This window comes from Salvelinus namaycush, chromosome 4 (genome assembly GCF_016432855.1).
Source record: "Salvelinus namaycush isolate Seneca chromosome 4, SaNama_1.0, whole genome shotgun sequence".
NCBI lineage: Eukaryota > Metazoa > Chordata > Actinopteri > Salmoniformes > Salmonidae > Salvelinus > Salvelinus namaycush.
In genome coordinates, this window is record NC_052310.1 from 54,874,514 (window position 1) to 55,018,692 (window position 144,179).

Sequence of the window (144,179 nt, forward strand, 5' to 3'; positions counted from 1 at the left end):
AGGTAAGGAAACCAATGTTTCATTTTGTAATTTGGGTGAACTATCCCTTTCATATTGCAGGGTACCATAGCTTTCCTAAATAACGAGTGGGTGTGTTCAATGAGATGGCACGATAGGCTATAGCTCCCATTGCTCGGGGGTGAAGTTTCCCCTATATACAGAACTTGGATCAGCTCCCCCCGCAATCTGAACCTTAACAATCATTTGGGAAAATTCAAAACTGACCCAAGATCAGCGTCTAGGAGCAACTTCACTCAACTCCATACCTCCCATTCGGAAGGCGGAGCGCCGACGTCACAGATGAATGCGCGATCGGCACTGCATCGTTCTGTCAGTGCCGCAGATAGAATTTGAAGGCATTTGAAGTTAGGGTTGATCGTCAGCTGGACAAAGAATTGCTGAAGAATGACGTCGAGGTGCCCCAGATGCACAAATGATGTGTTTTTTGGTAAGGAATAATTTTTGTAAACTTATAGCCGCCGCCAATGCCAAGGAATGTAAATATTGAAGATGATCAAAGAACTTGGATTGTTTATTTTGATTAATAATTATAATGATTTAGCATAGGCCTAACTAAAGGAAAATTAACTGACACTGAAAATTAAAATGGTTATTGTAGTGACAATTGTGTGCAGATATAACATAACATAATATTATAAAATGCAATAGAATACAATATAATAATTTAAATAATAATTTGTTGGACGCTGAAAATTAAAATGGTTATTGTAGTGACAATTGTATGCACACAGGAATAGAACAGAAAATAATACAAAATAATGCAATACAATAGAATACAATATAATAATAAAATAATAATTTTGTGGATGCTTATATTTGCCCTATTTCACACATGTACACGTGTGTATTAATACGCATTTGTGAAATGGAAAAGTATTTCTTGCATATCCCAACTCTCCCTGAGACACCCCTCGGAGAGTGGGTTCACGGCCAGGGTAGAATCCAAACTCTGTAAGTCTTGCAAATGCCTTTTTAAGAGGAGACCTGGGGAGTGATGGGGGACTGCCGCTGCATGAACGCCAAGTTGTCCCTGCTGGTGACATCGTATTCGTTTAGCCTACTGACAAGTAGCTTTTCGCCCAGAACCGGGAAGTCTTTATTATCATTATAAGATCATTTATTATGAAGGGGGAAAAAATATATATATATATAAGTAAGATAGCACACTTCTTCCCTCACTCTTTCTCTTTTTCATTATCTTTCTCTCCCTCCTTTCTCTCGTGGAAAGATGAAGTTTGGTGAAAGTTGCATATACCTTCTTTCCCAGACGTCTCTGGAATGTTGGCTGATTATCCCTAAACATTTAACGAGGATTAATTAATACTTGACATGTTCATTTACTTTAACGTAGCATATGGGCAAGGTTACTTTGGTTACATCAGTTAAACCACTTGTTGGAACTTGATAATTAGGAAGGAGGCTTCAGCTCTTGGTTGTTATTGCTCTTGTCTCTTCCAGACATTTGTTTGATGGCAAAATATAGAGAATATTGTAAGATACGGTTTTGAACTTGAAGTCAAACTGAGCTGAAATGCACTTTTTACTATAGATTTATTGGCTGCACGTTGAACCCTTATCCTGGAGATTGGTGACCCATAATAGACAGAGGGAGAGAGGTCGAAATGTTCAATAACATTTCAGGGAGAGGGGAGAGTACAACGTCTGTGTTGGTAATAGCCTACCTTGTGAAACAGCATAGAGGAGATCCTCTGTATAATGTCGCAAAAATTAGATATAATTACAGCGAACAGCAATAGACAAATAATTTGCAAACAATGTTTTGGAAGGATAAAACCTATAAATGCTTTATGAGCTTAGTTCAACTGTCCTACCCAAATTATAAGGTATTCATAACCCAACTGATAACCCACATTCTAAGACTGTATTATGCCTACACCATTGTTTATGTTTTGTTGTCATTTGAGTCTTTGTAAACAAACTCTCTCTCTCTCTGTCCTGCAGCTGAGAAGGTGAGCTCGCTGGGGAAAAACTGGCACCGGTTCTGCCTGAAATGTGAACGCTGTAACAAGACCCTGTCGGCTGGCAACCATGCTGAGGTAAAGGGAGGCCCTGTGGCCGTAATATCCTGTCTACAGAGAGAGAAAGAAGGAGGGAGAGAAAGATAATGAAAAAGAGAAAGAGTGAGGGAAGAAGTGTGCTATCTTACCCCCAGAACAAAGGGAGGGAGAGAGACATCGAAGGGTTGTGCTATCCTACCCAAGAGGATGGGAGAGAGGGAAGGGGTTGCATGGGGACAGAGGGAGTATGGCAGGCCACTGACCCCCATAAGGAGTAATATAATGTTGTAAAGAAAAAATATATATATACTGTATAAAGTAATATATACACAGAATAAAAATATAAACACAACATGTAAAGTGTTGGTTCCATATTTCCAGAAATTTTCCATACGCACAACAACAAAAAATTCTCTCAAAATGTTGCTCATCTTTTGAACTGGTCATTTTGTGAACAAACTTCTGAATGGTACTCTATTTTTTATTTTTTATCGGGCTGCTGCAGCACCCTCAGCACACCCACTTCCCGTGGCCATGTCTGCGAGATGGGGGTGCAGTCATATATACAAGCCCAAGATTCTGAACTTGAACGATTCAGCTCATAGAGCTAGAAAATTCCATAAATCTTCTGAGCTATTTGAGCATAAACTGTATCACAACTACAGATGTAGGATCTTAATTTGATCACCCTGTTGCAGGAGAACTTTCATGCAATGCAGGAAATGTAAAACTTGTAGTGTATTTGAGGTTTTAAAAGGCTTCTGGGGTGTGTAATTTCCCCTTAGGAATTTCAGACTTGATTTTCCCTTATGAAAAATATATCAACCCCTACAAAAATGTTCATGAATTATAATCCACATAATAATTCACATTTCCTGTTGCTGCAAGATTATTTTCCTGCTGTAGTCAAAGTGGCTCAAATTAAGATCCTACATAAGGGGTGTTGTCAGTTAAGTGAGTTGCACTACTGGGTCATTGTTTATAGACCCATGTACTGTATCAACTCCAAATTAAATTGCCGTAGTGCTACTGCAGTAGAAGCCAGATCACTAGTGCTATAGCAGTGGCTGTGAAATTCAGTGGCCCAGAAATTCCAATCATCTCAAGAATGAAACTGTTGAGCAGCTATGTCTTTGTGGGTCCCTTTAATTATAGCTGGTCCGTGAACCAAATCGTGGCTTTACAATAACCTGACACTCATCCTTTGTCCACTCCAACCCCTCACCAGGCATCGTGACCCTGATCCTTCCACTGTGGCTATGTCCCAAATGGCACACTATTCACTATACAGGGCACTACAAAAAAAGAAGTGCACTATATAGGGAATAGGGTGACATTTGGAACGCAATGTCAATGTCATTTCACCTTTCATTGTCCTGCTCAGAAGACTTAGGGAATTTTCAAGCTCCCTGAGCTGAATCGTTCAAGTTCAGAATCTAGGGCTTGTATATCTGACTGCACACCCATCTCGCAGACATTGCCGTGGGAGAAGGGGTGCTAAGGGTGCCGCAGCGCCCCCTGATAAATTGAAAAAATATACAGTACCGTTCAAAAGTTTGCGGTCACTTAGAAATGTCCATGTTTTTGAAAGAAAAGCACATTTTTTGTCCATTAAAATAACATCAAAATGATCAGAAATACAGTGTAGACATTGTTAATGTTGTAAATGACTATTGTAGCTGGAAACGGCTGATTTTTTAATGGAATATCTGCATAGGCGTGCAGATTCCCATTATTAGCAACCATCACTCCTGTGTTCCAATGACACGTTGTGTTAGCTAACCCAAGTTTATCATTTTAAAAGGCTAATTGATCATTAGAAAACCCCTTTTTCAATTATGTTAGCAGAGCTGAAAACTGTTGTGCTAATTAAAGAAGCAATAAAACTTGCCTTATTTAGACAAATTGAGTATCTGGAGCATCAGCATTTTGTGGGTTTGATTACAGGCTCAAAATGGCCAGAAACAAAGCACTTTCTTCTGAAACTCGTCAGTCTATTCTTGTTCTGAGAAATTAAGGCTATTCCATGCGAGAAATTGCCAAGAAACTGAAGATCTCATGCAACGCTGTGTACTACTCCCTTCACAGAACAGCGCAAACTGGCTCTAACCAGAAAAGAAGGAGAAGTGGGAGGCCCCAGTGCACAACTGAGCAACTTCATTAAATAGTACTGGGTATGTAGCCCAGGGGAGTCTAGCCAGCCAAGCAATGGAATGGAATGTTAGCTCAGGGGACATTGCAAATTCAAGTGAATGTTTAATGAAACTCGGTCAGGAGGATTTGTCTCTCGTTTCACCAGGGTGTTTATTTCTCAATGCAAAGATGACACTGATGATGATGGATGGAAATAACAAAGGGTTGGGGAATGCAAGTATTAAGACGTCACTAAGGGTCAGGGCCAGCGTTCATAAAGCGTCTAAGCAATGCTGATCTAGGATCAGCTTCCCCCTGTACATGTAATCTTTATTCATTATGATCTAAAAGGCTAAACTGATCCTACATCAGCACTCCTAATATGAGACCCTTTGTGAATATGGACCCAGATCGTTACGTTCGAAACGTAAAGGAATTCCATCGGTACATAGAAAGTGTAGGGTTATGTTCTTGCTATTATAGTATTATCAGCATAATCCTCTTGTACAGGACCCCACATTTCTGCCTAGTCATGAACAGTATATCCTGTAAATCAAAGAAAGCAGGCATACAGTCATACTAACAGCACTTGTTAAAGGATGTCTCATCAACACAGTCAAAATAATAAAAAGCAAATCCCAGAAATTAGCACGTTTCAAGTAAGAGCCAGATGCAGACAATGTCGAAGTAACAACAGTTTATAAATCGAACAGGGGCAGGCAAAAGATGGGGCAAGGGCACGCAGAGGTCAGTAATCCAGATAGGTGGGGCAAAGGTACAGGATGGCAGGAAAACTCAGGGTCAGGGTCAGGGCAGGCAGAATGGTCAACACCAGGGAAACTAGGAAACCGGAACAATCGAGAGACAGAAGCAGAGAGAAAAACGCTGGTAGGCTTGACGAAACAAAACAAAACAAAACAAACGAACAGAGAACACAGGTATAAATACACTGGGGATAATGGGGAAGATGGGCGACACCTGGAGGGAAGTGGAGACAATCACAAGGACAGGTGAAACAGATCAGGTTGTGACAGTACCCCCCCCCCCCCCCCCCCCCTAGGGGTGCCACCTGGCGTCCTACCCGGGCGCGTTCCTGGTTAACCGGGGTGTCGGCGTTGGAAATCCGCACCGGAGGGGCAGATCCCGGGTGGACAGCCATACCTTCTGCCCGAGATGATACCGGGAAGCTGGGGTCCGGTGGCGATCCGCTTGTCGTTGATACCTGGAGGTGGTCTTGAGGGCCGACTGGGCTCTCCTCCAGGTACGACGACAGCGGCAAACAAACATCTGGGCAGAAGGTATGCCGACCGCTTCTTCCTGCTCAAGGAAGAACGGGGGCTGATACCCCAGGGAACACTCAAAAGGTGATAGGCCCGTGGCAGAGCAGGGAAGGGTGTTGCGGGTGTATTCGACCCACACAATCTGCTGGTTCCAGGTGGTGGGGTTGGCGGAGGTCCAGGCAGCGCAGAGTAGTCTCTAGGTCTTGGTTGGCTCGCTCCGACTGGCTTTTGGACTGGGGGTGGAACCCGGAGGACAGGCTGGCCGATGACCCAATGGGGGTGCAGAACGCCTTCCAGAACCGGGACAAGAACTGAGGATCCCGGTCAAAAACCATGTCAACTGGTAGTCCATGGATCCGGAAGATGTGCTGCTCCATGAGAGGGGCCGTCTCCTTGGCAGAGGGTAATTTGTGGAGAGGAATGAAGTGGGCGGCTTTGGAAAACCAATCCACCACAGTCAGGATGGCGGTGTTGCCATCAGATGGGGGAAGACCCGTGACAAAGTCCAGGGAGATGTGAGACCAGGGACGGTGAGGGACAGGCAGTTGGAGACCAGCCGGAGCTTGCCGAGGAGTCTTGTTTTGTGCACAAACCGTGCAAGCAGCGACAAATGAAGAGACGTCAGGGACCATGGTTGGCAAGCAAAAGCGTTGTCGCACAAAAGCCAGGGTCCGACGGGGGCCCCAGTGGCAGGCAAGTCTGGAGGAGTGGGCCCGCTCCAGGACCGCTTCAGGCATGAACATCCGGTTATCTGGACCCCCCCACCCCCCGGGGTTCGGCTGGGAATGCTGAGCCTCCCGGACCTGCTTCCCTATACCCCAGCTGAGTGCCGTCGCCAGGCACGAGGTGGGAAGGATGGTCTTGGGCTCCAGGGTAATAGCCGTGGGGCTATAGCGGCAAGACAGTGCATCTGGCTTGACATTCTTGGATCCCGGCCGGTATGAGAGGGAGAAGTTGAACAGTGTGAACAGCAGGGTCCATCTAGCTTGCCTGGAGTTGAGGCGCTTGGCGGTGTGGTAATACTCCAGGTTTTTGTGGTCGGTCCATACAATGAGCGGATGTTCCGCCCCCTCTAGCCAGTGACTCCATTCCTCCAACGCCATCTTCACCGCGAGAAGCTCCCGATTCCCCACATCGTAGTTCTTCTCCATGGCTTTGAAGCGGTGGGAGAAGAAGGCGCAAGGATGTAGCTTAAGATCCAGGTCAGAACACTGGAACAGGACCGCCCCCACTCCTACATCAGAAACATCAACCTCCACCACGAACTGACGGGAAAGGTCAGGATGAACCAAGATGGGAGCAGTGGTGAAGCGGTGTTTGAGGTCCCGGAACGCCTGGTCAGCAGCAGGGGACCACATGAACAGAACCTTGGGAGAGGTGAGTACTGACAGTGGGGAAGCTAGGGTGGTGTTACCCCGGATAAAGCGGTGATAAAAGTTGGGAGAACCCCAGGAAACGTTGCAGCTGCACCTGGACGTAGGCTGGGGCCAATCCACCACCGCTCTCACCTCCCAGGGATCCATCTGGACACTCCCAGCAGAGATGATGTACCCCAGAAAGGGGATGGTGGAGCGATGGAACTCGCACTTCTCTGCCTTTACAAACAGCTGATTCTCCAGGAGGCGTTGAAGAACCTGTCGGACGTGGAGCACATGTTCTTGGGGGGAGCGGGAGAAGACGAGGATGTCATCAATGTAGACAAAGACGAACCGGTTCAACATGTAGAGAAGAACATAATTTACCAGAGCCTGGAACACAGCAGGGGCGTTGGTAAGGCTAAATGGCATGACCAAATACTCGTAGTCAATCCCGCAGTCATATGGTCGGTGCGGCGGAAGTGAAGTGGCCCGGGCCTTGTTGAACACCTCCCAAAGGTCCTGGTACTCCGCGGGAATGGCGGAGAGGTCCGGGCTAACTTCCGAGCCCACAGGAAGACGTCCCGGGGCAGGTTGCGCTGACTTCAGGCAATGGGCGTGGCAGAACGGGCTCCAGCCCATGATGGCACCAGTAGAGCAGTTAATGAGAGGATTATGTCGCTGGAGCCAGGAGAATCCCAATACCACAGGAATCTGAGGAGACTTAATGAGCAGAAATTGAATAGTCTCGCTGTGGTTCCCTGACACCTGTAGGTTGATGGGAGTGGTATTGTGTGTGACCTGGCCTATGGAGCGCCCGTCCAGCATTCTAACGTCAGTGGTAATGGAGAGGGGCTGAGTGGGGATATACAGCTCGGAAGCCAGAGTAGCGTCCAAAAAACTCTCATCGACCCCAGAGTCAATGAGGACCAGGAGAGATTTCGACTTGTTCCTCCACAGCAGAATGGCATGAAATGGAGTGTAAGTAAGGGAAGCCCACCAGAGTACTCGCTCCTACCGGTGAGCCTGGTCTTTTAGTGGACAAGAGGACACAAAATGACCACGAGTCCCGCAATACAGGCAACTCTTCGTGTTGAGCCTGTATAGCCATTCCGCTGGAGACAACCCAGCTCTGCCTATTTGCATAGGCTCGGGAAACGGTGACTCGGCCGTCTTCGGCGACTCTCGGGGAACATCGGGTAGCCTTGTGTTCTCTCGGCAACGGTGCCGTCGGGGACTTCCGGGATACCTTGGAGGCGAGGTGGAATCCTTGGACGGGCGCGAAATCGAATCTCCTCTCCCTCCGTCATTCCCGTAGTCGCCCATCGATCCTGATGGTCAAGGCGATGAGAGAATCGAGATCTATCGGTAATTCCTGGGCTGCAAGCTCATCCTTGACCTCCTCCGAGACTCCGTGTAGGAACATGTCCAACAGCGCTTCCTGGTTCCAGGCACTCAGCTGCCAACGTACGGAAATCCACCGCATAGTCTGCCACACTGTGGAAGTCCTGCCAAAGCTGGAGTAGCTTCCAGGCAGCCTCTCTCCCGGAGAATGGGGCATCAAACACCTTCTTTACTTCTCCCACGAACTCACACAGACTGACGCATGTGGCCGGCTGTTGCTCCCATACAGCTGTAGCCCAGGCGAGCGCCCTCCCCGACATCAGTGTGATTAGGTACGCTATTTTAGAGCAGTCTGAGGGGAAGGAGGAGGGCTGAAGCTCGAAGATGAGGGCACACGGAGCTAGAAATGCCCGACAGGTGCCCGGCTCTCCATTAAAGTGTTTCGGGGGAGGTAAGCGGGGCTCCCGGGAAGGCGGAGTGACCGGTGAGGCGGCGCTGCTAACAGCTGAGTTACTGAGGGGCTGTGAGGTTAACATCATAGTAGGCTGCCTCCCAGCCAACCCATGGAATTGCTCCAGCAAGATGTCCAACACCTGGTCATGGTGTTCGGCCAAGGTTTGAACCCCCTCCATAAGGCCACGAAGTAATTCCTCGTGCCTACCAATGGTGGCTCCTTGGGAGGAGAGGGCGTTGCGCAGCTGGTCTGAGTCTGCTGGGTCAGTCATGGCCAGTTCGTACTATCATGTTTCAGGTAAGACCCAGATGCAGACAACGTCGAAGTAACAACAGTTTATTAATCGCACAGGGGCAGGCAAAAGACGGGTCAAGGGCAGGCAGAGGTCAGTAATCCAGATACGTGGGGCTAAGGTACAGGACGGCAGGCAGGCTCAGGGTCAGGGGATAATGGGGAAGATGGGCAACACCTGGGGGGGTGGAGACAATCACAGAAAGACGGATATTAGAGTTGGAAAAGAAGCTAAAAAGGAAGGTAGCACAGGTTGGCCTGAACAATGAAGACTCAACTTGTTGCATGGATCCTCCAGTGAGGGTTTGTTGTACTAAAACTAGTAAAATAAATTAAATATAAAACAATCAATCAACAATGGATGTAATCTAGGCAGTGTCGAGCCAATGGGGGACCACAAATACCCGCTGGCAACTCTAATACCAGTCCCGACTCGGCCGCTGTCTGTGGCTGTCAAAAAATCTGTAAGAAATACAGAAGGGGATCGGCGCTATTCTAGCCAGTGTCTGGAAATGCTTTATAACACAATCTAAACGTGTGGTCTAAATAATATTTTTCACTTATCACAGACTCCTGATAACTTAGTTTGATAGAATTATAGTTATAGGCCCCATAGTCAGGCCAGGTATGGTTAGTCACATGACTAGTCTTTACAAATCTCACAGGGTAGAATAAATGTCAAAGGGCTATCATTGTTTTGGAAGCCTGTTTGATCCTGTTTGATAACCTAACTTGGGGGTAAGTCATTGTCCTGACCCAAACACTGGAGTCTTTGAGTTGAGTGATACTAGGGCTACTGAGGCTAATTATTCAGGTCATCTCAGACCAGTAGGAGACAAAGTCCAGCGTTGTTTCAGTGTTATAAGTTTGGAGTTGATTCAGTGGGCCAGGGAACAAACACAGTCTGTCTTTCTCAGAAACAGGCCGTTGTTTGAAACATTTTTAATCTAAAAAAAGATGAGTTCACAAGCCATGGCTGTATTCTCTAGAGTCTAGTAGTCTAACCCTTCGTGCTGTCTGTCTTTTCCATCTGAAGATAAAGAAGTTGATTTTAAGGTTTACTTGTGGATGGAAGGGTTTACATGCTTGATTTTTGAGAGGTAGTTGTTCTTACACAGGTTTGAATGGAGACACAGAGGACATATCCTTCTTTATGAAATACACAACCCAACAGTATCCATGGACTAATGGACAAACATTGCTAGTTCACTTTCACATGCCCATATACAATCCATCCACTTCTTTATCTCTGAAATGCTGTGGCATGAGAGAACGAATAGGCTTCTGTTATTTCTGGACGGGAGTGTTTTTGACAGGCTGTCAGGTGAAGGACTGACCTCTCTCTCTCTCCTCTCTCCTCTCTCCTCTCTCCTCTCTCTCTCTCTCTCTCTCTCTCTCTCTCTCTCTCTCTCTCTCTCTCTCTCTCTCTCTCTCTCTCTCTCTCTCTCTCTCTCTCTCTCTCTCTCTCTCTCTCTCTCTCTGTGTGTGTGTGTGTGGCCTTATACACAGCAGTGACTTATCTTCATTGTTCAGAACATTTTCTAAAACCTTTTAATGGTGAAGTCTCTCTCTCTCAATACTTTTTCATCAGGGAGGGACAGAGCGGGGAGAATGGTATCTGCATTCGTGAAAGGGTATCACACCTCAGGGAACTCTCAATAATTCTTTCTGTTGGGATCATTGAAATTACATCTTGGCATCTTTCCACAAAATACAGTAGCCCTTTCCTGCAGTAAAATGACCAAGTGGCCTCATGGGTGGAATGTTAAAACATAAATTAATACAAATTATTTTTTTAAAGCTGCTGAAAATCTGGTGTTTATGTCGAACAATTTTGTTATTTCAGTCTTCTGTGATGTAATATTGGGATGCAAACTCAAAATAGAATACATGTGAACTCTATATCTGACATGGTACAGGTGTCTTCTTTTTTTAAGCCCATAACGTGTGTGAGGTGTATACTTTTGTTTCAAAGTAGATTTGTTTAAAACTACCAAGAAACACTCTGCGTGACCCTGATTTAGCCCACTGCAGTATCAGGTTAAATTACATTTACATGAGGTTAAGTAGACATTAAATGCATAGGCGGCTGGTGGCACCCTTAACTGGGAAGAACGGCTCATAGTAATGGCTGAAACGGTGTTAATGGAATGGTATCAAACACAGTTTCCAAGTGCTTGATACCATTTATTTCACTCGATTCCAGCCATTATTATGAACCATCCTCCCCTCACCAGCCTCCTGTGTTTAAATGACAAGATTTATAATGACCTTGTCAGAAAGGCATGTCCTTAGTTCCTGGATTGTAGCCTACAATGCCAGCCCATAGCTGATGCAATGTTTCCTTTGCATTTAACGCCAACTCATTCATCACACTGATTAACGGCTGCTCCATGATTTCATGACATCACACCCTCAGTGACAACGTGACAATAAACAGCCAAAGTTTGACATTACACCAGACTGTCAGGTCTGTAACGGATGCTTGTGATAGAGGTTGCGTCCCAAATAGCCCCCGATTCCCAACACAGTGCACTACCTAAGAAGTGCACTACATAGGTAGTAGGGTGCCATTTGGGACAGACTTTACAGTCCAGAAAAAACATGAGCTCAGATTTGCTGGACTAGCTGAGTCACAGGCTGTCGTAGACATTATGTCCCTGACCTCAGTGTCCATATATAGACTCAAAGGTCTGAAATAGGTATGAAGGAAGTGATGATTGAACTTTAAAGTTAACAGTGTGTATATGCGACGCATGCAGTGAGTCACCATCACAATCCTGAAAGTGTGTATTTTGGAATGACGCTGTTTTGGCAAAATATATATTTTTTTTAGCTTTCTAAATGTCACCCTACAGATGTGAGGTTGATAGGGTGAAATGTGAGGTTCAAAACTTTCACAAGTCACTCAAATAGTTCTGCCGCATGTCTTGTTCATTTCAATGCAATTGACCGGCAAACAGTTACACTGTAAATGCCAAGTATGTGCCTATACTGTAATAGCACTGTTTCTGATCTAAAGTTGTACTTTTTTTTGTTGCTGTGAAGAACTTTGGTCCCAAATAGTATTTTATAAGAGTGACTTAAGTGTTTTTGTAGTGACATTGTTAGTGACATTGTTGTTCTTGTAGTGTGAGTGAGGAGGGCAGTTTGTAGAGGTATAAAATACTATTGTATTTGAGGAGACACAGAACACTCCTGTGTGGTCAGAGTGAGCTTTGTGCAACAGAGTGTGTGTGTGCATTCATTAATGTAGGAACTGGTTGAGCTGTGTCCCACACACAATAACCCAATGTTGGTCCAAAAATGGGTGTGTCAAACATACGTTGCATGTCTCTAAAGATGAGTCCTAAAAAGGCACCCTATTCACTACACTAGCACTACTTTTGACCAGAGCCCTATGGGCCTGGCCCTTGGGATGCAGCCCAACTCTCTAAGGTTGGTTACAAATGCAGCCATTTAGAATGAAGAGCTTTAAGAGCTTTAAGAGCCTGCTGAGGTCACAGCATCCTAAATCTCTTCTATCCTCCTCTCAGACGGGTGTTAGTTGTCTAAATATTGTTTTATTCCCAGTTCATGCACTGGAATGTGAAGGAGCTAGCTAGAGCATATGGAAGCAGTTTGCTAAAAATAAAGTCTGAATTGGGGAGATGTTTGACAGGAATTTGGGTCGAAAGGATCTCTCTGCTCTCTCTGTCTGTTCTGCTCGGTCCATTTTAAGACTGACAGATAGGGCTCCTCCATAATTAACTTGAAGCGGTCAGGAGGATAAGACATTCATTTAAATTTGAAAGATAATGGCTGCTTCCCAAATGGCACCCTGTTTCCTATATGGGTGATTCTACAGAAGTGGTGCAAATTGCAGTCCCTAAAAAACGATTATAAAGTTTTTACCTAAGCCTTAAGCAACGGAAGGGTAGTAACAGGATAATTATTAAGGGAGCTTAAGGTAGCATATTATCCTGATTAAAAAACAAATACCATCCTTGGCTCTCGCAAATGTGCACGCGCACACTCACACACACATACGTGAACACACACACACACACACACAAACACACACACTGAGTATACAAAATATTAATAACTCTTTCCATGACATACAGTGAATTCAGACCCTTTGACTTTGTCCACATTTTGTTAATTTACAACCATATTCTAATATTGATTACATTTATAATTTTCCTCATCAATCTACACAGAATAACCCATAATGACAAAGGTAAAACAGATTTTTATTTTTTATTTTGCAAATGTATTAAAAATACAAATCTGAAATGTGACATTAACACAGTCTGAGGTCCTGAGCCCTCTGGAACAGGTTTTCATCAAGGATCTCTCTGTACTTTGCTCCGTTCATCTTTCTCTCGATCCTGACTAGTCTCCCAGTCCATGCAGTTGAAAACTATCCCTACAGCATGATGCTGCCTCCACCATGTTTCACCGTAGGGATGGTGCCAAGTTTCCTCCAGAAGTCACACTTGCCATTCAGGCCAAAGAGTTCGATTTTGATTTCATCAGACCAGAGAATCTTGTTTTTCACGGTCTGAGAGTCCTTTAGGTGCCTTTTGGCAAACTCCAAGCGGGCTGTCATGTGCCTTTTACTGAGGAGTGGCTTCCGTCTGGCCACTCTACCATAAGGCCTGATTGGTGGAGTTCTTGGACACCTCCCTGACCAAGGCCCTTCTCCCCCGATTGCTCAGTTTGGCTGGGCAGCCAGCTCTAAGAAGAGTCTTGGTGGTTCCAAACTTCTTCCATTTAAGAATGATGGAGGCCATTGTGTTCTTGGGGACCTTCAATGCTGCAGAAATGTTTTGTTACCCTTCCCCAGATCTGTGACTCGACACAATCCTGTCTCAGAGCTTTACGGCAATTCCTTCGACATCTTGGCTTGGTTTTTGCTCTGACATGTGCTGTCAACTGTGGGACATTATATAGACAGGTGTGTGCCTTTCCAAATCATGTCCAATCAATTGAATTTACCACAGGTGGACTCCAATCAATTTGTAGAAACATCTCAAGGATGATCAATGGAAACAGGATGCACCTGGGCTTAATTTCGAGCCTCATAGTAAAAGGTCTGAATAGTTATGCACATATATATATTTTTATACATTATACATTTATACATACAAAAAATGCAAAAAAATTATTGCATCCGTTTTAGAATAAAGCTGTAACGTAACAAAATGTGGAAAAAGGAAGGGGTCTGAATACTTTCCGAATGCACTGTAGACTGATCTGGTGAATCCAGGGAAAGCTATGATCCCTTATTGATGTCACTTGTTACATCCACTTCAATCAGTGTAGGTGAAGGGGAGGAACGGGTTAAATAATGATTTTTAATTCATGAGACATGGATTGTGTATATGTGCCATTTAGAGGGTAAATGGGCAAGACAAAGGGCCTTTGAATGGGGTATGGTAGTACAGTAGGTGCCAGGCGCACCGTTTTTTGTCAAGAACGGCAACGCTGCTGGGTTTTTAATGCTCAAAAGTTTCCCTTGTGTATCAAAAACGGTCTACCACCCAAAGGACATCCAGCCAACTGTGGGAAGCATTGAAGTCAACATAGGCCAGCATCTTTGTGGAACGCTTTCGACACCTTGTAGAGTCCATGCCCTGACGAATTGAGTCTGTTCTGAGGGCAAAAGGGGTTGTAACTCAATATTAGGAAGGTGTTCCTAATGTTTTGTACACTCAGTGTATGTCTAGTTATTATGTTGCACCACTTTTGTAGAATGACCCTATCTATGGGCACTGGTCAAAAGTAGTGCACTATAAAATGAGTATGGTGCCATTTGTGATGAAGCCAGTGACCAGTCAGCAGTCACACTCCTGAAATATAACCTCTGTCTGATTGGTTTAAACCCTAATGCTTTATACTGACACTGACTGACTGTAATGTTCCATTTCAGTGAATTGTCAAATGTTTCAGTAGTTTCAGCTTCAATAAACGGTTTATTTCAGTAATAAGTAGAACTGTTTCAGTAAATAGTTATAACGGAAGTTGCACTAAACCTGCAGATTGTTTGGAGGGGACTTCCTGTGTTTTTAGTTTTTCTTAATGACCAATATTCAGCTATTTATTATGATAATAGATTATTTGTTAATATTAGACATTGTCTGTCTTCCAGCATGATGGGTTGCCCTACTGTCACAAACCATGCTACGGAACTCTCTTCGGACCCAAAGGTAAGAGGTTACTGTTAAAAAAGCATAATCGCAGGTGTGCAGAAGAATGGCTATAGCTTGAATTCAGTAAGACCAATAATAGGATAGGATAAACTTAATTGGCTTTTTTTCACTTACGAAAAATGTATCAACCCATACGAAAATGTCCATTAATTATAATTCACCTAATATATAATTCACATTTCCTGTTGCTGCAGGATTATTTTCCTGCTGTAGCAAACTTGTTCAAATTTAGATCCTACATCTATACTTTACACACTCCACACACACGTACACACTCACACATGCACACAAACACACAGACACAACACATTCAGTAGCACAAATGTACTAATTTCCTCACTCACATAAACAGCCATAAAAGTACTTGATTGATTAAGAAAACAATGTTAAAAACATTATAATATTTCATCACCCCTATACTATACCGGATGCTATACGGTCATACAAGGCATTTCCTTTCCCATGAATCAAAGTGCAAGACGTCCTCAGTGTGCTGTGTGGGGACCAGATGGATATTTATATATCTATAATGACCTCCTGACCTGGTGTTATACCGCCTGGCCAGTGGGGCCTCATTTCTTAAAGTTGCTTCAATTGAAAAGTTTGAAAGTTGCATAAAAAGTAGGCCTCGTTTCAAAGTTGCTTAAATCTGTGACAACATTTTGAAGCATACCAAAATCCTATGATTTGTGTGTGCCATTAAATAAGTAGATTCAGAATTTTGGTGTACACGTCACATAGGCTTACACACTTAGCAATTATGGATTTTGAGTATTCACTAGTTTCACCTGGAAGAAATACATACACATTTGGGTTTGTGAGTGCATGAATGAACTCTGATATAATCTGAGGTGCTTCCCTTTTAAAAGTGAAAATATTTTTTAAAAAAAAGGTCATATAAGCTCATCATAACATTTTTGTCTGACTAAGCGGGGGTGCATTCAGACATTTGGGTATTTTTCTGGGTAATTATGACATGCCCTGTATCCCAAATGGCACCCTATTCCTTATATAGTGCACAACTTTTGCCCAAAGCCCTATGGGTCCTTGCACTACTAAGAGTTTAATTGGATTGTTACCCAATGTGATGCTTTAATCGTTCTCAGGATGACTGGAATGGTGGTTTAGTAGTGTATGAACCCAGGGACAGATTTAATAACTGGAGGAAAGATAGATATAGTCGCTAGTGAAAGTCTACACACCCTTTGCACAGTCTTCACATTTTACTGGCTTTAAAATTCAATCTAAAAAATAATTTAATTTGATTTTGTTCCTACCAATCATCACAACCTACTTCACATTGTCAAGGTAAAAGAAAAATTATAGAACATTTTCCTAATAAAAATAAATTAACATGTCTTCATTAGGTATGCTTTTACACCCAAGTTAGTACTCAATAGAAGCACCTTTGGAAGCAATTAGAGCTGTGAACATTTTTTTAAAGATTCTAGGGGCAATTTATGTTAATTGTTTTTGTCAACATTGCTCAAGCTCAGTCAATTTGTTGGGAATCATTAATGGACAGCAATATTCAAAGAAGGAAGCCCATGTTAAAAAAATCATCTGCAAATCATCAATTATGTTTGCAATAAGCCTGTTAAGCAATACTGCAAGACAACACAGCAAATAAATACACTTTTTGGCCTAAATAGAAAATTACAGGTTTGGATCAAATACAACACAACACAGGAGCAACCCTCTGTATTTTCAAGTATTGTGATGGCAGCATCGTTTTATGGGTGTGCTTGTCACCGGTATGGACTGGGGAGTTTGTCAATATCAAAATAAACATGAAAGAAGCAAAGCCCAGGTAAAAAGTTAGAGGAAAACCCACCTCAGTCTTTTGAAAACCTAACCCTGGGATAAAGTTTTATTTTCCAGAAGGACAATTACACATATATTAATGCCAAAGACACACCAGAATGGTTTTTAAGAGGTGTTGCATGTTCCTGAGTTGTCCAGTCTCAGGCCTGACTTAAATTTGCTTGGGACAAGGTTTGAATATTGCTGTCCGTCAATGATTCCCAACCAAATGTACTGAGCTTGAGCAATTTTGACAAAAACAATAGATATACAGTGTATGTTTCCCTAACCTAATTTGGTAGAAAGTTATTTTAAATTATTCACAGCTGTAATGGCTGCCAAAGCTGCTTCCACCAAGTATTTACTCTGGGGTGTGAAGATATATGCAATCAAGATATCTTCATTTAAAAAAAAAAAAACACTTTAAAAATGGGGAGTAGGTTGTGTAAATCGTTAGGAAAAATATCAAATTGAATCGCTTTTCAGAATTTTTTTAAAGGCAGCAAAATGTATAGACTGTGCAAAGCGTGTGTAGACTTTCACTAGGCACTGTATCGGCAAACTGTTGAAAGCTCCCGCAGTTTATTGAGTGTAATGTTTCGAACCAAAGGTCTAAGTCACTTTCGAAAAACTGACAAGAATTATCACTTTATATTATTATGCCTGCTTATCATATGATTGTTGTGGGGCTGCCACAAAACATGGATGGGAAGTATAGGCGGCAACATCTAATTTCCTAGATGGCACCTGGGTTCTATCAGTTTGGGGGCCAATACATAGGTGAGGGTCATTAGACTGGGGAAGCTAAATGTAATGACGGTTACTCATCTGACAAACTTCAGCGCATATCTATGAAAATTATTTTGACTATCTTTATAGATTATCTATAAAGAATGAGATTACCCTCTAATCATGTGCATTTCAGATGAGTTGACCCAGTACAATCATACAGAAACAAAGAATTTGTCTGGAATGTGTGTGTCTCTGGTGGTTTGGGTAGGATGTGGGTGGGGTTTGATTCTGGTTGTTTGGATAAAGGAACCTCAAACCCAACTGAAAAACAGCAGGCATTTCCCCTTGGCTTCTCCCTCCTCTGCAATTCTGCCTATCGTCTAATGTGGGAGTTATGCAGTAGGACCTCTACTGGGGCTTAAAGCATTTCCTTTTTTAATATAACACACTGACAACCAAATTTCAGTACAGCAGAAGAGTAACCAATGGTTCCATGGGACTAGTTGTAAGACACTGGTACTTTGGCTAAGTTCAAACTCTAGCGCCTCATAATACCACATAATACTATGGCTGCCTAATAACCTCTCCTCCAGGTGTGAACATTGGAGGGGCAGGCTCCTACATCTACGACACTCCTCAACCCGCCTTTGACAGCCCCTCAGAAGGATCTCCCACCACACCATGGACCACCGTGCAGGTCACCCGGAACCAACCCAAAGGTAAGGGACGGTAGCCTGATCCCAGATCTGTTTGCGCTGTTTTGATATCTCCTATGGTCATTGTCACGCCAAACAATACCATAGGCAGACCACACAAACGGATCTGGGGCAAGGCTGCAGCGACAGGGGTAGTAATAGTATTATTAAGGGAGTTTAGAGTTAACATATTGTCTTGATGAAAAACAAAATCCCTCCTTAGCTCTCGCCACCTCACACACACATACATACACTACATGGCCAAAACGATGTGGACAGCTATTAGTGTATTCGGCTATATCAGCCAAACCCGTTGCTGACAGGTGTGTAAAATCGAGCCAACAGCCATGCAATCTCCATAGACAAACATTGGCAGTAGAATGGCTCGTACAGAAGAGCTCAGTGACTTTCAACGTGGCATTGTCATAGGATGCCACCTTTCCAACAAGTCAGTTTGTCAAATTTCTGCCCTGCTAGAGCTGCCCCGGTCAACTGTAAGTGCTGTTACTGTGAAGTTATCAGGTTTCCGGTAAGACCCAAATGCAGTCTGTGTTGAAGAAGTTACAATGTTTATTACAGCAACAGGGGCAGGCAAACAACAGATCAAGGCAGGCAGTGGTCGATAATCCAGAGTGGTGGGGTAATGGTACAGGACGACAGGCAGGGTCAGGGGCAGGCGGAGTGGTCAGGCAGACGGGCTCAGAGTCGGGACAGGCAAGGATCAAAACCAGGAGGGCGAGAAAAAGAGTGACTGGGGAAAAGCAGGAGCTGAGACAAAACGCTGGTTGACTTGATAAACAAGACAAACTGGCAACAGACAAACAGAGAACACAGGTATAAATACACAGGGGATAATGGGGAAGATGATCGACACCTGGAGTGGGGTGGAGACAATCACAAGGACAGGTGAAACAGATCAGGGCGTGACAGAAGTTGAAATGTCTAGGAGCAACAATGGCTCAGCTGCGAAGTGGTAGGCCACACAAGCTCACAGAACAGGACCGCTGAGTGCTGAAGCGCATAGCAAGCAACACTCACTACTGAGTTCCAAACTGCCTCTGGAAGCAATGTCAGCACAAGATCTGTTCATCAGGACCTTCATGAAATGGATTTCCATGGCCGATCAGCCGCAGACAAGCCTAAGATCACCATGCACAATGCCAAGCGTCGGCTAGAGTGGTGTAAAGCCTGCCGCCATTGGACTCTGGAGCAGTGGAAACGCGTTCTCTGGAGTGATGAATCACACTTCACCACCTGGTAGTCCGACGGACGAATATGGGTTTGGCGGACGCCAGGAGAACGCTACCTGCCCCAATGCATAGTGCCAACTGTAAAGTTTGGTGGAGGAGGAATAATGGTCTGGGGCTGTTTTTCATGGTTCGGGCTAGACCCCTTAGTTCCAGTGAAGGGAAATCTTAACGCTACAGCATACAATGACATTCTACACGATTCTGTGCTTCCAACTTTGTGGCAACAGTTTTGGGAAAGCCCTTTCCTGTTTCGGTATGACAATCCCAAGTGAACAAAGCGAGGTCCATTCAGAAATGGTTTGTCGAGATCGGTGTGGAAGAACTTGACTGGCCTGCACAGAGCCCTGAGCTCAACCCCATTGAACACCTTTGGGATGAATTGAAAAGCCAAATGCGAGCCAGGACTAATCGCTCAAAATCAGTGCCCCGACCTCGCTAATGCTTTTGCGGCTGAATGGAAGTCCCCGCAGCAATGTTCCAACATCTAGTGGAAACCCTTCCCATAAGAGTGGAGGCTATTATAGCAGCAAAGGGGGACCAACTCCATATTAATGCTCATGATTTTGGAATGAGATGTTTGACGAGCAGTTGACCACATACTTTTGGCTATGTAGTGTATAGACACATACACACACAGGAACAAGTCCTTTTTATCAGGGCTGCTCAGATTAACTGGCCTTACCAAGTGCTCCAAGTATGACCTTTAAGGGTTAAATATAGAAACATAAAGAAAGAGGGTTACACAGACACACACACAAACACACACACAGACACACTTGTAATGATCCTATCTCTGTTCATCACTGGGGAGGAATGAGGAATTTTCGTATAGTGACACTTCACATTTGACAAGGGACTTAGTGTTCTATCGAACATCGACACATTACTTTGAGTTATATAAAAGGCTGACATGTATCTGATCTTTTAAGATACATATAACCCCCTAAAACATGACCAACGATGAACTTTCAAGTAATTTGCAGTACAACATTCACTGAGTGTACAAAACATGCTCTTTTCATAACATAGACTGACCAGGTGAATCCAGGTGAAAGCTATGATTCCTTATTGATACCACTTCAATCAGTGTCGATGAAAGCGCGGAGACAGGTTAAAGAAGGATTTTTAAGCCTTGAGACAACTGAGACATGGATTGTGTATGTGTGCCATTCAGAGGGTAAATGGGCAAGACAAAATATTTAAGTGCCTTTGAACAGGGTATGGTAGTAGGTGCCAGGGGCACAGCTTTGAGTGTGTCTGGAACTGCGACGCTGCTGGGTTTTTCACGCTCAACAGTTTCCCGTGTGTATCAAGAATGATCCACCACCCAAAGGACATCCAGCCAACTTGACACAACTGTGAGAAGCATTGGAGTCAACATGGGCCAGAGTCCATGCCCCGACAAATTAAGCCTGTTCTGAGGGCAAATGGGGGTGCAATTCAATATTAAGAAGGTGTTCCTAATGTTTGTATACTCAGTGTATGTCTAACTTTGACAATGGGCTCTATTTTAACCAACCTAACGCAATGGTAAATCTAAGAGCAGGTGGTACAATTATTGGTGCACTTGCTGGCGTTGCCACGAAAGGGCTGGGTTTTGATGAATAAACAAGTTATGGGTGAGTCGAGGCTTGGCCCTTCACTGGCTAATCAGAACGTACTCCATGGCGAAATATGTGGTTGCTTCAAGTTGTGTATTTACAATCTTTTATGTATTTCCTTGGAATCAACTCCAAATCCAATGTTAGTCTGTCATTTAAGATATAGTAATTACTAGCGATTGGATACCACGAAAATTGGGGGGTAAAAATTAAAAATAAATAAAAAACACATTTTCTTACCCTACAAAAATAAATTGAACTGTATTTTAAGACAATTAAATACTCTACTAACAAAAAAGCTGTTAGAATTGTAAGTGTGTGTGTAAGTGTGTAAGTGTGTGTGTAAGTGTATGTCCCTTAAGGTCCTTGTGTAATTGTAATGTGATATTGTACCCCCTAGCTCGATTGTCCATTGTATATAATCTATATATACTTGTGTTCCCTCATGTACTCTCTGTATTGATTTGTTGTTAATAAAATTTTAAAAAGGCACATGTTTTGTGACTGAGCGTGCATTTTAGCGTTTGAGTCTCTTTTCAAAAGTTGCTAAAAGTTCCAAATACATTTTTAAAAATAGCTAAATTTGTTGCTAGGTGCTGTTTGAAAAAAAAGTTGCCAGGGTAGTCTAAAAAGTTGCTACATCTAGCAACAAAATTGCTAAATTGGCATCACTGCCGTATTCACCGAGGTTCTCATCTCTCGTTTCATGATGGGCATGACCATGCAGCCTACATCATGGAGGGGGGTAGGCTATGCTTGGTTGTTAATCAAATAAAACGAAATGGGCAAGACATTAGTTTTTCATGTTTCTAAATAGGAAGTATACTGGCACCAAAAGCACATTACTCTACTCTTGTTCCATGCACATATGAGCAGTGTGTATCACAGCTGGATAGGCTGCGTTTCCGCTGTCAAAATTCAAGCCATTACCAACTGCGTTACCTCTAAAACCAGCTGTTGGTTGGTCTTAAATATCCCTACTGCCTGTTTTTAAGGACATGCCTAAAATACCCCCGCCCATCTGAGCGCAAGTGAGCTGATATAAAACAGGTAAATTGCCGAACCTGGTTTTAGCGCTAGAAAATGCTACTACGACAGTTTTTACATGACGAAATTGCAAAACGAACGAGCGTTTGACACTAGCGCCGCCTTAAACCAGCCAAAAATAGAGCCCTACGTCTTTAAACAACTATCTCTGATTACAAGATTCAAGATTGACCCATGTTAGAACTTTCAACAGATGTTTTTAACAAACAACTTGTTGGGTTTAACATTTCCTTTAGAGATTAAAATGATTTTGAAGGAATGGGTGGGGTAGTTGCTGATCGCTCGATGTTACATTTATAATGATTTATAATCTGTTGAATTTTGCCTTTTGCAAAACGTTGTAAACCCAGACTTTCTGTTATGTATCATGTCATTGTTTAATCTGAAAACGGAGTTTATGTGTTTGGTTAACCTGAATAGATCAATTGTATATTTTGAATAATTATGTCAAGTAGGAGATTCAATTTATTTTATCAGCTGGACTTGGTCACTGGTATGTTGAGTTTGTGTCTTTTGCACTGGTTTGTCCATATGTTTGCTGTCTGGTAATTTGCAGAAAATCAAATATGTGAGTTTATGTAGGGTTAATTTATGAGTTTAATTGAGGCTGACTTATTTGTTTCTGTCGGGTGAATAACCTCTAGCTATTGTTGTTTTGCCAGTACCTCCCCCTCAGACCAGGATGTTTGCTGGAGAGACCTCACTCTGTCCTGGCTGTGAAAAAGTGGTCTATTTTGGTAAGTTTTGGTCAGACTGTTCATGATTGATTTATGATATAAACATAGATCACTCAAATATGCATTATGTGCCTTCTTATATTTATTTTTCTATGTTGTACTGATAGTTCAAGGGGTCACTTAGCGGACTCTTATATTTTCAAAGTGAAGTACAGTGAGTGCATACATTTTTGGTATGTGATCACTGTGGGAATTGAACCCAAGACCTCAGTGTGGCAATCACCACATTTTTACCAACTGACCCACACAGTACCTTGTGCACTTTTGATTAATTATCCTGACATGCCAGTTGAATGAGGTAATCATAGTGAAATGTTTGTCTGTCTCTGCAGCAGAGAAGGTGATGTCCCTGGGTAGGAACTGGCACCGACCCTGCCTGCGCTGTGAGAGGTGTAAGAAGACACTGACCTCTGGTGGACATGCTGAGGTATTACATCCACATTATTACTGTCTACTACAGTTACTGATGACCCGAAGCGAGGGCTGCTTTTAAGATCAACATCAGTGTTTCTGTGTCGAAATTCACAAGTAAGGTTGATTTGATTGATTTTATTATTAAAGTGTCTTGCATTTTCAGGATGCCTAGCCCACATGGACTTATAAGACAATCTGAAGATGCATTGATGTTGGTCAATTAAATCATACATAGAAGTGATTTAACTCGTCTGGTAGGCTTGTGTCACTGCGCAGCTCGCGGCTGTGCTTCCCTTTGTAGTCTGTAATAGTTTGCAAGCCCTGCCACATAAGATGAGCGTCGGAGCCAGTGTACAGTAGTATGATTCAATCTTAGCCCTGTATTGACGCTTTGCCTGTTTGATGGTTCGTCGCAGGGCATAGCAGGATTTCTTGTAAGCTTCCGGGTTAGAGTCCCGGACCTTGAAAGAGGCAGCTCTACCCTTTAGCTCAGTGCGAATGTTGCTTGTAATCCATGGCTTCTGGTTGGGGTATGTACGTACAGTCACTGTGGGAACGACGTCCTCGATGCACTTATTGATAAAGCCAGTGACTGATGTGGTGTACTCCTCAATGCCATCAGAAGAATCCCGGAACATATTCCAGTCTGTGATAGCAAAACAGTCCTGTAGTTTAGCATCTGCTTCATCTGACCACTTTTTTATAGACCAAGTTACTGGTGCTTCCTGCTTTAATTTTAGCTTTTAAGCAGGAATCAGGAGGATAGAGTTGTGGTCGGATTTACCAAATTGAGGGAGAGGGAGAGCTTTGTACGCATCTCTGTGTGTGGAGTACAGGTGATCAAGAATTGTTTTTCCTCTGGTTGCACACACTAACATGTTGATAGAAATTTGGTAGAACTGATTTAAGTTTCCCTGCATTAACGTCTCCGGCCACTAGGAGCGCCGCTTCTGGGTGAGTGGTTTCCTGTTTGCTTATTTCCTTATACAGCTGACTGAGTGCGGTCTTAGTGCCAGCATATGTCTGTGGTGGTAAATAAACAGCCACGAAAAGTATAGCTGAAAACTCTCTAGGCAAGTAGTGTGGCCTGCAATTTATCACAATATACTCTACTTTAGGTGAGCAAAATCTAGAGACTTCCTTAGATTTCGTGCACCAGCTGTTGTTTACAAATATGCACAGACCCCCCCTCATCTTACCGGAGTGTGCTGTTCTATCTTGCCGGTGCAGCGTATATATCCCGCTAGCTGAATATTCATGTCGTCATTCAGCCACAATTCCGGGAAACATAGGATATTACAGTTTTTAATGTTCCGTTGGTAGGATATTCGTGATCATACCTCGTGTAATTTATTGTCCAATGATTGCACGTTTTGTCTAATTCGAGGTGAGTGATCGCTGTCCTGATATCCAGAAGCTCCTTTTTGCCGTAAGATACCGTTGCAGAAACATTATGTACTAAATACGTTTTTTTTTTATTAATTGAAGATTTTTTTTTTTCCCTTGTTACAGCATGAAGGGATACCTTATTGCCACGTCCCTTGCTACGGCATCCTGTATGGACCAAAAGGAGTGAACATCGGCAAGGTGGGCTGTTACATCTATGAGAAGGAAGACATGGAGCAAACTGAAATACCCAGCCAGTCTTAACCACACACTAAAAGTGAGATGAATGGGGTTTCTGTTTGATTAGGGTCATTTCAGTGACTGAATTGAGTGACTGAAATTACTGAATTGAGTGACTGAAATGATTCACTGAATTGACAGGTATTGCAATGGAACCGACCACACGCTTGCTGATAAACATGAGGTATTTTTGTGTGTATTTTTACATATTGTTTGTATAACGTATTAATGTTTCAGAATATTTAAATCACTTTTGCAACCTGCTAAGCACACAGATTTATAAAATACGTATTTAACAACAGTTTCATATCCAATATTAAAGATTGATTGCATATATTTGCCAATGGTTATGGTGAGGAAGAATGCATAAAGAGTTATGATACATTATCAAAGATAATATTTTGTTCCTCATTCATATGAAACAGAAAGGAGTCTTTACTAAATAAGATAATGCAGTATTGCAATTGAGTGGAAAATTTGAATTTGTATAGGAGGAATAAAATGAATTATGCTTCTCTTGTGTCTTGTTTTATTAAATCAGTGCTAGGTTTGAATGTTGTTTTGATGTGAAACAAACACACCACTTACTATACAATGAGGTTACTTGAAAAGGTGTTTGAAAAAATTGTTGTTGGTGCACACTTGGGCATATAAAAAATATTTACAGAAAGAATATCTTAGTATCAATTTTCCCCCTCATCGTTGGCCTTTGATTTTAGAGGGATTTCTGTTGTTTCCACAACTTGGGATCCAGCCAAACTTTTCCTAGAATTGTACATAAAAAGAATAAACGCATAGTCATTGATAAAACACTATGATATTCATAATCATCGATAACCATATTTGCAAAGAATTTACAGATTGTACCCTGGCAAAATGCTTGCTTGAGAAATTGTGGTTTGCTAGGTTTAGGCTAGCATTTTAGAATTGTAGCAACTAGGCAATGGCGGAGCGATTTCTGCATATTTAGCTTTTAATAGATGCATTGTGATCTGTCTAGTGCGCTGCTCTTTAACGCACTTTGGATTGAATTCCAACCTAAGTGTCTATATCACAGAGGCTATATCATACCCTGTCTGCCCGTCCTCAATGTCCTGAATGGTCTCTGGTAGACAGCGGTCACGTGTCTCAGGCAGCATCCTGGCCACCAGGCTAGCCAGCAGGGCTATGGAGCAGAGGAGGACCTGCGGAAGGTCCCTCCACACCTCGTCAAGCAGCAGGATGAGAGGGGCCAGAGACACTCCCAGGCGACCCATGGACGAGTTGTAGCCCATGCCGTTCTGCCTGAGAGACAGAGAGAGAAATATACAGAACACACATTTTGATCTGTCTTTAGTCACACTTGAAATCGGAGACACAGGTGTGATTTACCTGACCACAGTAGGGAACAGCTCAGAACTGTATAACACGACAGTTGTGAAGGATGTTGCCGAGCAACCCTTCCCCAGCACCGCCACCACCGTCCTTAAAACAGACATGTCTGAAGTGGAGGAGAGGAATGACATGACCTTTCCTTTAAGTCAAAGTTTCCCACCATATTTAAATATTTAGGATGAGTTCATGAATAACTGAAAAAGACTGGAACACACCCCAGCAGAACTCGATGATAACTTGTGTAGAGTTGTAATAACTCCTTTAGAGATGTGATAACTTGTGTAGAGATGTGATAACTCCTTTAGAGATGTGATAACTTGTGTAGAGTTGTAATAACTTCTTTAGAGATGTGATAACTCGTGTAGAGATGTGATAACTCGTGTAGAGACGTGATACTGCCAGGGTCTGTTCTAACCCAGCTCTAACACACCTGATTCATCTAAGCATGGTCTTCAATTTAGAAAACTATAGTTGAATCAGGTAGTATGTCAGTGCTGCACTAGAGGAAGGGCAGTATTTGTTGACACCTCCAATACATTATAAGATGTCTCCTGGACTTGAATTGCCCGCCTCCCTGATCCCCCACAAAAAAAGCACTCACCTCTGGGTATGAAAATATTAACAGCGAGACAGATTCCAGCTCCTAGCAGAGATCCTACTTCTGTGTTTCTCCTGCCCACCTTATCCAGAAGGTAGTACACTGATAGTTTGGCTGGGAGCTCTATGGCACCATACACAAACTGGGTTAGATATATGTTGAGCCCAAATCCAGTGATGTTGAAGCTAATGCCATAATATGTTGAAGCCACACCATACCTTTGGGATGAGAAATCAGGTTGGCATTGTTGGTGTTGTTAAACAGTGTAGAGCTATGTAATGTGTTTTGACACAGTTTGAGGTGAGCTAAAAGTCTAATTTAAAGTTGAATTTACATTTCAGGATATTCTCTTATGTGGATATTAGATCAAAACAGTCAAATGAAATCTTACCCAACTTGATAGCATCAATACATTCCTACATTATTGTGTGTATCATGAGACCGGGGATATTCACCATACTATGCCTGTGAGTAGAGCCAGTCTCCTCATCTTTGGGGTCCTGACCAAGTCCAGGTAGGAGTAGGTTCTGTCTTTTCTCTCTGTCACAATGATACTGGACAGAGTCTGGTGGCGAGAAGAACAGAGGCGGATCAGTTGCTGAATCCCAAATCAACCCCTAGACTTTGTCTCCTCGACGCTCCCGTAGATATGAAAAGATTGGATATATATAAGCAATATGGAAAAAATCCCACCCAGGCTTTAAGAGGGAAAGTAAACAGGTCCTAGATCTATTTGTGCTGTCTTGCCAACTCTGACCATAGGAGTTAGCAAGACAGTCCCTGTGCACAAGAAGGCCAAAGTAACCTGTCTAAATGACTATCGCTCCATAGCACTCACATCTGTAGCCATGAAATGCTTTGAAAGGAAGGTTATGGCTCACATCAACACTATCATCCCAGACACCCTGGACCCACACCAATTAGCATAACGCCCAAACAGATCCACATATGACACAATCTCTATTGCACTACACACTGCCCTTTCCCACCTGGACAAAAGGAACACCTACGTTAGAATTCTGTTCATTGACTACAGCTCAGCCTTCAACACCATAGTGCCCTCCAAGCTCATCACTAAGCTAAGGACCCTGGGACTTACCACCTCCCTCTGCAACTGGATCCTCGACTTCCTGACGGGCTGTCCCCTGGTGGTGAGGGTAGGCAACAACACATCCACCACGCTGACCCTCAACACAGGGCCCACTGACACTCTTGCACTGGCTCTATGCACAATCACTGGACTCTACCCACTCATACACGGACACTCCAACACACACATATACACACATATACACACACACTACATACGCTCACACACAGAAAACACATAAACACATCCATATTGACTCCACACACACATACACTTTCACACTCTTTTATACTCTTCACATGCTGCTGCTACTCTGTTTATTATCTATCTTGATTGCCTAGTCATTTTTACCCCTACCTACATGTAAATATTACCTCAATTACCTCAACTACCTCGTACCCGAAGCACATTGACTCGGTATCCTTGTATATACTGTAGCCTTGTTATTCTTTTATTGTGTTACTATTTTGTGTTACTATTTCCTTTTTATTTGGTAATTTCCGTTAAGTAAGCATTTCACTGTATAATCTACACCTGGTGCACTCAGCGCATGTGGCAAATACAATTTGATTAGATTTGTGCACAAACAGATCTGGAACCAGGCTATAAGGAAGAGTGAAGGAATTTAAATGACCATATTGCTTAAACTTATACTATCCTGGTAATTGCTTACCTCTGGTGTAATTTTGGATGCAAACTCCTGCTTCTGGTTCATCTGGGCACATTGTTGCAAATAAAAGTTTGCTTTCTCAAACTTCCCATTGGCTATGAGCCACCTGGCTGACTCAGGAATCCACCTATTGGAGGAGGTAAAGATGTTATTCACAATAACACAGCAACTGTTAACTGTTAACTGTCCATTCATTTGTTGGTTAGTCCCTCCCTCCCTCCCTCTGACCTCCATGTGAGTATGGCCAGGGCGAGAGGTGAGGTGACCACTATAGTCAGCTGTCTCCAGTCGTTCACACAATAGGCTATGGCTGGAATCATGGCGTTACCAAACGTCCAGGACAGGCTGTCAATCACTCCCACTAATTTTCTGTGCTCAATGTCCACCCACTCCACGCCTGAGGACGACACAAAGCAACACCAGATGAGTCAAGGATAGTCTCTGGGACACCACGTGGGTTGTCTGTATTCATCTAGTGGTGGGTGGGCTTTGTGTGTGTGTGTGTGTGTGTGTGTGTGTGTGTGTGTGTGTGCGTGCGTGCGTGCGTGCGTGCGTGCGTGCGTGCGTGCGTGCGTGCGTGCGTGCGTGCGTGCGTGCGTGTGTGTGTGTGCTTGGTTGTGTGCATGTGTGTGTGTATAATCACTTAGTACTGATGATACGATGACGATGCCAGTGATGCCGAACCCAGTGAAGAACCTGAGCACAGCAAACATGATGAAGGAGGTGGAGAAAGCACTGGCAACACCAAACAGCATGCCAGAGATATAGGACACCAGGAGCATGATCTTCCTACCAAACCTAGAGAAAAAAGACAACATGTGAAGATAAAGTGAACAGAAAAATATCTAATTACATTATGTAGCTTTCTCCGAGCTAAATTGGCCCATAGGGCAGGGGCCTATTTCCTGTCTCTGTAGTGTGAGGCAACTCCCCTCTTTCAATTAGAAATATAATAAGATAAGCTTATGTAAAGAGAATACAAATACAAATGTCCCCTTAATTTGATCGATTTAAAAATATTAAAGACCAAATGTAGCTGTTTTTATATCAATGTCAAATTGTCAGTCTCCCTTGGATCAAAGTAGAGGAAAGATAAATGTTAATGTGAGAAATATTCATGTGTTGAAAAAGCTCTGACAGACAAACTTACCCCACCAGACATGCCACCAGAGGTCTCTACACAGCCCCAAATCCAGAATGAATTCAAGGAACTCCCTTCCATCTCAAATTACTCAAGCAAACACCAAAATGTACTTTAATAAATAAATAAAAAGCTCACAGCATAATGTCTCTGCCCTTATTTTTCTTTTTTTTAGGGGGTAGATCAGCTTTAATATTGCAGATAGATTGTAGCTTCCCTCAATGTAATTGTCTTCATCATTTCCAATCCCCCTATTTTACCTAAATAACTCATAGGCATATGTGTACTGATGTATGTATGCGTGTAACTGATAGATGTTACTGAATGTAAATGTACTATATGAAAATTAAAATGTAATATATGAATGTATTAGGATGTAGGCATAGAGTAATGGGTCTCTCTGTTTCTCTCAGTGTTGTGTTAGTAGGACCTTTCTAGGTTCTATTGTTATTATTTTAAATGTGTATAGTTCAGTCCTTGAGCTGTTCCTGTCTATTAATGTTCTGTAATATGTCATGTTTTATGTTTCGTGTGGACCCCAGGAAGAGTAGCTGCTGGTTCAGCAATCGCTAATGGGGACATAGCCGAGAGAAGATGTTGGGGTGGTGGGGTGCTGCAATTCTTTTTGCATACGGCTGTATTGGTCTGATAATACAGGAGTAGTAAAGGCCCAATACAATACTTTTGTGAGAGAAAAAGATGTCTCCCGAGCTGCAGAGAGCTAAATGCGGAAGACACATTTCAGTTGAAGGCATTCAGTTGTACAACTGACTAGGTATCCCCCTTTCCCTTTCCTATATCGGTCTGCTAAAACCGGAAAGGCCGGCCCGCAGCCGTCTATGCCGGCAGATTGAAGAGGGTGGCATTTTCTGAGCTAAACTGACCAGGGCACACCTCCAACAACACATAAAACCTCACATAATTCTGCCCCCCAAAAATGACAAATTCTCTCAACAGTGGCATATATATTACAGATGCCTGTAATAAGTAGTGCTCACTTTGTCAAGGGCAGGGGCGCAAAATATTTTGCTTGTCCATTCCCAGCGTGCCTCTCCAGGGTGCTGTTGGAGAGACGCATCGCTGCCACGCTCCACCAACATTCCGTCAAAATAATCTAACATAAATCATGTAGCAGATATAGGATATGGTAGAAAGAATATGTGGCTTTTTCTGTAGCTTACAGGCTGGAGATAAAATGTATAAGTAATGGGACAGACACCTTTTACATCATGCAGGTTTCTCTGATCAAATAGCCTAACCTAAATGGCACCTAATCATATAAAAAAATGTGCTGACATGTTAACAAACCACATATACTAAAGACAGGAGAGGCCAAAGTAAAATGGACAATATGGAATGGATAATCAGGCTACTCAAAACTGCTGTCCAGAAGTTTCACCCCTTGGGCTAAATTGTCATGATCATTGGTTTCAAGTTTGTATCCATAGCGAAAAATAAAATACTTATGCATTTCCCGCTGAGTAAACACATTGCAAATAGGCTCAGGATAACTCCTGATAAAGTTGGGTAGCTGATATTCATAGCTTAAACAGCCAAATTGATTAGTGTGGAAATGTAATATTGATTAGTCACAGGAATCAGGACCAATAAAGCCAATGGAAAAGCTTGTTTTAGAAACAGTGGGACTAAGACATGGATGAGCATTTATAAAATGACATTGCAGGCAGACACTGTAGGATAACCCCAGTAAGCACAGACCGACGCCGATGTCTCTTGGCAGTCTTTTTTTGGTCCTGTCTGGACCAGCAATCTTTTTTTTTGGTGCAGTCTAGACCGGTCTTGATTTCCACACCCACAGACGTTGGTTTTTGGTCCAGTCTAGACCAGCCTTGATTTTGCTCAACTATAGACGCCTATGTTTGGTTCGGATTTGAAACATATTGTCTTTTCACCTTTCATTCAGAACCTAAATTGAACCTAACTTCGACGTCTGGAAAATACGGATTTTAGACATCTTTTCAACATCATTTTGCTTACTCTGAGTATTCTAGTTTTGCAGGGGGCAATACAGTATGTTTGTCTCACCTAGGGCGACAGAATTGCCAGGACCAGCCCTGAATACAGGCGTAGTAAAGGCCCAGTGCACTACTTTTGTAAAATAAAAGTTTCCTGCAGCTGAAGACAGAAGAGTTGTAAAGGCCAAGTAATTTTTTTTACAAATAATAAATATTCCCATTTTTCAGGGGGTGCTGCAGCATGTCTACTTCATGGTTTTAGGTCATCTTGGAAATCCAGAACAAAAATTTCAAGTAATTGCATCAGATGCTCGATTAAGATCTGGGGAAAGACATGTTAGAAAATATACTAGAAGTCGTTGCGATATTAGTCGTTGCATCCACACATTCTGTTGACAGACACTACCATACCAGTTATGTTACGTGCGTCTGTACACAATTTTTTTTTTTAAGGTGAATAATTTATAAATGTATAAATTATTGTTAACTTACCTGTCACTCAGACTACCAAAGGTCATTGCTCCGAACATCACTCCCATGAAGAAGATGGTGGCCATCGCCTTATTTTGCCCTTTCTGGTCACACACCAAGTCCCACTGATGTAAGAGGTAGAAATAAGAATAAACAGACAACTCATTCAAGGTACCGTATAAATGAGAACAGCCTCTCTATTTCCCTTTTGTGAAATAATTTAATTGAGTAGCTAGCACTGCAACAATATTCAAGGATGCATTCATTGAGATTTGTACTGACAAATAATACTTAATTTCTATGCAACCATGTGTAGTGGTCGAAGAATGACATTCAACGAGTACAACATGGCCTTTCATTCAATGAGATATTCATTGCCTACATCATTACCTTTCGACTTGTATAGTATAGTGACAAAGAGACAGAAAAGCTTACCTCTGTAGCCAGAGTGGATTTGAAGGTGCTGTTGTCATATACCCATCCATTCTGACAGGGGACTGTAGCTTGGTCACTGTCATTGGAGTTGGACAGGAGGTGGAACTGGGGTTCTGGGAACATCTTGCAGGAGCTTGGAGTCCCATCTTCCTGTACTGGAATACTGACAGTCAGTCTCTGCTCCTGGGTCAGATTCCCAAAGACGCCCTCATCATTCAGAGCGCTGATGTCACAGCGGTGAGAGGGCACAGCAGCTATGAAGTTACCCAGCATAAAGTGACAAGGCAGGGTGAATCGAGCAATGAAGCTGATGATAATGATCATAATCTGGAACCGTCCAAATCCATTGATATCCGAGAGTAGGTGTTCAAACTTCATTTTCCACTTGGTCCAGACAGACTTCTTGTAATACTGAAAGCACAGCAATCACACTCATTCACATTCGTACTTTGGATCCAAGAAAATATATCATAATCTTTTACCAAGTCTAAAGGTTGTCTGTCTGTTGGTCCAACTGTCTCATTGTTAGTTAAACTTTGCGAAATAGATTAATCTTTAACTGTGCAAAAATAAATAAATAAACCACTTCTGCTTGTAAAGAAACGCTTCATATACATTAATTGGTGATGCATTTACAGCAAGTAGTTAAATAGTAGTTAAATCATTTTTCACCATTTCAAAGTATCCGGAATTCAATAATATGTGAACAGTTCAAAAAGAGAATGAAACAGGATGTCTGTGCTCTTCAAACTCCATTGCTCATTGTTAAGCCAAACGTACCAAACATACCATGGCAATGAGTGACAAGTACAACAACATGATGGCACCAACAGACTGGGACTCAGGCTTGTTCCCACCCAAGTTTTTAGACAAAAGGGAAATGAGACGAAGGCTAGATATGCTGAAACACGTCACCATTATTTAAATGTTTTGTTCTATTGAACGTGCCACCACAGTAAAGGTATTTAACTGCATGGAAATAAAAACCATACACAGTCGGAATTATCCTAAATACAAGTTACAACTCGTGACAGGAGTTTTAAGGTACCCAGTTCTAAACAGTTAGGATAACTCAGTACAGGAAACGTATGTATAGAACACAGGTTTATTGCCAAGCCACATAGTAAGACACACAAACACCAGTATTTATGAAGAACAAAACAGTAGATTCAATAATGACCATGTAAGAAAAATGGGCTACAATTCATCTTACAATTATCTTTCACCAAGTAATAAACAGGTAAGTAATATGTAAGTACTAACCAGGTAAGTACTAGTATTAATTGATATTTCAGAGGTTAACAGTAACTTTTATCATGTGTGTTACATAAGGGGATTTATATTGGATTGTATTTGGTTGTTTTTAGTTGTTTTGGTTATGTTAGTAGGACCCTAGTACATCTATTTTTTGGTCCATCCATTATATTTCTTCTAGGTAGATATTCTGCTCTGTGTCCATCTATCATGCACTTGCTTGAAAACTGCTGTATCTCTGAGTGACGGATTCACATATATCTACATATCTAATCCTTTTATAATCGAATAAGATCTCGACGTGGATTCATGTAACCTCAACTGTTCCATTTCCATTCCTGTTTTCATCAGCTTGCTTCAGTGGATTGCCACTCTCTCCATCCAGTTCCGCTCTGCAAAGCATGAAAGGTGCAATTAGATGTTACATGGCCATTCGTTCAATTCTGAATACTGATTAAATAATGGGTAACCTTTACTTTAAGGGTATACGTATAATGATGTATGACTTGTTATGAGCCTTTGTAAAGAATCGGTTTAAGCCTCGGCATAGGTATAATGCATTATAACTTGTTATAAGCATGTATGAGCCTTTATTAAAATTCAGGTTATGCATTGGCATAATTAAGCAAAAAGGTTTGAGGGGTGTTGTATATTGGCCAGTAACACCATGGCAAAGGGCTGTTCTTATGCACAACGCGAAGTGGAGTACCTGGATACAGCCCTTAGCCGTGGTATATTGGCCATACACCACAAACCCACAAGGTGCCTTATTGCTATTATAAACTGGTTACCAACGTAAATAGAACAGTATTTCTGCATCATACCCGTGGTATATTGTCTGATATACACATAGCTGAAATGCTGTTTCAGCCAATCAGCATCCAGGACTCAAACTAACTGGTTTATAGTTATGCAATAAGGCCCCACGGGGGTGTGGTATATTGCCAATCTACCATGGCCAAAGGGCTGTTCTTAAGCGCGACGCAACGCGGAGTGCCTGGATATAGCCCTTAGCTGTGGTATATTGGCAATATACTACAAACCCCCTAGGTGCCTTATTGCTATTATAAACTGGTTACCAACGTAATTAGAGCAGTAAAAATACATTTTTGTTATACCCGTGGTAGACGGTCTGATATACCACAGCTTTTCAGCCAATCAGCATTCGGGGCTCGAACCACCCAGTTTATAATGCTTTATAACTTGTTATAAGCATGTGTGAGCCTTTATAAAGATTTGGTTAAAGCATTGGCATAGGTATAATGTTTACAACTTGTTATAAGCATGTATGGGCCTTTATAATTTCTTATAATCAGGCCCATGGCAAGTCTTACAATGCATTATATAACTGCATTATTTTTGTAAACTGTATTTGTTTCCCCTTTTCTTCACAAGCACTTGTTTGTATCTTATAAGCCCATATGGGCTGGGCACTAAATGGCGTCTGAATCTGAAATTAAATAATTAATCAATCAATCATATACAGTACCTAGATGCTTTAGATACAGTGTTACCAAATACAATTCCTGCTCTACCTTGGTCTGTCTATGTCCTCGAGGAACTCTGGCAGGCGAACATTGAGTGTTTCTGGGAGGAGCAAAGCCACTAGTCCGGTACCAACAGCCACCAAGGCATATATCACAGCAGGTAGGAGCTCCCACACATCGTCCAATAGGGCGATGAGGGGAGCGATGGACACGCCTAGCCGACCCACAAATGAGGTGTAGCCAACGCCGTTCTGCCTGAGGGACCAAGCAAAAAAGTAATTTAGAGTGCAAAAGAGGACAGATCTGTGCAAAGAATAATGATAATCTGGCAGTATAATTAAATTGGAAACTTCACTTCAACAATGTGTGTTATAAGGAGGCGAACGTTTAGATATCATTGTTTTGTGTAGAACAGAGTTGATTGTCTGTCAAGTAGGAGTCATGTTAGCTCTATTTGTTACATTTCGATCTGCAACATTGTGAAAGACATTTCACCTCACTGAATACACACAAAGACTACAGGTGATTACATTAAGTGAACACTATGTGATATAGTAGTTTATTGGTCACTCACCGAACTACTGTTGGGTAGAGCTCAGTGGTATAAAGGAACATTATTGTGAAGGATGCTTCGGAGAGGCCTTTCCCAAAAAGACCCACAATGCTACGAAACACCCACAAACCTAAGTGAAAATATGAAGACATGGATGACTGAATCTAAGGCTAACAACTAAAAAATACCCCCAGGGCTCAAAATGCAAGTGCACAAAGAAAACAAACTGCGATGGCCTACGTTCCACAAGCAACTCAAAGGTAAGTAAGTAGGTAAGTAAGTAAAACGTAAGTAAAGTAAAAACGTATTATTTGCTAACAATATCTTTCAGGAACCAACAAATACCTTGAGGAACAAATATGTTGATGAAGACACAGGCTCCAGTCAAAAGCAGTGTCCCAACCTGTCCAGGTTTTCGGCCAAACTTGTTCAAGAAATAATAGACCACAATCTTTCCAGGCAACTCGATGGCAGCGTATATGAACTGGGTGAAGTAGACATTCATGCCAAACCCAGTGATGTTCAAGCTGATGCTGTAATATGTAAACGCAACTCCATACCTACAGGTTGAAGAAAATAATGAACTTACGATCAAAAATACGTCTAAAGGTTATACATGTAACATTTCCACCTGCAACTAGAGCCAAATCAGTGGCGGCTGCTGATAGGAGAACGGCTCATAATAATGGCCTATCATATCAAACACCTTGAACCCATTTGTTTGATGTATTTGATACCATTCCACCAATTCCACTCCAGTCATTACCAAGAGTCCGTTCACCCCAATTAAGGTGCCACCAACCTCCTGTGGATGGCCCAATGGATGGCCAAATGGATTATGATAAGGTAAGAAGCAGTACTAAGCCATTTTAGGCATTTATATGCAGTGTCCGTTAAGAACCTTGAAGAAATGGAAATGATGGCTAAAATAGTACATGTTGCTCCTTTAAATTTGATAGCCAGACAAGTTGGAGAGAAAACATTAAAGGGAAACTCTACTCAAAAAATAAAAAATGTTCATTAGTCCAGTGTTGATACAGTCCCAAAATGTTTTGTATGTCAGCAGTCAAGTTTTCAAGATATTGGACTTTCAAGAAGCAAAGTGTCACTGGCCACATTACCGTGATGATGTGTTTTGCATGTGGCCAATGATGTGGACTATATCAACGTGGACTAATGAAAAAAATACAAAAATATTGTTTTTAAGTGGAGTTTCCCTTTTAAGGGCATTTAAGATTAGTTCTATGGCATCAGACCTTGATGAGATCCAAAAGTGTTTTCCCCTACTTACCATAGTATTCCTGTGCAAATGGCAAGTTTCCTTATATTTGGAGTTCTCACAAGGTCCACAAAACCGTACTTCTTGTCCTCATCTTTAACTCTTACTGCATTTGTAAGGGTCTGTTGGCAACCAAAAAAGGCATGCTTTTATGCAAAACTTTTTGTCCAACAACGCATTTCTAGGTTTATCTTATTTGCTTACCTAGATGGCTCAGAATAGTTTTTCACCTGCGGCTATTAGTCATTAGTTTCACCATTGTCATGAAGCCACGCATGCTAAAATGAGCAGCATTTTCTGAGTATGGTGTCGATATTAGGACAGCCTCAATCTCAGCAGGACTTGAGATTGAAAGAAGCCCTGTTGAGACTAAGGCTATCATAACATGATACCACATATGTGAGCATTAAATGTACCTGTGGTGTGATCTCAGCCATACACTTGGATCTGTTGTTCATCTTGGCACATTTCTCCAGGTAGAAATGGGCTTTTTCTTTTTCTCCATTCGCTAAGAGCCACCTAGCAGACTCTGGAAGCCACCTGCAATGGCATAGATCCCTGTTGACACCAGGCAAGGCCACCAGATGGTCTCTAATAATAATGTTATGTTGTTATAAACCTTTCCTTTTAGTAGATATATATACCCTTATTTGCCCAGGAGAGGGAATTTGTATTGCACAAATAGTAAGGTCTGACTTCACCAGTACATCCACAAACATCTAAACAAGTTTTACCTGTACATGTTTTACCAGTGGACAAGTTTTAACAATGAACTCATCAAACCAAGTATAACACATAACATCAAAGTAAAATGGGTTGTGTACCACCAGGTAATGACAGCCAAGACAAGAGGCGAGGTAACTGCTATGGTCAGCCACCTCCAGTCGTTCACAAAGTATGCAATGCTAGCTAGCAGCATGTTTCCACCTGTCCAATCCAGGCTTACTATCACTCCAGCAAATGTCCTGTGTTGAATGTCAAACCATTCCACACCTGTAGAAATGTCCAAGAAAGAGAGTTTGGAATGAATTATATTTGAATGTTAAAGTAAATACCGATTTTTATGCTAACACTTACATCTAATGTAAAGCAACTGATGTTGATACCAAGCAACCATTTTTTAGCATTTACTTTCAGATTTGTCTCTACATAATTTGCAGAGTGCCTCTACAGTCAAAGTTCATGTTGAACAAGCTGAATATTCCTAGAAGCTACAGCAGGAACAGAAAATATAATTCAGTCATGCAATATATCACTAAATCAATCATCAACATTTTAATATGAATGATTTATGAAATCCCAGTGTATTTAATTTAACCCCAAATTTAACCAAGATCAATTCCCTTGAGGTCTAAAACCTCTTATAGAGGGAGACTATAATAACATTATACATTTGACCAGACACTCTTGTCAAAAGCAATTTACAGGAGCTATTAGGATTAAGTGCCTTGCTCAAGGGCACATCGACAGATTTTTCACTTAGTCGGCTCTGGGATTTTAACCAGTGACCTTTCAGTTACTGGCACAACGCTCTTAATTGCTAGGCTACCTGTATAACACTTTAATATGTATAACACAATACAATACAAAGTGCAATCAGGGACTAACTCACTGAGTACAATGGAGATTATGCTTATTCCAGATAGTGTCACTCCGGTGAAAAATCTCATGATACAAAACATGACATAAGAGGTGGAGAAGGCACTGGTAAAAGCAAACACCATAGTTGCTAGGTAAGCCACCATCAGCATTGCCCTCCGGCCGAATCTGTTCAGAGAAAAATAAAACATTATAAAGGCAAATTATCAGTATATCATAATGTAAAGTGTTGCCATATTTCTATACACAATGCAGCTAAGTGAAAAACAACAACATGGTATTAAACACTAGACACTATCAGAGTATTTCATTTCATTTCATTTCATTTCATTTCCTCCCGGGTGGCGCAGTGGTCTAGGGCACTGCATCGCAGTGCTAGCTGCGCCACCAGAGTCTCTGGGTTCGCGCCCAGGCTGGGCTGGGTTCGCGCCCAGGCTCTGTCGCAGCCGGCCGCAACCGGGAGGTCCGTGGGGCGACGCACAATTGGCATAGCGTCGTCCGGGTTAGGGAGGGTTTGGCCGGTAGGGGATATCCTTGTCTCAGTATGTAAAATGTAATAAAATGTATGCACTCTACTGTAAGTTGCTCTGGATAAGAGCGTCTGCTAAATGACTAAAATGTAAATGTAAAGGATTCAATTGAACACCAAAGTCTGGGCCTAATATAGTGTATAAGAGGTCATACAAGACGTTTTGTAATTGTCACGTTCCTGACCTGTTTTCCTTTGTCATGTATTTGTTTTAGTTGGTCAGGGCGTGAGTTGGGTGGGTTGGTCTAGGTTTGATTTTCTATGTTGGGATTTTGTGTTCGGCCTGGTATGATTCTCAATCAGAGACAGCTGTCAATCGTTGTCCCTGATTGAGAATCATACTAAGGCAGCCAGGGTTTCACTTGTGTTTTGTGGGTGTTTGTTCCTGTGTCAGTGTTTGGGCCACACAGGACTGTTTCGGGTTAGTCACGTTTGTTGGTTTTTGTATTTTGTAGTGTTTGTTGTTTTTCCATTAAATAATGAATACTTACCAATCCGCATCTTGGTCCGATCCATGCTCCTCCTCGTCTGAGGAGGAGAACGACTACGACAGCCGTTACAGTAATGATTCCTATGTTGTATGATATAAAGATTTGTTGGTCTATGGTGTGTAATGAGGAACCAGACACTGCACTTGACATATTTATGAAATTGCTTATTCCAGTTACTAATAAGCATGCCCCGTTTACATTTTTTTACTGTGAAAACAGTTAAATCCCTGTGGTTTGATGAGGAATTGAAAAATTGTATGGTTGAGAGGGATGAGGCAAAAGGGATGGCAAATAAGTCTGGCTGCACAACCGATTGGAAAACGTACAGCAAATTGAAAAAGCATGTGACTAAACTGAATAAAAAGAAGAAGAAACTAAAAGAGGAAAAGAGGAATGATATAAAGCTTTGGAGCACCTAACTTGTCATTTTGGGCAAAAAGGCAAACTCAGCTCCATCCTTCATTGAATCAGATGGCTCATTCATCACAAAACTCACTGATATTGCCAATTCCTTTAAGGATTTTTCATTGGCAAGATTAGAAAACTTCAGCATGACATGCCAGCAACAAACGCTGACACTACACATACAAGTATAACTGATCAAATTATGAAAGACAAGAATTGTACTTTTGAATTCTGTAAAGTCAGTGTAGAAAAGGTTAAACAATTATTGTTGTCTATCAAAAATGACAAGCCACCGGGGTCTGACAACTCGGATGGAAAATTACTGAGGATAATAGCGAAATATATTGCCTCTCCTATTTGTCAGAGGGCTCCCGAGTGGCGCAGCGGTCTAATGCACTGCATCTCAGTGCTAGAGGCGTCACTACAGACCCTGGTTTGATTCCAGGCCGTATCACAACCGGCTGTGATTGGGAGTCCCATAGGGCGGCACGCAATTGGCCCAGCGTCGTCCGGGTTAGGGTTTGGCTGGGGTAGGCAGTCATTGTAAATAAGAATTTGTTCTTAACTGACTTGTCTGGTTAAAAAATACAGTTGAAGTCGGAAGTTTACATACACCTTAGCCAAATACATTTAAACCTAAGTGTATGTAAACTTCTGACTTCAACTGTATAGTTTACATACACTTAGGTTGGAGTTAAAACTCATTTTTCAACCACTCCACAAATTTCTTGTTAACAAACTACAGTTTTGGCAAGTCGGTTAGGACATCTACTTTGTGCATGACACAAGTAATTTTTCCAACAATTGTTTGCAGACAGATTATTTCACTTATTATTTGCTGTATCATAATTCCAGTCGGTCAGAAGTTCAGCTCTGTCAGGAGGAATGGGCCAAAATTCACCCAACTTATTGTGGGAAGCTTGTGGGAAGCTTGTGGAAGGGTACCTAAACATTTGACACAAGTTAAGCAATTTAAAGGCAATGCTACCAAATACTAATTGAGTGTATGTAAACTTCTGACCCACTGGGAATGTGATGAAATAAATAAAAGCTGAAATAAAGCATTCTCTCTACTATTATTCTGACATTTCACATTCTTAAAATGAGGTGGTGATCCTAACTGACCTAAGACAGGGAATTTTTACTAGGATTAAATGTCAGGAATTGTGAAAAACTGAGTTTAAATGTATTTGGCTAAGGTGTATGTAAACCTCCGACTTCAACTATATATCTTCATTCTAAGCCGACTAGACAGTGTGTTCTCTCAGACCTGGAGGGAAGCAAAAGTAATACCACTAACCAAGAATAACGGCTCAAATAGGCAACCAATCAGCCTGTTACCAACCCTTAGTAAACATTTGGGAAAAAATGTGTTTGACCAGATACAATGATATTTTACTGTAAACAAATTGACAACAGACTTTCAGCACGCTTATAAGGAAGGACATTCAACAAGCAAGGCATTGCTTGCTGTTTTGTTAGACTTCAGTGCGGCTTTAACATTACCGATCATAGTCTGCTGCTGGAAAAATTTATGCGTTATGACTTTACACCCCTGCTATATTGTTGATAAAGAGTTACCTGTCTAACAGAAAACAGAGGGTGTTCTTTAATGGAATCATCTCCAACATAATTCAGCTAGAATCAGGAATTACCCAGGGCAGCTGTCTAGGAAACTTACTTTTTTCAATCTTTACTAATGACATGTCACATGGCCTTGAGTAAAGCCAGTGTGTCTATGTATACGAATGACTCAACACTATACACGTCAGCTGCTACAGCGAGTGAAATCACTGCAACACTTAACAAAGAGCTGCAGTTCATCTCAGAAGGGTAGCAAAATAAGTTAGTCCTAAATTTAAAAAAAAACTAAAAGCATTGTATTTGGGACAAATCATTCACTAAACCCTAAACCTCAACTACATTTTGTAATAAATTATGTGGAAATTGAGCAAATTGAGTTGACTAAAATGCATGGAGTAACCCTGGATTGTAAACTGTCATGGTCAAAACATGTTGATACAACAGTAGCTAAGATGGGGAGAAGTCTGTCCATAATGAAGCGCTGCTCTGCCATTTTGCAACACTGTCAACAAGGCAGGTCCTACAGGCTCTAGTTTTGTCGCACCTGGACTACTGTTCAGTCGTGTGGTCAGGTGCCACAAATAGGGACCTCTGAAAAGTACAATTGGCTCAGAACAGGGCAGCACGGCTGGCCCTTAAAATGTACACGGAGAGCTAACATTAATAATATGCATGTAAATCTCTCATGGCTCAAAGTGGAGGAGAGATTAACTTCATCACTACTTGTTTTTGTAAGAAGTGTTGACATGCTGAATGCACCGAGGTGTCTGTTTAAAATACTAGCAAACAGCTCGGACACCCATGCATACCCCACAAGACATGCCACCAAAGATCTCTTGACTATCCCAAAGTCAAGAACAGACTATTCGATGCGCACAGTACTACATAGAGCCATGGCTATATGGAACCCTATTCCACATCATGTAACTAATGCAAGCAGTAGAATCAGATTAAAAAATATATAAAAATACACCTTATGGAACAGCGAGGACTGTGAAGACACACACACAGGCACAGACACACATACACATGCACACTAAACACATGTACACATGGATTTTGTATTGTAGATATGTGATAGTAGACTACTGATCTGAGGGAACACAATGTGTTGTGAAAAGTGTTATGAAACGTGATGTCATGTAATATTTGAAATTGTATACAACTGCCTTAATGCTGCTGGACCACTGATTATTTTAAGGTTTATAGTCTTCAAGTAAGGATTAGGGTTAGTGTTAGTGGATAGTTGGTTAAAATGCTGTTGAGAGTTAATTGAACATCTACAAACCAAACATCGATTTTGGATTTTCCAAATAAAGTGTTACCGATTTATCATTTCAGCACCTCTAATGTGGTAGTTTATGGTGCTTTCCTAAAAATAACCTTTAGAATAACATCCCATTTATTGGGACTAAGCTTTCGCTTTATCAGCTGGTACTGTATCTCTGCTTAGGATAATGAATTGTTAACACAAGGCTGGTAAATATGTCCTTATCCTTCTTTCCGACTTTTATATAACACACAGAATGAATTACCAACTGTAAGAAGAGCAGAGGACTAGAGGATTGGGATCCTTAATAAATACAAATACAAATGGTTTAACTATGCAGCTATTTTCCAGCCACAGGAAGGGACATTTTTTCATGTATTATCAGTAGTTCTAGAATGATGTGTTTGTATTTGTATTTATTATGGATCCCTATTAGCTGCTGCCAAGGCCCTTACTCTACTACCGCATATCTACAACACAAAATCCATGTGTACGTGTGGGTATAGTGCCTATGTTATTGTGTGTTTGTATGCATCAAGGTTATTATAGTTTTGTGATTTAATATTTACGTTTACATTTTAGTCAATTAGCAGACGCTCTTATCCAGAGCGACTTACAGTAAGTAGTGAGTGCATACATTTTCATTTATGTGTTGTAGGCCTATAGCTGGTTTTCTTTGGCAAGTCACTTCTTGCCACTGGGGAGCAGTAATATATAAGGTGAGGGGCCAGGACCATAGACTTGGATAGACATAACATATCTGTATCTGTGTCATGATTGAGTCTGTGAGACCATGGGCAGCGCCATTGAGGCCATCTCTATCTTGAAATATTCAATTTTCTTCTTCAGATGTAAAATTCATTGGCTGATTATTTCTGATGATCCGGCTGTCACGACTCCAACCGGGTCATCAGGTCCTGCCAACCGGATCATCAGGAGGGATCAGTCAATAAAGTTGGAAGTCCCACCCAGTTGACTAAATCAAAATGGCAAAGTCCTCAATGGCGCTAATACAGGCTTTTGGCTACTAGACCAGGGGTTCCCAAACTTTTTCACTCATGCCCCCCTTACAGCACTGGGGAACATCCCGCGCCCACCCTGCGCGCGTGAGCACGCCATGTCTATTTTTATGGGCACAAGCACTGTTCATGACACAAACTGTTCACTCCCCTCTTGTTGGCAGAGACAACATTTGTACAGGTTTAAAGCTGCAATTCTACACTTTATCATGGGGTGCAGTTCAAATGTAGCAGTTTTAAAGCAGTTTTTCTTGCAATTCTATACATTTTGCCCTGTCTAATGTGTATTCATGTGATATTTGAGAGACTAAAACATTACTACAAAATCTATGGGATAAAAACCACTGCACTAGAGGACTCCAGGACATAGGTTTGGTAAGGTATGGTTTAAATTATAAATCAATCTGAATGTGACTTGGATTAAAAGGATAAGCGCCTAGACTGGTGCAAGAAATAAGGTGGAAGGAAACTTTCTTGCCCATGTTTACACCAATCCAATGCTTTTTTAACTTTAGTAGTAGATGTAAGGAGTATCAAGTACCTTAACTTTTATCTGTCAGATAGACAGAGGAAAAAGCAAATAATGAATGAAGACATGGCACATTTGACATGTTATTCTTTATGTAATATTAAACATGTGTTTATGTAATATTAAACATGAATCACTGAGGTCGACATGCTTGCTAGCATCTTCCTGCGGACCTGCTGCTCCACAGCTGTACTCTCTGATTTGATGGAGGAAAAAAGACTCTGCTTCCCTCATCAGTGTCTCTGTCTCTGTTGAGCAAAGTGCCACAGACACACTTGGGCCCATCAGACAAGCTGCTGCAGTGGTTGGATCGAAGTGCCAGAGGATTCAGTATGCATGCGAAGCGCTCACGCAATGACTTCAGGAGGACCTGTGCCAACTGTTTTGAAACCGTAGTTGACTGCAAGTATGCCTCAAGGTTAAGAAGACACTGCACTGGCTGTCAGTTTGGAGTTGGTTAATGTGGATTGAGAACGGCTCAAGCAACTTCACAAGCTGTTCTAGCTTGGCCCAGTCATGCTCCTTGCACGCCCTCGGATTTCTTCCTTGTTAGCTATTGATAGCTAGTACAAGCTAGGCCTATTTGAAACGTCAACATTTGATTTTTGCCCAAAGTTTAGAATAAAACAACTAAAACTAAACATCATTTATGATGTTTTTTAGTTAATTTTAGTTATTTTCTGCATCATAGATAATAGTTTAGTTTTTCAAATGTTTTTTTTTCGTTTTACATTTTTTTTCAGTTTACTAAATTGTTTTTTCATTTTTCATTTTTATTTTCATTTTTCGTTTACTATAATAACCTTGGTGTGTATACGCAAGTTTGTGTGAAGTAGTAAGGGTTCTTTCTGTATAGTGCATACATACCTGTCACTGAGGAAACCGAATAAAGGAGCCCCACACATTACTCCAATGAAGAAAATGGTGGCTGTCGCTTTGTTCATCCCTTTTCTATCGCATACAAGGTCCCACTTAAAAGAGATCATAACAATAACCCTGGTGTCATGGGTACGACAGAACAGTTACAAAGTGATCAACATGTTCAATGCTTTCCATCTAGAAAGCAAAATAGCTGGAAAAGGAAGAGACTTACCTCTGTAGCCAGAGTGGATTTGAAGGTGCTGTTGTCATATACCCATCCATTCTGACAGGGGACTGTAGCTAGGTCACTGTCATTGAAGTTGGACAGGAGGTGGAACTGGGGTTCTGGGAACATCTTGCAGGAGCTTGGAGTCCCATCTTCCTGTACTGGAATACTGACAGTCAGTCTCTGCTCCTGGGTCAGATTCCCAAAGACGCCCTCATCATCCAGAGTGCTGATGTCACAGCGGTGAGAGGGCACAGCAGCTATGAAGTTATTCAGTAAGAAGTGACACGGCAGGGTCATGCGAGAGAGGCTCTGAATCAGGACAATCATTATTTGGAATTGACCAAATCCATTGATTTCTGAGAGGACATTGTCAAATTTCATTTTGAAAAGCACTTTGGAGTCGCCAGAACTCCTCTCAGTAAAGTAGCAGCAACCACCTCTAAGGCTGTCTGCAGAGACAATCCTCTAGTCCTCTGCTCTTCTTACAGTTGGTAATTCATTCTGTGTGTTATATAAAGGTCGGAAAGAAGGATAAGGACATATTTACCAGCCTTGTGTTAACAATTCATTATCCTAAGCAGAGATACAGTACCAGCTGATAAAGTGAAAGCTTAGTCCCAATAAATGGGATGTTATTCTAAAGGTTATTTTTAGGAAAGCACCATAAACTACCACATTAGAGGTGCTGAAGTGATAAATCGGTAACACTTTATTTGGAAAATCCAAAATCGATGTTTGGTTTGTAGATGTTCAATTAACTCTCAACAGCATTTTAACCAACTATCCACTAACACTAACCCTAATCCTTACTTGAAGACTATAAACCTTAAAATAATCAGTGGTCCAGCAGCATTAAGGCAGTTGTATACAATTTCAAATATTACATGACATCACATTTCATAACACTTTTCACAACACATTGTGTTCCCTCAGATCACTAGTCTACTATCACATATCTACAATACAAAATCCATGTGTACATGTGTTTAGTGTGCATGTCTTATCATGTGTATGTGTGTCTGTGCCTGTGTGCGTGTCTCTTCACACTTTATTTGGAAAATCCAAAATAGATGGTTGGTTTGTAGATATTCAATTAACTCTCAACAGCATTTTAACTAACTATCCACTAACACTAACCCTTACTTTAAGCCTATTAACATAACCATAACTAAATCAAGCTGTTGTGTATCAACAGAGATGCAGACTTGCAGTTGATAGTTTGTTGATAGTTTGAGTATCTGACTGTCAGTTTTCTAGTGAAGGAAGATGGGACTCCCAAGTTCCTGTAAGAAGTTCCCAGAGCCCCAGTTCAACCTTCTGTCCAACTCCAATGACAGTGACCTAACTGCAGTCCTCTGTCAGAATGGATGGGTATATGACAACAGTACCTTCATATCCATATGGCTATAGAGGTAAGTCTCTCCATTTTCCAGCTCTTTTGATTCAACGATGGAAAGCATTGAACATTTTGATCACTTTGTAGCTGTTCTGTTGTACCCAAGACACAAGTGACACCAGGGCCTGTATCCACAAAGCATCTCAGAAAAGGTCCTATATCCTGTTAAAACCTGTTTTAAGACATTGTCTGGACAAAGTCTGAGCCAGGAGTAAATCAACTGATAAAAATGTATCTCAGCTAGCAATAAAGACAGTTTGAGGTACTGCAAAGGAAAGATAGTGATGGCGCTCGTTGACATTATTGCAAATAATGGGCATAACCAATCGCAATGAAATGTTGCAATGGTAAAACGTATGATACAGTTCCTGTAAAACCCAGATTTGTCTGTCAGACTGTCAGATGCTTAAGCGTGATTCATCACTCCAGAGAACATGTTTCCACTGCTCCAGAGTCCAATGGCAGCAAGCTTTACACCACTCCAGCCGACGCTTGGCATTGCACATGGTGATCTTAGGTTTGTGTGCGGCCGCTCGGCCATAGAAACCCCTTATATGAAGCTCCCGACGAACAGTTCTTGTGCTGACGTTGCATGAGAGTGCCTTGATTACTTCTGGAAGTTATTTTTTAGATAAAGGGTTTTTAGGCATTGTTCATTGTCCAGCATCAACTTCTATTTTTTCTATAATAAGAGCACATTTTATTAAATAATTTGTGATGGATTAATAGCCAAAATAGCTAAAATAAAATAAAAAAATCCATACACCCGTCACACTCCTTTTTATGACGTCACCGGGAATAAACTGCATCTACAGATGTAGGATTTTAATTTGACCACCCTGTTGCAAGAGAACTTTCCTGCAATGCAGGAAATTTTAAACGTGTTTATTTTTTTATTTTTAATTTTACCTTTATTTAACCAGGTAGGCTAGTTGAGAACAAGTTCTCATTTACAACTGCGACCTGGCCAAGATAAATCAAAGCAGTTTGACACATACAACAACACAGAGTTACACATGGAATAAACAAACATACAGTCAATAATACAGTAAAAAAAGTCTATATACATTGTGTGCAAATGAGGTTAGCTAAGGGAGGTGAGGCAATAAATAGGCCATGGTGGCGAAGTAATTACAATATACCAATTAAACACTGGAGTGACAGATGTGCAAAAGATGAATGTGCAAGTAGAGATACTGGGGTGCAAAAGAGCAAGATAGATAAATAAATAAAAACAGTATGGGGATGAGGTAGTTGGATGGGTGTCAGGAGAATTTTCAATCCCAATGATAATAACTAACAATCAATAAGCTTTGACCAATCCCAGAGGTTTGTAAGACCCTGGGTTGAATAATAATTAAGCAAAGACTCAGCTTATGCAGAAGGCTCGTACAGTTTATTCACGAGAACGTTCTGAAGTCCATAATACCAAGACATCCATTTTATAACTCACTCCCTACTTACGCACATACCTCCACACAAACAGTAGATATCCTACGCACATACATACACACGAACAGTAGGTGAGTTGTATCCACTGTTTATCACTACTAAGCCGACAGTTCCATTCCCCCGAGATTAGAGGAACCTTGAAAGGACTCCCTGTCCTATCGTAAGTTTCTCAGAGTTCTAGCAAGGTCAGGTCATACACATCTGAATTGTTCTCGGTATCTTCTTAGTCTCACACAGACACACACACACACACACACACACACACAAACACACACACACACACACACACACACACACACACACACACACACACACACACACACACACACACACACACACACACACACACACACACACACACACACACACACACACACACACACACACACACACACACACACACACATTTCTCTCCCTCACATGTCTCTACCGAACCTTATTGGACTTACGTTTAGTACTTTAATTATTCATTATACATACTACATAAACTAATAATAAGTAATAGTTACGTTTCAGGGTGGAATTCTTTAATTATTACCTTTAAGCATATAAATTCCCTTATCAATGGGCTACTTACAGATGGGCTATGTACAGGTGCAGTGGCAGCGTTTGGTTCAAGAGCATGCATTTAATTTTACTCGCATTTAAGAGCTGTTGGAGGCCATGGAAGGAGAGTTGTATGGCATTGAAGCTAGTCTGAAGGTTAGTTAGCACAGTGTCCAAAGAAGGGCCAGAAGTATACAGAATGGTGTCGTCTGCATAGAGGTGGATCAGAGAATCACCAGCAGCAAGAGCAACATCATTGATGTATACAGAGAAGAGAGTCGGCCTGAGAATTGAACCCTGTGGCACCCCTATAGAGACTGCCAGAGGTCCGGACAACAGGCCCTCCGATTTGACACACTGAACTCTATCAGAGAAGTAGTTGGTGAACCAGGCGAGGCAGTGTAGTGTATTTGAGGTTTAAAAAGTCTTCTGAAGTTTGTAATTTAAACTTTGACATTTTCCTGCTGTAGCAAACAGATTCAAATTAAGATAATAATCATAATCAAGATAATCATCAGCACAGTGAATGTCGATTCCAAAATGTAAAGTGCCACAATTGTGGAAAGGTTGGACATTTACAGAAAGTGTGTAAAGCCTCAAAACGCACAGCAAGAGCGCACAAAGTGTCAGACGCAGCACAAGAAGAGGAAGGTACAACTGAAACAGTATTGGAACTGTTCACAGTGTACACAGCTCAACAACAAAAAGATGGAATCTATCTCAACATGGAGTTAGCGGGAAAACCAGTAAAAATGCAGCTGGACACCGGAGCGTCTGTATCTCTGGTTCCAGAGAGACTCAAGAAAAACTGAAAGAGTGCCCTCTTCAGCCAGCGTCCATCCGCCTTTCTTCATACACTGGTGACACTATTCCTGTGTTAGGGCAGATCCAGGTTCCAATCCGGTATGAGGGGAAGGAGTGGGCGCTACCGCTTGTCATTGTTAAAGGAGAAAAATCAGCCTTGCTAGGCAGAAACTGGCTACAAAAGATCAAGTTGAACTGGGGAGAAATCTTCAGTCTGAGAAAGGACAAACCAGTGAGTCAGGCTACACTCACTAACATGCTGGAGAAGCACAAAGAACTTTTCAAAGATGGCTACGGCGAAATACAAGACTTCACAGCAAAAGTCAGAGTGCAAGAAGGAACCAAGCCTATCTTTCACAAACCACGTCCAGTTCCCTATGCTCTTAAGGAAGCAGTAGAGAAGGAACTGGACCGCCTACAGAAGAATAATATAATCACGAAAGTAGCGAGGAGCGACTTGTTGTAGTCCCAAAGAAAGACAAGACCGTCAGAATGTGCGGTGACTACAAGGTCACAGTAAATCGCTGCATACTACCAGAGGAATATCCACTACCAAACGCTGAAGATCTGTTTGCCACTCTAGCTGGTGGGAAGGTTTTCAGTAAGCTGGACCTGGCATTCGCTTATCAGCAACTGAAGCTGGATCCAGAGTCAGAACAGTATCTGACCATCAATACACACAAGGGGCTATTCAGATTAAATCGCTTGGCCTATGGAATCTCGACAGCTCCAGCGATATTCCAACACACAATGGATCAGATCTTGGACGGTATAGACAACGTTGTGTGCTTCATGGACGACATCCTCGTGTCAGCACCAACCATTGGAGAGCACCTTGCTCCAAAGACCACGGCGAAAGTCTAGGTGTAACAGGGATATTGTAACGTGATAAAAATGAATCCTAATTTAGTAATAATACTTCTGCATTAAAAAGTTGACTCACCAGCAGGATATGATCATTAAACCAGTACTTAAAATCTTGTTTCTATACAGAATATCCTCATTGTTCCAAATGAAATAGCCTACCTATGCGGAGAAAAATTATGTTTATATGTTAATGACCACGCTAAGAGTACTAATTGAAGCCACCAAAACAGGAGAAGATATAATGGGGATGAAATTCCAAATTGAAGTTGGATTCTTTAATAAATGTTTAGCCTAATTTATCTTAAGTATTTTTCAAAATAGAAAAATCTAAAATATTGAGACCACCATATTCATATGTGATAATAATGACAGATTTCCTAATATAACGTGTAAAATTTTTCCAGATAAAAAGCATCTGGTCAACCGCTTGACCTATTTTGTTGTCAAGATGTAGGGACTGGGCTGCGTACGTAAGTCTGGAGATACTTTTTGTTCTAGAAAACAATACTCAACTACTTTTTGTTTTTCTCAATAATATGTATGCAATTTAATGAGCATCTTTCCTGTTGATCCTTAGATATGGTAATCCCAAGGTATGTTACTTTTTCCTTGACTGGAATATTGCAGATAGAGGGTATCACACAGTCTTTTACAGCAAACAATTCACACTTAAGTTTTAGGCAAAGACCAGATGCTTTGGAAAAAATATTTACCACATCGGCTGCTTTAGGAATCTGGTCAGCATCTTTCAAAAAGAGGGTGGTATCATCTGCAAGATGATTTATGATAATATCTGTCAGCAATAGAGATCCCTTGTACAGTTGAAGTCGGATGTTTACATACACCTTAGCCAAATACATTTAAACGCAGTAAACGCAGGGTAAAAATACCCTGTCTTAGGTCCGTTAGGATCACCACTTTATTTTAAGAATGTAAAATGTCAGAATAACATTGGAGAGAATGATTTATTTCAGCTTTTATTTCTTTCATCACATTCCCAGTGGGTTTGAATTTTACATACACTCAATTAGTATTTGGTAGCATTGCCTTTAAATTGTTTAACTTGGGTCAAACATTTCAGGTAGCCTTCCACAAGCTTCCCACAATAAGTTGGGTGAATTTTGTCCCATTCCTCCTGACAGAGCTGGAGTAACTGAGTCAGGTTTGTAGGCCTCCTTGCTCACACATGCTTTTTCAGTTATGCCCACAAATGTTCTATACGATTGAGGTCAGGGCTTTGTGATGGCCACTCCAATACCTTGACTTTGTTGTCCTTAAACCATTTTACCACAACTTTGGAAGTATGCTTGGGGTCATTGTCCATTTGAAAGACTGATTTGTGACCAAGCTGTAACTTCCTGACTGATGTCTTGAGATGTTGCTTCAATATATCCACATAATTGTATTGCCTCATGATGACATCTATTTTGTGAAGTGCACCAGACCCTCCTGCAGCAAAGCACCCCCACAACATGATGCTGCTACCCCCCGTGCTTCACAGTTGGGATGGTGTTCTTCGGGTAGCAAGTCTCCCCTTTTTTCCTCCAAACATAACGATGGTCATTATGTTCAAACAGTTCTATTTTTGTTTCATCAGACCAAAGAACATTTCTCCAAAAAGTACAATCTTTGTCCCCATGTGCAGTTGCAAACCGTAGTCAGGCTTTTTTATGGCGGGTTTGGAGCAGTGGCTTCTTACTTACTGAGCGGCCTTTCAGGTTATGTCGATATAGGACTCGTTTTACTGTGGATATAGTTACTTTTGTACCTGTTTCCTCCAGCATCTTCACAAGGTCCTTTGCTGTTGTTCTGTGATTGATTTGCACTTTTAGCACCAAAGTACATTCATCTCTAGGAGACAGAACGCTTCTCCTTCCTGAGCGGTATGATGGCTGCGTGATCCCATGGTGTTTATACTTGCGTACTATTGTTTGTACAGATGAACGTGGTGCCTTCAGGCATTTGGAAATTGCTCCCAAGGATGAACCAGACTTGTGGAGGTCTACAATTTTTGTCTGAAGTCTTGGCTGATTTCTTTTGATTTTCCCATGATGTCAAGCAAAGAGGTACTGAGTTTGAAGGTAGGCCTTGAAATACATCCACAGGTGCACCTCCAATTGACTCAAATTATGTCAATTAGCCAAACAGAAGCTTCTAAAGCCATGACATAATTTTCTGGAATTTTCCAAGCTGTTTAAAGGCACAGTCAACTTAGTGTATGTAAACTTCTGACCCACTGGAATTGTGATACAGTGAATTATAAGTGAAATAATCTGTCTGTAAACAATTGTTGGCAAAATTACTTGTGTCATGCACAAAGTAGATGTCCTAACCGACTTGACAAAACTATAGTTTGTTAACAAGAAATTTGTAGAGTGGTAGAAAAACGAGTTTTAATGACTCCAACCAAAGTGTATGTAAACTTCCGACTTCAACTGTATATCGTTGGATATAATACAACTTGTAAAAAGTTGGGTTGTGTTGATAAAACGTTATTGGAGACAGGAGATCAAGTTGAGACATAGGACGAGGTGGATATGGTATAATAAGGCAATTTATTCATGGGTAAAGATATCTGAGAAATCGTGCTGCACGGCCCCGTTCTGTCTGACTCGTATGGAATCGTCGGAAAAGAGAGCGCTAAACATTTTGTACAGCTTATATATGCAGTAAAATGATGTAGGTTGATCTGGTAGTCTGGCCTTCTGATTGGTCGCTCTGGGTCGTGGGTAGTCCTGTTCGGGCCTGGTGTCGACGTTCCATTGGCTCTTAACATGGTTCTTTGTCTTAGAGTCCCAACCTTGAGCAGAATGCGTGTGCGTTTTGTTTTAGCAGGGGCCTGTTCATGGGGGAGGGGAGTGTGTGTGGGTCTGTGGTTATTATCATTAAGGGTACGAAGTGTGGGGGTAAAGAGGGGGATGGGTGCATGTTGTGTCAAGTATAGCTTGTGTTGAGAAGTTGTTAAAACAAGTTTCCAGTATCTATTACAATTTCTTACAGTTGCAAGCAGGAACCTTCCATAAGAAATAGAAACTAATGTTACACTGTATCGAAGGCTTTATACAAGTCTATAAGAAGACAATAAAAATAGATTTCGAAGATTAGATCAGAATAGTCAATAAAGTCTAACACCAGTCAGATATGTACGGACGACTCCCTCAGTGCCTTTCTCATCCTAGTGATCGTACTCCACATGACCCATGACCTACTCCACAGGATCAAATATAGTTGTCAATGAGAAGTTACACCCGGAAATTGATGAATCTATAATAAAGAAATACTTGCAGATTCAAGTTACAGCTAAAAAAAAAAAAGAAGCATTTTACCTTTGTTAATTTTGTAATTATTTTGTAATGAATCTGCAAGTATGTTTAGACAGGCGAACAAGGAGGGGTCCTTCGCTTCGGATGTATGATGTTTGATATGCTGTGGACGTCACCCCTTGCAGTCTCCTTCAATTCGTCCTCCACTCCACTCCAACCGGTGAAGTCTACAACGGCGCCACAAACATCTGAATAAAGTCACTTTAGTTGACCTATAGTCCCATATTTTACCGGTAAGTGAAGCAACTAAACTGGATTTTACTGTAGATGAACTAGCCAAACTATATATTTGCCGCAGTTTATGACCACGCTTGCCGAGTACTGCCTGACACGCAATCGCTAAATGTTCCTAGCTAGCTAGCCGGTTAGCATAAGCTAGCTATTGAGCTATGCTACAAGTACTGTAGCGGACAACTCATGTCCGGTGCACATGTGTGTGAAATTAAGACCACAAATTAAACTGGATTACTTTGTTACTTGGAGTAGCTAACTGTGAGTTAGTTAGCTAGATAACTTCAATTTTGTAACAGTAATGCTAGCTAGCCAACTCAATCTGCTAACTAGACCGCTAAGTTAGCTGTAGCTAGTTTAGTTAGCTTCCTTGGCATGCAATGCATGCCTGGCAATGCGGACGTCCAGCAGGTTACATAGCTAGTTGTGAATGGCGGACTATTTTTAAGGTGTTGAAAAAACTTAAACATTTCTGTACAGAAAATGCACAAGGAATATGTTTTGTTGTTTTATTGCCCAGCATAAAGAAAATATCTCAGAACTTTGTGGACACGCGCTTCTACGCCAGCTAGCTCGCCACAGCAACACTAGATAGCAATAGGATAGGTTGACAAATCAATGGCTTCCCTCAGTTAACCTTGTCCACCTTTGCTCAGTATGACATTTGTCATTACAGTTGCCATAATTGGCAGACCAGTATCTTGCCATATCATTAGCTTGCTAGCTAGCCAGCCACCTTAGCTAACGTTAGATACAGAACTGAAACGTGAAAGTACAGCCTCTCACTATCTGCTAACCTTAGCTGGCTAACTAGCTACCAGTCAGTCTAACATCTGCTGAATGGCATGTGTCGAACAGAATTGCTTAATTAAAGCATAAATTGTAGATGTTTTATGGTTGTCACTTCTGAAAAGTGTGTACTGACAGGTGAATATCTGACACTGTTAGTGTGGAACACTAGGCCTTCCTGAACCATATTGTAACTGTGTGGTGGCCATGGACAATGTCAACTTGTTTCATCCAAACTGATGTACTCAGCTGTTATGACAACCACAGGATGTCAAAAATAGATTCACTACACAAACACCCCCTTTCTTACAGTATACTGTATGCTATACCCTCACTCAAAGATGAGGCCTCACATGAACTAGGAATGACTGCGTGGTCTTGTAACGGAAAGACCCACCTACCACGGTCTGTCCTAGAGACTGTTCTAGGAGATTAGTAATGGAGTCTCTGAATTGCACCATACCCAGTTATTGATTGATTAATGAGACAGTACTTGGCTGGAGAGTGGAGCCCTTCCCAGACCCACCCTTACTAGAATTGTTTTATTTTCCTCCACCCGGCCTTGACTGAGTGAGTCACGGAGTTGTGGCCTAGCGTCAGTTTAAATAAGTTGGCCATGCAGAGCTATACAGATGCAGACAGACAGGCCACTTATCATACCCAGCATCTGCAAGGGAACCCATGCTCTGGGCTGATAGAGCTGGCTCTTATACAGACAGGCAACCACGCCCTTCAGTTGGGGGAAAATAAACATTATCCCAAAGGATGACTAGCTGTTTTGGATGAGTAGCTATGTTTATAGACTCTAAATAAACATTGTTTTCTGAAGTAGGCACCCTTGCACGGGCATTTTGTAAGCTAAAATATACTCTGACAGTGTAATATGTGTTTTTTTCCTTCCTGCTGCAGGTGCAATGGCAGTGCCTCCATCATATGGTGACCTTGGCAAATCTGCCAAGGATATCTTCAACAAAGGCTATGGTACTGTACCTTTCACTCTGGAACAAATAGGCTATACTGGTCATTGATTTGGTTGTAATTAACACCTTGTGTAAGAACAAGAATACCCAATAGAGTGGCTTTGTTAGAGGCATGCTATACCAATAGGAAGGATGGGCGTGTGCTCCTTCTATATGTAAGCAGTTGACGTGTTATTTTTGTGTCCAAGGAAAATATTTTATATATGCAAAAATCTTATTACAGCACATTTCTACATATTCTCCCCTATTTGGCACCGGATCAATTATCACACGGCATGATATGTTTACAGTTTTGGCATATCAAAGGGTGAAAATGTCATATGGTGTAACCGTTCGAGGATGAATTTGAACAACGAAAGGGTTGTGAAATAGGTTTTAATTCATAAGAACTTTGCTTTTTCCCTAAAGGGTTTGGCCTGGTGAAGCTTGATGTGAAGACCAAGTCTGACAGCGGAGTGGTAGTTTACTTATTTTCTTTCTAATCATTTGTGTACTTTGAAAATGAATTGTATCTACTCTACCATATGTAAAAGTTTAGACATGTTTATGATTGCAGTAATTGTGTTATAGAAGGTAATTTGAATTTACAACCCTGGGAGCTTGACAGCAGTATAGTTCAATACATGAGAAAAACACGAGTGTTCAGATAATTTTACAAGTTTTTGTTCATATCCTGATTTGAATCTTTTTACTAATGTTATACAGGAGTTCAAAACAGCTGGCTCCTCAAACACGGACACCAGCAAGGTGGCAGGTAGCCTTGAAACCAAATACAAGAGGTCCGAGTATGGCCTGACCTTCACAGAGAAGTGGAACACTGACAACACCCTGGGAACAGAGATCACTGTCGAAGACCAGGTTCGGATTCAACAAAACATTATTTTTGGAACACAATTGGTTAGATTTTGTTGTGTAAGGCTGTCTATGGAGCGGCATGATTAGAGGTCGACCGATTATGATTATTCAATGCCGATACCGATTATTGGAGGACCAAAAAAAGCCGATACCGATTAATCGTCCGATTATAATTGATTTTATTTATTTGTAATAATGATAATTACAACAATACCGAATGAACACTTATTTTAACTTAATATAATACATCAATAAAATCAATTTGGCCTCAAATAAATAATGAAACATGTTCAATTTGGTTTAAATAATGCAAAAACAAAGTGTTGGAGAAGAAAGTAAAAGTGCAATATGTGCCATGTAAGAAAGCTAACGTTTAAGTTCCTTGCTCAGAACATGAGAACATATGAAAGCTGGTGGTTCCTTTTAACATGAGTCTTCAATATTCCCAGGTAAGAAGTTTTAGGTTGTAGTTATTATAGGACTATTTCTCTATACGATTTGTATTTCATATACCTTTGACTATTGAATGTTCTTATAGGCACTTTAGTATTGCCAGTGTAACAGTATAGCTTCCATCCCTCACCTTGCCGCTACCTGGGCTAGAAAGAGGAACCCATCGCCAACAGGCACCCTCGAAGCAGCGTTACCCATGCAGAGCAAGGGGAACAACTACTCCAAGTCTCAGAGCGAGTGACGTTTGAAACGCTATTAGCGCGCACCCAGCTAACTAGCTAGCCATTTCACATCGGTTACACCAGCCTAATCTCGGGAGTTGATAGGCTTGAAGCATTGCGAAGAGCTGCTGGCAAAACGCAAGAAAGTGCTGTTTGAATGAATGCTTACGAGCCTGCTGGTGCCTACCATCGCTCAGTCAGACTGCTCTATCAAATCATAGACTTAATTATAACATAGCACACAGAAAAACTTGCCTATTTTTTTTATCGGCGTCCAAAAATACCGATTTCCGATTGTTATGAACTTGAAATCGGTCGACCTCTAGTCATGATAGCCTTGACACAATAAAAGGTGATTCAATTTATTAATTTTTTATCCAATATGTATTGATCAAATTAACTGCATATTGATCAACCTCGTGTTGACAGTCTTTTTCCAACTTTCTGTTCTTGTTCCCTCTAGATTGCCAAGGGTCTGAAGCTGACATTTGACACAACCTTCTCACCAAACACTGGGTATGATTAGTAATGTACAATTTCAATGCAGAGGACTAGTTCTAGTACTTATAGGATCTATGGGTGCTGATGGTATGAACATGTAGCTAGTCCAGAAGAGTCAGTCCAGCACGTAGTGTCCTTACATGAAGGTAACATGATCTGGGGTGCGCAGTCCTCAGAGGCTCGTGGGTGGATCTGAGGTGACGGGTCAGTCAAATAAACTTTAGCCTGAAATGGCACTCATCTGTGTAGTATTATTTTAATCACATCCAAGCCATGGATTGTGTTACTGCTTTTGTGCTTGTATTTGAATGGAGTTGTTCATTCTCCTAGCAGGGCCTCCAGACTGTGACCATTTGGTCACATTTAGCAACCCTTTGACTTTGCTATCCAACTTGCATGTTTTATTGGTCGCTTCAATGCGCATTTTACTAAACTAGATTTTTTTTATTCCACTGTAACCGTGATTTGGTCCAACGTTAGCCTGAAGTGCCCATTAATATCCTTATTCCTCCATGAGTCACTGCATGTCCACTGAGCTCCGGGGGACGAGTTTCCCCTACGTACAGATCTAGGATCCGCTTCCTTTATCCTAACCTTAACCATTAGTACAGACAATGCAAAACTGACTCAAATCAGCATCTGGGGGCAACTTCAACCCACAGAAGGCTAGTTTAGAACTGGGCTTGGTGTCATGTAACATTAGCACAAGAGGCTCATTAAAGTCTGGTTTGTTGTGGTGTGTGTGTTGGTGCACCTACCGTAAGCCTTGTTGGCTGGTGTAATGATCCAGAAAGACGTGGCTCAGGATTGTTATTGCTTGTGGACTATTGATTATGAACATAAGTGTATGGGTGAATTACTACTGGAGTGATGTTTTTCATCTCTTGGTGTGTCCCAATTGCATTCATATTCTGTTAAGGTTGCTACATTTCCCTCAGACTGGCTATATTAAGCCTGAGCTGTTTAACTGTTCATTCAAAATATTATGGTTCAGACTGTAGGCTATGGCTAACCAAAACTGTTTTCCTTTCCAACAACAGCAAGAAGAGCGGCAAAGTCAAGACCGCATACAAACGCGAGTTTGTCAACCTTGGCTGTGATGTCGACTTTGACTTTGCTGGCCCCACTATTCACGGGGCGGCCGTCGTGGGTTACGAGGGCTGGCTCGCCGGCTACCAGATGACTTTTGACACGGCCAAGTCTAAGATGACACAGAATAACTTCGCTGTGGGATACAAGACCGGGGACTTCCAGCTGCACACCAACGTGTAATTGAGGGATACATGACTTTTTTATGCCTTTCTATTTAGAATGTTATGAATTTCCAGTGCTCTGCTGTGTACATACGTTACCAATTACATTCAAAGTCAATACATTGTATATTCAATTGTATAAAAAAAATATATATATATTTTTTTAATGCTGACATGGGTGAATGGACAGAGCTGTGGGCAATATGGTGATGGTTCATCTTGGAAATGATAATCATTGAATATCCAACGATTGAACCAAAGCCCCTATACAGGGCTCAAAATGTCAGGCCCAACAAACTGCATATGAGGGTAGAGGAAAGGGCTTTATTTCAAACTGGTCTACAGAGAAATACCCTCTTATCACTCCTCTCCCTGGTTATTGTTACTGTAAAGACTGCGCAGTTCTCGCCCTAATCTTCTCCCCTTTCTTGTGTTACAGTAACGACGGTGCACAGTTTGGCGGCTCCATCTACCAGAAGGTGAGCCCTGTGCTGGAGACAGCGGTCAACCTTGCCTGGACTGCCGGCAGCAACAGCACAAACTTTGGCATCGCAGCCAAATACCAGCTGGACAAGAGCGCCTCCATCAGTGTAAGTACCGAGCACGAGTTACTCTTTGTGCCAGTTTCACAGACACGTAGCCTAGTCCAGGACTGAAAAGCATTGTCAATGGAGATTTTCCATCAATTTTTTGTTGTTGCTTAATCTGTGTCTGGTAACCACCCTTTTTTTTTTAATTTTTTTTTTTAACTGTCCTATGTATCCTAAGAACACATGCAAGAAACATCTTCTACACCCACTACATTGTCTGGCTCTGAAATATCAGAGTTGCTAAGTACATTTCTGACTCTGCCGTCGTTATCTGCCTTTGGATTTTAAGTTAATCAATTCATTCGGTCTTTTCAGGCTAAAGTGAACAACAACAGCCTTGTCGGTGTTGGCTATACCCAGACGCTGAGACCAGGTAAGACCTCTCGTTTTAAGGATAATTATAATAGTTATCTTATTGGTGTTTCTAAAGGTTATTTTATCAGCTGTCACTAGAATAAGGTTCACAGCACAGGTTGTTCCTTTAGTTCTGATGTTAGGACTTTAACCCCCTAAAGTTGATGTCTGCGCCCTGCGGAAATCTAAGTGCTTAATAAAATAAAAAATCCCCATCAAAATCCATCTGTTTAAGCTAGAGATTTTTTTGTTACATATTATATTCTTATTTACAATAAAGGTGACTCAAATGACACACTACATTATTTACTATTCATTTATATTGGGGTAATATTTGATATGTGCATCATATTATATATTCCTCATATGTGACCCATGATAAGACTATGCAATCAGCCTATTTAAATTTGTATCTGACTATAAGATGATTTAGCAATATGCAAGAGACTACAGGTGAGTTACAGCAATCAAAGGTCTGAGAATGGAATTCTAAATACAGGTGTATTTAATTACTTGTGATTGAAATCAAATAAAAGGCATAAACTTCAGTTACAAAGCATTATTCTAAGCATGATCAGAGAGGGAGTGTGACAAAGAAACAATAGCTTGTGCCATGGCCCATAGCTCATGGGAGAGTGTATATCTCACCAGTGTAGCTCAGGAACAAAAAATAGAAGGCACAATTAATCCAAGACCTTTAAGTGATATCTGAGTTGTTGACCAATAGCATTACTGTAAAGTTAAACTCCAATCAGACCTGTAAAGACAACCTCCGCTATCCAGAAATGTGACGAGGGGTCTGGCAAGATAACGGAATGCTGAATTCCTGAGTACACCTCAATAATATGCAAGAGGGTTTATTAAGTCACTTTGGGGACTGGGTCACCCTGCAAATGCATCCAAGTTTGTAGTGTCATAAGCTTTGTCATTGCGTGCTAGGAATATGGGCCCAAATACTAAACTTATGAATAAATTGGATATACTATGCAAATTTGTCCAAATACTTATGACTACTTTACTTTAAATGGGGGGACTAGATGCATAAAGTGCTTTAATTTCTAACCGGTAAAATGGATATGTAATAAAAAAGTGACATTCTGTACTGTCACCTCACATAAAACATTTGATTTCAAGTCCCAAATGTTGGAGTATAGAGCCAAATTAAAAGTTTTGGCTTCACTGTTCAAGTACATATGTAGGGACAGCACTTAAGTATTAATTAAAAGTGGTCCTCTTGTGTGTTAAACCATTCTCCTCTGTAGCTCACTGCTTTTATGAGCTGACGGCCAACCCACACTTCATAATACACTACACGACCAAAAGTATGTGGACACCTGCTCATCAAATATCTCATTCCAAAATCATGGGCATTAATATGGAGTTGGTCCCCCCCCCCCCCCCCCCCCCTTGCTGCTATAACAGCCTCCACTCCTCTGGGCCAGTTTTCCACTAGATGTTGGAACATTGCTCCGGGGACTTGCTTCCATTCAGCCACGAGCATTAGTTAGGTCAGGCACTGATGTTGGGCCTGACCTCGCAGTCGGCGTTCCAATTCATCCCAAAGGTGTTCGCTGGGGTTGAGGTCAGGGCTCTGTGCAGGCCAGTCAAGTTCTTCATGTCGATCTTGACAAACCATTTCTTTATGGACCTCGCTTTGTGCACAGGAGGCATTGTCATGCTGAAATCGGAAAGGGCCTTCCCCAAATTGTTGCGACAAAGTTGGAAGCACAGAATAGTCTAGAATGTCATTGTATAGTATCAAGATCTCCCTTCACTGGAACTAAGGGCTCTAGCACAAACTATGAGAAACAGCCCCAGACCATTAATCCTCCTACAAACTTTACAGTTGGCTCTATGCATTGGGGCAGGTAGCATTCTTCTGGCATCCGCAAACCCAGATTCGTCCGTCGAACTGCCAGATGGTGAAGCGTGATTCATCACTCCAGAGAATGCGTTTCCACTGCTCCAGAGTCCAATGGTGCTGAGCTTTACACCACTTCAGCTGACGATTGGCATTGCGCATGGGGATCTTAGGCTTGTGTGTGACTGCTTGTTTGTGACTGCCTTGCTTCCAAAGGCAGTTTGGAATTCTAGTGAGTGTTGCGACTGACGATTTTTACGCACTCGGCTGTCCTGTTCTGTGAGCTTGTGTGGCCTACCACTTCGCGGCTAAGCCGTTGTTTCTAGACGTTTCGACTTCACAATAACAGCACTTACAGTTCACCGGGCAGCTCTAGCAGGGCAGACATTTGATGAACTCACTTGTTGGAAAGGTGGTATCCTGTGGCGGTGCCACGTTGAAAGTCACTTAGCTCTTCAGTAAGGCCATTCTATTGCCAATGTTTGTCTATGGAGATTGCACGGGTGTGCTCAGTTTTTATACACCTGTCAGCAACAGGTGTGGCTGAAATAGCCAAATCTGCGATTTTGAAGGGGTGTTCACATACACAAGTATCTGCTTCTCTTCCTCAACCTAAGCTCTTAATGACTCTCATACAGTACTGTCTCTGCAATTTAAATTCATTGGACAATGCTGTACATTATATGGGGGGGGGGAAGTAGGAATGTTTCTATGTGCATGTATACACTGTACTGCACAAATTGATTTTAAAGATGTTAATATTTTACTGGGGACTCGCACATGGTGAGATAATCCGCAAACGAGCTACCGGCAACCAGTCATTTTCAATGAAAGGAGCAACGGTCGGCCAATAGAGGGAGAGAGAGAGAGCTAGCAACCAGATATTCCCAGCGACTGCCATCATGCATGCTGTTTTTAAAGGGGAGATTCCAACGACTTGATCGCTGATTATCTCAGCGAGTGAGTCCCTAGTAATGCAACATCCTATTCACTTGCTATCAATGTGTGTCAGAGTATTGTTATACATACACTCATGCAGTGCTACAGAAGGCTTCAATAGAAGTTTGTCAGACTTGTTTCTCTCTCATTTTAAAAATGGGTAATCATGTGCGCTCTATAGGAGATTTATATCTGCAATGTTGACACCAGGGATGGAACTTAAGGATTTTCAGCAGTTCTGCACATCTGTCTGAAAGTACTACCCTCTGGCTTGCTTAATTTCCATCCCTAGTTGACACCTGTTTTCTTTACTGTCATCCTGAATGTGATCCTGACCACCTCTCTCCTTTTGCAGGTGTGAAACTCACCCTCTCTGCCCTGGTAGATGGTAAGGGCATCAACACTGGAGGCCATAAGCTGGGCCTGGGGTTGGAACTGGAGGCCTAAACTCTCCTTGCGGTGAAGGAAACGAGAGAATATCAGCAGTATCTGCCCTTAAAATGCATTTCCAACTCAAACCAGCAAGGGGTATATCATGAATGGAAGGGATTTGTTTAGAGGCTACAACGAGAAAAAAACACTACCCCGTCATTATTTTTTGTAAATGTTTGCTTTGCAGTTTCCATCGAAGACACTTTCAGTGGGTCAATAATTTATACACCTTCTCATTGCATCTATCCAACACTGCCATGACTGACATACACCACATTGTTCTCCTCCCATGTGGCCAGTTGGTCACCTGTGGCTTCTATGTACATCTCTGAAGTGTTTATTTGGTGAGACGTCAGATTGGTTAAACACAGCGGTTGGGTTTGGTCTGGTCATACATTTCTGATTTGACCATTTCTAACCAATCATCTAATATTTTGTTGTCTGAACACATCTCATTTGTAACTGCATTATTCGCTGCACTAGGCTCCCCTACTATTTAAATATCATCATATGCCTTTTTGTTTTTCCTTCCATGCACATGAGGACGAGGTTAAAGCTGTGTTGTACTGTTATGATCTGTCAGCCATCAGGATTTGAGATGTTATATCAACACTGTACATGATGAAGCCCTCGCTTAAACTGAGCACATTTTGGGTGGCTTGGAACAGATTCTATGTTGGGGTTAAAACCTTTCATTCTTGCCTGACCTGGCAGGCTTTCTTTTGTTTTCTACTTTGCTGCAGACTACTATTGGAGGGTTTAATAAGGTTCACAGTAAAGCCAAACTGGCTGGATACAGTCCGGCTTTGGTGTGGTGTACACTAAGTCAAGTTCAGTGTGAATGCTATCCCAGTAGCTTCTTCTGGTCACTTGGCTGACTGAGAACAAGATCACCGGAAACCTGGAAGGTTGTTACGTGTATGTTTAACTTTTCAATAAAGTCTTTGAACTCCAGAAACCAACTCCTGGCTTTTATTGAGAGCTGAACTTCTCTGGCCTTGGGAGGTCTTGCATATACAATGAGTATACCAAACATTAGGAACACCTTCCTAATATTGAGTGGCACCCCCTTTTGCCCTCAACAGCCTGTATTCGTTGAGGCATGGACTTGACAAGGTGTCAAAGGCTTCCACAGGGAAGCTGGCCCATGGTGACTCCCACAGTTGTCAAGTTGGCTGGATGTCCTTTGGGTGGTTGTCCATTCTTGATACTCATGGGACACTGTTAAGCTTGAAATACACAGCAGCGTTGCAGTTCTTGGCACTTAAATCTTGTCTTGCCCATTCACCCTCTGAATGGCACACAATTCATTTCTCAAGGCTTATAAATCCTTTAACCTGGCTCCTCCCCTTCATCTACACTGATTTGAAGTGTATTTAACAAATGACATCAATAAGGGATCATAGCTTTCACCTGGTAAGTCTGTCATGGAAAGATCAGGTGTCCATAATGTTTTGTGCTCTATATTTCATATGTATAAATGCCATCAACCAACGATTGCTTGCCTCGTCATTGACTGCAGTCTGGTATGTTAAACCCCTAGCAAGGCGTGCAAATATAAACGTAACAATTTCAAAGATTTTCGTGAGTTACAGGAAATGTCAATTGAAATGAGGCCATAATCTATGGATTTCACATGACTAGGAATACAGATATGCATCTGTTGGCCACAGTAGGGGCATTGATCAGAAATGAAGTATCTGGTGTGAACACGCTTTGCCTCATGCAGCGCAACACATCTTCACATAGTTGATCAGGCTGTTGATTGTGGCCTGTGGAATGTTGTCCCACTCTTCCATGTTTGTGCGAAGTTGCTGGATATTGGCGGGAACTAGAACACACTGTCGATCCAGAGAGTCCCAAACATGCTCAATGGGTGACATGTCTGAGTGTGCAGGCCACAGAAGAACTGGGACATATTTTGCCATGCACGCTCTCTGCCATCTGCCCGTACAGTTGAAACCAGGATTCATCCTTGAAGAGCACACTTCTCCAGTTTGCCAGTGGCCATCGAAGGTGAGCATTTACCCACTGAAGTCGGTTACAACGCTGAACTGCAGTCGGGTCAAGACAATGAGCATGCAGATGAGCTTCCCTAAGACGGTTTCTGACTCTTCGGTTGTGCAAACCACAGTTTCATCAGCTGTCTGGGTGGCTGGTCTCAAACATTCCCGCAGGTGAAGAAGCTGGATGTGGAGCCCCTGGGCTGGCGTGGTTACTCATGGTCTGCGGTTGTGTATGGATTATCTTGGCAAAGTAGAAATGCTCACTAACAGGTATGTAAACAAATGTATGCACAACACTTGAGAGAAATAAGCATTTTGTGCGTATGTAAAATGTATGGGATATTTTATTTCAGCTCATGAAAACTACATGTTGCATTTATTTTTGTTCAGTATAGTTGGCCTGGAAGTTGGCCTATAGACTACCTCACATGGGTAAAAGATTGTGAGAGTCAGGGAACAAGGTCAGTTCAACAATGTGGTGTGTCAGCAGCACGCTTGCAAAGCTGATGAATTGAGGGTCACCTTATCCAGATACTTTGGTCTATATAAAGACCTGACTATAAGGCACTTTTATGAGCAACTGGGTGACCCTAAAGTACCTCTGTTTCATCATGGGGACACTGATGTAAAGACAAAAGCCTTTTTTACTCTTAAGTTGACTGTTATGTGGTGCATCTTATCAGGTGGAATACAGCACAGCAAGTTAGAATAGCTGGAAACAGAAGTGCTCTTCCAATAGCATTTATTTCTTAGCTTATTCAGGCATTATCAAATCACATTATCAACCATGAACATTATCATCCCAATTCACATCATTGCTTGCTTGGGCAGAAGAAAATAGGTACAGCAAAATACAGCTTTTGATTTGTTACATTCCATATTACAGCACATCTCTCGCAGGCGCTCATTAATGGTCTCATAATTGACATGTATGAATTATGATACTGTACATATTAAGCGTCAGTTAATCTTTCAAGGTGGAGCAGTTCTCATATTGCTTTGAAGGCTTGCACTAATCATGCAGGTTTACAGAAAACGTCTACTGACCTCTAAATCTGGTCATTCTAAAAAGAGGTTAAGTCCCATGTTTTAGGTTTAGCTTGCTTTTCTGCAGTTGGCTGAGTAGCTTGCCCTGTTGATGTCTTCTTCGCAGTTTTGTCATCTTTGCTCTCTTCATCAACTCCTGTAAAGCCTTTCTCGTCTATTTTAGATTGTGCCCCTTCTGTTGTCTTCCTGTCAACAGTTTTCTCTTTCAAACCCATGGCTGATACATCCTGTTCTTTCACTGGCGATGTCTTTGTAATAGATATCTCCACATGTTCAGGTTTTTCCTCAAAGGCCTTGGTCTTCACGTTCTCTGTCTTTGGGGTTTCATCGTTGGGATCCGTAACCTTCTCAGGCTCTTTAGCCGTACTTTCCTCTGGTTTCGCCTGAGTTGTGCTGCTCTCTGGCGCCTCTCTGTGTGAGTCCTTGCTCTTTGCAACGGCAGGCACTTGTTTCTCTGGTGGTGTGGCAGTCTCAGCTTTGCCACCACTGCTGATCGTTTCACTCTCTGTAGGGGTGGTCGTTGATTCTGGGGTAATGATTAAGTTTGATATAGGGGATATTTCATCTTTAGGGGTGATCTCGGTAGGTTTGATGATTGGGGCTGGTTTTGATGTTTCTTCTTTAGGGGTAACGGTTGGGGCTGGTTTAGGGGATATTTCATATTTTGGGGTGAAGGTTGATTCTGGTTTAGGGGAGGTCTCCTCTTTAGTGGTGACGTTTGAGGCTGGTTTTGGGGAAGTTTCTTCTTTAGGGGTGACTGCTGGTTCAGATTTTGGTGAAGTTTCTTCTTTAGGGGTGATATTTAGGGTTGGTTTTGGGGAAGTTTCTTCTTTAGGGGTGACTGCTGGTTCTGGTTTAGGGGATGGTTCTTCTTTAGGGGTAATGGTTGGGTCTGATTGTGATGTTTCTTTAGTTGTGACTGTGGGGTCTGGTTTAGGTGCTGTCTCGTACTTGGGGGTGACCATTGGGTCCATTTTTGGGGATGTTTCTTCTTTGGGGGTGATGGTTGGCTCTGGTTGTGGGGTTGTTTCCTCTTTAGGGGAGATAGTTGTGTCTAGTTTAGAGGATTTATCAGATTCTTTCACTTTTTCCTCAGCTGTTGAGATATCATTTGTGAAATTTTCACTGCCATTAGATTCATTCTGCTCAACAGTTTTTACACTATCATCCTTGCTGCTCATTTTTGGCTCTGTCAGACCCACCTCCTTTTCAGGGGTCTTTGGCACAGGCTCTTCCTCACACTCAGTTGTTGTGCTGGGAAGTCCGGCTGAAATTTTACCTCCTACCGTTTTGTCATCCTGTGTAGTTTTTACACCAGAATCATCTGATGACTTCACCTGTCCCCATGTCTCCTTGGTGGAGCTGTTTTTCAGCTCAGCAGTGATATCAGGGGATTTCATGTCCTTCTCTGTGGGCTCAGGGAGATCCTCTTCTTGTGTTGCCACAGCACTCTCTGCCTCTTGAAGTTGGTCTGATACTCTGTGCGCCTTCTGATCAGGCTTCTGCTCCAATGCTATGGCGCTCTGCTCTTTCAGATCTACCTCTTTTTTCTCTTTTGATGGGCTTTCTTTTTTGCTCTCTGACACCTTTTTGGGCTCTTTGGAGATGTCCTCTGTGGGGACCTGTGGTTCACCCTTTATTGAACTTTCTGTTTGAATATCCTCGGACGTTTTGGGTTCTATGGAGATGTCACCCTTCATGGGAACCACTGGAAGGGACTTGTCATGTTTTGGGGTGTTATCTTTTTCTAATGGCTCCCCCACATCTTTTATCTCACCGTCTATCTCCTCTGTTGTGTCCAGTTTTTCCTTCTCTTCCTCACTGGTGGCCTTAGCTGATTTGACTTCACTTTGTGTATTGTCACCTGTGTCAATGTCCTCCTCTCCTTTGTCATCTCCTTCCTCTCCATTTTCTCCCTCGCTAGGGCTAACTCCATCTCCATTTACCTCGACCTCTGCTGATGTTTCTATCTGCTGTCCCTTAGACTCTTCCTCCTGTTCCCCCTCTTCCTCTGGGGCATCCACTTTAAGATCCACTTTACCTACATCTTCCCCTTTCTCCTCATCCTCCTCTTCCTTACCCCTCCTCTCAGCTTTGTCACTCTCCTCTCCCTCCTTCTCTCCCTCTCCTGTCTCCTCAGAGCCTGTCTCCTCAAACTCGGACTCCACCTCTCTGGTGGTCTCAGTGATGATCTCCTCTACAAACTTGTACTGGGGCTCAGACCTGCGTGTGGGCCCTCCCTGCCGGGCCAGGGAAGAAAGGGTGTAGACAGGGGACTGGCGGTAGATGTAGGGCATGGAGATGTGGGTGTCAGAGATGGTGGACAGATGGAACTCCTCACCCTCCAGGAGTTTCCTATAGGGAGACAGAGACTTATTAGGCGTGATTACCACCATGACAATAATATGTATATGTCCCAATTTGTGTAGATGTGTCTCAATATCCATATTATGACTAAAGTGTCATTGTGTATTGTGATATGAGCCATGGTATGTTCATTTGATGTGTTAAATATGAAATCAAACTACCTCTATTTCTATAAAATGTCTACCGTTTCTTTTCCTTTTTTTTTAATCCGTTATTAACTGTGTCTGTAGTGATCCCTCACTAACACTATGACAGTTTTGCACATTTTTAAATGTGTTAGTGCTGGAGTAGAATAAAATGTGCATCCCCTGGTTATCCCCAGAAATAGATCCAGGAACACACTATAACTCCCGAGTGGCGCAGCGGTCTAAGGCACTGCATCTCAGTGCTAGAGGCGTCACTACAGACCCTGGTTTGATTCCAGGCTGTATCACTAAAAGCCATGATTGGGAGTCCCATAGGGCGGCACACAATTTGCCCAGCATCGTCCGGGTTAGGGTTTGGCAGGGGTAGGCCGTCATTGTAAATAAGAATTTGTTCTTAACTGATTTGCCTAATTAAATAAAGGTTAAATTAAAAATTAAAATAACATATATGGTATTTTCCTTTGTCAAGGATATTGTATGGCTAGACTTTGATATTCAAAATGACCAAAACAAGCTCCACACAAGTTTCCTTATCTAGTGAGAGAGACAGAGTTTATGTCTCTTACCTGTAAGAGAGAATCTCCACATCCAAAGCCATTTTGACATTCAGCAGGTCCTGGTACTCTCTCAGGTGGCCAGACATGTCTAGTTTAGCATTAGTCAGCTCATTCTCCAGCTGCCTGACAGTGTCCTGGACAGAAAAGCAGGGGTCATCATACAAATAAATGCATATGTTTATTTACAATTAATTATTAGAGGTACAAAATAAACAATAGCCTACCTGGTAATTAATCATTTCCGAATAGTGACGCTCCTCCAGCTCATGTAGTTGTTTTTCCAGGGCCTCTCTCGTTCCTTTCGCGCAGTCCAGTTCAATGTTCTTCCCTTGGAAGCGCCTTCTGTTCTCCTGGATCTCCTGCTGTGTTGCCTTCAGCGCCTCTCTGTTGCTCTCTGCCGCTTTTGTCAACTTTGTGAACTGGACACGGAAACCCTCCTCGGCCTCAAGGATGTCGGAGGCGGCGTGACCTTCCAACTGTGCACGGATGTCCCGGAGAGCCGCAGTGATATCGGGTTTTGCAAAGGCGTGCCCCTCGACCGTCACCTGAGACTCGTGGATCTGGGCCACCATCTCCAACACCTCGTCCTCGTGGTTTTTCTTCAGGAAGTGAATCTCGTCCACCAGAGACTGCGCTTTCTTGTCCAGCTGAAGTTTTGCCAGGTATGCGTCGTTGGCGTCCTTTTTCAGCACCAGGATGACTTTCTCTGCATCCGAGCGTTCACGAGCCTCCTGGTCGTACTTGTCTCTCAAGGTGAGGAAGTCTTCCTCCAGGTTCTGATGTTCTATCACGATCTGACGCTTCTGAAGGGTGATGTCATGCACTAGTTTCCTCAGATCCATAAGCTCCGACTCGTGCTCCTGTGCCAGAGATGCGGGGGACTGTGCCTTCTGTTTGATTTCCTCGATTTCCCTCTCGAGCAATTCATTTTGGTGCTCCAAATGACGCACCTTCTCGATGAACCCGCTGAAACGGCCGTTCAGCCCATGGAGCAGTTCTTTCTCATTCATTTTCGTCAACACCCCGGTAAACGTGTTTGATAAATCTAAAAATATATCCGATCTCGGAACCGATCCGAATTCGCTCTTCGGCGTCGTCGCATATCCTCTGTTCATAAATGCGGTAGCCGACTCAAAGCCTATAACGGTCCTGGACGCCGAGGGGGATCCGGTCAGTTTGTGTTGATAGCGGGAATAGTCATCTTGAGCTCTCCTATGTGGAGAACCCGACCGATACTCAATTTGGTGGCTCATGATGCCTCAGTTGTCTCCGCAGTGTTGGTAGGCTAAGTAGCGCTGCTCCTATCTTTTATACCCCCTCTGTCCGCTCGCGCTGCAGAATGGAACTGTCCATAGTGCTGAAAATGTATTGAATCAGCTGTAGGCTTGACTGCATGCCTATCGCGGTCTCTCTCTCTCTCCCTCGTTTTGTCGCAGACAGCAGTGACGTAGCCCATAGGATAGCATTTCCCTTAAAAACGTCTGTAGTCTACAATGACATCTCAAAATCACAAGTCTAATACATCTTTAATACATTTTAAGTGTTCCGACTATTGTTTTATTCAAGGGCCTAAAGCTTTCCTTGTTTTGATGATTTTCTTAATATTATGGAAAGTGGTTGTACATTCTGGTTTGGCTGAATTTGATTTGCTTGTAATATTACTGTATAGGCCTACACGAGACTACTGTAATGCAAGTGTAAAATAGTAATGCAAGAATCACACTAGGCCTAGACATAACCACTCCCATTTCTCAGTCAAGCAGCACTTTTAACCTTGCACCTTTTTATAAATGTCTATATGGTGAAAAATACAAAAGTCTTGGCACAGACAGGCTGGCTGAAAAGCCAGAATTCAGGCAAATGACTTGGATGTGTTCCAGTGATGCAGCCATCCTTCACACCTCACCACAAGCAATGTTTTACTTTATGTAGGTTGCCCCATAGAAATCAGTGATATATTTGAGTGAATAATATATGATATCAGATGAAGGATAGCTTTTTACACTATTGATGAGATATGAAACCCTCATAGAGAGAGAGAATAGTAAATATGTGTTTACTGGCTGCAATAAGAGAAAACAATGTATCAGCAAACATATTTTTTATAGTGAAATAGTATATCTTTACAAAAATAAGCACTTCATTCCATGTCACTTCTCAGCTGTGTGTTAGAATAGCATGCACAGAGATTCACTTATTTTAAACAATGTCATAGGCAAAATGTTTATATTTAAATATATTATTTTTATATATTTCAATTTGAGGGGCAACGTACTATTTTATTCGTCACCCTTAATTCCCTTCACCTCACCCCCTATACAAAAAAGTATATTTAAAGTGCTTTTTAGACCTGGTGAAAGTCAGTCAGTATATACACATGACAAGGACTGACCAGGTGAATCCAGGTGAAAGCTATGATCCCTTGTTGATGTCACTTGTTAAATCCACTTCAATCAGTGTAGATGAAGGGGAGGGAACAGGTTAAAGAAGGATTTTTAAGCCTTGAGACAATTGAGACATGGATTGTGTATGTATGCCATTCAGAGGGTGAATGGGCAAGACAAAATATTGAATTGCCTTTGAACAGGGTATTGTAGTCGGTGCCAGGCACACCGGTTTGTGTTAAGAACTGCAACGCTGCTGGGTTTTTCCACGCTCAAGAGTTTCCCATGTGAATCAGGAATGGTCCACCACCCAAAGGCATTGGAGTCAACATGGGACAGGATCAACACCTTGTAGAGTCCATGCCCCGTCGAATTGAGGTTGTTCTGAGGCCAAAGGGGGGGGGGGGGGGGGGGGGGCAATTCAATATTAGGAAGGTGTTCCTAATGTTTGGTGTACTCAGTGTATATTAAATGCATTATCAGCAAATTTTGTTATTATGAATGATCAAGCTGTTGATGGTAAAGCCACGGTGGAAGGCTACTCATGATGAAGTGGATTAGGGGTGGCCCAGTGTCAGTGTCGACACCCCAGCTTCCTCCACATTAAAAACCCCTCTCTTGAATGAGTCAACAAACTCTCTGATATCATAGGGGTCATCTCCTCTCCTCTCCTTGTTAAAACTCAGCACTTTGAGCAGCCTTCTTCTACACTGACTCCATTCAGATGATATGTTAAAGAGCCTCATGCCCTCCTTGTAGTGGTTGACAGCGGTCCTCTCAGAGCCCAGGTGGTAGAGATGGACGTCACCATACATGCGGTGCCAGGCCTGGCGGTTGGAGGGCTTCAGATCTGACCGGGACCACAGCTCCTGGAACTTCTCCATGGCCTTAGTGGTGTCCTTCAGCTCTGAGTACCTCACAGCCAGCTCCACCTGGGGGAGAGGAGGAGATTGTCTTGTTTGGGTATTATTACCATAACTCAGTGATAAAGAAAGTATTTGAATATCACCTGGGTCAGAGTCGAGAGGAGAATGGATGTGGTAAATCAGTGATAATAGTGTATGCCCCCAACCAATTGTGTATTTATTAAATTTTTTTGCGTTGTTTGTAACATTTTTTTTTAAATGTATTTTGTACATAATGTTGCCACTACCGTCTCTTATGACCAAAAATAACTTCTGGGCATCAGGACTGCGATTACTCACCACGGACTGGCAGAATCCTTTTTTTCATTTAACGAGTCTGACGAGCCCGACGCGAACAAGATACTGCTTTCTTTTGAACAGGCACAGATCCCCTTGATTTGCGTGAAGAGGAGGCGGAGAAAAAGGGTCCGGAGGGCGGGCTGCCTTCTGAGAATTCGTAGGCGTTCGAATAAACCCCCACTTCCTTCCATTCTGCTAGCAAACGTGCAATCTTTGGAAAATAAAATAGATGACCTACACGGAAGATTAAACTACTAACGGGACATTCAAAACTGTAATATCGTATGCTTCACGGAGTTGTGGCTGTACGACGACACTATCAACATACAGCTGGCTAGTTATACGCTGCACCGGCAGGATAGAACAGAAGTGTCTGGTAAGACAAGGGGCGGTGGACTATATTTTTGTAAATAACAGCTGGTGCACGATATCTAAGGAGGTCTCTAGCTATTGCTCGCCTGAGGTAGAGTATCTCATGATAAACTGTAGACCACACAATCTACCTAGAGAGTTTTCATCTGTATTTTTTTCGTAGCTGTTAAAATACCACCACAGTCGGAGGCTGGCACCAAGACAGCATTGAATGAGCTGTATTCCGCCATAAGCAAACAAGAAAACGCTCACCCATAGGCGGCGCTCCAAGTAGCCGGGGACGTTAATGCAGGGAAACTTAAATCCGTTTGACCAAATTTCTATCAGCATGTGAAATGTGCAACCAGAGGGAAAAAACTCTGAACCACCTTTACTCCACACACAGAGATGCACACAAACCTCTTCCTCGCCCTCCATTTGGCAAATCTGACCATAATTCTATCCTCTGGATTCCTGCTTAAATGGGGGGAAGCACAAGTGATTAGATCAATAAAAAAGTGGTCAGATGAAGCAGATACTAAGCTACAGGACTGTTTTGCTAGCACAGACTGGAATATGTTCTGGGATTCCTCCGATGACATTGAGGAGTACACCACATCAGTCACTGGCTTCATCAATAAGTGCCTCGATGACGTTGTCCCCACAGTGACCGTATGTACACACCCCAACCAGAAGCCATGGATTACAGGCAACATCCGCACTGAACTAAAGGCTAGAGCTGCCACTTTCAAGGAGCGGGACTCTAACCCGGAAGCTTATAAGAAATCCCGCTATGCCCTCCGACAAACCATAAACAGGCAAAGCGTCAATACAGGACTAAGATCGAATTGTACTAGACTGGCTCTGACGCTCGTCGGATGTGGCAGGGCTTGCAAACCATTACAGACTACAAAACGTAAGCACAGCCGAGAGCTGCCCAGTGACACATGCCTACCAGACGAGCTAAACTACTTCTATGCTCGCTTCGAGGAAAATAACACTGGAACACGCATGAGAGCACCAGTTGTTTCGGAAGACTGCGTGATCACGCTCTTCGCAGCCGATGTGAGTAAGACCTTTAAACAGGTCAACATTCGCAAGGCCGCAGGGCCAGACGGATTACCTGGACGTGTACTGTGAGCATGCGCTGACCAACTGGCAAGTGTCTACACTGACATTTTTCATCTCTCCCTGTCCGAGTCTGTAATACCAACATGTTTTAAGCAGACCACCAGAGTGCCTGTGCCCAAGAACACTAGGGTAACCTGCCTAAATGACTACCGACCCGTAGCACTCATGTCTGTAGCCATGAAGTGCTTTGAAAGGCGTGGCTCACATCAACACCATTATCTTAGAAACCCTAGACCCACTCCAATTTGCATACCGCTCAACAGATCCACAGATGATGCAATCTCTATTGCACTCCACATTGCCATTTCACACCTGTACAAAAGGAACACCTATGTGAGAATGCTATTCATTGACTACAGCTCAGCGTTCAACACCATAGTGCCCTCAAAGCTCATCACTAAGCTAAGGACCCGGGGACTAAACACCTCCCTCTGCAACTGGATCCTGGACTTCCTGACTGGCCGCCCCCAGGTGGTAAGGGTAGGTAACAACATATCCGCCATGCTGATCCTTAACACAGGGGACCCTCAGTGGTGCGTGCTCAGTCCCCTCCTGTACTCCCTGTCTACTCATGACTGCACAACCAGGCATGACTCCAACACCATCATTAAGTTTGCCGATGACACAACAGTGGTAGGCCTGATCACCGAAAACAACGAGACAGCCTACAGGGAGGAGGTCAGAGACCTGGCCGTGTGGTGCCAGGACAACAACCTCTCCCTCAACATGATCAAGACTAAGGAGATGATTGTGGACTACAGGAAAAAGATGACTGAGCACGCCCCCATTCTCATCGACGGGGATGCAGTGCAGCAGGTTGAGAGCTTCAAGTTCCTTGATGTCCACATCACCAACAAACTGACATGGTCCAAACACATCAAGACAGTGGTGAAGAGAGCACGACAAAACCTACTTCCCCTCAGGAGACTGAAAAGATTTGGCATGGGTCCTCAGATCCTCAAAAGGTTTTACAGCTGCACCATTGAGAGCATCCTGACTGGTTGCATCACTGCCTGGTATGGCAACTGCTCGGCCTCCGACTGCAAGGCACTACAGGGGGCAGTGCGAACGGCCCAGTACATCACTGGGGCTAAGCTTCCTGCCATCCAGAACCTCTATACCAGGCAGTGTCAGAGGAAGGCCCTAAAAATTTTCAAAGACTCCAGCCACCCTAGTCATAGACTGTTCTCTCTGCTACCGCACAGCAAGCGGTACCGGAGTGCCAAGTCTAGGTCTAAGAGGCTTCTAAACAGCTTCTACCCCCAAGCCATAAGACTCCTGAACACCTAATCAAATGGCTACCCAGACTATTTGAAATCCCCCTCCCCCTTTTACAGCGCTGCTAATCTCTGTTGTTATCATCTATGCATAGTCACTTTAGTAACTCTACCTACATGTACACATTACCTCAAATAACCGATTTCTCCGCACATTGACTCTGTACCATTACCCCCTTGTATATAGTCTCACTATTGTTATTTTACTGCTGCTCTTTAATTACTTGTTACTTAAAAAAAAAAATCTTATGCGTATTTTTTTAAACTGCATTGTTGGTTAGGGGCTCGTGAGTAAGCATTTCACTGTAATACCTGTTGTATTCGACGCATGTGACTAATTTGATTTGATGTAGCTTCCCTGTCCTGCGTGTGTTTATCACTGTGTGTGTGTGCATGCATGTATCTCTAACCTGAGGGTAGATGTGTGTGGGGTTGAGGCGTGCCCCCTCCTCCAGATGGAACACACAGCGTTTGAGCAGTGTTTGGTCGTGGGGGTCTCCGCTCTGCTTAGCCCTCCAGCGGTAGTTGTTGGCTATCTCATGGTGCAGGCGGGAAGAGTTTGGCGCCCTCTGCAGCATCCTATGCAGCACTGCCAGGGCTTCATCATAACTCTGCTCCTTTTTCATGAACCTCCCCACCTCAAATCAAATCAAATGTTATTAGTCACATGCATTGAATGCAACGGGTGTAGACCTTACAGTGAAATGCTTACTTACAAGCCCCTAACCAACAATGCAGTTTAAAAAATATGAATAAGAAATTAAAGGAACAAGTAATTAAAGAGCAGCAGTAAAATAACGATAGCGAGACTTTATAAAGGGCATACCGGTACAGAGTCAATGTGCGGCGGCACCGGTTAGTCGAGGTAATTGAGGTAATATGTACATGTAGGTAGTAATTAAAGTGACTATGCATAGATAATAACAGAGAGTAGCAGCGGCCTAAAAGAAGGGGTGGGGAAGTGGGCAATACAAATAGTCTGGGTAGCCATTTGATGAGATGTTCAGGAGTCTTATGGCTTGGGGGTAGAAGCTGTTTAGAAGCCTCTTGGACCTAGACTTGGCACTCCGGTACCGCTTGCAGTGTGGTAGCAGAGAGAACAGTCTATGACTAGGGTGGCTGGAGTTTGACAATTTTTTGGGCCTTCCTCTGACACTGCCTGGTACAGAGGTCCTGGATGGCAGGAAGCAATGGTCCCAGTGATGTACTGAGCCGTATGCACTACCCTCTGTTTTGCCTTGCGGTCGGAAGCCGAGCAGTTGCCACACCAGGCAGTGATGCAACCAGTCAGGATGCGCTCGATGGTGTTCAGAAAGCACAAAATAGGAGAAACCCATTTTAAATGGAGTGAAACAGGAGGCATAACACTGTGCATGCCCTACTAATACACACAACCCTGGATAGTCATATACAGACAGAAACTGTTCCTTTTAAATCCAAAATACCTATAGGTCCAACACATCACAGAATTATGTGACCTAATCTTAGAGCATTAGAATGCTTTTTAGCCTAAACATCTCTCCCCACCTGTAGTACCACACTGAGGTCGTAGGGTGCCAGACTCAGAGCCTTCCTCATGTAGCCCCAGGCCTCTGCATTCCTCCGGTTCTTGTAGCACTTCAGGCCCAGGTAGACCCTGGTCATGGCGCTGTCTGGGTTGAGCTCCAGGACATAATTCAGCTGTTTAACAGCAAGGGAATCCTCATAGGAGAGCCTCTGGTCCTCCCTAGTCACCAGGCCCTCCTGGCGGAACAGAGAGAAGGCAAACCCCGAGTTCCACTCCTTATCTTCAGGCTCCATCTGCAGAGCCAACTGAAAGCACTCCTTCGCTCTAAGGAGAGGAGAAGGGAAGAAAAGAGACAGGATGAGTGAGGGGAGGAGGGGAGGGTAGATGAGGAAAAAGGACTGAAAGGAGAGGAGGTGTTATTGATTTCCAAAAGTGAAATCAGACTAAACAGTACATAAAGCCAACAGTCATCAGTCAGCCTTTTATTACAATATACATAATAAATAATTAATCTAGATACCTTGTGTAGTGGTGCTTTGAGAACTTGAGGAGGGACCAGGCCTTCTCACTGTGGACCTCTCTGGGCACAAGCAGGACAGAGGTTGAGGCTGTGGCACTGGCCTGCAGTACAGAGGTGGATGCTGTGGCAGAGGCCTTGTGTAACTCCTCCAGCTTCTGAATATACCCGTCTGCTCTTATGTCATCTCCAATGTGATGGCAGACCCAGGCCAGGTTTCCATACGTCACTACACACAGCCTCTCGCCATGAGCGTTTTCCCTCTCTGCCTTCTCTAAGCATTCCAGTGCTCTCTTATCTTCACCTTTCAGGTGTTTAATATAAGCCAGCAGGTTTAAACTGTGTCTTTTCAGATTGCCTTCAAAGCCCTCCTGAACTACTTCCAGGGTTTCACGTAGTTTTATCTCCAGGAGGTTGAGGTCAGCCTGTTCCTTGTTTAGCTCCCAGGTGAAGTGACATTGCAGTTTCTTTAGGTTATTTTCAAGGGTGTTCTCACTGTCACTGAGAATGATTTTTAGAAAATTTAAACAACAGTAATTTAAATCATTTATGGGTAACAATTAAGTACCTAGCTGTAATAGATTTCCATTCAAATGGGCAACTAAAACCTTTTATGCAAAAAAAAATATATAATAATTCTCAAGTAATAATTTTGCTAGGACTGTCTGGGAGAGGTTTGAGTGGGGAGGGGGAATCTGAAAACTAGATGTTATTGGCAGAGAGGTTTGGAACTCTTGTTCTAATTGGTCTATCACCAAATTTAGAGCATGGTGATGTCATCATGGAAAGCCGAAACTCCCACCATTGCGAACCTTCTAATTAGAAGGTACTGTATAGATTGTATTTTTCTACCAGCAAATATCAGGAAATAACACTGATCAAATGTTTTCACACTTTTACAGTTTTTGTTTCATCAGCTGTTTTACAATATGAAATAAAACACAAGAAAAAGTACATTTTGACTGCACTGGGCCTTTAAAATTCATAGCAAATAAATGTATTACACAATGAGAAGAAAGCATTTTCAATATAGCAAATTATGCATAAATGCCACTCAAAATTATTTCCTCAAATAGTGATGATAATGCACTAAAGAATGAAAGGTTTGCTTACCAAGGGGTAATTTTCTAACATATCATATTCAAAAATACTAAAATGAAATTGTAACAAAAAAATAATTACTTCAAACCCCCCCATTGCTTACCTCATAATTCAATTCAGGACTTGTTTTTTCAAATGCCAGCTGTCCCTGTTCAGATTAAGTGTATTGACTGATAGTGACTGTGTCTTTTATTGCTCTCAGTTAAGTTTCAGTTTCTATTACAGGGATCACAGTAAAATGAAAGTTTATGGCAGCCAATGTTAACCACACCCATATCTTGAAATAGAATCTACAATGCATTTGGAAAGTATTCAGACACCTTAACTTTTTCCACATTGTTACCTTAGTCTTATTATAAAATTGATTAAATCGTTTTTTTATCTCTTCAATCTACACTCACTACCTTATAATGATAAGAAAAACAGGTTTTTAGAAATGTTAGCACATTTATGACGTTACAAGCTTGGCACACCTGTATGTGGGGAGTTTCTCACATTCTTCTCCGCAGATCCTCTCAAGCTCTGTCAGGTTGGATGTCTTTCCAAAGATGTTTGATCAGGTTCAAGTCTGGGTCTGGCTGGGCCACTCAAGGACATTCAGAGACGTCTGTCATGAAGCCACTCCTTTATTGTCTTGGCTGTGTTCTTAGGGTCGTTGTCCTGTTGGAAGGTGAACCTTTGCCCCAGTCTGAGGCCCAGAGCGCTCTAGAGCAGGTTTTAATCAAGGAGCTCTCTGTACTTTGCTCCATTAATCTTTGCCTCGATCCTGACTAGTCTCCCAGTCCCTGCCGCTGAAAAACATCCCCACAGCATGATGCTGCCACTACCATGCTTCACCGTAGGGATGGTGCCAGGTTTACTCCAGACATGACGCTTGGCATTCAGGCCAAAGAGTTAAATCTTGGTTTAATCAGATCAGAGAATCTTGTTTCTCATGGTCTGAGAGTCTTTAGGTGCCTTTTGGCAAACTCCAAGTGGCCTTTTACTGAGGAGTGGCTTCCATTTGGCCACGCTACCATAAAGGCCTGATTGGGGGAGTGCTACAGAGATGGTTGGCCTTCTGGAAGGTTCTCCCATCGCCACAGAGGAACTCTAGAACTCTGTCAGAGTGACCATTGGGTTCATGGTCACCTCCCTGACCAAGACCCTTCTCCCCTGATGGCTCAGTTTGGCCGGGTGGCCAGCTCTAGGAAGATTCTTGGTGGTTCCAAACTGTTTCCATTTTTTTTTTTTTTTTTTTTTTTAATAAATTTTATCCCCTTTTCTCCCCAATTTTCGTGGTATCCAATCGCTAGTAATTACTATCTTGTCTCATCGCTACAACTCCCGTACGGGCTCGGGAGAGACGAAGGTCGAAAGCCATGCGTCCTCCGAAGCACAACCCAACCTAGCCGCACTGCTTCTTTAACACAGCGCGCCTCCAACCCGGAAGCCAGCCGCACCAATGTGTCGGAGGAAACACCGTGCACCTGGCCCCCTTGGTTAGCGCGCACTGCGCCCGGCCCGCCACAGGAGTCGCTGGAGCGCGATGAGACAAGGATATCCCTACCGGCCAAACCCACCCTAACCCGGACGACGCTAGCCCAATTGTGCGTCGCCCCACGGACCTCCCGGTCGCGGCCGGCTGCGACAGAGCCTGGGCGCGAACCCAGAGACTCTGGTGGCGCAGTTAGCACTGCGATGCAGTGCCCTAGACCACTGCGCCACCCGGGAGGCTAACTGTTTCCATTTAAGAATGATGGAGGCCACTGCGTTCTTGGGGACCTTCAATGCTGAAGACATTTTCTGGTACCCTTCCCCAGATCTGTGCCTCGACACAATCCTGTCTCTGAGCTCTATGGACAATTCCTTCAACCTCATAGCTTGGTTTTTTCTCTGATATACACTGTCAACTGTGAGACCTTATATAGACGGGTGTCTGCCTTTCCAAATCATGTCCAATCAATTGAATTTACCACAGGTGGACTCCAATCAAGTTGTGGAAACATCTCAAGGATGATCAATGGAAACAGGATGCACCTGACCTCAATTTTGTGTCTCATAGCAAAGGGTCTGATTACTTATGTAAATAAGGTATATCTGTTTTTTTTTATTGTTAATACATTTTGCAAATATTTCAAAAAAACTGTTTTTGCCTTGTCATTATGGGGTATTGTGTGTAGACTGCTGAGGATATTTATTTTGTAACCGTATTTTTATTGGAATTTCACAATTTTGACACATTAAGAGATACAAAGCAACAAAAAAACAGCAAACACTTACACACACATGCATACATATATACATACACACACACACACACACACACATATATATATATATACAGTTGAAGTCGGAAGTTTACATACACTTAGGTTGGAGTCATTAAAACTCGTTTTTCAACCACTCGACAAATTTCTTGTTAACAATCTATGATTTTGGCAAGTCGGTTAGGACATCTACTTTGTGCATGACACAAGTAATTTTTCCAACAATTGTTTACAGACAGATTATTTCACTTATAATTCACTGTATCACAATTCCAGTGGGTCAGAAGTATACATACACTAAGGTGACTGTGCCTTTAAACAGCTTGGAAAATTCCAGAAAATGATGTCATGGCTTTAGAAGCTTCTGATAGGCTAATTCACATAACTTGAGTCAATTGGAGGTGTACCTGTGGATGTATTTCAAGGTCTACCTTCAAACTCAGTGCCTCTTTGCTTGACATCATGGGAAAATCAAAAGAAATCAGCCAAGACCTCAGAAAAAATTTGTTTGACCGCCAGAAGTCTGGTTCATCCTTGGGAGCAATTTCCAAACGCTTGAAGGTGCCATGTTCATCTGTACAAACAATAGTACGCAAGTATAAACACCATGGGACCACGCAGCCGTCATACCTCTCAGGAAGGAGACGCGTTCTGTCACCTAGAGATGAACGTACTTTGGTGTGAAAAGTGCGAATCAATCCCCGAACAACAGCAAAGGACCTTGTGAAGATGCTGGAGGAAACAGGTACAAAAGTATCTATATCCAGAGTGAAATGAGTCCTATATCGACATAACCTGAAAGGCCGCTCAGCAAGGAAGAAGCCACTGCTCCAAAACCGCCATAAATAAGACAGACTATGGTTTGCAACTGCACATGGGGACAAAGATTGTACTTTTTGGAGAAATGTCCTCTGGTCTGATGAAACAAAAGTAGAACTGTTTGGCCATAATGACCATTGTTATGTTTGGAAGAAAAAGGGGGAGGCTTGCAAGCCGAAGAACACCATCCCAACCTTGAAGCACGGGTGTGGCAGCATCATGTTGGGGGGGTGCTTTGCTGCAGGAGGGACTGGTGCACTTCACAAAATAGATGGCATCATGAGGCAGGAAAATTATGTGGATATATTGAAGCAACATCTCAAGACATCAGTCAGGAAGTTACAGCTTGGTCGCAAAAGGGTCTTCCAAATGGACAATGACCCCAAGCATACTTCCAAAGTTGTGGCAAAATGGCTTAAGGACAACAAAGTCAAGGTATTGGAGTGTCCATCACAGAGCCCTGACCTCAATCCTATAGAAAATGTGTGGGTAGAACTGAAAAAGCATGTGCAAGCAAGGAGGCCTACAAACCTGACTCAGTTACACCAGCTCTGTCAGCAGGAATGGGCCAAAATTCACCCAACTTATTGTGGGAAGCTTGTGGAAGGCTACCCAAAACGTTTGACCCAAGTTAAGCAATTTAAAGGCAATGCTACCAAATACTAATTGAGTGTATGTAAACTTCTGACCCACTGGGAATCTGATGAAAGAAATAAAAGCTGAAATAAATCATTCTCTCTATTTTTCTGACATTTCACATTCTTAAAGTAAAGTGTTGATCCTAACTGATCTAAGACTGATCTGATCATGGACTTTTAAACCTGGCCCTCAGCTACTCTCAGCCCATTCCACCTAGCATGTATCTCCGTCAACCACCCTCTTATGATTTCCATGTGTCAATAGTCACCACATTAACATTAGTCTATTCTCACAGCCGCTGAGGGCCTAGCAAGCGAGTCTACACTGATATTATAATGAGGGACAGTTCACTCAAAATTCCAAATTAGTGTTAGAACGTTGAAAATATTGCCACAAAGGAATGTCTTCCAAATATTATACTATACTAATATTAAATGTTTTCAGGAACAAGCTTGTTTTATCATTACTTACCAATTTCAATGGTTTTGCTGGTATTGATCAGTTTGGCCAGATTTTCAATCAGTTGTGCTTGTTCACTAGCAACCAGCATGACGCTCCATGGGTCCACAAGGGTTTTCTGAAACATATAGGAAGGACATTGAAGTTATTTCACTGAGAATTTTTTTGAAAAAATACCAAAAAGTATTTTTTCTATGACATAATCTAACCAAATGTTCATACCCAAGACTGCTGACTGCTGATTATTAGCTTCTCTGCAGTGATTGCATGGTACTATGCTGACCTCCAGTGGTTATAGTAGCCTATGTAACTCTCACGATGCTATAGTAAACCATCCCTGCCTTTGATCCCCACCGTAAATAGCCTGGTTCTCCCCAGTCCAATCTTACTAGTCTATCTTTAACCCAAGCTTCATGTCCACATCCCGGTTCAACCCTAACCCTAACCCTCAACCACAACCCTAACCCTAACCCTGGCTCTAACTCAGTCCAGTCTTACCAGTCTGAGTTTGGTCAGGACAGGGTGTTCTCTCAGTGAGTTATTCACCACATACTGCAGCACAGGGTTGATCTTTCCTTGACTGTGGCTCTTACCTGGATGGGCAGACCTTATTCCTGTCCCAGACCAACAAAACAACCGGGTCAACAACATTGTTTTTGCATTGTAACCCATCTAAAGGTAATTTTGATTGTCACCCCTAAAGCCATGTTTGGAACATTTCGTACAGTGAGTTCAGGATTTAGCAAGTTAACCTTTGTCTAAAATGCATTACTGTCAACATCAGGATAAGAAATCTGTGCTTAAGGATGTTAAAAAGCAGCTTGTGACTTTCTTGGAATGTAAGGAAAAAACAGAATAGTGTGGGCTTTACCAGTCAAAAACAGCTGATATGCCAGCTCAGCCAATGAGACCTGCATGCACTTGGCTATTTGAACTCCGAGTTCCACATGGGGGCAGGCTGCCCGGCTGCACCTACTGCCAGGCAGACTTGTAAACCAAGTTGTGTGGAGGCTCTGCTTTGACATGCTTTCTTGTTGGCTAGCCAGCTAGCTTAGTTAGCTGTGATTGCTCGCATGCTAGCTAACTGCTTCTTAACAGCCAACTCTTACAAACCACAAAAATTGACTGGTGAGATAGTTTTTGTATAGGCTTTGTCCTTTTTGCTAACACCATCTATGGATTGCTTGGCTAGCTAGCTAGCTATCCACTAGGCACACACTGGTTGAATCAACGTTGTTTCAATGAAATTACGTTGAACCAACATGGAATAGACGTTAAATTAATGTCTGTGCCCAGTGGATATGCTTGTGTGAAGTGTGCACTCCTGAGCCTTTCTCCCGAAGTCTCCTTCTCCCCACCGGAGAATAAAATAAAAATAACTGCTTTTCATTTGCATAATATGGTTTTAAACAAATCCCAGAAGGGCCTGTCTCGCCCAAAGAATGTGAGGTCACATCACAAGAAAATCACAACCATTTTCTAAACAGTTTCAAAAACAAGGTTGAGATGGGTTTCACTGAGTGGACAACATTATTTGGGTATGTTAATGTGAGCTTTTAAAAATTCAATTTTCATTGAACAGTTACTTTAAAATATGATTCCAACATGACAAGCTATTCTACTAGCAACAGATTCAAATATTGTTCCATCTCATACGCACATCTTAGATTATTTGAGAGCTATAAATCAGAAGTTTACTGTACTTCTAAACAATCAATTATTATATCAGTTTGGTATGAACTACATCATTCTATAGCTAGATATTTACCTGTTAGTGCAAGAACAAGCCCAATGCAGAAATACAGTGCCTTTGGAAAGTATTCAGACCTCTTGACTTTTTCCACATTTTGGTAGGTTAGCCTTATTCTAAAATTGATTAAATTGTTTTTTTTCCCCCCTTATCAATTTACACACAATAGCCCATAATGACAAAGCAAAAACAGGATTTTAGTTTGCTAATTTATTAAAAATAAAAAACTGAAAAATCACATTTATATAAGTATTCAGACCCTTTACTCAGTACTTTGTTGAAGCACCTTTGGCAGCGATTACAGCCTTGAGTCTTCTTGGGTTTGACACTACAAACTTGGCACACCTGTATTTGGGGAGTTTCTCCCATTCTTCTCTGCAAATCCTCTCAAGCTCTGTCAGGTTGGATGGGGAGCTTTGCTGCACAGCTATTTTCAGGTCTCTACAGAGATGTCAGATCGGGTTCAAGTCCGGCTGGGCCCCTCAAGGACATTCAGACTTGTCCCGAAGCCACTCCTGCATCGTCTTGGCTGTGTGCTTAGGGTCGTTGTGACCTTCACCCCAGTCTGAGGTCCTGAGCGCTCTGGAGCAAGTTTTCATCAAGGATCTCTCTGCACTTTGCTCCGTTCAACTTTGCCTCGATCCTGACTAGTCTCCCAGTCCCTGCTGCTGAAAAACATCCCCACAGCATGATGCTGCCACCACCATGCTTCACCGTAGGGATGGTGCCAGGTTTCCTCCAGACATGACGCTTGGCATTCAGGCCAAAGAGTTCAATCTTGGTTTCATCAGACCAGAGAATTTTGTTTCTCATGGTATAAGAGTCTTTTGGTGCCTTTTGGCAAACTCTAAGCGGGCTGTCATGTGCCTTTTACTGAAGTGTGGCTTCCGTCTGGCCACTCTACCATAAGGCCTGATTGATGGAGTGCTGCAGAGATGGTTGTCCTTCTGGAAGGTTTTCCCATCTCCACAGAGGAACTCTGGAGCTCTGTCAGAGTGACCATCTTGGTCACCTCCCTGACCAAGGCCCTTCTCCCCCTGAATGCTCAGTTTGGCTGTGCGACCAGCTCTAGGAAGAGTCTTGGTGGTTCCAAACTTCTTCCATTTAAGAATGATGGAGACCACTGTGTTCTTGGGGACCTTCAATGCTGCAGAAATGTTTTGGTACCCTTCCCCAGATCTGTGCCTCGACACAATCCTGTCTCGGAGCTCTACGAACAATTCCTTCGAGCTTATGGCTAGGTTTTTCTCTGACATGCACTGTCAACTGTGGGACCTTATATAGACAGGTGTGTACCTTTCCAAATCATGTCCAATCAATTGAATTTACCGCAGGTGGACTCCAATCAAGTTGTGGAAACATCTCAAGGATGATCAATGGAAAAAGGATGCACCTGACCTCAATTTTGTGTCTCATAGCAAAGGGTCTGATTACTTATGTAAATAAGGTATTTCTGTTTTTCCCTTTTAATACATTTGCAAAAATGCCTAAAAACCTGTTTTCGTTTTGTCATTATCAAGTATTGTGTGTATAATGCTGAGGATAAAAAAAAATTTTTTTAGAATAAGGCTGTAACAAAATGTGGAAAAAGTCAAGGGGTCTGAATACTTTCCGAAGGCACTGTACATCTTGATATCTGGAGACCTTTTGGAAGTGTGTCTATTCAGCTGTATAGAGAGAACACCAAAGAGAGTGTATTGAGTGAATGTGGGTCTCTTATTTATACAAAGTGTATGGGAAAGTCCACTGACCTCCTTGTGTGTTTGTTTGGAACTACCATTTTAGGGCGAGGGACAATATATCGGCCACTCTGTATGTACATGTTTCACAAGAACACTTTCCTCACAATGTGTTTTCCAGACACCACCCCATAATGTAACAGTGGAGTTTCCAAGGTGTCAGCCATAGGGAACCTCTGTTTGAAGCCCACTATATACAGTACAGAGGGTCAAATAATAAATACAAATACTATAAATAAATTGCCATCTGTTGCTCCCTAGTGGCATAACATTGGGGTTGAGTATGAGAAATAGTGTTCAATCAAACTGATGTTAAAGTGTATGTTCAACCTAAGATAAAAGAATAGACCTTAGTTCAGATGAATCTATACTACGCAACACATATTTTCTGGAGATGTCATTATGTGTTAGGAGATATCTGCAGGCCTCAATCCCAAGTGAATGGGAAAGATTAGCACCATCAAATTACAGCTAATGTTACAGCGTACTGTACTTTGCATAATCTTTTGAAACAACTTGTTTTCTATTTAGCCGGTTAAGAGATCCCAGCCCAATAGAATAGTTTTGGTATTCAAGTCAGTCACACAGTTTGGCTGCTGCCTGTCCGTGTGTTTCCTTTTTAACTCGCTCACAACTAGGCCTGCTGCTGAAATTGTGTCATGAAGAAACAACACTAGTTTAACTTTTCATTTCAGCTTCTCATAGTTTTGTGATGGGGGGAGAGAGACAGGCTTGTTTAAAACAGATTTTGGAGGATGTGAGTGGGAAGGGAGTTCTCCAAGGACAGCATGCTTCCTCTGTCAATTCCCTAATTAGGGATGCAAACAAAACCTCCTTGCCCACAAGTACACATCAATTAAATGAGCCATGACTTGAGCTGTCTTTGGGGGGGGGAAACTTGCCCGAAATCTCTGAGTGGTGACGGGTAAAGGAAGGGAAAGGTAAGGGATGTCTTGGAGTGAGCTTGCAGCTCTGCTCAGCTCATCTCAGGTCTTCCCAGTGAAAATTACATGCTTTGTTGTTTCCCACATCCTCTCTCTGGTTCCCCCGCTGCTCCAGGCCTATGCTTATGTGACACTAATTGTTCCTGCTACATGTGCCAAGTACCTACTGGTCCCTGGCACATTTTACAGACACAAGCGGGTCCCTCAGCTGCTCTTTGTGTCTGTTTAAGGAACGTGGAGATGTGTTGCCATCTGCAGCGGGCTTCCCCGCTCCTTGCTCCTCTTCCTCCTCACCAGTGATGTAGTGGTAAGAGTAAGGTGGGACTTGTTCAATTGTTTTAATATGAAACAAAATAATTCAGGAGGATCCTGTTTTCATGTCTTTTGAAGAAGGTAGTGAATACAGTGCAGGAAAAATGTACATATGCATGAAGGCACAATGCGCAGTAGGAGGGTATAGGCCTAGTTTGTGGTAGGGTAGGCCCAAACTGAATCCCTGAACTTTTGAGATTGATGTTCATGATTCCTTAAAGGCCCAGTGCAGTCAAAAACATGATTTTGCTGTGTTTTATATATATTTCCACACTATGAGGTTGGAATAATACTGTGAAACTGAAAATGATGAGAATGCTCTTTTAGTGTGAGAGCTGTTTTGATGGGACTTATTTGTATCCTGCCTGGTGACATTTTTGGTTTCCCCCTACACTCAGACCACTCCAAGACAGTCCTATAAAAATGATTGCTTGAGAAGTTGCTCTTTGCTAAGAAACTATTGTTGTTTATTTTTTCCATGTTGATAGAAACAATCACAGTAAAATACTTAATTGTTACAGTGCTTAGGCTACAGTGCCAGGGGTATTCAACTGTTACTGTACGAGGTCCGGAGCCTGCTGGTTTTCTGTTCTACCTGATAATGAATTACACACACCTGGTGTCCCAGGTGTAAATTAGTCCCTGTTTAGAGGGTAACAATTAAAACATGCAGTGGAAGTGGCTTTGAGATCCAGAGTTGAGTTTGGATACACTATCAGCATTATACTAATCCCACTGTAGGCCTATATGTCTCTTTATAGGAACTGTAGTGTAATACCAGCATTTCACCAGAAAGTGGCAATATTGTCTAGCAAATCTGCAGTCCTAGTCCTGTCTAATAATGGGAAGAGGGCAGATTACAACTGCTGTTTTGCATAATCAGGAAACTTGTCTTGTTTTATGGGCCTTGATGAATTCAGTGACATCACCAGTTCAAGTATTGACATGCTTGTAATGCCAGACTTGTATTATGGGATGTCTGTGATGTATTGCTTAGTTACCGAAGTAAGTTTAGCGTTTAACAGACCTACATTCTCTCACCAGTCAGAAAGGTCTGCATGCATGAATGCTAAGTGATGTTAATCGTAGCGGAGCAGAACGTCAAGACAATTGACAGACATTTTCTTTTCCTTTTTCTGATGGGGGTTTCAATTGACATCTTTAGATTTGGCCTCCATTTGACAGCTGATGTCTCCTAACATGACAGGGTTGCTTCAAGATTCCTCTACAGTCTACACCAAACACTATAGAAGACAGGCTGGCTGACGTTGATTTGCTCCAACTAACTTGGTGACTGTGTCTGCGCCGGACCTGGGCTGAGGCCTGTGGTTATTTGGAGCCCACAAAATTCAATTGGAGAGCAATAAGGGTACATAAGGTACACACCACAGGAGGTTGGTGGCACCTTAATTGGGAAGGATGGGCTCGTGGTAATGACTGGAGGGGAATCAGTGGAATGGTATCAAGTACATCAAGCACATGGTTTCCAGGTGTTTGATGCCATTCCATTTACTCTGTTCTGGCCATTATTATGAGCTGTTCTCCCCTCAGCAGGCTCCTGTGCTGCACATACACACACAGACACACTCACAAAGGACCTCTGTTTTGCATCTAGGTCACTCCTCAAGAGTTAGCTGAATTTAGATTGAAATGTAATAAAATAACTTCAAAAACATTCATTTTCAATCATGGAAAATCTGGAAAAAAGCTTGCTCTAGGAAAAATTGTGTTGAGGGAAAATGTAGAGGGATTTACCAGTTCAATTTACAGCACTATCATCCCTCTTTTCTATCTCTAAACCCATTGGAACGTAGGGAATCTGCCATCGCATAAAACCAGGTTTGAGTGGCAGGTGGGGTTGTTTGACTTTTAAATCACTGAGGCATCTTTTCTATTACCTGGCATGTAAATAAATACCGATTTCAATTACCATGGAGTCACGCGACGAGGTGACAGTCCTCAGAAACATCAAACGGTGTGCTGGGGGGCACTGGAGGCCCTGTGAAACCTCAGGTATGAGCGAGAGGCGCTGAGGTGCTGACACCTTGAGCAAGGAACCGAGGAAGACAAAATGTCATTTCTTCAGAAACAATTAGCGGTTGAGTCTCTCGGATTTGAAGGCAGCAACTCTCGCGGCTGTCTATTCTAACCCCCTGGCTGACTGGCAGTGCCATCGGTGTGTGCGTACGTGATTGTGTGTGGTGTGTGTCAGAGTCTGTCAGTCACACTTGGAGTTTCTACAAGGTAGAGATATATCTACTATTTCTGGAGATGCTGACAGTTGTCTGAATATTAGGTGACGCAGGAATATCTCATAATAATAACTATTTTTTTTTAGGGGAAAGGAACATATTCTCCCTCTGCCAGTTTGCAAGTCCGCAAATCTTTTGTACGGCATGTGATATGTCAATACTCATATTATGAATATATAAAGTAACTCAAATTGCCCCTCCCATTGCCCCTCCCATCCTCTCCAGTCAGACTATTTCTCTCTCCCACATCGGAACTGCTAATGATAATGTTATAAATCAGATCAATTTGCCATGGCCATTGAATCCTCTTAATTGACTCGATTATAAGGTCTCTCAGAGAGATGGACCCTCTGGACTGACTGAAGGGATGGAGAGAGAGATGGAGGGGACAGAGACAGAGTGAGAAAGATGGAGGGAAAGTTTCTCCAGGCTGCTCATCATGGAGGAAGAGGGACACGGGATATGATTATTAGGAGCCCTGGGTATGTGGGATAAGGGTGTGTCAACCCTCAGAGTGGGTTGTATAGGAGTGGAGATAGTGGGACATATAGGGTAGCTGGAGTGTGTGTGTGTGTGTGTGTGTGTGTGTGTGTGTGTGTGTGTGTGTGTGTGTGTGTGTGTGTGTGTGTGTGTGTGTGTGTGTGTGTGTGTGTGTGTGTGTGTGTGTGTGTGTGTGTGTGTGTGTGTGTGTGTGTGTGTGTGTGTCTCCAGTGTAATAGAGCAAGACACACAGCACATCTGAAGTTAATCCAATCATGGTGCGACGCCACAGTTTCATCTGAACCAAGACACACAGCCGTAAGGTCAAGAGCAGCTCGTATTAGCACCATGATGTCAGGAACAAGTGGTGGAGATAATTGACTTTTAACATATTTTAAAAGGAGAGGGAGAGAGGAGAGAAAGGGATATAGAGGGAAGAGAGATAGCTAGAGAGAAATCAAGAAAGAGGGTGTGAGAAAGTGAAAGAAAGAGAAAAAGAGGGACAGAGAGGAGGCCTTAAGCTAGCGCAGCCAAGCAGATGTTGCTAGCCAGACCCTTTTGTTTCACACAGAGATCACTGTATTAACTCCTGGAAGAGGCCAATAGCTCTCAGGAGCAACGTGTGGCTGTATCCTTCCATTGTTTTGATCTCAGGCTGGGCTATGTTCAGTAAAGGAGGGAGTGGTGACATGATTTGTTTGCAGCATAGAGATCCTGTTGATACCTCCCAGCCAAGGGATGATGGAACTCAGAGAGAGAACACTGGTTGGATACCAAAGCAAAGTTGTGTACGATGTCAGAACCGCTATACTTCCAGACAATAAATGTAAACTTTAGATTATAATTTTTAGTTTACATTTCTGCCTTGATTTTTTAATTTATTTTTTAAATGCCTGTGTAAGTGGAGGCAGGAGAGATGCCTTTGGACAGGCTGAAAGGCTGTGAGGTTGATCATCCCACTGTTGGAGAGCAATCAGGGTGCATAAGGTGCACACCACAGGAGGTTGGTGGCACCTTCATTTTTGAAGGACGGGCTTGTGGTAATGACCGGAGCGGAATCAGTGGAATGGTATCAAGTACATCAAACACATGATGAATGTTGGGAATATAGTAGACAAGGCAGTGGCTTTGGATGGACAGTTGGAAAGCTTACTGGGGAGGGGTTGGCCCTTCTGTGGTGATGGGGGATGTTCTTCCTTGGTTACTACCGGCTCCTTTTGTTGATTTAATCTTGGTGGAAAAATTAAAGATAGGTCATAGGTTAGTGATAGGGAAACTGGTTGGCAATTACATTGGTAGAAGATTTTATGCATTTTTACCACTTTTCACAGATGGCTCCAAGGACCCAGATAGTGGTGCATAGGAGCAGGTGTTTACATTCCTGAATTTGATGTGCAGATATGTAAAAGACTAACAGATTAACTGTCTGTATACTCTGTTGAAATGTTGGCAATGGTAGTTGCCGTCCAGTGGGTGGAGGATGTTCAACCTGTTAGAATTGTATTATGTTCAGATTCTCTGTCTGTATTGAGTCGTTTATCCTCTAGCAAATCTAATAGGAGTGATCTACTATTGGAAGCCTTAACACTATTATGGAGAATTGAGGTAGACTGGGTGTAGTAGTGAGATTCTGCTGGAACCCAGCTCTCTCGGGCGTGGAAGGGAATGAAATTGTAGACCAGATAGCCAAAAGGTCTTTAAAACAAGATATAATTTGTATTCATGCTCCACTGGGTAGAGTTGAGGCCAAATGTAAGATCAGAGCCATTTTGATAGATGTGTGGCAGAGGAGATGGGACTCTAAACCAAGGGCCGGCATTTATAGGCCCTCCAAAGAAAGGTCGGTGGACCAAGATTCAAAGGTCAGATTAGGAAGGAAGAGGTGGTGTTTGCTCGGTTGAGCTTAGTACATTGTACATTGAACTCATCATTACATATGGTTGGCAAGCATGTGAATGGTTTGTGTCTGGAGTGTACGGTCGATGAAACGATGGAGCATGTGTTGAGAGGGAAAGATTGAAGTGTAGGGTCATTGAGGTTGGACAGGGTTGGGGGTGTTGGAAGGAATTTTGGGGGATGGGGAGGATCTTTTAGAAGCTAATAGGGCTCTTTTTTATTTTCTCTTTTTATTTTCTTAGTAGTAGAGTTAGGTAGGAGGATTTAGATATATGTTTTTACATATACTGAACAAAAATATAAACGCAACATGCAAAAATTTCTTCAAACAAATCTGGGGAAGGGTACCAAAAGATTTCTGCAGCATTGAAGGTCCCCAAGAACACAGTGGTCTCCATCATTCTTAAATGGAAGAAGTTTGGAACCACCATGTCTCATCCTAGAGCTGGCTGCCCGGCCAAACTGAGCAATTGGGGGAGAAAGGCCTTGGTCAGGGAGGTGACCAAGAACCCGATGGTCACTCTAACAGAGCTCCAGAGTTCCTCTGTGGAGATAGGAGAACCATCCAGAAGGACAACCATCTCTGCAGCACTCTACCAATCAGGCCTTTATGGTAGAGTGGCCAGACGGAAGCCACTCCTCACTGAAAGGCACATGACAACTTGGAGTTTGCCAAAAGGCACCTAAAGACTCTCAGACCATGAGAAACAAGATTCTCAAGTCTGATGAAACCAAGATTGAACTCTTTGGCCTGAATGCCAAGCGTCATGTCTGGAGGAAACCTGGCACCATCCCTACGGTGAAGCATGGTGGTGGCAGCATCATGTTGTGGGGATGTTTTCAGCAGCAGGGACTGGGAGACTAGTCAGGATCGAGGCAAAGTTGAACGGAGCAAAGTACAGAGAGATCCTTGATGAAAACCTGCCCCAGAACACTCAGGACCTCAGACTGGGGGCGAAGGTTCACCTTCCAACAGGACAATGACCCTAAGCACACAGCAAAGACAATGCAGGAGTGGCTTCGGGACAAGTCTCTGAATGTCCTTGAGTGACCCAGCCAGAGCCCGGACTTGAACCCGATCGAACATCTCTGGAGAGAACTGAAAACAGCTTGGCAGCGACGCTCCCCATCCAACCTGACAGAGTTTGAGAGGATCTGCAGAGAAGAATGGGAGAAACTCCCCAAATACAGGTGTGCCAAGCTTGTAATATCATACCCAAGAATACTTGAGGCTGTAATCACTGCCAAAGGTGCTTCTACAAAAAACTGAGTAAAGTTTCTTAATACTTATGTCAAAGGGATATTTAATTTTAAATTTTTTATAAATTAGCAAACATTTCTAAAATCCTGTTTTTGCTTGGTCATTATTGGGTATTGTGTGTAGATTTATGATTAAAAAAACAATTTAATACATTTTAGAATAAGGCTGTAACATAACAAAATGTGGAAAAAGTCAAGGGGCACACTGAGTGTACAAAACATTAGAAACATGACATAGACTGACCAGGTGAAAGCTTTGATCACTTATTGATGTCACCTGTTAAATCCACTTCAATCAGTGTAGATGAAGGGGAGGAGACAGGTTTAAAGAATGATTTTTAAGCCTTGAGACAATTGTGACATAGATTGTGTATGTCAGCCATTCAGAGGGTGAATGGGCAATATCAACATATTTAAGTGCCTTTGAATGGTGTATGGTAGCAGGTGCCAGGCGCACCAGTTTGAGTGTGTCGAGAATTGCAACGCTGCTGGGATTTTAATGCTTAACAGTTTCCCGTGTGTATCAATAATGGTCCACCACCCAAAGGGCATCCAGCCAATTTGTCACAACTATGGGAAGTATTGGAGTCAACAAGAGCCAACGTCCCTGTGGAACGCTTTCGAGACCTTGTAGTCCATGCCCCGACATATTGAGGCTGTTCTGAGGCCAAAAGGGAGTGCAACTCAATATTAGGAAGGTGTTCCTAATTATTTGTTATATTTAATTGCACTCGCTTTTGCCCTCTGAACAGCCTCATTTCGTCAGGTCAAGTTGGCTGGATGTTCTTTGGCTGGTGGACAATTCTTGATACAAACGGGAAACGGTTGAGCATGAAAAACCCAACACACTCAAACCAGTGCGCCTGGCACCTACTACCATATCCCATTCAAAAGCACTTAAGTCTTCTATTTTCCCCATTCACCCTCTGAATGGCACACATACACAATCCATGTCTCAATTGTTTCAAGGCTTAAAAATCCTTAACCTGTCTTCTCCCCTTCACTTATACCCTATACCCTGTCATAATTTGTTGTCATGCCAAACAACACCAACCGCAGAATTAGAATAGCCATTCTATTTCTATGATTACAACAGTACACCCAAGTGTTTTTCATCTATATCGCAAATCAAATTGCAAATTGCAAATTGCAATCGGATTCCACGCCTCAAGATTGCTTCGATCACGTGGACTGGGATATGTTCTGGGTAGCCTCAGATACTGTCATTGACGTATATGCTGACTCGGTGAGTGAGTTTATAAGGATGTGTATAGGAGATGTTGTACCCACTGTGACTATTAAAACCTTCCCTAACCAGAAACCGTGGATTGATGGCAACATTTGTGCTAAACTGAAAGCACGTACCCTCTCATTTAATCATGGCTAGGCAACTGGAAATATTGCTGAATACAAACAGAGTAGCTATTCCCTCCGTAAGGCAATCAAACAATCTAAGCGTCAGTATAGAGACAAAGTACAGTTGCAATTCAACGACTCAGACACGAGACGTATGTTGCAGGGTCTACAGTCAATCACTGATTACAAAAAGAAAACCAATCCCGTCACGTACACCAACATCTTGCTCCCAGACAAACTAAACAACTTCTTTGCTCGCTTTGAGGACAATACAGTGCTACTGACGCGGCCCGCTACCAAAGACTACGGGCTCTCCTCCTCCGTGGCCGACGTGAGTAAAACATTTCAACGTGTTAACCCTCGCAAGGCTGCCAGCCTTGTTTACGGAAGTATTCAATCAATCCCTATCCCAGTCTGCTGTCCCCACATGCTTCAAGATGGCCACCATTGTTCCTGTTCCCAAGAAAGCTAAGGTAACTGAACTAAATGACTATCGCCCCGTGGCACTCACTTCTGTCATCATGAAGTGCTTTGAGAGACAAGTCAAGGATCATATCACCTCCACCCTACCTGTCACTCTAGACCCACTTCAATTTGCTTACCGCCCCAATAGGTCCACAGACGATGCAATCGCCATCACACTGCACACTGCCCTATCCCATCTGGACAAGAGGAATACCTATGTAAGAATGCTGTTCATTGACTACAGCTCAGCATTCAACACCATAGTACCCTCCAAACTCATCATTAAGCTTGAGACCCTGGGTCTCGACCCCGCCCTGTGCAACTGGGTCCTGGACCTCCTGACGAGCCGCCCCTAGGTGGTGAAGGTAGGAAACAACATCTTACAGCATTCTCAGCCCCCTCCTGTACTCCCTGTTCACCCACGACTGTGTGGCCATGCACGTCACCAACTAAATCATCAAGTTTGCAGACAACACAACAGTGGTAGGCTTGATTACCAACAACGACGAGACAGCCTACGGGGAGGAGGTGAGGGCACTCGCAGTGTGGTGTCAGGAAAATAACCTCTCACTCAATGTCAGCAAAACAAAAGAGATGATCGTGGACTTCAGGAAACAGCAAAGGGAGCAGCCCCCTATCCACATCTACGGGACAACAGTGGAGAAGGTGGAAAGTTCCTTGGTGTACACCGACAAACTGAAATGGTCCAAGCCCACCGACAGTGTGGTGAAGAAGGCGCAACAGCGCCTCTTCAACCTCAGGTGGCTGAAAAATGTGGCGTGTCACCGAAAACCCTCACTAACTTTTACTGGTGTACAATTGAGAGCATCCTTTCAGGCTGTATCACCGCCTGGTACGGCAACTGCACTGCCCACAACCGCAAGGCTCTCCAAAGGGTGGTGCGGTCTGCACAACGCATCACCGGGGGCAAACTACCTGCCCTCCATGACACCTACAACACCCGATGTCACAGGAAGGCAAAAAAGATCATCAAGGACAACAACCACCCGAGCCACTGCCTGTTCACCCCGCTTCCATCCAGAAGGCGAGGTCAGTACAGGTGCATCAAAGCTTGGACAGAGAGATTGAAAAACAGCTTCTGTCGCAAGGCCATCAGACTGTTAAACAGTCACCACTAGCACAGAGAGGCAGCTGCCTACCTACAGACTTGATATCTTTGGCCACTTTAATAAATAGAAACTTACTCATTTTAATAATGCCACTTTTAGGATGTTTACATATCTCACATTACCCATACTCATATGTATTTGTATATACTGTATACTGTATCCTTCACCATCGATTCTTTACTATCTATTGCATCTTAGCCACTCTGTCACTGCTCATCCATATATTTTATACTTATATATTCTTATCCCATTCCTTTACTAGATTGTGTATTATGTTTTGTTGTGGAATTGTTGATATTACCTGTTAGATACTGCTGCACTGTCGGAACTAGAAGCATAAGCATTTCACTACACTCACAATAACATCTGCTAACCATGTGTATGTGACCAATACAATTTTATTTTATTGGAATATTTTGTAGAAATATTGCAATTAGACCTTTTTCCAATATCGTGCAGCCCTACTAACAACCTGGTAATTTTAACAGTATACTGTATGCAAACTGGTGGCAGAGAAAGAAAGGAAAAGGGATATCTTCTTCTGGAGATGTGCTTCAAAAGTAAGTAGGGTTCATATAGGCCCAATGTAGGCTATAACATGTATTTTTCTTGTGCTCCTACATTTTATGTGGTGCTCCTGACTTTAGAGCCCTGAGCCAAGGGATGATGACAGATCTGCTCATGATAACAATCATTTTGTATAGCATATTAGATCTAGATGGGTGTGTTGTGCTTTAAATATGTTATTTGAACTCTTCATTTGTCTCAGGTGTTAGTCGAGGTATTGCCATCATGCAAAAGTTTACCCAACTGATCAAATAATATTTAGCTAACATTGTACAGACGTCTGGGGGATGTCTATACCATGCTCTGTCCCCTGTGTGTCATGCAAACTGCCCCACTGTGTATTCTGCCGCAGCTACTGAGATAGATTCACCTGGTTTGTTTCTAACTGTTCCTCTACAGGATGAACTATGTGCTACAGTATTATAACATTGTTGGAGGGGGGTGAGGGGCGGGGGGGAGACGTGCGGCATTTTATATTGTTTATCTTACACTAAAACTAATAGGCCTCATATAATACTTGGAGATGCTGCCTACCAGAGTGGTGTGCTTTTCACAAAACATATCAAATAAAAATGTTGATGCTCACACAGGCGCTTAAGCTCCAGTGCTCCACACATGAGCGGATGTAACATTTTAAAGGACTATTTACTCTCTTCATTTCCTGGGTGTATCTGCGAGGCAAAGGGAGCGGCGGGGCTCTTTGTATGAGAACAGGGCCGGGGCTAATGTTCCATGAAGACCATAGTGAATTCATATTGATGAGAAAGCAGCCTCTGAGGCCAGGCGGCCATGACTTTTTCATAAGCCGCCAGGAACAAGAAGTCAGTCAGCTGACAGGTGTTAACGGCGCCATCACCGAACAGAACAGAGCCGTGGAGAAAAGATGGGACACGATGGAGAGAGAAAGAATGAGAGCGAGAGCAAGTAGAAGAGAGAGAGAGAGATAGCAGAGGGAAGAAGAGAGAATAGAGAGAAAGAAATAGACAGGGAGAGAGAGAAAAAGAGCCAGAGAAAGAGGTTTCTCTTTTCAAAACGCTTTTCAGAACACAATCTGTTGTGCGCTACAGTGTGCGTTATAATGTGTGTGTTTGCTTACTGCACCCTGAATATAGCTGGAGAGGATTTCACGGCAGAAAGACTGTGCAAACACCAGAATGCATGTCAAATATGATGAGTCTTGATAGCTGTAAAACATATCCAAGGACTGCTCCTCACTTATTATCTGCAGCAACGAGAGCCCTGGAGCTACGTCTACTGCATCTTCCTCCCCTGCTTCTCTCCTCTCCGCTCTGCCTTCTCTGCTCACACGTCAGGGCCACAAGTCCCTCTCTGGAAAGCATTGATTATTTTGGCATGAGACAGGGAGGAGGCGAGGTGTGATTTCTTTTGTGTTGGCGCAGAAAAAATATCAGTAAAAATACATATTTTTTGCAAGTGGTGTGGTGTGCAGTCACAAGAAAAATAGGAGCACATCAGGGAGAAATAAAGTTGATGGATTTGATGTTGGTGTGCGTGTCTGTGTCTGCGTGTGTGTGTGTGTGTGTGTGTGCGTGCCTGCGTGTGTCTGTGCGTGTGTGTGTGTGTGTGTGTGTGTGTGTGTGTGTGTGTGTGTGTGTGTGTGTGTGTGTGTGTGCGTGTGTGTGCGTGCCTGTGTGTGCACACCCATGTGTGTGTGTGTGTGTATGTATGAAAGTGTGAGTGTGTGTGTTAGTCACAGCTCTCCTCAGACAGCCTAGCTGCATTTCTGCCAACCTGAGGCCATGGCTGGGCTCCTCCAGTCAACTTTACTGCCTTCATCTGGGCTGACGAATGGCTGGCTGCCTTATCAGCACCTCTCCCTGCAGGCCCCGGGGGCTCCCAGGAGCACAACACTGCCCGCAGCTTCCAGAGCTCCTACACATACACAAGCTGGAGAGAGAGGGAGGGATGAGGGGAGGGAGGGAGGTTGGAATGTAGGGAAGGAGGGAGGGAGGGAGGGCGGTTGGAAGGAGGGAGGGAGGGTGGGTGGTTGGAAGGTAGGGAAGGAGGGAGGGAGGGTGGTTGGAAGGTAGGGAAGGAGGGAGGGAGGGAGGGAGGGAGGGAGGGAGGGAGGGAGGGAGGGAGGGAGGGAGGGAGGGAGGGAGGGAGGGAGGGTGGTTGGCTGGAAGGTAGGGAAGGAGGGAGGGAGGGAGAGGATACACTTAGAATTTTTTTTCCAAAAGGGTTCTTCGGCTGTCCCCATAGGAGAAGCCTTTTTGGTTCCAGGTAGAACCCTTTATGGTTCCAGGTAGAACTCTTTTGGGTTCCATGTAGAACCCTCTGTGGAAAGGGTTCTACATGGAATTCAAAAGGGTTCTACCTGGAACTAAAAAGGGTTCTTCAAAGGGTTCTCCTATGGGGACAACCGAAGAACCCTTTTAGGTTCTTAATAGCACATTTTTTCTAAGAGTGTAAAGGAGGGAGGGAGGGAGGGAGTGAAGGAGAGGAGATGATTGAAGGAGGAAGAAGGATGTATGAAAGTAGAGAGAGGAAGAGTTATCAAGGTAAGAAATTATATAGGTCTAAAGGTAGGTAAGAAAGGAGAGTTCGGAGTTATGAAGGGTGGGAATAAAGAAACGAGGAAGGAACAGTAGCCTGGGGAACAGATTGGAGCTAGCATAGGTACAGCATGGACCTCCAGGGCCGGGGGCCAATTCTCCACAAAGCTACCCAGCCACAGAGGCTCCTGTCTAGGGCATACACACACCAAGCCTGGCCCAGCACACATCCATCAGACAGATATTACAGTAATTCAGAGGTGATACATTAGACATGGTGCCGGGGGGACAGTGGGTGTTTGTGATGAATACCTCCCTCCATTGCTCCACCCGCTGACTTTGTCACAGCGGACTCTCCTCCTCATCAACATTCTACTACCGCTAACCATTTTCTGCTTATGCCATTATTTGAATTTATTCGAAGGTAATACAAGCTGTATTTTATTCTTAATCATACTGCCCAAAGGATTGAGACGTATTTCCGCCAAATAGAGTGCTGCAAAGTTGCAACGCTCTTATGAAAGCAATACGTTGCTGAGGCACTTAGGCGAGCCAAGGAGGAGAGATGTTGGTACTCTCGCAGTGCGTTTATAAGACCGTATTAGTTTCTTGGTGGTGCCTCGACGCGCCTAACGCCATCAGTTATGACAAAGACTATCTTATCTTACATAAATCCCACCTTAGGGTTTTTATGAATCCCATTTATTTGCCCCAGTTATTTGTATTATATTGTTTTATGCTTTATATTCCGTGTTGAAATGGCGTCAATGATTTCACAGTGCATGTGTATCTTGTTCTTCTGAGAAAGATGGAAACTGTGTATGGAGTTGTGCCAATAAACAGAAAACCACAGATAGCTTTCAGGTACACCTTGAATGTTTAATGTGTGATGAATTCAATAGTTTAGCAGGAGGTGCAAGGCCAAACACTGAGTGTTAACAGCAGTTCTTATTGTCGAATACTCATCCATCCCAGATAGAGAGAGAGAGAAAGAGAAAGAGAGACAGAGGGAATGTTGGCTATCATATGGCTGAATACAGATCCCATATGGGAACCTGTGCTGTCTGCGTTGTGTGTTAACCTGAAAGACAGGCTAGGGCAGGGGGAATGGAAAGAAATGATTTGGAACATCTCTCCTCTCCATGGCACAGAGGGGAAGAACAGAGCAATGATCTGGTCTTCTGGATAGAGTCAGAACATTTTGTGAAAGATATATTTTTTTATTCTGTATTGCAGTTTTACAATATCTTTCATTAAAGATTCCAAATGGTACTCTTTCAGACTATGTGAGAGGAAACTATTACTGTTGATTACGTTTCAATAATAGCACTTATGTTAATGAAATACTTTTACTGTTGTCTAAAAAATGTATTGTAAGAGTCTGCTTTGACGCTTGCTGAGGAGAGGTGTGTGTAGCATAGAGAGACTCGTCATTTAACGTCATTGATTTGCACTGCATGCATTCACTGCAGTTATTTCATCTCATCCAGTAATAAAAGACCAGAATTATCAGCAGTGTGTCCCGTTTCCAGTCAATCTACTGTACATGCACCGCAACACAACTGGTACGTTCTGACCTTAGTTCCTTTTTTATGTCTTTATTTTAGTTTGGTCAGGGCGTGAGTTGGGGTGGGCATTCTATGTTGTTTTTCTATGTTTTGTTCTGTATGTTATATTTCTATGTGTTTGGCCTAGTATGGTTCTCATTCAGAGGCAGGTGTCGATCTTTGTCTCTGATTGAGAATCATACTTAGGTAGCCTGTTTTCCCGCTATGGGTTGTGGGTAGTTATTTTCTGTTTCAGTGTTTGCACCATACGGGACTGTGTCGGTTTTCATTTATTCTCTTGTTCATTTTGTATTCATTCTCGATTAAACGATATTATGGATACGTACCACGCTGCATTTTGGTCCTCCTCTCCTTCCACCAACGAAAGCCGTTACAACAACGCAGAACCGAAGCCAGAGCGCAGTAGCCAGCGCATTCACACATGGGCCCAGACAGGCTACACTAACAATAAATCAAGTTCCATTAATGAACATAGTACCTTAGTTACTTGTGATTGTGTTAATCTGTCAGGGGAGAAATTGCATGTAGTTAAGTTGGATATACAGTACATAAAAGTAAAGTTATTTAAAAAAAAGCAACAGCGGTGTGTGGGTTAAAATCACTGTGGAAGCCAGAAAAAAAGCCATATTACAACCTATGTGTTGTGATATTTGCGTTGTTTGCTTTATAACCTTTTAGTTCATATGCCTTGCGACCGTGATATATAGGCTTAAAGGCTGAGACAATAAGAAGACACAGTGGCAGAATAAATTCAACCACAAATCCGGAGAGCAACATCTGTCCGGTGAAGTCCACAAAGCATATTGCATGTAACAAACAGTTACATGACCTACAGTATGGTCAAGCAAGTTAATGTTTCCGACATTTTCGAACCACTTAACATATGCTTAGTCTAATACCTATGCTTAGTCTAATACAGTGACAACTAAAAGATACCGAAAACAATTTAGTCCAATCAATGTACACTAAATATGATGTGGCTGTCTATGGTTCTGATTTCTGTGTGTGTGTGTGTGTGTGTGTGTGTGTGTGTGTGTGTGTGTGTGTGTGTGTGTGTGCGTGCGTGCGTGCGTGCGTGCGTGCGTGCGTGCGTGCGTGCGTGCGTGCGTGCGTGCGCGCGCGTTTGTGGAAGTAGAAAAACGTTGACTCACCCTACTTGTAGAGAAATGTCAATGCCATCCTCCTCTCTTTCATGTTGACGAAATGGTCTATCACGCGGTCACACTGTAAACGCAGTCAAATTCTTGCTCGCTAGCCTAACTCCTTTCATGGGAAACATTAGCTAGTTAACATTAGCCTTCTACATCTAGCTATACTGAAAAAATATATTAACACAACATGTAAAGTGTTGGTCACATGTTTCATGAGCTGAAATAAGCACAAAAATCTTATTTCTCTCAATTGTTTGCACAATTTGTTTACATCCCTGTTAGTGAGCATTTCTCCTTTGCCAATATTATCCATCCACCTGACAGGTGTTGCTGAGAAGAGGTGGAATGGCCTCAAATACTTACCAGATAACTTCTGCTTATTAGCCTCTATTATTGATAGTTATTCAGTAACGAATAATTGTTTCTACATAACAACTTGGAAAATTCATCACACTATATCAGTATTTAGCAGTGACATACTAACTATTAACGGGTTATTACCACGTTCTTACCTGGTCGTTGCCGTTTCCCTGTTGTTTCCTGTTACTTCCCGGTCGTTACCCCGTTATATCAGTCATCCTGCTGATGACTAACCGAGAGCAGTGTGGTGTGGGAACTGGGAACCCATAATCATCTTCTGGTCAGGATGAAAGGCAGACATAGAGTAAAATAGAATACAATAATGAGATATGCTATCACTGTGCATTATGTACAGAAGGCTACAGCCAATGTTAATGTTCGCAATAGTTTAAATGTATTTATCAAGGTAAAACATACTGTATTTGTTACAGGAGAGAATCGTGCAATTCTAAAATAGAATAGGCTGAGTGCGATGGAATTGTTGAGAATGCATAGGGACCCAGATTTTAGACATGTCTGAATTGAGAGAAAAAAAACATTATTTTGCCAGGTGTTAATGCCGTTCTCTCTCCTCCCCTCCTTCCTTCTTGTCTGCCTGTCTGTCTGAGCTGTGTGCAGGTCTTTCATACTGTGAGACAGACAGGCCTGTGCCAAGATGATGGCATCAAAAAGACCAGACTGACAGCAGCTGTCTGACAGACGTCTCCTGCCTAAATACACTCCTGGTCCTCAGCAGCAGAGCTCTCTGTCTTTCTATGTTTCTCTGTCTTTCTGTGTGTGTGTGTGTGTCTCTCTCTCTTTTTCCCTATCTGTCTCTTACTCTCTCTCTCTCTCTCTCTCTCTCTCTCTCTCTCTCTCTCTCTCTCTCTCTCTCGACACCCCTTGTCTGTCTCTCTTCCCATTCTCTCATGCTTGATATCCATCTCGCTTTCTCTTTCTCTATCTCCCTCGATCTTTCTTACTCTATTTGTTTATTTGTCTCTATTTGTCTCTCCCCTCCTTCCTCTCTCTAACTCTTGTCAGGTGAAAGTGAGAAACACAAATATAAAAACAATGAATGTTTTAAACCAGCACCTGTCATTGTGAGACATTGTTTTGGTCAGTTCACTGGGGAACATGGATCCTATGAGAATCTACTTATGCTAACTTAAAACTCTTTGTTTACATACATGTCCAAACACTGACATTTCATCTAGTTACACATCATCTGTGTTGCATGTTAATGAATTGTGGTATCTGAATATCTACAGCTTGATTATTCTCTCAGTGCTGTCCTGCTACGTTATATAAAGACAGCTAGCCTAGTTAGCTATGTTGGACAGGGCTTGTCCTCTCAATGTGAAACGGTGTCACTTAGATACAGATACCAGACACAAACACAGAGAGAGATCTGGCGTGGGCACACACACACACACAAACACACACACAAACTAACACGCAAACACAAACACATACACACACCTGCCTTGTGCTCTAGATTTCTCTATTTGTCACTGTGTTTCGTCAGCCTGTCTGTCTTCTGAGCAACATTTCCGACCTGAACTAACAATGTCAGATGGCACACTTAGATTATCTTTCTAAATATATTGAAAGAGAAGTTGAAAGAGAAGAGCTTTGTACGTCTCATCTGTCGGTCTATCCACACTTCTTTCAACTATATGGAACAAAAATATAAACACAACATGTAAAGTGAAATAAAAGATCCCATAAAATGTCCGCATGCACAAAAAAATGTTTTCTCTGAAATGTTGTTCACAAATTTGTTTACATCCCTGTTAGTGAGCATTTCTCCTTTGCCAAGATAATCCATCCACCTGACAGGTGTGGCATATCAAGAAGCTGATTAAACAGCATGTTCATTACACAGGTGCACCTTGTGCTGGGGACAATAAAAGGCCACTCTTATTGATCTGTAGTTTTGTCACACAACACAAGTTTTGAGGGAGCATGCAATTGGCATGCTTTCTGCAGGAATGTCCACCAGAGCTGTTGCCAGACAATTGAATGTTAATTTCTGTACCATAAGCCACCTCCAACATCATTTCAGAGAATTTGGCAGTACGTCCAACCGGCCTCACAACTGCAGACCATGCCAGCACAGGACCTCCACATGCGGCTTCTTCCCCTGCGGGATCATCTGAGACCAGCCACCCGGACAGCCGATGAAACTGTGGGTTTGCACAACTGAACAATTGATGTCAGAAACCGTCTCAGGGAAGCTCAACTACATGCTCGTCATCCTCACCAGGGTCTTGACCTGACTGCAGTTTGGCATCGTAACCGACTTCTGTGGGCAAATGCTCACCTTCGATGACCACTGGAACGCTGGAGAAGTGTGCTCTTAATGGATAAATCCCTGTTTCATCTGTACTGGGCAGATAGTAGACAGTGTATATGGCGTTGTGTGGGTGAGCTGTTTGCTGATGTCAACGTTGTAAACAGAGTGATACCGTGACAAGATCCTGAGGCCCATTGCCGCCCATTGTCGCCTCATATTTCAGCATGATAATGCACAGCTCCATGTTGCAAGGATCTGTACACAATTACTGGAAGCTGAACATTTCCCAGTTCTTCCATGGTCTGCATACCCACCAGACATGTTACCCATTGAGCATGTTTGGGATGCTCTGGATCAACGTGTACGACAGCGTGTTCCAGTACCCGCCAATATCCAGCAACTTTGCAAAGCCAATGAAGAGGAGTGGGACAACATTCCACAGGCCACAATTAACAGGCTGATCAACTCTATGGGTCGGAAGATGTGTCGCACTACAGTCACACCAGATACTGACTGGTTTTCTGATCCACGCCCTTACCTTTTTTTTTAAAGCTATCTATGACTAACAGATGCATACCTGTATTCCCAGTCATGTGAAATCCATAGATTAGGGCTTAATGAATTTATTTCAATTGACTGATTTCCTTTTATGAACTGTAACTCAGTAAAATCTTTGAAATTGTTGCATGTTGCATTTATATTTTTGTTCAGTGTACATTCCCTCCTAAAAGATAATCCTTCCCGTAGTACATCATTATAGTGATACTTTATATAATTGATATGTTACTATGTGTGAAATATAACTAATATGACAAATATGTCAGCTTGGGTGACAAATAACAACAATTGCATTTTGAATAATGAGACCATGTTGGAACGGAAGCAGCTAAGACCTCAGATATACAGTATCTCCAATCTCTAACCAGGTGTCACCTAATGTGTCTTAATCTGCCCTTTCAGGGCCCTGATTGCTTACTCAAATAACCCCATTTAGTCTCTACGTCTCTGCTTTAGCACTGAGCCCAGGCTGCACAGGACCATTAGGGTGTGTTGAAGAGAGAGGAGACACAAGGGACATATTAAGTTTCTACCTTAAACAAGCCCCAGCCCAGAACTCTTAATATAGATAATGAGGGAAGGCCAGGCTCCATGGATCCTCATAAGGCTGTAATTGTCACTTCTCCCAGAGAGAGAGAAGAGGGAAGAAAGAGAAAGAAAGAGAGGGGTGTGTGTGTGTGTGGTTTATTGATCTATCACTGTAGATTCTAGAGAAATGCATGCACACACATAGACACGCACACACACGCACACACACATACCCATACACACACCAGCACACACACTTCTACCCTATGGGTACAGGGGTTACACTCGATCATGGTGGAGTAATGTTCTAAATTCCCATCTAGAACAGGGAGTCCTATATTAAAACTCCCTCAGAGGTGTCTGGTAAAACACCCACAGACCGACCTCACATGTGCATGGACTGCTGTTTCAGCCTTAAACATGCATGTTTTGTCTTTGTTTAAAATTAGCTTTGTGAGGAAATGTGAGTGAGTTGTAACCACATTCAAATATCAGCAGTTTGTTTTGGTTACATTTGTGAATAGAAACACTAGCGTACCATTTCATTTATATTAACATGGGGAGTATTTTCACACAGAGTGTGGACGCACAAAATATTTGCTTTGTTATTGTGGACAGTAGTGAACGCTAATAGCTATGGTAGGCAGATATGCTTCGTACAATATGTCCTGATATAGAAAATAAAGGCTCCCAGATGTGGCTTTGTGAAGACAGAATGATATCCCCATATCCGTGTTAATCTGGGGCCGGGTGTTTGATGTGTTTGGTTAAATTTTATGTATGTTTTCCGACAATATAATTACCTCTTTTGGATGCGCAGCTGTTTGAAAAACTGTTTTTACGGCTCAGAAAGTCATTGCCAAAAAACATTTAGAGAGAAACAATGTCTAAAGCTCCCTCGACCTAATTTGTCAATTAAAAAAAAATCCTGATTACTTTTTCTTTTAGCGCCATTAGCAACTAGGGGCTCACAATCACTTTGTGTTAGGTCACTAACTCTTCCTCGCCATACACTATCCAGAATTACAAAAAAAAGTATTCATTTAAATCACCATGATATGACTGGATTCTACCCTCCTCCAATTTAGCTAATAAAGTGCACAGATGATTCATGGCAGACGTATCCATAATTCATAATTAAATTACTGCTTCATGGAGTGGAATGTATTAATTGTGAGGACACATGTGCTGCCGTTAATACTCTAATCTATCTCCAGAGTTGTTTTTCTCTCATTTTTTTTTATTGGAACATTGCTCACTGGGCTGTAGTCAGTTCAGCTGCTGTAGGGTCCAGTTACCAAGTTGTGGCTAACACATTGTTACAACAAATTATCTGTACACACGGAGAGGGCAGACGCTAAGTGATGGTTACAATATGCATTTGCCTTTTAAACTTAAGGGGGGACTTTAATTTATCGCAAGTGTCACAAGGACCTAGTCTAGTGAGTAATTATTTCAGAGTAGAAACATTAATGTATTCCAAGACTGCAGGGGGAGCTACCGGGTACAGACGTCCCTTCCTCTCTCTGTCTCTTTCTCTTCACTAATGGCCAGGGCTGAGCTAGGCTTAAGCCTCTTCACATGCTTGTGTTAACTGGAAGTAGCTTTGGGTGCTTCCGAAGCGTCGGATAAATGATATGCAACCAGAGGGCAGTGGCTCAATAGCCCAAAAATAGTCCATCTTCCTTAATATCTAGGGCCCAGTTTTTTCTGGCCAGGTTATGTGGGATGAAGAAACTCCTGGTCCTACTAGCCTCCTCTCCTTCACGACAACTGTGTCTCTCAGCTATGTTAGGTGATACTGTATCAGTGAAGAGTTTTGTATACTGTGTAATGCAGTGGCCTAAGAGGAAAAGTAGTTTTAAAAATGTATTGATACTGTGGCTCTCTGGATAAAACAGGCATACGTCAGTACAGGTTGTGTGGAGTATGATCCATAGCCTGACTGTTCCGTATGGTGTGTGGTGGCAACCCTGGTTGAGAGACACGGCAGTAACCCACAGACCTCTCTATCACCTTTAGTGTTGACGTCCTTAAGATGCTATTGTTTTCTGTTCTTCCTGTCCTGTCCACTCCAGCGCACAGTCAGATTCTGGCCAGCATCCACACACTCTGGCCCAACAGCTGCTGGCCATAACTCATCAAACTAATGTTACAGGATACATACAGTGTTCTTTTGGTCTCCACATTGTTTATTCATTCAACTGAGAACAACAAGAAGCCGTCTAGCTATGTTGTCACAAATCATTTTGTGGTATTGTGCAGTCACGAAAAACAAGAAGCCTACTTTCTATGTTTTTTTCCTAAGTATCAACTACTGCAAAGTCCTCCTTCTAGTTTGGGACTTTGTGACTCGTGTCTGTGCCTAGTGATTTTACATCTTGACACACACAGTGTGGAGTCAAGCAGCTGTCATAAGCTGTTGATATCATTTCACAACATCTGTTGTGTAATTGTTATGACAGTGTTGTGTAGTCCTTATGACCGAGGGTTGAACTTAAGTGTAAGTGATTATTCCCGGTCCTCACCCTGTCCGGGGCAGCAGGTAGCCTAGCAGTTAGAGTGGTGGGCCAATAACCAAAAGGTAGTTTGAATCCCTTGGTCGACTAGGTGAAAAAGCTGCCAATCTGCCCTTTAATAAGGCACTTAAGCCTCCAGGGTCGCCATCACAAATGGCTGATCCCTGTACATGACCCCACTCTCCGAGGGTGTCTCAGGGGGAGTGGGATATGCAAAAAAATGCATTTTCATCTCATACCACACTCTTGTACAGGTTACACACTTGTGTGAAACAGGACAAATATAAGCACCCCCTATTTGACCTTTTGTCCATGCAGCCACGAGTGTTCCCTGTGGACAAACACACTCTTTTTAACAGGCCTAGATAATAACACTGCCTTTAGAATTCAAAATAAATCTCTCGCATTATCTATTGATTCAGCCTGGCCCTGCGTCTCTGTGACTTACGCCTCCTTCTAAAAGCCAGGAACACTGGAGAACACTGTAGCCTTATCAACAGAAACAATAAGAGGCTTGTCAGAGCATGGCCTAAAAATATGAGGAATCATTTTCGCTGTTCAGAAGAACTCATGACTCTGTCTGGGGGGGATTGGGGGGAATAGGGGGGAGAAGAGGACTCTGACTATGAAAGGGGGATAGGGGGAGAGGAGTGGGGAAGGGGGAGAGGAGATTGTGAATGCTGAGGTAAATGTGATCGCCTCAAAGTAAAATCCAAAACTTTCACAAGAGGCCCCCCAAAAAAACAATAGAAGCCTGACTCCTGGACTATAAACCTGTCATAGAGATATGTCTCTGGTGATGACGACATCTCATTCTTTCTATCCCTTCTCTCTCTCTTTCTGTCTCTGTCTCTCGCTCTCTCTCTCTCTCTTTCTGTCTCTCGCTCTCTCTCTCTCTCGCGCTCTCTCTCCTTCTCTCTCACTCCCTCCTCCGTCTCTCTGTCTTTCTCTCTCCTTCTCCCTGTTTTTCTCTCTCTACCCCCCCTCTCTCTTTCTCTCTGCCCCCTCTCTCTCCCCCCTCCTCTCTCTCTTCCCCTCTCCCTGTTATCTTCTTCCTCCCCGGTATGTCTCTCTGCTCTTTAAGACAAAGGCTAATAAAGCTATAAATCGTGTGTCCTGCAGAAGGTATGGACATTCTGTCTCCTAGACGCTGTTAGAGCTGCCATAAAGCACCCTCAAAGTCATAGATAAAGATTTACAGTTCTTTAACTTCCTCCTCTTCCCCTAAATCACAGTGATATGAGAATTAAGTGATGGGCTATAGGTTCTTTGTCCTTAGTCTATTGATTTTTTTCGCCCCTCCGAAGGATACAGAACATTATAATTATTGAGCCCTGCCTGTTTGATTCAGGTTTACTAGACTATGGGGAAGGCGCAGCTCTCTTCGATTCCAACATGGTTAAAACAAAATGCACCCATTTTTCTATTTGCTAATGGGCTTCCAATTAGGCTTGGTTTACCTCGTTTGGCTGACACATGGTTTATCTGAGGCCTGTGTGCTATAAACAGCCTGTTTGTTTGGTGGTTGGTTGGTGACAAACCCCTCCAGAACACTTTGCTTTCTCTTCAGCACAAAGCTAAAACGCAAGTCCATAATTTTGCAATTTCTTTTGGTGAGGAAGTCGTTGTTGCTGCATTTTACAGTGAGCTAAAGATTTGTGTGCTTCAAGTTTGACAATAGGCACTAAACCCCGCATAAATGTATCCAACATTAGCAGCCTGCTAGCTAAGCCAGTCACTGAAACGATGCTGCTAACCAACCTATCTGCTTAGTGCTGCTCACACAATGTTGAATGCTTTCAAACAAAGCTAGCTAACTAGCAGCCTACTGTAGTAGTGCTAATTCTAACATTATTATGAGTTTTCATGAGGCAGCTGTTCTGCCAAGAGTCATTGAGTAGCCACCCGTCCCGAGTCAGCTGCTGTGCTCAGATGACCTTACGATATACCTTCGTAATCGCAGAGAAACATGATCGACGGACTGATTTCTGATAACAGTCCCTCCTAACTGTAGGGCTGCATGTCTACAACATCAGCGTAATTTAAACAGGCTAAGAAAGATTTTTGTGCCGGAAAAGCAAGAGCTTTAGAGAGCTAACTAGCTATGTCAATGAACTAGCTAGCTAACGTTTACAACAATAAGCTAAGTAGCTGACCAAGTTGAAGTCACTGCACTCGAGACCAATGTCCTTGCACATAATTTTTGCAGGAGATAGCCACCACTTTGTTTTTGTTTTCTCACAATGGCAAACTATTAAATCACTGTCACAATGTTTTTAATAATTTAGCTAGTGATTCTGCCTATTTCATGGAGAGTCATACAAGAGCGCAGTGGTATAAAAAATAAGGAACTATGTTTAACTTTTTTTGAATGGCGGATGCACAATATTCAAATTTTCATAGAAGTTCCACATCCTACAAGACAGATTGGTTGAGGGACAAGTGTCACGTAGGAGTGGCAGGATCTGAATCTGATGAAAGACAATGAGTCGGTGTTAGATAGAATGTTGCAGCCCGCCCACGGGGAAAACAACCTGTGGTTACCTAGGTTGCCATATTGGTTCACAGCAAAAACTTCACCTTTTTCAAAAGACAATTTCTTGTTGTCTGCCTGTTTTAGTCGATTACAAAACTACATTTAAGAAAAGTACATGTCTAAAGATTACTTCTCAACATTGCCTACTACCGAGCATTCTTACTACTTAGAAAAACATAATATTGTAGGGATTCCCTCACGCCCCTTTTTGTGACAGTGCTAGCAGCTGCGTGAGTAAGTGCTAGCTAGCTACCGACCGGAACATTAAGCTAGCCAAGACCAACAACACTTCAGGAAACAGCAGAGGGAGCACCCCCCTATCTACGTCGACGGGACAGTAGTGGAGAGGGGAGTAAGTTTTAAGTTCCTCGGCGTACACATCACGGACAAACTGAATTGGTCCACCCACACAGACAGCGTGGTGAAGAAGGCGCAGCAGCATGAGGGCATGAAATTTGGCTTGTCACCAAAAGCACTCACAAACTTTTACAGATGCACAATCGAGAGCATCCTGTCAGAAGATCACCGCCTGTATCACCGCCTGGTATGGCAACTGCTCCGCCCACAACCGTAAGGCTCTCCAGAGGGTAGTGAGGTCTGCACAACGCATCACCGGGGGCAAACTACCTGCCCTCCAGGACACCTACACCACCCGATGTCACAGGAAGGCCATAAAGATCATCAAGGACAACAACCACCCGAGCCACTGCCTGTTCACCCCGCTATCATCCAGAAGGCGAAGTCAGTACAGGTGCATCAAAGCAGGGACCGAGAGACTGAAAAACAGCTTCTATCTCAAGGCCATCAGACTGTTAAACAGCCACCACTAACATTGCGTGGTTGTTGCCAACAACTGCCAACATACTGACTCAACTCCAGCCACTTTAATAATGGAAAAATTGATGTAAAAAATGTATCACTGGCCACTTTAACTTTTACTGCCTCAGAAACCCGGATCCGGGATCACCCCCCACCCCCCCACACTGATTAGCATCACTAGCATAGCGTCACATTTAAATAGTAGCATCTAAATATCATTAAATCACAAGTCCAAGACACCAAATGAAAGATACAGATCTTGTGAATAAAGTCACCATTTCAGATTTTTAAAATGTTTTACAGGGAAGACAAAATATGTAAATCTATTAGCTAACCATGTTAGCAAAAGACACCCTTTTTCTTTGTCCACCATTTTTTCTCAACACCAGTAGCTATCACCAATTCGGCTAAACTAAGATATTGATAGCCACTAACCAAGAAAAAACCTCATCAGATGACAGTCTGATAACATATTTATGGTATAGGATAGGTTTTGTTAGAAAAATGTGCATATTTCAGGTATAAATCATAGTTTGCCATTGCAGCCACCATCACAAATCTCACCAAAGCGACTAGAATTACTACAGAGAGCAACGTGTATGACCAATTTACTCATCATAAAACATTTCATAAAAATAGACAAAGCATAGCAATGGAAAGACACAGATCTTGTGATTTCAGACAATATTTCAGATTTTCTAAGCGTTTTACAGCGAAAACACAATAAATCGATAAGTTAGCATACCACATGTGCAAACGTCACCCCAGCATGAATTCAAGCCAAAGGGAGCGATATCGTTATCATCGCCAAAAGATATAAATCTTTTCACTAACCTTTTCAGAATTCTTCCGATGACACTCCTGTAACATCATATTACAACATACATATATTGTTTGTTCGAAAATGTGCATATTTAGCCATAAAAAAACGTGGTTATACAATGAAAATAGTAGCAAATCAAGCCTCAACATGTCGGACGCCATCTTTCATAGTGATCTAGTTTAATCGAAAGCTAATCATATACTTGACTAAAAAATACAGGGTTGACAGGAATCGAAAGACAAATTAGTTCTTAATGCAATCGCTGATTTACATTTCTAAAATTATCCTTACTGTGCAATACAGGGTTCGCCAAGCGAAGCTATAGCAAACAAAATGGCGGAATATGCGTTTAAAATATTTCGACAGAACAACGATTTATCATATTAAATATTTCTTACTATGAGGTGATTTTCCATCAGATTCTTGGGCAATGTATCCTTTCTTGGGTCTAATCTTCTTTTGGTCGAAAGATGTCCTCTGTCCGTCGAAATGCCCACTAACGTTCGACCGGGACCCCGAAACGTGCCCAAAGCTTCAAAGAGCATCACATAGAAATTCCTCAAAATCGCACTAAACGGATATAAATTGCTATAAAACGGTTTAAATTAACTACGTTATGATGTTTCTAACTCCTATATCGAATTAAATTACAGACGGATACATTTCACGTTGATAACCGAGCCTTTGAAAATGGCATCCCGAGGTCCTCTTCTGCGTAATGGCCAGAGTCGAAAGGGGGGCTACCCTCACTCCTTGGCCTTTTATAACCTCTGAGAGCTACGCAGAAAGCCCATTCCACTTCTCATTGGTTACTGACATCCAGGGGAAGGCGGGTGCAGTTCATGTCGTTCCATAGGATACACACAGACCTTAAAAACTGATCTGAAACCAGAGCTTCGCTCTCAGACCTTCGCACTATCTGTCATGGATTTCGCTGTAGAAAGAGTTCTGGGTCACCCACAGACATAATTCCAACGGTTTATGAAACTAGAGAGTGTTTTCTATCCAATAGAATTTATAATATGCATATTGTACGAGCAAGAATTGAGCACGAGGCAGTTTAATTTGGCGACACCCAGAAAAAATAAATGCTAACTGCTCCCCCTATTGACAAAAGGTTAAACAATGCCACTTAATATAATGTTTACATACCCTACATTGCTCATCTCATATGTATATACTGTGCTCTATACCATCTACTGCATCTTGCCATCTTTATGTAATACATGTATCACTAGCCACTTTAAACAATGCCACTTTTATATGTTTACATGCCCTACTTTGCTCATCTCATATGTATATACTGTACTCGATACCATCTACTGCATCTTGCCTATGCCGTTCTGTACCATCACTCATTCATATATTTTTATGTACATATTCTTCATCCCTTTCCACTTGTGTGTATAAGGTAGTTGTTGTGAAATTGTTAGGTTAGATTACTCGTTGGTTATTACTGCATTGTCGGAACTAGAAGCACAAGCATTTCGCTACACTCGCATTAACATCTGCTAACCATGTGTATGTGACAAATAACATTTGATTTGATTTGATTTGAAACAAAAGGACCATACAGCTTCAAGTAGTGAGTGGAGTTACAAGCGGGCTATACCAGACCATAGGTCGGGATTTACATTGAACAACACAGCAGCTTTTTGTCATGTTTTTTTGTTTCTTTATACCAATAAATCTACAATGAAGTTGGCGCTTTTAAAATGGGGGTCAATGGGACAGAATATTTGTTTTCCCCAATTTATGGGCATGGTCGAGGGGAACTCCTTCCTATGACATCAATATCGACTCAGAGTATAGGATCATACTAAACCATACTTTTCCAATTATGCTGTTGAATAAAAACAGTAAGAATGCCTAAGGGAAGGGAATAATATACTGCCTGTGTTCCACAAGGGGTTAAAATACTTTCTGTATGTGTGTGATCAAAACATTAGTAGTTTTGCTGGAGTGAATGTGTTTGTGTCTGTAGCATAGCTTTGTTTTCCCCAGGATGTTAACTGAAGCTAACAGCAGTAGCTACCGGGGACAATGCTCTTGTTCACTGGGACTGTAGAACTGTCAGAGAGATGCCAGTCATCCTGCTGGGCTCACCAGGGAGACCTGGAGATCTCTCCATCTCCATGTACCTGTTAATTCATGTTTCTCCCACTTGGCTGAGCACGGTTCACTCACACACACACAAACACGAACACAAGCACACAGGCGCACGTGAGCACACATGCATGCGAATGCATGCACGCGCGCATACACAAACACACACACACCTAGGGGCGCCACAGAGAGCCACAGCCCACTTACCACTGCTTGACAGTTGGCTTCTTAACAAAGACACAGGGAATATAATTAAATCATATTTACCTTTGATATCCAGCCAGCTATGTAATTAATTAATTCACTCAGGGTGTGCTGGAATTACACCACTCAGAGAGAGAGAGAGAGAATTGGAGATAGTAATAACTGAAGACAGAGAGACCTAATACTGAGCCAAACCCAACATTGTGCCCACCTTTCCTTCCCACGCTTCATAGCTTCAGAGGAAGGGAAGTAGAGAAGTCAAAATCGTTGTGCACACATACTGTACACTTGAAATAATGACCCTGGTCAAATGATACCATTCTGTACTGCCTAATCATGTGAAGCGCCCTAGGCCTGAAGTCTAATTGTTGAGGACAGAGCTTTCTTACACATCCCTCTAATTTGCCCTGACCTCTGCTGTGACTGACGGGGAGGTGAGGAAGAGGATAGCAGCTGACGTTGTCAACGACAAGCAGAGTAAGAAATAGCACACGCGTACACGGCACACACACATTCGCATGAATCCACCCACGCACACGCTCACACAGACACACACACACACACACACACACACGCACACACCTATTATGATTTCATGTAATCAAATCTTGTACGATTTTATTTTGTACAGAACTCCCACTAAAGTCAACTGTCACAAATTGTTTAGCAGAAAATATCGCAACCTCCCTAACAGCATGCCCAAGGCAACTACAGCGGCTAGAAAACATTATAGCACTACCTAAATGACTTTACTTCTGTAAATCTGTCTTTTTTAAATGATAAACCTGTCTTTTGTCTATAAGCACCCTAACGTATGCTCTAAGGCTGACAGAAGTTGTTAAAAAGAAAAGATAAACAAACACATTTAACTGTTATGTTCCTCCAAGAATGGCTCAATATATTTTATTTTATTTTTGTTGGAAATATTTTATTGGTATGTTTCTACCTCTGTGGCGTTCTGTGTCTGGTACATTCTGTATGTTTCTACCTCTGTGGAATTCTGTGTCTGGTACTTTCTGTATGTTTCTACCTCTGTGGCGTTCTGTGTCTGGTACATTCTGTATGTTTCTACCTCTGTGGAATTCTGTGTCTGGTACTTTCTGTATGTTTCTACCTCTGTGGCGTTCTGTGTCTGGTACATTCTGTATGTTTCTACCTCTGTGGAATTCTGTGTCTGGTACTTTCTGTATGTTTCTACCTCTGTGGCGTTCTGTGTCTGGTACATTCTGTATGTTTCTACCTCTGTGGAATTCTGTGTCTGGTACTTTCTGTATGTTTCTACCTCTGTGTAATTCTGTGTCTGGTACTTTCTGTATGTTTCTACCTTTGTGGAATTCTGTGTCTGGTACATTCTGTATGTTTCTACCTCTGTGGCGTTCTGTGTCTGGTACATTCTGTATGTTTCTACCTCTGTGGCGTTCTGTGTCTGGTACATTCTGTATGTTTCTACCTCTGTGGAATTCTGTGTCTGGTACATTCTGTATGTTTCTACCTCTGTGGAATTCTGTGTCTGGTACATTCTGTATGTTTCTACCTCTGTGGAATTCTGTGTCTGGTACATTCTGTATGTTTCTACCTCTGTGGAATTCTGTGTCTGGTACATTCTGTATGTTTCTACCTCTGTGGAATTCTGTGTCTGGTACATTCTGTATGTTTCTACCTCTGTGGAATTCTGTGTCTGGTACTTTCTGTACGTTTCTAAAGAAGCGACGTTGTGTGACCAGGACCATCAAGTATCTAAATCGATGATCCTTCAGCAGCTATCTAATTCATCCTCCAGATTGCTTACCGCATTGCAGCCAGTCAAGGACCAAAAAATACAGCCATATTGTTTTTTTCCTTTCGTATTCGTTTGTAAATTACTGCCTCTCAGCGAAGTAAAAAGCATCCGAAACCACTTCTGTAAATTATCAGCGATAAATAGTCATAAATCACTGAGAGAGTGATGATTTATAATTGGGCTGCTGCATATGCATGTATCACCCCACACTCAAACCTGTGCTACCGTGCCTGAAACTATTACTTAATGTTCCGTTACGAGTCCCAACAAGCAAGCCATTCCCTATGTAGTGCAATACTTTTGACCAGGGCCAGGACTCTGGTCAAAAATAGTGCATTATATAGGGAATAGTGTCCCATTTGGGTTGCATCCCTAGACTCTTACAGCTTTCCTGGCGGTTGACCCTATAGTATGTTCTAATCCAAGGCTTTTTATCATTATCTAACCACAAATACAGTTTTTAACCACTAACCCTAACCTTGACATTTACCCTATCCTTACCCCTTCACTAAGACGACCTGGCTCACATACCTGTTAATCAAATCTTTGTAAGACTAGAGAGATTTATCTTAAGAGTAATTTTAGGAGGCATTGACTGATTGTGCTGGATAAGAGAAAAAAATACCTTTAATAGAACTGAGTGCCCGTCAATGAAAAGATCTGGTCTGTGCACAGTTATTTTGGGGTTCCATTTGATATGTTGCTGATTAGCTCCAACGAGGAAAATACATTTTCATCAGCTCATCAACATGTTAAAAGATAGTCAAAGATAAGTAGTGATAATGTTTTTTCTACAAACATCTGGTATTAAAACCCCATTGAACAACCAACCATATCACCAGACATCCCATTGAATAACCAACCATATCACCAGACATCCCATTGAATAACCAACCATATCACCAGACAAACTACTGCCATTGATAGATTACACACATGTTCAGAGGCTATTACTCTAGCAGTGTCCATTACAGCAAACACTATGATTGGAGATTGGCTGGACTCAGACACACACATACACACACATACACAAAGACACACAAAGACACACACAGACACACACAGACACACACAGACACACACAGACACACACACACACACACACACACACACACACACACACACACACACACACACACACACACACACACACACACACACACTAACTATTATTGATATTGATTATTGTACTGCAACATTGAGGGAGCTAGCACATAAGCATTTCACTGCACCTTTTATACCTGTTATAAACTGTGTATGTGACGAATACAATTTGATTTGATTTGACACAAACACATACACATGCCCAAACGCACCGGACCAAGGGATAGTTAGTTACGGTTAGTTTGCTCACATATAGTGTGTCTTAGTGAGAGGAAAATGTCATCCCTTGTCATTGAGTTGTATCCATCAGCAGGGCTGGCGTACCCTGTGGCCATATTTTGGTGACGTTATTTAGGTCCCCCTGAAATATAAAGAGCATTTACCCTGACCATATGCTGCCTTCATAATGGTTAGTGATATTTGTTTCAAACGCATCCAACAATTAACAAGGAGGTCTGGATTGGTTGGCCTTAACCCCAGGGTACTCTCTCTCTCTCTCTCTCTCCTCATATTCCAGTGGCAGTCAGTCAGTCCAATCCAGTGATTTATGTTAGCGTGAAAAGACTTGTGATGATGCCGAGGCGGCAGGCAGCAGGATGAGAGAGGCTGGGGGCTCGGGGCCATTCGGGGCCCTTGGTAGTGAATGCTTCAGTGGCGTTTGCATGAAGTTCACGGCCCTCGCAGCCATGATAAATGTCAAGAGCAACAAACGTCCTGTAAATAAGACAGAGGGCTACCAAAGACATCACCATCACTCTCATATTGACTACCAGAACACAGCTCTATACTACCTCTCTTCCTTCCCTCTCTTTCTCTTTCTCTCTCTCTCCTCTCCCTCTCTCTTTATCTCTCACTCTGACTTGCACTCTGTGTGTGTGTGTGTGTGTGTGTGTGTGTGTGTGTGTGTGTGTGTGTGTGTGTGTGTGTGTGTGTGTGTGTGTGTGTGTGTGTGTGTGTGTGTGTGTGTGTGTGTGTGTGTGTGTGTGTGTGTGTGTGTGTGTGTATCCAGATGCCAACCTAATCCTCTCCAGGAAAAAGGAACAAATCTCTTGGTTTCATAGACACATAGAGAAAAGCTAGTTATACACTCCCAGCAGTTTTTTTTGTTGCTCTGTGGGTGTTTCATCAATACTCCACATGAATGAAAGAGAGAGTGTGAAGACGATAAATAGTTTGTGTGTGTTCTCCACTTGGTTTAAAAACAGAGAATCTTCCTTCTTAGAACGCTAACCCAGGGAATGTTCCCTTTCAGTCGGTCACTCGGTAGAACATACTATGGGGAGTCAACAACCAATCATATTCACCTAAGGAAAACTGAAATCACACGCAACTGGGCAAATAGATGTCGAGCCCACCCTCGGAAGCACCTGTTTTAATACCGGGGCTTACATTAAATTACTCAATTCTTCGCTCTTCAGCTCGCCTGAAGGAAGAACGTGTCACGCAATTTACAAACTTTTCAAGCACACCAAGACTACTGGATTCGGCTCCGACTTAGATGTCTGTTAGTAGGGAGAGACTATTCGTCCCCCTAGATGTTTTGGGTCATGGCATCGGTTTTTGTGTTTACTAAAAGCTAACTACTTTCAGTTGTGCTTGTGTAGCCAATGCTTCCTTGCTTGGGTAGGATTTGTGTTGGCTAAAAATGGACTACTTTCTGCTCTGTTTGTGTAGCCAGTGCTTCCTTACTTGAGTAAGAGTAAGTTCAAAAAGGCTAGAGGCCAAGCTTGAACATCCGATTGTGCCCTAGGGCATGTGGTTTCACAATGAAAATTGAAGATACTCATGAGTGATGTCCTGTTTGCCTGGGGTGGAAACACATTCAGAAGGCTTTGGCTCGGACCAGTTCATGTGACCATTGTCTCCAGCTGGGTTCAACTTCTATTGGGCGTCGGGCTAACTTTGAGAGAAATATTGGGACTGCTGGAGAAGGATCTTCCAGTGAAGTGACCTCGGGAATGGGGTTGTCTGAGGCCAGGAGAGAGCAGCAGCACTGGTCGGTGTTAATAGGGGTGTCATCCCAGCCAAGTGAGGCTCATTACGGTTTCTCTGTCAGTGTTCAGAATCCGTTTTTTTTTTATACTATCCCTGGTTGGCTCTGGAGGGTTTTCAGAGTGTGAATCGGATGACATCAGTCCAGGGCCGCCTAAAGCCCCTGCTTTGGATTCGGCGGGGTAGAGTGGACCATTGGTGGTTAATGCGCCTTTGATGGAGCTGTGTCGCATGGCGGTAGAGAGCACCTGGGGATGGATTCTCCGTCTTCTCCCCCGCAGAGTTACTCCAGGTTTGGGGGAAGGTATTCCCCTCCTGTCCTTGCAGCGGTGATGCGTCAGTTTCAGATCATCTCAACGAAATCCGTGCTACGGCTGATTTTGTGCTGCGTCTGTTCCGCTGTACTATCCTGGCTGTGGGGGAAAGTATGGGGGTGACAGTGGTGGCTCAGCGCCACCTCTGGATTACGCTGTCACAGATTGCTGAGATGGACAGGCAGATGTATTTGGATGAGCCAGTTTCATAAACAATATTGTTTGGCTCGGCTATGGAGTCCTTACATGCCCATTTCAAGGAGAAACAAAAACAGGAAGCAGCTTTACGGGTCCTTTTCCCATAAAAAAATCCTTTGCGGGTGCGGGGGAAGAAGCAGGCCTCGCGACCCTAGCTGGAGGCCAGGGGAGGGGATGTGTTCTCGGGGCCCTCCTTCCCAAGCATTTACTGTGGCAACAGTGCTACCAAGTGGCTTGGTCAATGGGGGCAAGATACTGGTTGCCGAAGTCCCCGAACCCGGTGTGGGCCGGGTATCAGAACAGCGGTACAACGAAAGAACATTGTTTCTACCCAAGATTACTCAATGTTCAGGGGTATTGAGAGTACGGTATCATCCAGGTGTGGGCATAATAAACACAGTTTCTTTCCCCACCTTCAGACACACGGTTGTCAAGAGTGGTGGATATTGAAACAAGCATGACAGAAAAACAAATGATCCCAGTCCTCAGGGTGGTGCTCTGCCCCTTCAGGAGATAATGTATAGGAGACTGGCAGCGTGCTTCATTCCAGTGGTGGGCATGGGCAGTTTCACCATGGGTGATGAGGACGGCGACGAGGGCCACGGTCTGCAGTTTGCTGTGCGTCCTCCTCCCTTTTGTGGCGTCATTATGTCAATGGTCCCCGACGTCCTAGCGCCTGTCTTGAGAGAGGATATTTCCTCTCTCCTTCAAAAGCAGGCTGTTTCGGGTGGTCCCCGTGTCAGAAGTACAGAGCTGTTGGTACTGCCTGTACTTCTTAGTTCATAAGAGCGATGGAACATTGCTCCCCATCCTGGACATATTTTAAACAAGCACCTCAAGGTTTACAAGTTCAAAATGCTCATACTTCGCCGGCTATTGCAGTCGGTTCGTCCCAGCGATTGGTTCACGTCCATAGATATGAAGGATGCATATTTTCATGTGGCTATACATCCTCCCCACAGAAAGTTTCTGAGGTTTAATTTTGAGGGAATGGCCTACAAGTTTCTGGTCCTGCCTTTCGGGCTCTCCCCATCACTCTGCACCTTTTCCTTGGTGGTGGAGGCAGCTTTGGCAGCAGTGCAGTGCCAGGGGATCAGAGTATTGGCCTATCTGGATGATAGACTGGTCATAGCGGAGTCGAGGGAACAGATGGAGCTCCACACTGTCACGCTGGTTTCCCATATTCAGCTTCTGGGGATCATAGTGAATATGTTGACTCAAGCTTAGTGCAATCAGTTTCTGGATCTCGTTCTGGACTCGGTTCTGAATCATGTGTTTTTGTCCCAACAGAGGAGCACTCTGTCTGGCACGGTTTCAGCTGCGGCACTCTGTGCCTTTTTGCTTGTGCCTGCGGTTATTGGGTCTGATGGCCTTTATGATAGCTGTGGTGCTTCTGGGACTTCTGTTGATGCGCTGGGTGATTGCTACGCGTCTGGATGCATCTCGCCACTGCCATCGGTTGCTCAAGATATCCCTGTTGTGCCTAAGGGCGTTGATTCCTTGAAGGGACCTGTGACGGCTTTTGCAGGGGGTTTTCATGGGCCGGGTAGTGTCCCACAGGGTGATCACGACATACGCAGATCTGTGTCCTAAACCTGGCCCATTATCTGCTCGTATGGAGCAGTGCGTATTTCCTGTTGCTCAGGCCAACGTATCTTCTCGGATCTCTCAACGTGGGTGCGGATCTACTTTGGAACTGATTCAGGTCACCATGGAGAGGGTTCGTCAGGAGGGTCTGTTGATGCTGGTGGCTCCCTGTTGGCCCAGACAACCCTGGTTCCCGGAAATCATCCGCCTGTTGGGCGCACAGGAGAGTTTGGCAAATATGGGATCTATGGGTTTGGCCCCTGAAAGGTTGAATTTGACGGCTAGGGGTTTACCCTCAAACATGATTACAACTATACAGTCGGCTATACGTGTGCCCTTTATGAGAGGGTTTTACACATATAAGTGGTGTGCGTTTGAGGGTTGAGGGTTTGAGGGTTACTTTTTCCACATTGTAAGTTTATATGACAGCCATCTCTGTGGTGAAAGTTGTTTCATGTAACTCCAGCCTAACACAATTGATTTAACCATGCATCTAGTCTTCAAGATAAGCCGAATCAAGTGTGTTAAAGCTGCAATATATAACTTTTTGGGCGACCTGACCAAATTCACATAGAAATGTTATAGATCTGTAATTCTCATTTTAACCAAGTCTAAAAAGCTGTTCTATGTGCATTATTTCTATGCTTCCCGATCTTAAGCTTTCATTTGTTTTGTAAACCACCTTCAAACAGATGAAAACACAATATGTTTGGTTATGGAAAATATATTTCACAGCGATTTAGATGGTACAATGATTCTCTACACTATACTTGCTTGTTTTGTCACATAAACTGAAATTAGGCGAACTATTAGGATTTTAGCAACTAGGAAATGGCGAGCAATTTTTGTATAGTGCATATTTAATGTAGGGTGGGAGGGACAAAAGCCTGCATACCCTGTTGCTCAACAGGAAATCTACTATTTTTTGTAAATTATGCCTTTTCTACTACAGTACATAAGCAGCACAAAAGCTGATGATAGCTAATAGGAATGTGATGGGATGAGAATACAAATACTATCAGTGTTATATCCTGTAGATGGAAGACAACACAGTGTGTGTGTGTTGTTATGGACAAGACATACCTACTTTAGTCATGTGCTGCTCAATCCCTCTTACACAAGCCCTGCTTGCCTGGGGTCAAAATACACGTTGGGTTAGTCTTACTCACGCACAAACACACACACACATGAACTCAAACACACGCACGGGCACACACATGTTCACACACACACAAAACACACATACATGCACGTGCACAAACACACACACACATGAACTCAAACACACACACACGCACAGGCACGCATGCACACACACACACACACACACACACACACACACACACACACACACACACACACACACACACACACACACACACACACACACACACACACACACACACACACACACACACACACACACACCAACAAAAAAATCCCTCCATAAAGGAAATAAAATACCCAGATACCCAAGAAGATAGAGTCAGGTTGAGTTTTTCCTTATTTTATTGTGACTAGGTGCCTTTATCTAATTCTGAGAAATCATCCTGGGATTCAACACTCACTTCAAAGTATCATTTGATTTGATCAACCCCCTCTCCTCCTGGGGTTTCCCTTAATGGTTTTGAAAGAAGGAATAGGGCTGGAAAGAAACAGGCCTCAGTGCTATCACAGTTATCTGGTTGCCTGGGGAAGTACAGTCCTCTCCTGTCCTGTCCTGTCCATATCACCTTTTTTTGGCTGGTGTCATCCTCCCCTCGATAAACTGCATTTCCCGTCAACGCAGCGGAGGAGTTAGGAGCCTGATATTACAGTTTTTTACAATCACTTTGGCACTAATTTAATTTTTCAAAACTCTAGACAAAAAAAGCAAAACGGTCATCACTTGTAACACAGGCTGTCCAATGTTTAAAACATTGCATTGTGCATTCATATCTTTAAAGAGACCTTGCACTTGCAGAATCATTGGTTCAAATAACTCATTTATCATGAAATACCATAGGAACATTCATTTAGATCACCCACACACAAGATACCGATAGTTTCACTGTGTAGTTGTTTGTACAATCATTAAATATTGTAGTACAAAATATGTGATACATGTTTCATTATGGTACTACACGTAAATACATCACTGTAAAAGGACTAGTAGAGAGAATAATACAGACACAGTGGAGTCATTGAACAAAATCTGAAATGTATTGATGAAATACAATAAAATCACAACATAGGTTTCTTTGAATCAAAGCAAAAATAATTTGCTACAAAAAAGAAAAAAACTACAGTAAAACCCTCACCTGGCTTACTGTAAAAAGTTAAACAAAGGATTGATTACTGTATTTCTATATTTCCATCAACCCTGTCTTGTGGATTTGGCCACAGGTTCTCATCCACATCACAATGGATGTTTTCATTAGCCAAACATCTTGGGAAGAATCTTCGGGCATGGCGAATCCAGGCCTGACACTGGTCTGCCGTGATGTCATTGCATGTGTCATCCATGGCCTGGAGAAGGGTGGCTTGTTCATGAGGGCGCCTATCATATACCTTCCACCTCCATGTGGAGAAAAATTCCTGAATGGGTTAAGGAAAGGAGAGTATGGGTTAAGTACAGGGTGGTAATTTGTGGATGGGCCTGAAACCATGCTTGCACCATTTGAGCATGGTGGAACCTGACATTATCCTACACAATGACATAGGTCACGCCATCAGCTCTACAGACCTGATTTAGATCATCAAGGAGGTTACAAGGAGAGCTGCATTATATGATCCAATACGAGGTCTGCGTCCCACCACACCATCTTCCGATATAGCCCTCTCCTCCTTGTCTTGGCCAGGTTGAAGCCTGCCTCATCCAAAAATAGGAATTTGTGATGGTTTTCATCAGCATCTAGCTCCATCACCCTCTAAAAAGACATGTTGGAAAGAGAATTGCTGATTATGTAATGGGGTGCGTGCTGGTGGCAGAGTTATTTAATACTGAGTTATTTAATAAATGCTTACAAACTCTGAAAACCAACATACAAAATAAAGAAAGTGGGTAAAAACCCATCGCACACCATAACATACTTGGCACCAATACATACAACGAACAATTCCCAACAAGGACATGGGGGAAAACAGAGGGAAAATATACAACATGTAATTTAGGGAATTGAAACCAGGTGAGTGTGAAAACTAGACAAAACAAATGGAACATGAAAAATGGATTGGCGATGGCTAGAAGACCGGTGACGTCGACCGCCGAACAGCGCCTGAACAAGGAGAGGAACCGACTTCGGTAGAAGTCGTGACAGTTTACAATGATGTAGAGTTTTGGGGGAATTTTTCACAACAGGCATCTTGAAACTGAACATACCTGAACACACTCAGTCCTCAGTTGCTTCACTCTGTCTGCATTTCTATCAAATGTCGTCATTGTCCAAGATGTGCTGCCAAATTTCTGTAAGGCGAATATCATTTCTGGCCCGAACCAAATTGACCACAGCCCGCTCTTGTTGGTCAGTCATAATTTTGCCTCTGTCTCCCTTATTTGGCCTAGTCTCAATTCTGTTGGAAAAATTACAGTAAGAACACATTTAGTCACATCACCTACTCTGTGGTACACATTGGCATGCAGTATACGGTCATTTGACAATTGAGAGTAGCCTAATGTTTAGTGCATGCTGAAGACTTACCGGTTCTCATTGCGGAAAGTTCTGATGATTGAGGCCACGGTTGATCTTCTGAAATGTGGTTGAATCATTGTAGCTGCCTCAGTCATTGCCGTGCCAGGATTTAGAACATGGTCTACAACTATTGCTCAGATTTCATTGGACACTCTTTGCTGTTGCTGCCGCTGTCTTGGTCTGTGGCCTTGTCCTCTACCACGTTCCCCCACACCTCTTAAATGAGGCCCACGACCACCTCTCAAAATGGGTGCTTGTCCCCTGCCATTCCTTTGACCACCACGTCTTCCTCGTCTTCTTCGTCCCACTGCTTGACCTCTATTGTGACCTGGATCACCTGCCGGCTCCATGTTATCATTTACATTACATTTAAGTCATTTAGCAGACGCTCTTATCCAGAGCGACTTACAAATTGGAAAGTTCATACATATTCATCCTGGTCCCCCCGTGGGAATTGAACCCTGGTCCCCCCGTGGGAATTGAACCCACAACCCTGGCATTGCAAGCGCCATGCTCTACCAACTGAGCCACACGGGACCACGCTTATCGCTATGTTGTTGTAGGTGGATACCACTAATTTCACTATATACTCGTACCACAATGTGAAATCAATCATCAGTAACGAGTTGGAAGTATTGGAAAAGCAATTACAAGGGCCTGCACACGTACACTCACCGGCCACTTTATTAGGTACACCTGCGTGTTAACGCAAATAGCCTGCTCCTTTGAACAGCAAATCATGTGGCTGCCTGCAACTCAATATATAGAGTATATAGAGTAGAGAGCTTAAGTTGTTGTTCGACCAAACATTAGAACAGGCAAGATGTGTAACTTTGACAGTGGTATGACTGTTGGTGCCACACATGGTTGTTCCAGCATCTCAGAAACCGCTGCCCTCCTGGGATGTTTACGCACTACAGTCTCTAGAGTTTTACAGAGAATGGTGCGATAAACAAAACGCATTTAGTAAGCGGCAGTTCTGTGGGCAGAAACACCGTGTTAATAAGAGAGGTCAGAGGAGAATGTCCAGACTCATTCAAGCTGACAGAAAGGCCACAAATGCTCAAATAACAGCTGTTTTAAACAGTGGTGTGCAGAAGGACATCTCTTAACGTACAACACCGTAAATAATTCAGGCTGTTGTGGAGGCAAAAGGGGGTCCTACCCAGCACTAGATAGGTGTACCTAATAAAGTGAGTATACAGTAATGTCAAATCTGAAAACATGGTCTGGAAAAGTGATAAAGAATGATGATGAAATATTACATCCATTGATAATGTAGTCCAATTGGTTCATGTTCCACGGTATTGGTGTCAATGGATCTCATTATCCTGAAACTTTCATGATCTAAACATGGAATAGTGTTAGTTAGTTTCCTTAATAAATCTATGCATTAAGAGTAATGCAACAGCTACTTATCATTTTGAGCAGTTGTATCAGTTGATAGTTAGATCATTGTAATGAAATGAATAGACAGTCATCTCAGATGTAATGTGTGAATTGCATTTTGAAATGGTTAAACTTTGATGTTAAGTTGTGTCATTTTGAATGGGTGATTTTAGTTCACTGAACAAATGATCATACCTTTATGTGTATTGTATCCAAGCAATTGGAAAAAGTGTTATAGTTTTGAAAAACGTGCATTTTGATCATCGGTTGTGAGTTTTGTGTCTAGAGTTTTGAAAAATGATATCAAGGTTCTGAAATTAGTGCCAAAGTAAATGTAAAAAAACTGTATACTGAACAAAAATATAAACACAACATGCAACAATTTCAAAGATTCTACTGAGTTTCACAGTTCACGGAAGTAAATCAGAATTTAAATAAATTCATTAGGCCCTTATCTATGGATTTCACATGACTGGAAATACAGATATACATCTGTTGGTCACAGACACTGAACCTTAAAAAGAAAGTTGGGGTATGGATCAGAAAACCAGTCACTATCTGGTCTGACTACCATTTGCCTCATGAGGTGCAACACATCTCCTTCGCATAGAGTTGATCAGGCTGTTGATTGTGGCCTATGGAATGTTGGCCCACTATCCAATGGCTGTGCAAAGTTGCTGTATATTGGCAGGAACTGGAAAACACTGTCGTACACATCGATCCAGAGCTTTCCAAACGCGCTCAATGGGTGACATGTCTGGTGAGTATGCAGGCCATGGGAGAACTGGGACATTTTCAGCTTCCAGGAATTGTGTACAGATCCTTGCGACATGGGGCCATGCATTATCATGCTGAAAGATGAGGTAATGGCGGTTGATGAATGGCACAATAATGGGCTTCAGGATTTTGTTTACATGGTATCACTGTGCATTCAAATTGCCATTGATAAAATGCAATTGTGTTCGTTGTCGGTAGCTTATGCCTGCCCATTCCATAGCCCCACCGCTACCATTGGCACTCTGTTCACAACATTAATATCAGCAAACTGCTCACCCACACGATGCCATACACGTGGTCTGAGCTTGTGAGGCCGGTTGGACGTAATGCCAAATTCTGTAAAACGACATTATGGTAGAGAAATTAACATAAAATGCTGGATATCTGCTCTGCTGGATATTTCTGCAGTCAGCATGCCAACTGCACGCTCCCTTAACTTGAGACATCTGTGTCATTGTGTTGTGTGATAAAACTGCACATTTTAGAGTGTCCTTTAATTGTCCCCAGTTCAAGGTGCACCTGTGTAATGATCATGCTGTTTAATCAGCTTATTGATATGCCACACCTGTCAGGTGGGTGGATTTTCTTACCAAAGCAAATTTGAGAAGTCTACCTAAATTCTTCCAGCATGTTGATTGCGCTACGTGCATGCACAATTCCCTTGACCACTGATACTCTAACCTCCGCGATGCATACAAATCCCTCACCCGCCCTCCCTTTGGCAAATCCAGTCATGACGCCATCTTGCTCCTTCCATCTTATGGGTAGAAACTCAAACAGGATGTACCAGTGACGAGAACCATTCAACGCTGGTCCGACCAATCGGAAGCCACGCTTCAAGATTGTTTTGATCACGCGGACTAGAATATGTTCCGGTCAGCCTCAGAGAACAACATCGACCTATAAGCTGACTCAGTGAGTGCGTTTATAAAGAAGTGCATTGGAGACGTTGTCCCCACTGTGACTATTAAAATCTACCCAAACCAGAAACCCTGGATGGATGGCGCCATTCGCGCAAAACTGAAAGTGCAATCCATCACATTTAACCATGGAAAGAGGTCTGGGAATATGTCTGAATATAAACAGTGTAGCTATTCCCTCCGCAAGGCAATCAAACAAGCGAAATGCCGGTACAGGGACAAGGTGGAGTCGCAATTCAACAACTCAGACACAAGACGTATGTGGCAGGGTCTACAGGAAATCACGGACTACAAAAATAAATCTAGCCACGTCACGGACACCAACGTCACGCTTCCAGACAAACTAAACACCTTCTTTGCCCGCTTTGAGGATAATACTGTGCCACCGTCACGGCCCGCTAACAAGGCCTGCGCCCCCCCCCCCCCCTCCTTCTCCGTGGCTGACATGAGTAAAACATTTAAACGCGTTAACCCTCGGAAGGCGGCTGGCCCAGACGGCATCGATAGCCGAGTCCTCAAAGTATGCGCAGACCAGCTGGCTGGTGTGTTTATGGACATATTCAATCGCTCCCTATCCAAGTCTGTTGTCCCCACATGCTTCAAGATGGCTACCATTGTTCCTGTACCCAAGAAGGCAAAGATAACTGAATGACTATCACTCCTGTCATCATGAAGTGCTTTGAGAGACTAGTCAAGGATCATATCACCTCCACCTTACCGGTCACCCTAGACCCAATTCAGTTTGCATACCACCCCAACAGGTCCATAGACGATGCATTTGCCATCACACTGCACACTGCCCTATCCCATCTGGCCAAAAGGAATACCTATGTAAGAATGCTGTTCATTGATTACAGCTCAGCATTCAACACCATAGTACCCTCCAAGCTCATCATCAAGCTGGAGGCCCTGGGTCTCAACCCCGCCCTGTGCAATTGGATCCTGGACTTTCTGATGGGCCGCTCCCAGGTGGTGAAGGTAGGAAACAACATCTCCACTCTGCAGACCTTCAACACTGGGGCCCCACAAGGGTGCATGCTCAGCCCCTTCCTGTACTCCATGAACACCCACGACTGCGTGGCCAAGCACGCCTCCAACTCAATCATCAAGTTTGCAGACAACTGTAGTGGGCTTGATTACCAACAATGACAAGATAGCCTACAGGGAGGAGGTGATGGCACTCGGAGTGTGGTGTCAGGAAAACAACCTCTCACTCAACGTCAACAAAACAAAGGAGATGATCGTGGACTTCAGGAAACAGCAGAGGGAGCACCCCCCTATCCACATCGATGGGACAGCAGTGGAGAAGGTGGAAAGTTTTAAGTTCCTCAGCATACACATTACACACAAACTGAAATGGTCCACCCACACACACAGTGTGGTGAAGAAGGTGCAACAGCGCCTCTTCAACCTCAGGAGGCTGAAGAAATTTGGCTTGTCACCCAAAACCCTGAAAACGTTTACAGATGCACAATTGAGAGCATCCTGTCGGGCTGTATCACAGCCTGGTACGGCAACTGCACCGCCCTCAACCGCAAGGCTCTCCAGAGGGTGGTGCGGTCTGCACAACATATCCCCGGGGGCAAACTACCTGCCCTCTATGACACCTGCAGCACCCGATGTCACAGGAAGGCCAAAAAGATCATTAAGGACATCAACCACCCGAGCCACTGCCTGTTCACACTGCTACCATCTAGAAGGCGAGGTCAGTACTGGTGCATCAAAGCTGGGACCGAGAGACTGAAAAACAGCTTCTACAGTATCTCAAGGCCATCAGACTGCTAAACAGCCATCACTAACTCAGAGAGGCTGCTGCCTACATTGAGACCCAATCACTGGCCACTTTAATAAATGGATCACTTGTCACTTTATACAACTCACTCTAAATAATGCCACTTTAATAATGTTTACATATCTTACTTCTTATCACATGTATATACTATATTTTATTCTATTGCACCTTGCCTATGCCACTTGGCCATCGCTCATCCATATACTTACATGTACATATTCTCATTCACCCCTTTAGATTTGTGTATTAGGTAGTTGTTGGGGAATTATTCGATTACTTGTTAGATATTACTACACTGTTGGAACTAGAAGCGCAAGCATTTCTCTACACTCACATTATCATCTGCTAACCATGTGTATGTGACAAATACAATTTGATTTGATTTGATGGAGAAATGCTCACTAACTGAGAAGTAAACTAATTTGTGTACAACATTCGAGAGAAATAAGCTTTTTGTGCGTATGGAACATGACAGGGATATTTTATTTCAGCTCATGAAACATGGAACCAATACTACATGTTGCGTTTATATTTTTGTTCAATGTAAAAAATAACAAAACAAACTCTGAACGGCGGTGATAAATTCAGGTCACAACAGTCCAGAACATTCCAAATCATTTGGATAATTCACAACAGCAGGAGTATGTCTAAAGTCCTAGCTAGCCGGTATTCTCAGATGATTATAAACGTTGATGTAATGACAGGGTTCTGTGAATTTGACACTAGACACGCAATCCAAGTATCTGAGCATCCGAGCAAGGAGACACGTACTTCACTGTGACGTAAAACATGCGCCATGATAACAGTATGCAAACATTTGCCTCTATGCACTCAGTAGGATTATACGTCCGCATAAATTATCGCTTCTCATAATTTTTTGACAGTCCGTTGTTTCACTCAACAATCCCCTTGCCTCACAGACATCACTGTCACCACTCAGGGTAAGGCCCAGCCCAGATTGTGCCCTGCTATATATTCACTCTGCCTGGCTATGACCTTCAACTCTCTCTCTCTCTCTCTCTCTCTCTCTCTCTCTCTCTCTCTCTCTCTCTCTCTCTCTCTCTCTCTCTCTCTCTCTCCAACCCTCTCTCTTTCATTCACCCCTCTCTCTCTCTATCTCTCTCTTTCTCTCTCTCTCTTCTGCCCCCCCCCCCCTCTCTCCCCCCAACCCTCCTCCCCGTCTCAACCCCCTCCCTCTACTTCTCCAGACAGAGAGAGTGAGAGATATTTATTGTGCTCCGGCTGGAGGCTGATTAGAGCCCTGCTTGTAAAACGCATTTTTGCATGTACACCAGTGTTACTGGAGCACCTCCTGTCACACAGCACCAATATATCACTAACAGAGGGGGAAGGTGCAGACATGAGTCTGCCTCCCAACTCACCCTTTATTGTTTCGTCCCCAAGGGCCTCCATTTTGGAGAGAGGCTCCCAAACATGCAACACCTGATAAACATATTTGGGTTTGTCAGTGTGATGTTTGATGTCAACCAGTCTTCTCTTTAACCGTCTCTCAAATAGTTAGATGGATGCCAAGTGCTTGCCATTGGAGGCCATGAAGATATGCCAGAGGTATGCCTACCTACAATAACCTCTCTGTGTTCAACATGTCTGAAAATCATTCCCCCAGTTGTCCTCATGTAGCCTACCTGATCTGTACAGGTTTATCTACAAACTAACAGTGTCAATCTTCCTACAACTTACGACCTCCAGGTTTTCCATGCAAAATGAGACCAAGGCCCCTGTCTCTCTTACCCCCTCATCGCTTCCCCACTCATCTCCTACATCCTTATCTCTTAACTTAGGAGATAAAGGAGTAGTCCTAACTTCTCTCTCGCTCACTACCCCATTAACAAAGCCACCATGGCCATAGCTTCTCTCACTCTCGCTCTCGCTCTCTCTCTCTATCTCTCACTCTGCTGTATTTCCGTCTGGCTAAGCAACACAACAGCTCATCCAGCAGCCATTTCCTGGCCTGCTTCCAAGTCTCCTCCGCCTCCCTCCTCTAAACCTTGCAGGAAGTATCGGAGAGGTCTGCTACCTGTCACCTAACTTCCAGTGTGATTTGTGACGGAGCCGTCTGACCAGAACAATTGCATTAACAAGCCGCCTGATGGTCTTGGAGGTCAGGGAACCTGCTGATCCCATGTGATATCTTTATTAAATTACAATTATGAGATGACAAGTCCTCTCCTTGTTCCACCTCGCTTGTCGACGGACCGGAGGGACGGCATAGCGGCTTGGACACGTGCCACTGTCGCATGAAGGCTGGGTGAGTCACGTCTCCGAAGCTGGCTGGCTGGTCTGTGTGAGTGCCTCCTCCTGCAGGACTCGCTCTCTCCTACAATACCATGTTCAAAAAGCTTCTTAGAGTAGGAGTGCTGATCTAGGATCAGGTCCCCTCTGTCCATATAATCTTATTCATTGTGATCTGAAAGGCAAAACTTCCTCAGGCAGAATTGATGAAGGAGATTGATGTAACGGCTAGGCTTGGTGTCACAACACCAATAGTGCGGCCTGGGGAAACGCACATCAGCAATCTGCCTGGGTGCATTACAGTTATTTATGAGCCACATGTAAATACGTAAATTGGGGCAGAACAGAAAATCAAGTCCTCTCCAGGGTGCCATGCAAGTCACGGCGGCTGGAACGTACTAACTCACTGATGCAGATAACAATAGCAGAGTGTGCATATTAGAATATGCTATAGGCTCTCTATGCCTGGTACTTAGGCTGTGTGTGGGCTGGGGAAGTGACATATGCAGAGAGGCAGCGAGCGAGCTAGTGTGCCGTGAGGATCAATAAAATGCCACCAGGTTGGAGATTTACGAGGACACACCATCGATCAATTTGGAGCTGACTGCTCAGAGTGCTCAGAAATGCCAATGGGTATTATAACTAAATCAGACATACAGCAGAATTACTGTACTGTACCAAAGACAAACCTCAGTGTTTAGGCTGGGAGAATAACTGGACAAGCTTTTCACATGCTGATGAGTGTAGACAGAGTTGGACTATGTGTCTACATGGCTGCTGATGGAAAAGTAATGGTCACTTTGAGTTTTTGCTGTTATATGAAAAACGAGACACAGGAGTGATGAAATACATTGTTATTAATATTTGTTAAATATAAGAGTAGTGGAAGGAAAGACAGTAGACCTATGAGCCCCTGTAGTTAGTAGTGAACTGGAAGTTCAACTTTAACTGTGATACTGATGGCTGAGACAGAACGAGAGAGAGAGAGAGAGAGAGAGAGAGAGAGAGAGAGAGAGAGAGAGAGAGAGAGAGAGAGAGAGAGAGAGAGAGAGGGAGAAAGAAAGAAAGAAAGAAAGAAAGAAAGAAAGAAAGAAAGAAAGAAAGAAAGAAAGAAAGAAAGAAAGAAAGAAAGAAAGGAGAGAGAGATTACTTAGAAAAATAGACCACAAGAGAGGGGAAAGGGAAAGCAAGAAAGGGAGAAATATAGAAAGAGAGAAAATCTTGGCTCTCTCTAATTCTCTCCTTCTCTCTTTCTTTCTCTCTCTCGGAGGACCTGAGCCCTAGGACCATACGTCAGGACTACCGGGCATGATGACTCCTTGCTGTCCCCAGTCCACCTGGCCTTGCTGCTATTCCAGTTTCAACTGTTCTGCCTGCGGTTATGGAACCCCTACCTGTCCCAGACCTGCTGTTTTCAACTCTTAATGATCGGCTATGAAAAGCCAACTGACATTTATTCCTGATTATTATTTGACCATGCTTGTCACTTATGAACATTTTGAACATCTTGGCCATGTTCTGTTATAATCTCCACCCGGCACAGCCAGAAGAGGACTGGCCACCCCTCATAGCCTGGTTCCTCTCAAGGTTTCTTCCTAGGTTTTGGCCTTTCTAGGGAGTTTTTCCTTGCCACCGTGCTTCTACACCTGCATTGCTTGCTGTTTGGGGTTTTAGGCTGGGTTTCTGTACAGCACTTCGAGATATTAGCTGATGTACGAAGGGCTATATAAAATAAACTTGATTTGATTTGATTTAGAGAGTTAGAAAGAGACCCTCCCCTGTACAGTACCTTCTCAGGGGGAATGGAGTAATTTAGTATATCTCTCTCCCTGCAGCCTATCACTCAGAAATAGCAGCTATTTCAGTTTGGTGCGGCTGAAAATCATACATACAGTATTCTATTTATGCCCATAAATCTCTGTCCTGGTTTCATCGGGCCGTCATTCATCTATCACCTGGCAGAGAGCAGGATGGAACATCGCAGCCTGCTCCACAATATATCACATTAGTACCTGGGATGTTTACCAAGATAATGGGAGACATCAGCAGAGGGTGAAATATAGCGCCGCTGCATTCCTCAAATTAAAACCACTCCCCCTCCTCTGCCCTCCTTTCCTCCTCCTCCTCCTCCTCCGGCCCCTCCCTCCATAATTTTTCTTCCCTCCGGTTACAGACCTGCCTGGGCTGGGTTGGACTGGGCTGGGCTGTACTGAGAGTGTTCCTGTCTCTGTGAACTGTGAGGAGATGGCCAATAGACTCCAATAATGTCCTTTCCGTATCCCAATACTTTTTTTATGATGTCCTCTTCTCGTCACCTTCCTTCATCCCTTGCCTCATCCCAATACTTTGACAATGTCCTTTCCTTGTCACCTTTCCTTTATCCCTTTGAAGTACACATCTTGAGTCTAAAAAGTAGTCAACAATATTCTTTCAATGCGTTAGCGTTTTTTGTGAACCTGCATGGGTTCTGAATAAAGAAGCAGCATAATCAGGCCAATGGACAGTATATATTATAAGAGGGATTTTTCAAGCTGCGGACATTCTTCGTAGGCGACCTTATATCAACTGAAATGACCAGAGAAAATGCTTGCTCAGAGGAAGTCCCTGCCAATGACATTTAACATTGAAGACAGGCTGTTTTAAGTGAAGAATGGACCATAAAATCAATGAAGAAAAATCCAATAGCTCATTTAAGTGTAACCTCTAATGTCTTTGTGGGGAAATGTAATACCAGAGATTAGGATCTAAATATCCTACCCATAATATTACCTCGTAATATGAAGACGATTAAAATTCTATCACATACCAACTCAAAAGACCATTTTCCTTATGCAACTTAATATAACACGTATAATGAATATAACTCCTACATAGGGTTGCCTCAGCCAGCTCCAGACAGTGGTGATTAGTTGTAGAGAAGCTGTCTAGGTAGTACAATCAGTAATTACAACGCGGTAGAGATGAATTAGCATGGCTGCTAATTAAAACAGGTTAATCATGTTAGCTTTGATTTGGCACTTAATTGAAAAATGCTGCCTCTTTTTCATGCTGCCATTAACTACAGCAGTGACACGGTGGCCATCTTGGGGAGTGTGTGTTTGCTCGTGCTTGCATGCGTGCTGAACTGTAGTCCTAGAAAAGTACATTTTACCCACATACGACTAGCTAGGAGTAATGTGCACTAACACCTTATTTGTCCGTATTTGTAATGTATTGTTCTGTTTTGTATTGTGTGGTAAAATATATATTCCTTGGCCAGGCAAGGCTGTGAGAGAGACAGACATCAGCAGCAATGTTCTGCCTGCCTGGGTCTGTCTGATGGAGGAGTCAATGAAAGTCACATTACACTGGAACTTGTCTCACATTAACGACACTTACACTATCGGATTCCTATTGACACATCCTCAGGGCAGGTATTATTCTGAAAATCATTAGCAGCGATTATCTCAGCCTGAAGTCTGCTACATATTCACCATCCAGAACAAGGAGAGATACTGGCCTCCAACTCAGCTGTGGTCCATGGTATTATATAGAACTCTTAGAGCTAACAAAGAGGTTGAGTCTCTTAAGAATTACTAAAGAGTTGGGTGTTTGTTGTACTGTAATTTCAACCTTGAAAACACATGGCCCCCATACTGTAGTCATAATTGAATTAATTATGCATTGAATGTTTATGCATTTCTGATCAGTTCAACCAAATCACACACATGTTCATGATTGGATTGTTAAGTCCAGTGTTGAGAGGTGCGTGGAGTTTGCCTGTTCTGTAGTGATTTCAACCTGTACACAACAGCACAGTTTCCCCAAAGCATCCAGTAAACACCATGGGTCCAGCCTTCCCCTCCCGTATACAGCCTGTATCCCCTTTTAGATGCGAATGTAATTTGGGGAGATGAATGTATTCTATTCCATTTTGCAGCGATCAGGGACAGAGCTGCTGCTGCTGTAGCGAAAGCACCATCGCCTCCTGATTATTGAATTTTTATGGCCGAGTAATTAATGGCAGATTCCCTGTTTTGTTCTATTTCTTCCTCTCTGACATTTTAATTTCGACAAAAAGCTGCGGTCTCGCGCGGCCCTTCTCTGGAGATGGTAATGGCCTATAAAACATGATGACTGATAGATATGGCGGCGACTTCACTTCGCCAATGAGTGTTTGAAACCTTGCTGATCACAGAATTTCTTTCCTCCCTCGCTTCTCCTCCCTTCCTCCCCTGCCTCCCTTCCGTTCGACACCACCTGAATTCATTTCTTGTCAATTAAATTGCGGCTATACGGCGCTCCCTTCTGAAGAATGGGAATCTATCAATGTGTCATCGACTGGGAATTTATTATTGGAAGCGGCCTGGTAACTTTTCAAAAAGCGGGCGATCACATGAGGCCATTAGTCCTTAAAGACGATTGTCATTACTTGACCGGGAAGAGGGCGGCAGAGTGAGCAGGTGGAGCAGGGGGGTGCGTTCTTGGCTTGCATCGCCACACGCTGCATTTAAGGGCAATAGGGGAATCAATCGTAGCGGAGGGTGACGGATGCCATATCTCACGGCGGACAGGTTTGAATGCTTATATCAAATCAAAATCCTTAGGCGCCGCGCCGACCATTAGTTACCTTGGTGTCAGAGGCTCAGAGGCCCATGTAGGGTGTAGGCCAGAGACACAGACAGGGACAGAGACAGGGTGTGTGTCTCAAATGACACCCTATTCCCTATACAGTGCACTACTTTTGACCAGGGCTCTGGTCAAAAGTAGTGAACTATGTAGTGAATTGGGTGCCATACAGGGACAGGAAGGCAGGGCCGGGATGTTATTCCCTGCCTGCAGAGCTATGCTGAGTTATTATTATTGTTTTATATATATTATTTTATATATATTCTTTTTCCTTTATTTAACTAGGCAAGTCAGTTAAAAACAAATTCTTATTTTACAATGACGGCCTACCCCGGCCAAACCCTCCCCTAACCCGGATGATGCTGGGCCAATTGTGCGCCACCCTATGGGACTCCCAATCACAGCTAGTTGTGATACAGCCCGGGATCGAACCAGGGTCTGTAGTGACGCCTCTAGCACTGAGATGCAGTGCCTTAGACCGCTACGCCACTCAGAGAAAAAAAAGGCTATTTTCTTCCCAATATAAGGGACATATTATGTGGCTCCACCATCATTCATTGAGGCTGCTGCGGGGGGAAAAAATATTTTTGCACCGATATAAATATCTATGTGCTTGATTTCCAGGTATTTTAATGATGAGGGTATAAAACAGGAATCAGCAATCAAGCTATTTCCTGCACTGTACATGATGAGTTACCACCTGTCTATGGCAATGAATGAAACATTCCTTATTATTTTATTTTTTTACAAAAACAACCTGTTGAAATTTGTTATTTTTCCTTTCTAATCAACATTATCATTGGTCCACCTACTGAGCAGAGGTGCATTGATTTGAATGAGTGCAATGCAGTGCAGTCACACACAGTCAGGCTATAACAGTGATCCCTCTTGTTGCTTCCTGCTTGTCTCTGTAATATATGTCCTAAGGAGAGGAAGATCTATCCAAGAGTGTTTATTTATCATCTCTCCCTCCCTTCCTCCTTCCATCCTTCCCTCCTTCTCTCTTCCCTCCCTCCCTCTGCTGTCCCCTCGTCATGGCACTGTTTTCTGCTGTGTAAGCAAGAGTTTACACACCACATATCACTCCTGAAGTGTACTCCCCCTAACCTAACCTTCAAGAGTTCTCCCTGCACCATTTCCACACTGCTTTAATGGTTGATGCAGTTACCATATTTCAGATCTAATTGGGCCAAGGCTACACAGCCAATTTGGGTCAGGTAGTTTGGAAGAGAAAGTTCCTCTGTGACATTGTTAAGGCGTCGGAGTGTCGTCTCTCCTGTCGTGTGTTTGCATGAGTGCGTGCTCCTTTGTGTACTCCTGTCTCTGCTTAGGTAAAAATGTGCAGACTAAATTGGCCAATTTGTCCTTGTTTACCTCATGTTGGTTTTGAGCTCTCTCTTCAATATCACTTACCCTTTCATTTCTTGACCAGTTGTCTGGGACAGGGATGTTGTTTTCGATTTGCCAATTTGGATGCAAGTTCTCTGTATTAGAGGCTGCAAAAGCCTTTGCAAGATTCTTGATATGTTTATCAAACTCAGACTCCATGTCATCAGATAAGACCTTATGAGTCCCTGCTTCTCTATCATAGCCTCTCTTTCACACAGGTACATGTTCATTTTCACAGGTACATATTTGTTTGTGTGTGTGTGTGTGTGTGTGTGTGTGTGTGTGTGTGTGTGTGTGTGTGTGTGTGTGTGTGTGTGTGTGTGTGTGTGTGTGTGTGTGTGTGTGTGTGTGTGTGTGTGTGTGTGTGTGTGTGTTTGCGAGTGTGTTTGCGAGTGTGCGTGTGTGTGCTTCTGTGTGTACTCCTGTCTCTCCTTAGGTACAATCTGCAGACTAAATTGGCCGATTTGTTCTTGTTTACATCCTGTTGGTTTGGGTGTCGTTATGGAGCTCTGGTACCCACTGAGTAATGGGGAGAAGAGTTGTCCTTAATAGGCAAAACATGTCACCTTAACATCCCAAAACAAATAACCACTTATCAACCAATGCTAAACCTGACGGACATGCATAACCTATTATATTTTTCCCGCACATTTGTTTCCTCTGATTTGTGAATGTGCTATAATGTGTATACAATGTAATGCAGGGAATGTGTATTTATGTTTCTCTCACTCCTCTTCAAATCAGAGATCTATGGAGTCATTTTCTCTCCAGCCATGCAATCAGGGAGAAGCTAGAGATGTAAACGTCAGATTGTGTCTCCTTAACATTCCATAAAAGCCTGGGATTGGGCTCTTCTCTCTCCCTCAGTCAATTGGCCATCTAATGAGGAGAGGCCTTACCATAACTCTACAAGATTCACTGCTGTTTGTGTTTCTCCAGGGGCCCTCACGCTAGCACTCTCATAACTCCAAATGGGTAAATGTTTTCCCGATAACAAGCTGAAATAACCTGTCGGCCTGAGGTTGATGCAGACAAGAAGAATCACACAATTAGGAATCAGCCAGGATTTATCCTGGAAAACATAAGAAGTTAGAAGACAAAGTATCTCACCCTCTCCTCTCTTCTCTCTGACACATAATATTTGCCTCACTAAAATGTGGGATTTATTTTGTATTTCCTCAGCGTGTTTGCCATCAGTCTGCATCGTTCCTTTCTTTCCCTGGGACCCATCATTCCCTCCCTAACTCTCCCGTCACACCAACATTCAGCTTGTTAATGTAATTCATGTCACAGGGAAGCGAAGTGTAATAAAGGAAGTGTAACGATATCGGTAATCTCTGTTGATCTTATAGAGTATTTTCTCTTCGCCCTGAGAGACTGAGGTGACTTGGTGGTGGCCATTTTGAGATCTGGTCAGCAGATAGTGATGCAATGGATTCAGCAGGGAGGACAACCAATCAAAACAAAGAATGTAAAAGGCCCCATTGCCACCAACCTATCAAAGTCTTTAGTGTTACGATAATCTTGAACATGAACTCTGTTCCAGGGGATTCCAGCTCATTTCCACCCCTGATTCCATACCTCATAACCATACGAGGCTATAAGCTGTACTGACTTTAATATAACCTGATTATTAACCACCACTTTAGTTATTGTATAAATAGGTGGGATTGCCTTACTTAGTGTAATTAACCTTAAAGTCTGGTGGACTTGACTATATTTTGTCAATTTTATCGCTATCCTACATGGATAATGTCATAAAGTGAACCAAGGGAACCTACTGGTCTATCCAAGGGCTCCCAGAATCCTCAGCAATGCTGACTGTGTCCGATGACATCACATACCCTTAGGACTGTGAATTATCCAGTTCTCACCAGATCTCCCCAACATGTTTTCTCTCCCTCTACCTTTCCCTCTCCCTCTCCCCCTGTTTCTCTCTCTCTCTCTCTCCCTCTCTCTCTCACAAATGTATCATTTAAACCATTACCCACCCCCAGCTCTTTCATTAGAATTAACTATATCATCCTCACCCAAGAGGCCTGTGAGAGAGAGAGAGAGAGAGAGAGAGAGAGAGAGAGAGAGAGAGAGAGAGAGAGAGAGAGAGAGAGAGAGAGAGAGAGAGAGAGAGAGAGAGAGAGAGAGAGAGAGAGAGAGAGAGAGAGAGAGAGAGAGAGAGAGAGAGAGAGAGAGAAAGCACACTGGAATGGGGGAGAATACATCTCACTGAGGGAGAATATCGAAGGTGGCAACACACTGGTAAAATATGACTTAATTTATACTGCTAATGTAATACATTGATTCTCTGTGGGGAAAATAAAGGGCAACATATTTTCGGAGCTCCATATCATTAAGGTTTAATAATGTAGACCCAGTTAGCGGATAATAAATACTAAGAGAACTTAAGTGGGGGTTTCTGTGATGAATGCAATTAGAAAACCACTGGCACATAAAATACTTATATGAATGGGTTTCTGAATGAATTGGAGCTATGGTATACCCTGCAGTGCTTTATAGTGAAGCATTAGAAAAAGAAATATCCACGTCTATACCTTATAGAGTTATAACCAGAATACTAACAACCCTAGCTTAACTTTCACGTCAATCTTCTCGCTCCAAACCAACGACTCTGTTAAAAAAGGATTCCTGTTTAGCCATTACATTTAGCCATTACCCTCTCCCTCCTTCAGATGTAGAATTACGTTTTTGAATTAACAGACATTCCATGGTGATAATTCGCATTCTGAATCCTTGTGAACCGTTTCTTTTTATTGGTCATTTGGAGGCATGGCTCCATACATTACCCATAGTGCTCCCTGCCAGTCGTTAGCAAGGAATAATGTGCTAACTGGAACCACTACTTTATATAGAAGGGCTCTGAGCCATATGCTATGCTGCATTAGGTTGGTTGGATGCTGTAAGAAGCTGTAGCATTTCGCTACACTCGCATTAACATCTGCTAACCATGTGTATGTGACCAATAAAATTGGATTTGATTTGATTTGCTACTGCTGGCCTCCTTAAAAGCCATTTATTGCTGTACAGATGTTATAATGTTTAGCATTGTTGGGCATGGTCATTCATAATGAAACTGCTCAGGACAAGCTGTTCATGGCAATGGAAGTTTTGTTTACCGTTGAGCTCAGTGTCATTTATTTCAGAGGTGAACTTGGACAGACAGATTCTAAACTGGGAGGTTAATCTCGTGAAATACACTAACTACTTTGGGACAGTTTTTTGATTGCTACCATATTATCACAGAAACCCAATGCAATGTTACTCAATATCTTCAGGGTTTGTTGTTGGTATAAGGAAAATATAAGTTCATTACTTATACAGTATCATGCCTTCAAAAACATAAATTCTCATTTGAGGCTGGAAAAGGCATGTCCTTCATGATAGTTCCACAGGGATATCCTCTGGAAAGGTTTTAACAAATAGGTCAGTAAACAGTATGCTGTTCATCGCAGGTTTCCTATACATTATGAATGAGGTAGTGTTTTTCCTCAGCTTTGCATATCATAAGTAACTTTGAAATGCATGTGAGCATGAAGCACGCACACAAATACAGCCTTCTAAAGAGAGACAGACAGACAGACAGACAGACAGACAGACAGACAGACAGACAGACAGACAGACAGACAGACAGACAGACAGACAGACAGACAGACAGACAGACAGACAGACAGACAGACAGACAGACAGACAGACAGACAGACAGACAGACAGACAGATTTTTTGTTATCTGTGAAAATAAACACAGCTTAAACTGGTCATCTCAAAGCTAAACATTATAACATACGGTACTCACATACGTCTGTACAGCCTGTATCAACTGATAAGCTGTACTCCATATTGGTGTAACATTACTGTCTCTGGGGTTATTTTACCACAGTAAACAAGCTCTTCCAGTGCTCGGCGTGCGCTGAGTAGGCCTAGTAAGTATACACTTTGTAACATTGATAACTTTCAAGTCAAAGACATTGTAACTTATACAAAGGTGGTGGGGTTGCAGCTTTTTAAAGGCCTTCCCAGAGCTAGCTTTTTACAACCCTCTACCAAAAGATTAATACGACTCTGGCCTTGAAAAATAAAAATCAAAGGTATCAAAAACCTCCAGAGGATTAGGGCAGAGGCCTCTAATACCATCCCGCGTCTCCTCTTTATGATGTCATTTTCTTTTTATGTGAGGGGGGCGAGACGGGGTGGGGTTGAGAGGAGAGGAACACAGCATTGAAGATATGGGATCCAGGTTTGAGCGGTTTGAGGGGTATAATCTCCTCCATACAGAACCGTTCGTAGCAGCAGTACTACAATAAATCTGCTTCATTGATTTCCAGAAACCCACCTCCCATTGACACATAGAGGCTCTTTTTGAAAAGTGATAACTACAACGTGGCTCTTAGCGTTTATTGCTGCATGTCGTTGCTGCCTCGGTGTCGGCTGTGTGGGCCCATGGCGGGCCCCCGGCTCTCATCTCTCTCTCTAATACCTCTTAGCATCATGTAACATTTCTACGTGTGAGTGAAGGCACAAATGTGTCTGTGATCCCGCTGTGTAAGTTTACACTGGTTGTTAATCATCCTTAGGACCAGCTGGCCGTGCGTTTGGGGGACAGGTGGGGGCAGGGGCTGGGGCCCGGGAAGGTGGGTAGTGTCCCACACACATACACTGGGGGTGGGCAGGTGGGCCTGTCAGGATGGCCACCCCAGTCATGCAGCCCCGTAACCGGACCCTGGTGTCTCTCAACTCCCACGTCAACTTGTGCTTACCAAGTGCTATTTTGACTGATACTTTAGATAAGGGGTCGGTGTGTTCAACCTATGCTGGTTAGGAGCTG

General features: G+C 42.9%; 6 protein-coding genes across 8 annotated transcripts; 2 read left to right on the forward strand and 4 right to left on the reverse strand.

Annotated features, from left to right (window-relative positions):
- Positions 1–359: 359 nt before the first annotated feature.
- Positions 360–25,564, forward strand: LOC120046629 (cysteine-rich protein 2-like). Of its 2 annotated transcripts, XM_038992014.1 has the most exons (7): positions 360–448; positions 1,984–2,078; positions 15,033–15,090; positions 18,222–18,347; positions 22,884–22,958; positions 23,291–23,385; positions 24,885–25,564. In XM_038992014.1, exons 1-7 carry the CDS (start codon positions 406–408, stop codon positions 25,020–25,022), a joined length of 630 nt encoding a protein of 209 aa, XP_038847942.1. In that variant the 5' UTR covers positions 360–405; the 3' UTR covers positions 25,023–25,564. The 2 variants fall into 2 exon arrangements, with proteins under 2 accessions (XP_038847942.1, XP_038847943.1); XM_038992015.1 differs by lacking the exons at positions 360–448; positions 1,984–2,078; positions 15,033–15,090; positions 18,222–18,347 and adding an exon at positions 22,120–22,224 and having other exon boundaries at positions 24,885–25,558.
- On the reverse strand, positions 25,511–33,263 carry LOC120046627 (solute carrier family 22 member 7-like). 2 transcript variants are annotated; one of them, XM_038992013.1, is made up of 10 exons: positions 32,754–33,262; positions 32,340–32,443; positions 29,374–29,528; positions 28,959–29,127; positions 28,734–28,857; positions 27,426–27,535; positions 26,974–27,188; positions 26,370–26,478; positions 26,070–26,282; positions 25,511–25,763 (listed from the first exon to the last, which is right to left on the reverse strand). In XM_038992013.1, the coding sequence occupies exons 1-10, from the start codon at positions 33,129–33,131 to the stop codon at positions 25,682–25,684; spliced, it is 1,659 nt and encodes a 552-aa protein (XP_038847941.1). In that variant the 5' UTR covers positions 33,132–33,262; the 3' UTR covers positions 25,511–25,681. The 2 variants fall into 2 exon arrangements, 1 of the variants encoding a protein (XP_038847941.1); XR_005476829.1 differs by lacking the exon at positions 26,370–26,478 and having other exon boundaries at positions 32,754–33,263.
- A 1,051-nt stretch (positions 33,264–34,314) lies between these two features.
- LOC120045659 (solute carrier family 22 member 7-like) lies at positions 34,315–46,247 on the reverse strand. Its single transcript, XM_038990589.1, has 10 exons — positions 45,846–46,247; positions 45,620–45,723; positions 38,939–39,093; positions 38,151–38,319; positions 37,743–37,866; positions 37,339–37,448; positions 36,393–36,607; positions 36,069–36,177; positions 35,543–35,749; positions 34,315–34,399 (listed from the first exon to the last, which is right to left on the reverse strand). The coding sequence occupies exons 1-10, from the start codon at positions 46,221–46,223 to the stop codon at positions 34,315–34,317; spliced, it is 1,656 nt and encodes a 551-aa protein (XP_038846517.1). The 5' UTR covers positions 46,224–46,247.
- Positions 46,248–54,331: 8,084 nt separating this feature from the next.
- On the forward strand, positions 54,332–64,645 carry LOC120046630 (voltage-dependent anion-selective channel protein 2-like). Its single transcript, XM_038992016.1, has 9 exons — positions 54,332–54,463; positions 56,160–56,231; positions 56,639–56,688; positions 56,936–57,088; positions 58,223–58,275; positions 59,301–59,528; positions 59,953–60,103; positions 60,419–60,476; positions 63,613–64,645. Exons 2-9 carry the CDS (start codon positions 56,165–56,167, stop codon positions 63,702–63,704), a joined length of 852 nt encoding a protein of 283 aa, XP_038847944.1. The 5' UTR covers positions 54,332–54,463; positions 56,160–56,164; the 3' UTR covers positions 63,705–64,645.
- Positions 64,646–66,759: 2,114 nt separating this feature from the next.
- LOC120045927 (neurofilament medium polypeptide-like) lies at positions 66,760–71,065 on the reverse strand. The gene is made up of 4 exons (XM_038990852.1): positions 70,037–71,065; positions 69,822–69,946; positions 68,729–69,097; positions 66,760–68,662 (listed from the first exon to the last, which is right to left on the reverse strand). Exons 1-4 carry the CDS (start codon positions 71,063–71,065, stop codon positions 66,760–66,762), a joined length of 3,426 nt encoding a protein of 1,141 aa, XP_038846780.1.
- A 1,552-nt stretch (positions 71,066–72,617) lies between these two features.
- On the reverse strand, positions 72,618–79,466 carry ifit8 (interferon-induced protein with tetratricopeptide repeats 8). The gene is made up of 5 exons (XM_038990590.1): positions 79,389–79,466; positions 78,188–78,685; positions 77,688–77,991; positions 76,571–76,798; positions 72,618–73,128 (listed from the first exon to the last, which is right to left on the reverse strand). The coding sequence occupies exons 1-5, from the start codon at positions 79,391–79,393 to the stop codon at positions 72,754–72,756; spliced, it is 1,410 nt and encodes a 469-aa protein (XP_038846518.1). The 5' UTR covers positions 79,394–79,466; the 3' UTR covers positions 72,618–72,753.
- Positions 79,467–144,179: the final 64,713 nt, after the last annotated feature.

Coding starts and splice junctions, on each gene's coding strand:
- ifit8 (XM_038990590.1), bottom strand. Junction 77,992..78,187: donor TCAAAGCACCACTACACAAG/GTATCTAGATTA, acceptor TCCTCTCCTTAG/AGCGAAGGAGTGCTTTCAGT. Junction 73,129..76,570: donor CCACACACATCTACCCTCAG/GTTAGAGATACA, acceptor CCTCTCCCCCAG/GTGGAGCTGGCTGTGAGGTA.
- LOC120046629 (XM_038992014.1), top strand. CDS start 406: ATGACGTCGAGGTGCCCCAGATGCACAAATGATGTGTTTTTTG. Junction 22,959..23,290: donor TGAAAAAGTGGTCTATTTTG/GTAAGTTTTGGT, acceptor CTGTCTCTGCAG/CAGAGAAGGTGATGTCCCTG. Junction 23,386..24,884: donor CCTCTGGTGGACATGCTGAG/GTATTACATCCA, acceptor CCCTTGTTACAG/CATGAAGGGATACCTTATTG.
- LOC120046627 (XM_038992013.1), bottom strand. CDS start 33,131: ATGAAGTTTGAACACCTACTCTCGGATATCAATGGATTTGGACGGTTC. Junction 29,529..32,339: donor TTTGGTAGTCTGAGTGACAG/GTAAGTTAACAA, acceptor TTTTTTCTCTAG/GTTTGGTAGGAAGATCATGC. Junction 28,858..28,958: donor CTGGCCATACTCACATGGAG/GTCAGAGGGAGG, acceptor CTCCTCCAATAG/GTGGATTCCTGAGTCAGCCA.
- LOC120045927 (XM_038990852.1), bottom strand. CDS start 71,065: ATGAGCCACCAAATTGAGTATCGGTCGGGTTCTCCACATAGGAGAGCT. Junction 69,947..70,036: donor CGGAAATGATTAATTACCAG/GTAGGCTATTGT, acceptor TTTTCTGTCCAG/GACACTGTCAGGCAGCTGGA. Junction 69,098..69,821: donor GTGGAGATTCTCTCTTACAG/GTAAGAGACATA, acceptor GTCTCCCTATAG/GAAACTCCTGGAGGGTGAGG.
- LOC120045659 (XM_038990589.1), bottom strand. CDS start 46,223: ATGAAATTTGACAATGTCCTCTCAGAAATCAATGGATTTGGTCAATTC. Junction 37,867..38,150: donor TTGGCTGTCATTACCTGGTG/GTACACAACCCA, acceptor ATGCCATTGCAG/GTGGCTTCCAGAGTCTGCTA. Junction 35,750..36,068: donor CTCTACCCAACAGTAGTTCG/GTGAGTGACCAA, acceptor TTGGTCCCTCAG/GCAGAACGGCGTTGGCTACA.
- LOC120046630 (XM_038992016.1), top strand. CDS start 56,165: ATGGCAGTGCCTCCATCATATGGTGACCTTGGCAAATCTGCCAAGGAT. Junction 56,689..56,935: donor CCAAGTCTGACAGCGGAGTG/GTAGTTTACTTA, acceptor AATGTTATACAG/GAGTTCAAAACAGCTGGCTC. Junction 59,529..59,952: donor TTCCAGCTGCACACCAACGT/GTAATTGAGGGA, acceptor CTTGTGTTACAG/TAACGACGGTGCACAGTTTG.